The sequence below is a fragment of the Salmo salar genome, chromosome 06, assembly GCF_965601325.2.
Source record: "Salmo salar chromosome 06, fSalSal1, whole genome shotgun sequence".
Taxonomy (NCBI): Eukaryota; Metazoa; Chordata; class Actinopteri; order Salmoniformes; family Salmonidae; genus Salmo; species Salmo salar.
In genome coordinates this window covers 37,660,309-37,802,455 of record NC_138296.1, presented here as the reverse complement: position 1 = coordinate 37,802,455, position 142,147 = coordinate 37,660,309, and the positions used below count along the sequence as shown (strand labels likewise).

At 43.7% G+C, this 142,147-nt stretch overlaps 10 long non-coding RNA genes and 3 other non-coding genes across 14 annotated transcripts; 3 read left to right on the top strand and 10 right to left on the bottom strand.

The window, feature by feature from the left end:
- Nucleotides 1-6,387: 6,387 nt before the first annotated feature.
- On the top strand, nt 6,388-6,968 carry LOC145879834 (uncharacterized). The gene is made up of 2 exons (XR_014392658.1): nt 6,388-6,527; nt 6,647-6,968. It is a non-coding gene; the product is annotated as an uncharacterized LOC145879834 (long non-coding RNA).
- A 10,583-nt stretch (nt 6,969-17,551) lies between these two features.
- Nucleotides 17,552-20,644, bottom strand: LOC106596052 (uncharacterized). The gene is made up of 3 exons (XR_014392657.1): nt 20,500-20,644; nt 19,641-20,396; nt 17,552-19,424 (listed from the first exon to the last, which is right to left on the bottom strand). It is a non-coding gene; the product is annotated as an uncharacterized LOC106596052 (transcript).
- Nucleotides 20,645-27,760: 7,116 nt separating this feature from the next.
- Nucleotides 27,761-28,342, top strand: LOC123743433 (uncharacterized). Its single transcript, XR_006770214.2, has 2 exons — nt 27,761-27,900; nt 28,020-28,342. It is a non-coding gene; the product is annotated as an uncharacterized LOC123743433 (long non-coding RNA).
- Nucleotides 28,343-29,917: 1,575 nt separating this feature from the next.
- Nucleotides 29,918-31,510, bottom strand: LOC145879833 (uncharacterized). The gene is made up of 3 exons (XR_014392656.1): nt 31,343-31,510; nt 30,518-31,239; nt 29,918-30,301 (listed from the first exon to the last, which is right to left on the bottom strand). It is a non-coding gene; the product is annotated as an uncharacterized LOC145879833 (long non-coding RNA).
- Nucleotides 31,511-38,729: 7,219 nt separating this feature from the next.
- On the top strand, nt 38,730-39,311 carry LOC145879831 (uncharacterized). Its single transcript, XR_014392654.1, has 2 exons — nt 38,730-38,869; nt 38,989-39,311. It is a non-coding gene; the product is annotated as an uncharacterized LOC145879831 (long non-coding RNA).
- LOC145879832 (uncharacterized) lies at nt 39,224-41,851 on the bottom strand. Its single transcript, XR_014392655.1, has 2 exons — nt 41,490-41,851; nt 39,224-41,273 (listed from the first exon to the last, which is right to left on the bottom strand). It is a non-coding gene; the product is annotated as an uncharacterized LOC145879832 (long non-coding RNA).
- Nucleotides 41,852-50,038: 8,187 nt separating this feature from the next.
- LOC145879830 (uncharacterized) lies at nt 50,039-53,708 on the bottom strand. Of its 2 annotated transcripts, XR_014392653.1 has the most exons (3): nt 53,136-53,695; nt 52,289-53,032; nt 50,039-52,072 (listed from the first exon to the last, which is right to left on the bottom strand). It is a non-coding gene; the product is annotated as an uncharacterized LOC145879830 (long non-coding RNA). The 2 variants fall into 2 exon arrangements; XR_014392652.1 differs by having other exon boundaries at nt 52,289-53,708.
- Nucleotides 53,709-66,353: 12,645 nt separating this feature from the next.
- LOC106591501 (uncharacterized) lies at nt 66,354-69,629 on the bottom strand. Its single transcript, XR_014392651.1, has 3 exons — nt 69,068-69,629; nt 68,212-68,964; nt 66,354-67,995 (listed from the first exon to the last, which is right to left on the bottom strand). It is a non-coding gene; the product is annotated as an uncharacterized LOC106591501 (transcript).
- A 10,097-nt stretch (nt 69,630-79,726) lies between these two features.
- On the bottom strand, nt 79,727-81,102 carry LOC123732959 (uncharacterized). The gene is made up of 3 exons (XR_014392650.1): nt 80,867-81,102; nt 80,008-80,763; nt 79,727-79,791 (listed from the first exon to the last, which is right to left on the bottom strand). It is a non-coding gene; the product is annotated as an uncharacterized LOC123732959 (long non-coding RNA).
- Nucleotides 81,103-99,250: 18,148 nt separating this feature from the next.
- On the bottom strand, nt 99,251-102,166 carry LOC145879829 (uncharacterized). Its single transcript, XR_014392649.1, has 2 exons — nt 101,516-102,166; nt 99,251-101,299 (listed from the first exon to the last, which is right to left on the bottom strand). It is a non-coding gene; the product is annotated as an uncharacterized LOC145879829 (long non-coding RNA).
- A 7,863-nt stretch (nt 102,167-110,029) lies between these two features.
- On the bottom strand, nt 110,030-112,715 carry LOC106591500 (uncharacterized). Its single transcript, XR_014392648.1, has 2 exons — nt 112,295-112,715; nt 110,030-112,078 (listed from the first exon to the last, which is right to left on the bottom strand). It is a non-coding gene; the product is annotated as an uncharacterized LOC106591500 (transcript).
- Nucleotides 112,716-122,479: 9,764 nt separating this feature from the next.
- On the bottom strand, nt 122,480-124,109 carry LOC145879828 (uncharacterized). The gene is made up of 3 exons (XR_014392647.1): nt 123,930-124,109; nt 123,079-123,826; nt 122,480-122,862 (listed from the first exon to the last, which is right to left on the bottom strand). It is a non-coding gene; the product is annotated as an uncharacterized LOC145879828 (long non-coding RNA).
- Nucleotides 124,110-132,168: 8,059 nt separating this feature from the next.
- LOC123743431 (uncharacterized) lies at nt 132,169-134,992 on the bottom strand. The gene is made up of 3 exons (XR_014392646.1): nt 134,854-134,992; nt 133,995-134,750; nt 132,169-133,778 (listed from the first exon to the last, which is right to left on the bottom strand). It is a non-coding gene; the product is annotated as an uncharacterized LOC123743431 (long non-coding RNA).
- Between the last annotated feature and the right edge of the window lie 7,155 nt (nt 134,993-142,147).

The following is a 142,147-nucleotide window of genomic DNA, read 5'->3' as shown; positions in this document are numbered from 1 at the left end:
CTGCATGCACACTCTAATGCAGATGGCTAGGTCACAAAGCATAGCAATACAATTATGAACATGACATTAATGATAGTGTTCCTTGACATACTCACTAACTCTTGGTTGAAGCTAAGTGCTGACCTTAAAGTAGAGGTCCAGGCTGTGTGTCAGGTCTTGGCTCAGGTTCAGTGACAGGTGATTGTAATCCTCCTGACCATACACTATAACTCCACAGCTTCAGAGGTACGGAGAGAAATGCATCAGCTCTCCAACACAAACCTTTTGATCCCTCTACACACTAACTATCTTAATGCTTTACCTCTGTATCCTGCATGTTATGCTGACATTAAACCTCCTCACAAATGTGATGAAGACATCAAGGTACACCATATACAAATGACAGCTGTTACCTGGTGCAGGTACGGAAAGTCTTCAGCTTGAATTCTAACTGCTTCACGGGGCAGGTGTATGGCTCTGGGGAGCCCTTTAATGCCATACCCTCCTCCTTCAGCTGAAAGAGGAGGAGCAACACACATTCATGGGCATCCTAAGAGAAGAATGGGAAAGAAACAGAAAATACATCAACAACTACAACTGAAACAGAGCTAAGGAAAAAGATTGTCACGTGTCCCAGGTTTATTGTTAAGTGAGTCTTTTAGCATATAATATCTTACCTGTTCACCGTCGTCCTCATAGTCCTCATTGACAACGGAGAGACAGCGCTTGACTGTTTGAAGGATTTTCATCTTTTCCTTTTTCTTAGCATTGACAGTGCCTCCAGAAAGCCTTGCCTGATGTAACTCGGCAAAGCAGCTGTGGAGGGAGACAAAGAGCATGCATTCAGGTTTCACTCTCACTTTGGCCACAGATTAGCTCTGTGCTTCTACTTTAGCCTCTGATCAAATATGATTCAACTGATTCCTGATTGTGACAGGAAATCATCTCTGGTGTTAATCAGTAGCTGAGTTGGGTGTGGTTTTATCTTAAAAATCATATGAGGCACTAAGAGTGTACAAAAGACAGTATGTATACATACATACATACATACATACATACATACATACATACATACATACATACATACATACAGTACACTGAACAAAAATATAAATGCAACATGTGAAGTGTTGGTCCCATGTTTCATGAGCTGAAATAAAAGATCCCAGAAATGTTCCATATGTACAAAAAGCTTATTTCTCTCAAATTCTGTGCACAAATGTGTTAACCTCTATGGGCTATGTCCCACCCCTGATACACCCTATCAACAACAGGTGAAATATCAAGAGCGCCAAATTTGAAAACAATTAAATGTCATAATTCAAATTTCTCAAACATACAACTATCTTACACCCTTTGAAAGATAAACATCTCCTTAATCTAACCACGTTGTCCGATTCCAAAAAGGCTTTACGGCGAAAGCATAAAGTTAGATTATGTTAGGAGAGTACATTGACAATAGCTGTGTGTAATGTTTTGTCAATTCAAAGACAGGCGTCACCAAAAGCAGAAAACCAGCTAAAATTATGCACTAACCTTTGACAATCTCCATCAGATGACACTCCTAGGACATTATGTTAGACAATACTTGCATTTTTTGTTCTATCAAGTTCATATTTATATCCAAAAACAGCGTTTTACTATGGCGTTGATGTTGAGGAAATCGTTTCCCTCCAATAACCGCCAGTCAATCCGCACAACAAATTAAATAATTACTATTCGAAAACATTGGTAAAATATTATATTGTCATTCAAAGAATTATAGATTTACATCTCTTGAACGCAACCGGATTGCCAGATTTAAAAATAACCTTACTGGGAAATCACACTTTGCAATAATCTGAGCACTGCGCCCAGAGAAATACGCTTTGCGATACAAACTAACCGCCATGTTGGAGAGATCTAAAATCGAAAATACTATGTAAATAATTCATTACCTTTGATTCTCTTCATCAGATGTCACTTCCAGGAATCCCATAGGAAGTGCTCAAAGATTAATAAGCCCCTGTGTGTTTCAATGGCATAGGCTTAAAGGTAATTCAACACATCAGGTATCCACTTCCTGTCAGAATTTGTCTCAGGGTTTTGACTGCCATATGAGTTCTGTTATACTTACAGACACCATTCAAACAGTTTTAGAAAATTCGGAGTGTTTTCTATCCAAACCTGAACAATAATATGCATATTCTAGCTTCTGAGTTGGTGTAGGAGGCAGTTAAAAATGGGCACATATTTTTTTCAAAATTCTCAATACTGCCCCCTAGCCCCAATTAACATCCCTGTTAGTGAGCATTTATCCTTTGCCAAGATAATCCATCCACCTGACAGGTGGTATATCAATAAGCTGATTAAACAGCATGATCATCACACAGGTACACAGGTAAACCTTGTGCTGAGGACAATAAAAGGCCACTCTAAAATGTGCAGTTTTGTTACACAACACAGTACCACAGATGTCACAGGTTTTGAGGGAGTGTGCAATTGGCATGCTGACAGCAGGAATGTCCACCAGAGCTGTTGCCAGAGAATTGAATGTTAATTTCTATACCATAAGCCATCTCCAACATTGTTTTAGAGAATTTGGCAGTACGTCCAACCGGCCTCCCAACCGCAGACCACGTGTAACCACACAAGCCCAGGACCTCCACATCCAGCTTCTTCACCGGCGGCATCGTCTGAGGGGGTGCTGAGGAGTATTTCTGTCTGTAATAAAGCCCTTTTGTGGGGGAAATCTCATTCTGATCGGCTGGGCCTAACTCCCCAGTGGTTGGGCCTACGCCCTCCCAGCCCCACCCATGGCTGTGCCCTTGCTCAGTCGTGAAATCCATAGATTATGGCCTAATGAACTTATTTCAATAGACTAATTTCCTTATATGAATTGTAACTGAGTAAAATCTTTGAAATTGTTGCATGTTACATTTATATATTTGTTTAGGATAGATAGATAGATAGATAGATAGATAGATAGATAGATAGATAGATAGATAGATAGATAGATAGATAGATAGATAGATAGATAGATAGATAGATAGATAGATAGATAGATAGATAGATAGATAGATAGATAGATAGATAGATAGATAGATACATACATACATACATCATACATACATACATACATACATACATACATACATACATACATACATACCACAGGAGGTTGATGGCACCTTAATTGGTAATGGCTGGAGCGGAATCAGTGGAATGCTATCAAATACATCAAACATATGGTTTCTATGTTTTTGATGCCATTCCATTTGCTCCATTACAGACATCATTACGAGCCATCGTCCCCTCAGCAGCCTCCACTGACACATACATTGAGGCGGGACTTGTGTACTGTAACTATAAGCGTCTAGATGGGTGGGTCAGTGTGTGTACAGGTGGGACAGGAGAGTGAAAGCGAGGCTGTATACCATAGCAGTTTAGAGGAGGGGGAGAAACTCCAGGTGTCCTGTTGTCTCAGGATGTCTCTGCAAAATGCTGGCAGCCCCAGCAGGCACTGCAGAGCAGAGTTCATGAAGCAGGTGTTGCCAATATTAGGCAACCTGTGGGAAAGAAGCCATCAGTTACACACTAATATCTGAACAGTGGACCAAAGGTAAACTAATGAATGGATTTGTAAGGCATGAACGCAAGATAACTCTGAATACCACACAGAATTATTTAAAACAAAAAGCAGAGCTCAGAGATAAGAGTAGGTGTGTGTGTGTAGATGTGTGTGTGTTTTACCCGAGGAGCTTGGTGTTGTCTTCGCCCTCGCCTGTGCAGCTCTGCTCCCCCAGCTGGGTGCTACTCTTGCTGAACAGGTTTGGGAGGCGAGCCATGGCTTCCCGAGGTCTGACCAATGGCCTGGAGGAAGAGAGACTGGTTAGAGGCCTCAGTAGCAGTAGCTCGACACCAATCGGTCTGTTTGAACACTGTTTTAATGTACAAGCATACAGATATTCCTTACCATGTCATGGTGTGAGTGACCACTCTTATGTAGAGTCGAGTGAGATGAAGGTGGCTATTGTCTACAGTACTTACCTCTCCAAGGAGACAGAGGAATCCCTCAGGTCAATGGAGGCCTCTGCAGAGAGAGACCGAGAGACGGACAGTGGTAAGAAAGAAGCTTTGTCAAAGATGAATTGAGAAAAATAGCACCAACAAATGGCACCCGTTTACAGACCTGCGATGCCAGCAAATCGGGGTACCATTCTCTTTGTCTGTGGAACAAATGCCCCCACCTCTTTGACCTCAGAGCTCCTAAGATCTCTGTAAAGACACACAGACATATGCATTAGGTTAGCTATATTATATTGGCTTTTTCATTTCAATTCAATGGTGTTGGTTGGCATGAAATTTGATATCAGGCTGCAGTACCTGGCAGTCTCACTGTCTTTGTTGGTCTCTCCATGGTGGTCCACGGGGTTTGGAGAGGAGGACTGGGGGGCAGGGGAGGAGACGTGGGTTGTGGAGGAAGGGCAGGCAGGACTGGGGGGAGTGGCAGAGGAGGATGGCTGAGTTGAGACAGCCAGGGAAACAGAGGAAGCACTAAAAGGGGAGGAGGTCTGTGATCCTTCCTCTGAAGAAGAAGAAGAGACAGATGACATGTGGAGAGAGGAGAGGGAAGAGAGGCTGAAGAACTTGGAGAGAGTGGAAGGGGATCTGGCAGGGGATCCAGGGGGTGAGGGGGATGCAGCGCCGATTGGTGTTCGGCCAGACAAGGGGTCGAGGGGTGTCAGAGATGTTGTAGACGGTTTCAAATGGAAAGAAGAGACAAAGGAAGAATCAAGTTGGTGGTGATCCTTTACGTTCTTCTTCTCCCGGTTTTTCCAAACTGACGCAGTTACCATGCTGGCATCCAATGACGTCAGTTTGGGTGGGATTGGGAACGGCGATGGACAGCGGCTCCCAATCCCGAGGCGAACTCTGCACTTCATTTTCTGTTTGGAGAAACATTATATAGCTAATATAGTACATAACAAATCAAATAAAAAGATCTTACTTGCTTCACAACAGACCTTGTTATATTTGAACTAGCAGCAAAGGTCACACCCAAACCACATGATCTGACCATAAAATAAAGAACTTGTCGCCCATTGTAACCATAGTTATACCCTCTGTCCCAAATCCTGCCATATGGGACACATAAATAGACAATGAAACAACTAGGAATAGCAGAAAAGAATAGAATATACTCTAAATTGTAACAGAATTAGATCAATTCTAGCCCAGACTAAACATATACCTTTTTACAGCAACACAAACATCCCATTTCAGTGTATTTGTAGACTATGCCTTATTTTGCAGAACATCAAAATATGTTGCCTATTTAACATTGTGATGTCATAACCAAATTATGATGCGCTTGACTACGCGTTACCAGCGTAAATAGCCAACAAATCACACAAACCAAAATGTTGAAAAATAATTTACAAAATGAATTGATCGTGTATTCAGAGTTGTTCCTATTTCATAAAATATACAAAATAACTAGGTTCTTGCCAATAAACCTGTTTTTTTATTGAGAAAACATTTGTCTTCTCTTTCTCCCATGCTCCCTGGGTCACTGACGCATGATTGTATGGGATATAGTAAGAGGCTAGGAAATTCGAAGTACTGTCTATCAGAATCAAAATAACTTTTATTGCCCAAGTGGCCTACATTCACACATTCACAGAATTTGACTCGGTGAATTGGTGCTGCCAGCAATAGACAAATGTAAAGACACATTTACAGCCTATACAATATACAGTAAACATAAAACATATTTATTAGCTTCTATCTTCTTAAAATACTTTAGAGTAATATTTTATTATGGAAAGTAAAATGCCTATTTCACTTCAGTTGACGCTGATCTGATACAGATCGAACGTGTAGCTTTGCAATGGTTGTTAGGATGACCTTTGAAAAAGAAAAGGAGAGCCGCACTCTCTTGCTCAGACTCAATAATTGAATAACCTAATATCCAACGTTCCGACCGACAAGCTGTCTTCATCATTGTATGTTAGGAGGACCTCTGACCGTACCTCATTGAAAAGGTGCCACTCTGCCTAGTGACTGTAAACTAAACAAAAATACTAACGTTAGTACATTTGTTGTATATTTGCTAGATAGCCATATTTGCTAGACAGCCATTTGTTGTATATTAGCTTGACAGCCATATTACTAGCTAGCTAGCTAACTACGTTATCTATTTTAGTCTATGCAAGTCTAGTTGGACGATTAATCAGCAATATTCTAGCAGACCTTTACTAGCTAGGTCATAACGAGTGAAAATGGCTAGCTAGCTACATCATGTAAGGTAAACCGCAATGTAAAAAGTTGGGCAATTCAAACAGTCAGTGTTAGCGAGCAACTTTTTGGTTGCACTGTGTTTAACAATTAAAGCAAGGCTGAACAGCTTATTTTTGGTTTCAACAGGTGAAGGTACTGAAGGAGAAGATAACTTCCCAGTGTCTGGACAGAAGCTCATATATGCTGGCAAAATCCTGCAAGATGACACACCTATTAAAGACTACAAAATTGACGAGAAGAATTTCGTTGTAGTTATGGTATCGAAGGTACATTTCCCTAATCCATTTTACTTGGACTCATAATGAGCTGCACCCACCTGTTTTGGGTTACATGACTGTCTGCATAGATGACAGTAACAGCCTGTTTATATCTCCTCTGGAACTAGGCAAAGTCTGCCACAGCTGCTTCAACACCTTCCTCAGAGGCACCCAAGGCCCCTGTCCAGGACTCTGGGTCGTCTGCGGGCCGGCCCCTGCAGCCATCCCTATCCCCCCAGAGGAGCCCACACCTCCAGTCGCAGAGCCCCCAGCTCTGATGTCCTCTTAGTCTTTCCCACAGTAGTTGTGGGTCAAGACTGTCTTCCAAACTGATCTGTGATGTATGGTCTGTTACATTGCCATTCATTGTTCCATTACTTTATTGTATTTGTGGTTACATTCAAATCCTGAGGGAGTGCGTAGATAGACTGTGCACAGACACACAATATTGTTTTAATATTATTAACTTTTTCCACTTTTTACTCAACATGAATGATAGAGATTGCCTCTTATACAGTGCATTCGGAACGTATTCACACCCATTGACTTTTTCCACATTTTGTTACGTTACAGCCTTATTCAAAAAGGATTTTAAAAAATTACAAATCCTCATCAATCTACACACAATACCCCATAATGACAAAGTGAAGACAGGTTTTTAGACATTCTAGCAAATGTATACAAAATAAAAAACAGAAATACTTGTACATGATTGTACATGATTTGGAAAGGCACACCTGTCTATATAAGGTCCCGCAGTTGACAGTGCATGTCAGAACAAAAACCAAGCCATGAGGTCGAAGGAATTGTCCTCCATCATTCCTAAATGGAAGAAGTTTGGAACCTCAGACTCCTAGAGCTGGCTGCCTGGCCAAACTGAGCAATCAGGTGAGAAAGGCCTTGGTCAGGGAGGTGAACAAGAACCTGATGGTCACTCTGACAGAGCTCCAGAGTTCCTCTGTGGAGATTGGAGAACCCTCCAGAAGGACAACCATCTCTGCAGCACTCCACCAATCAGGTCTTTCTGGTAGAGTGGCCAGACGGAAGCCACTTCTCAGCAAAAGGCATATGACAGCACGCTTGGAGTTTGCCAAAAGCCACCTAAAGACTCTCAGACCATGAGAAACAAGATTGAACTCCTTGGCCTGAATGCCAAGCGTCACATCTGGAGGAAACCTGGCACCATTTCTATGGTGAAGTATGGTGGTGGCAGCATCGTGCTGTGGGGATGTTTTTCAGCAGCAGGGACTGGGAGACTAGTCAGAATCGAGGGAAAGATGAACGGCACAAAGTACAGAGAGATGCTTGTTGAAAACCAACTCCAGAGCGTTCAGGATCTCAGACTGGGGCGAAGGGAGTCAACTTCCAACAAGACAACGACCATAAGCACACAGCCAAGACAACGCAGGGGTGGCTTGGGGACAAGTCTCTGAGTGGCCCAGCCAGAGCCCAGACTTTAACCTGATTGAACATCTCTGGAGACCTGAAAATAGCTGTGCAGCGATTCTCCCCATCCAACCTGACAGAGCTTGAGAGGATCTGCAGAGAAGAATGGGAGAAACTCCCCAAATACAGGTGTGCTAAGCTTGTAGCGTCATACCCAAGAAGACTCGAGGGTGTAATCGCTGCCAAAGGTGCTTCAACAAAGTACTGAGTAAAGGGTCTGAATACTTATGTAAATGTGATAGTTAAGCTTTTTGTTTTCTTTATAAATTTGCAAAAAATTCTAAAAACCTGTTTTTGCTGTCATTATGGGGTAGATTGATGAGAAGAAGAAAAACAATTTAATCCATTTTAGAATAAGGCTGTAACTTAACAAAATGTGGAAAAAGTCAAGGGGTCTGAATACTTTCTGAATGCACTGTAGGTGCAGTTATTAACTACCATGTACAGTAAAGGAAAATGAATTGCACTAGGTAGGTGAGATGTTTTATATTTATATAAACAGTGGATAGCCTACAGTGGTGTAGGCTGTTTCTTCTGGTGGTCTAGGGCAGCCTGATGGTGGTCTAGGGCAGGTTGATGGTGGTCTAAGGCAGCTTGATGGTGGTCTAGGGCAGCTTGATGGTGGTCTAAGGCAGCTTGATGGTGGTCTAGGGCAGCTTGATGGTGGTCTAAGGCAGCTTGATGGTGGTCTAGGGCAGCTTGATGGTGGTCTAGGGCAGCTTGATGGTGGTCTAGGGCAGCTTGATGGTGGTCTAGGGCAGCTTGATGGTGGTCTAAGGCAGCTTGATGGTGGTCTAGGGCAGCTTGATGGTGGTCTAGGGCAGCTTGATGGTGGTCTAGGGCAGCTTGATGGTGGTCTAGGGCAGCTTGATGGTGGTCTAGGGCAGGTTGATGGTGGTCTAGGGCAGCTTGATGGTGGTCTAGGGCAGCTTGATGGTGGTCTAGGGCATCCTAATTCGATGAATCTGATGTTTCTTGGTGTGCGGTAGGTGCTACTCCAGGTGGTCCCTGAGCGCTGTGCCCCTAACGATGGGTTCTCCTGGTGCTTCTCCTAGTAGTGAGGGGCCTGGTCTCCTTCACCTGCTCCACTACAATGAGAAATGACAGGGAGATCTTACATGTACATACAATGTCTGGAAAATAACACATACAGAGGGATTACAGGTTAAAGGGATAACTCTTAATGCGTGGTCAATTAATCATCTTTCTAGCTTTGGTGAACACTTTTTTTTTTCTTGATGACTCATTGTCGTGATTGACTCCATTTGTGGCATTCTTCTCAAATGTGTGGGCTAGAGCCTTACCTGCAGACATAGAACAGGATGTAGGCAGTCTGTGCCGTTGCCCTCAGCACAGTGGCCTCATCTGTCCTCAAGACATGTGCGTCATCCAGGCAGAGCCACCCACTGCCACGGCTGTCCAAAACATCACTGATGTAGTGGCCTAGGGAACAAGGGAAACAGAATAGAGTGTACATTAAGCTTTCAGAATTGTGTGTGCGTGCGTGCATTTTACCTGTACACATGTTGTCTCCCAGATGTGAGATCACACTTGACAATTTGTAGATATTGTCTGGCTGGTGTCTCTGTAAGGAAACACATTTAATAATAGGATTGTTATTTTGTCTACAGGATAGGGGTGCCTTCTATAACTGCCTTATCTTGATCCGCCCACTATCTCTCTCTCTATTTCTCTCTCTCTCTCTATTTCTCTCTCTCTCTCTCTCTCTCTCTCTCTCTCTATTTCTCTCTCTCTCCTCACCACAGCGGCTGCCTGCTGCTCTTTCTCACTAACAGCTGGTTTCTCTAGCTGGTCAGAGGAATTTGAAGCTGGTGGGGGTATATCAAATATAGTGTAAATGCAAACCAGAAAGTGAAGTGGAAACCTATCAACAAATATACTCTTAACTTCAGCTTCTGACTTGCTTTCCTCAATAGTCCTGTTTCATGAGAGGGTGTTCTGCATGATGTCAGTAACACAATGTCCTACCTGGTCTATCAAGGGTGCCTTTCGGGGAGTTTGCAGGTGTGTTGTCCATGTTGTTTTTCCCCATGGAGCTTGCCCTGTGTAAATTGATGGCATTGAAAAGAAATATCTAGTGTGTGAAAATCATGGTGTGTGTTGGCTACCCAATGTGCAATGTCCCCAAACAGAGTCTAAACCAACCTGGCTCCATGCTGGACAGGGGCTGTCGCCCCACATACGGCTGGGAGGGTCAGTTCTGCAGGGATGGATATGGGATCATCCACCTTCTCTGGCTCCCAGTTGCCTGCAGTAAACCGCTTGATATGAAGCATTAGGACCCTGCTCAGAGACAGGCATTCACACACACAGACAGACGGACAGAGGCAGACAGAGGCAGGCAGAGGCAGGCAGGCATTCACATAAACAGACGACCAGGCAGGCATTCACATAAACAGACGACCAGGCAGGCATTCACAAACAGACGACCAGGCAGGCATTCACATACACAGACGACCAGGCAGGCATTCACACAGGCATCAGTCTTGTACTCAAATCAATAACCCAGTTTGGTGAGTTAGATCAGGACTGTCAATTGTAATCTGAGGGACTCACCGGGGCAGCGTGAGGAAGTGCCTAGTCACAGATGCCATGCTGCCTGAGCACACCCTGCATGCACACTCTAATGCAGATGGCTAGGTAACAAAGCATAGCAATACAATTATGAACATGACATTAATGATAGTGTTCCTTGACATACTCACTAACTCTTGGTTGAAGCTAAGTGCTGACCTTAAAGTAGAGGTCCAGGCTGTGTGTCAGGTCTTGGCTCAGGTTCAGTGACAGGTGATTGTAATCCTCCTGACCATACACTATAACTCCACAGCTTCAGAGGTACGGAGAGAAATGCATCAGCTCTCCAACACAAACCTTTTGATCCCTCTACACACTAACTATCTTAATGCTTTACCTCTGTATCCTGCATGTTATGCTGACATTAAACCTCCTCACAAATGTGATGAAGACATCAAGGTACACCATATACAAATGACAGCTGTTACCTGGTGCAGGTACGGAAAGTCTTCAGCTTGAATTCTAACTGCTTCACGGGGCAGGTGTATGGCTCTGGGGAGCCCTTTAATGCCATACCCTCCTCCTTCAGCTGAAAGAGGAGGAGCAACACACATTCATGGGCATCCTAAGAGAAGAATGGGAAAGAAACAGAAAATACATCAACAACTACAACTGAAACAGAGCTAAGGAAAAAGATTGTCACGTGTCCCAGGTTTATTGTTAAGTGAGTCTTTTAGCATATAATATCTTACCTGTTCACCGTCGTCCTCATAGTCCTCATTGACAACGGAGAGACAGCGCTTGACTGTTTGAAGGATTTTCATCTTTTCCTTTTTCTTAGCATTGACAGTGCCTCCAGAAAGCCTTGCCTGATGTAACTCGGCAAAGCAGCTGTGGAGGGAGACAAAGAGCATGCATTCAGGTTTCACTCTCTCACTTTGGCCACAGATTAGCTCTGTGCTTCTACTTTAGCCTCTGATCAAATATGATTCAACTGATTCCTGATTGTGACAGGAAATCATCTCTGGTGTTAATCAGTAGCTGAGTTGGGTGTGGTTTTATCTTAAAAATCATATGAGGCACTAAGAGTGTACAAAAGACAGTATGTATACATACATACATACATACATACATACATACATACATACATACAGTACACTGAACAAAAATATAAATGCAACATGTGAAGTGTTGGTCCCATGTTTCATGAGCTGAAATAAAAGATCCCAGAAATGTTCCATATGTACAAAAAGCTTATTTCTCTCAAATTCTGTGCACAAATGTGTTAACCTCTATGGGCTATGTCCCACCCCTGATACACCCTATCAACAACAGGTGAAATATCAAGAGCGCCAAATTTGAAAACAATTAAATGTCATAATTCAAATTTCTCAAACATACAACTATCTTACACCCTTTGAAAGATAAACATCTCCTTAATCTAACCACGTTGTCCGATTCCAAAAAGGCTTTACGGCGAAAGCATAAAGTTAGATTATGTTAGGAGAGTACATTGACAATAGCTGTGTGTAATGTTTTGTCAATTCAAAGACAGGCGTCACCAAAAGCAGAAAACCAGCTAAAATTATGCACTAACCTTTGACAATCTCCATCAGATGACACTCCTAGGACATTATGTTAGACAATACTTGCATTTTTTGTTCTATCAAGTTCATATTTATATCCAAAAACAGCGTTTTACTATGGCGTTGATGTTGAGGAAATCGTTTCCCTCCAATAACCGCCAGTCAATCAGCACAACAAATTAAATAATTACTATTCGAAAACATTGGTAAAATATTATATTGTCATTCAAAGAATTATAGATTTACATCTCTTGAACGCAACCGGATTGCCAGATTTAAAAATAACCTTACTGGGAAATCACACTTTGCAATAATCTGAGCACTGCGCCCAGAGAAATACGCTTTGCGATACAAACTAACCGCCATGTTGGAGAGATCTAAAATCGAAAATACTATGTAAATAATTCATTACCTTTGATTCTCTTCATCAGATGTCACTTCCAGGAATCCCATAGGAAGTGCTCAAAGATTAATAAGCCCCTGTGTGTTTCAATGGCATAGGCTTAAAGGTAATTCAACACATCAGGTATCCACTTCCTGTCAGAATTTGTCTCAGGGTTTTGACTGCCATATGAGTTCTGTTATACTTACAGACACCATTCAAACAGTTTTAGAAAATTCGGAGTGTTTTCTATCCAAACCTGAACAATAATATGCATATTCTAGCTTCTGAGTTGGTGTAGGAGGCAGTTAAAAATGGGCACATATTTTTTTCAAAATTCTCAATACTGCCCCCTAGCCCCAATTAACATCCCTGTTAGTGAGCATTTATCCTTTGCCAAGATAATCCATCCACCTGACAGGTGGTATATCAATAAGCTGATTAAACAGCATGATCATCACACAGGTACACAGGTAAACCTTGTGCTGAGGACAATAAAAGGCCACTCTAAAATGTGCAGTTTTGTTACACAACACAGTACCACAGATGTCACAGGTTTTGAGGGAGTGTGCAATTGGCATGCTGACAGCAGGAATGTCCACCAGAGCTGTTGCCAGAGAATTGAATGTTAATTTCTATACCATAAGCCATCTCCAACATTGTTTTAGAGAATTTGGCAGTACGTCCAACCGGCCTCCCAACCGCAGACCACGTGTAACCACACAAGCCCAGGACCTCCACATCCAGCTTCTTCACCGGCGGCATCGTCTGAGGGGGTGCTGAGGAGTATTTCTGTCTGTAATAAAGCCCTTTTGTGGGGGAAATCTCATTCTGATCGGCTGGGCCTAACTCCCCAGTGGTTGGGCCTACGCCCTCCCAGCCCCACCCATGGCTGTGCCCTTGCTCAGTCGTGAAATCCATAGATTATGGCCTAATGAACTTATTTCAATAGACTAATTTCCTTATATGAATTGTAACTGAGTAAAATCTTTGAAATTGTTGCATGTTACATTTATATATTTGTTTAGGATAGATAGATAGATAGATAGATAGATAGATAGATAGATAGATAGATAGATAGATAGATAGATAGATAGATAGATAGATAGATAGATAGATAGATAGATAGATAGATAGATAGATAGATAGATAGATAGATAGATAGATAGATAGATAGATAGATAGATAGATAGATAGATAGGGGGGGGCATACATACATACATACATACATACATACATACATACATACATACATACATACATACATACATACATACATACATACCACAGGAGGTTGATGGCACCTTAATTGGTAATGGCTGGAGCGGAATCAGTGGAATGCTATCAAATACATCAAACATATGGTTTCTATGTGTTTGATGCCATTCCATTTGCTCCATTACAGACATCATTACGAGCCATCGTCCCCTCAGCAGCCTCCACTGACACATACATTGAGGCGGGACTTGTGTACTGTAACTATAAGCGTCTAGATGGGTGGGTCAGTGTGTGTACAGGTGGGACAGGAGAGTGAAAGCGAGGCTGTATACCATAGCAGTTTAGAGGAGGGGGAGAAACTCCAGGTGTCCTGTTGTCTCAGGATGTCTCTGCAAAATGCTGGCAGCCCCAGCAGGCACTGCAGAGCAGAGTTCATGAAGCAGGTGTTGCCAATATTAGGCAACCTGTGGGAAAGAAGCCATCAGTTACACACTAATATCTGAACAGTGGACCAAAGGTAAACTAATGAATGGATTTGTAAGGCATGAACGCAAGATAACTCTGAATACCACACAGAATTATTTAAAACAAAAAGCAGAGCTCAGAGATAAGAGTAGGTGTGTGTGTGTAGATGTGTGTGTGTTTTACCCGAGGAGCTTGGTGTTGTCTTCGCCCTCGCCTGTGCAGCTCTGCTCCCCCAGCTGGGTGCTACTCTTGCTGAACAGGTTTGGGAGGCGAGCCATGGCTTCCCGAGGTCTGACCAATGGCCTGGAGGAAGAGAGACTGGTTAGAGGCCTCAGTAGCAGTAGCTCGACACCAATCGGTCTGTTTGAACACTGTTTTAATGTACAAGCATACAGATATTCCTTACCATGTCATGGTGTGAGTGACCACTCTTATGTAGAGTCGAGTGAGATGAAGGTGGCTATTGTCTACAGTACTTACCTCTCCAAGGAGACAGAGGAATCCCTCAGGTCAATGGAGGCCTCTGCAGAGAGAGACCGAGAGACGGACAGCGGTAAGAAAGAAGCTTTGTCAAAGATGAATTGAGAAAAATAGCACCAACAAATGGCACCCGTTTACAGACCTGCGATGCCAGCAAATCGGGGTACCATTCTCTTTGTCTGTGGAACAAATGCCCCCACCTCTTTGACCTCAGAGCTCCTAAGATCTCTGTAAAGACACACAGACATATGCATTAGGTTAGCTATATTATATTGGCTTTTTCATTTCAATTCAATGGTGTTGGTTGGCATGAAATTTGATATCAGGCTGCAGTACCTGGCAGTCTCACTGTCTTTGTTGGTCTCTCCATGGTGGTCCACGGGGTTTGGAGAGGAGGACTGGGGGGCAGGGGAGGAGACGTGGGTTGTGGAGGAAGGGCAGGCAGGACTGGGGGGAGTGGCAGAGGAGGATGGCTGAGTTGAGACAGCCAGGGAAACAGAGGAAGCACTAAAAGGGGAGGAGGTCTGTGATCCTTCCTCTGAAGAAGAAGAAGAGACAGATGACATGTGGAGAGAGGAGAGGGAAGAGAGGCTGAAGAACTTGGAGAGAGTGGAAGGGGATCTGGCAGGGGATCCAGGGGGTGAGGGGGATGCAGCGCCGATTGGTGTTCGGCCAGACAAGGGGTCGAGGGGTGTCAGAGATGTTGTAGACGGTTTCAAATGGAAAGAAGAGACAAAGGAAGAATCAAGTTGGTGGTGATCCTTTACGTTCTTCTTCTCCCGGTTTTTCCAAACTGACGCAGTTACCATGCTGGCATCCAATGACGTCAGTTTGGGTGGGATTGGGAACGGCGATGGACAGCGGCTCCCAATCCCGAGGCGAACTCTGCACTTCTTTTTCTGTTTGGAGAAACATTATATAGCTAATATAGTACATAACAAATCAAATAAAAAGATCTTACTTGCTTCACAACAGACCTTGTTATATTTGAACTAGCAGCAAAGGTCACACCCAAACCACATGATCTGACCATAAAATAAAGAACTTGTCGCCCATTGTAACCATAGTTATACCCTCTGTCCCAAATCCTGCCATATGGGACACATAAATAGACAATGAAACAACTAGGAATAGCAGAAAAGAATAGAATATACTCTAAATTGTAACAGAATTAGATCAATTCTAGCCCAGACTAAACATATACCTTTTTACAGCAACACAAACATCCCATTTCAGTGTATTTGTAGACTATGCCTTATTTTGCAGAACATCAAAATATGTTGCCTATTTAACATTGTGATGTCATAACCAAATTATGATGCGTTTGACTACGCGTTACCAGCGTAAATAGCCAACAAATCACACAAACCAAAATGTTGAAAAATAATTTACAAAATGAATTGATCGTGTATTCAGAGTTGTTCCTATTTCATAAAATATACAAAATAACTAGGTTCTTGCCAATAAACCTGTTTTTTTATTGAGAAAACATTTGTCTTCTCTTTCTCCCATGCTCCCTGGGTCACTGACGCATGATTGTATGGGATATAGTAAGAGGCTAGGAAATTCGAAGTACTGTCTATCAGAATCAAAATAACTTTTATTGCCCAAGTGGCCTACATTCACACATTCACAGAATTTGACTCGGTGAATTGGTGCTGCCAGCAATAGACAAATGTAAAGACACATTTACAGCCTATACAATATACAGTAAACATAAAACATATTTATTAGCTTCTATCTTCTTAAAATACTTTAGAGTAATATTTTATTATGGAAAGTAAAATGCCTATTTCACTTCAGTTGACGCTGATCTGATACAGATCGAACGTGTAGCTTTGCAATGGTTGTTAGGATGACCTTTGAAAAAGAAAAGGAGAGCCGCACTCTCTTGCTCAGACTCAATAATTGAATAACCTAATATCCAACGTTCCGACCGACAAGCTGTCTTCATCATTGTATGTTAGGAGGACCTCTGACCGTACCTCATTGAAAAGGTGCCACTCTGCCTAGTGACTGTAAACTAAACAAAAATACTAACGTTAGTACATTTGTTGTATATTTGCTAGATAGCCATATTTGCTAGACAGCCATTTGTTGTATATTAGCTTGACAGCCATATTACTAGCTAGCTAGCTAACTACGTTATCTATTTTAGTCTATGCAAGTCTAGTTGGACGATTAATCAGCAATATTCTAGCAGACCTTTACTAGCTAGGTCATAACGAGTGAAAATGGCTAGCTAGCTACATCATGTAAGGTAAACCGCAATGTAAAAAGTTGGGCAATTCAAACAGTCAGTGTTAGCGAGCAACTTTTTGGTTGCACTGTGTTTAACAATTAAAGCAAGGCTGAACAGCTTATTTTTGGTTTCAACAGGTGAAGGTACTGAAGGAGAAGATAACTTCCCAGTGTCTGGACAGAAGCTCATATATGCTGGCAAAATCCTGCAAGATGACACACCTATTAAAGACTACAAAATTGACGAGAAGAATTTCGTTGTAGTTATGGTATCGAAGGTACATTTCCCTAATCCATTTTACTTGGACTCATAATGAGCTGCACCCACCTGTTTTGGGTCACATGATTGTCTGCATAGATGACAGTAATAGCCTGTTTATATCTCCTCTGGAACTAGGCAAAGTCTGCCACAGCTGCTTCAACACCTTCCTCAGAGGCATCCAAGGCCCCTGTCCAGGACTCTGGGTCGTCTGCGGGCCCGGCCCCTGCAGCCATCCCTATCCCCCCAGAGGAGCCCACACCTCCAGTCGCAGAGCCCCCAGCTCTGATGTCCTCTTAGTCTTTCCCACAGTAGTTGTGGGTCAAGACTGTCTTCCAAACTGATCTGTGATGTATGGTCTGTTACATTGCCATTCATTGTTCCATTACTTTATTGTATTTGTGGTTACATTCAAATCCTGAGGGAGTGCGTACATAGACTGTGCACAGACACACAATATTGTTTTAATATTATTAACTTTTTCCACTTTTTACTCAACATGAATGAATGATAGAGATTGCCTCTTATACAGTGCATTCGGAACGTATTCACACCCATTGACTTTTTCCACATTTTGTTACGTTACAGCCTTATTCAAAAAGCATAAAAGAATTACAAATCCTCATCAATCTACACACAATACCCCATAATGACAAAGTGAAGACAGGTTTTTAGACATTCTAGCAAATTTATACAAAATAAAAAACAGAAATACTTGTACATGATTGTACATGATTTGGAAAGGCACACCTGTCTATATAAGGTCCCGCAGTTGACAGTGCATGTCAGAACAAAAACCAAGCCATGAGGTCGAAGGAATTGTCCTCCATCATTCCTAAATGGAAGAAGTTTGGAACCTCAGACTCCTAGAGCTGGCTGCCTGGCCAAACTGAGCAATCAGGTGAGAAAGGCCTTGGTCAGGGAGGTGAACAAGAACCTGATGGTCACTCTGACAGAGCTCCAGAGTTCCTCTGTGGAGATTGGAGAACCCTCCAGAAGGACAACCATCTCTGCAGCACTCCACCAATCAGGTCTTTCTGGTAGAGTGGCCAGACGGAAGCCACTTCTCAGCAAAAGGCATATGACAGCATGCTTGGAGTTTGCCAAAAGCCACCTAAAGACTCTCAGACCATGAGAAACAAGATTGAACTCCTTGGCCTGAATGCCAAGCGTCACATCTGGAGGAAACCTGGCACCATTTCTACGGTGAAGTATGGTGGTGGCAGCATCGTGCTGTGGGGATGTTTTTCAGCAGCAGGGACTGGGAGACTAGTCAGAATCGAGGGAAAGATGAACGGCACAAAGTACAGAGAGATGCTTGTTGAAAACCAACTCCAGAGCGTTCAGGATCTCAGACTGGGGCGAAGGGGTCAACTTCCAACAAGACAACGACCATAAGCACACAGCCAAGACAACGCAGGGGTGGCTTGGGGACAAGTCTCTGAGTGGCCCAGCCAGAGCCCAGACTTTAACCTGATTGAACATCTCTGGAGACCTGAAAATAGCTGTGCAGCGATTCTCCCCATCCAACCTGACAGAGCTTGAGAGGATCTGCAGAGAAGAATGGGAGAAACTCCCCAAATACAGGTGTGCTAAGCTTGTAGCGTCATACCCAAGAAGACTCGAGGGTGTAATCGCTGCCAAAGGTGCTTCAACAAAGTACTGAGTAAAGGGTCTGAATACTTATGTAAATGTGATAGTTAAGCTTTTTGTTTTCTTTATACATTTGCAAAAAATTCTAAAAACCTGTTTTTGCTGTCATTATGGGGTAGATTGATGAGAAGAAGAACAACAATTTAATCCATTTTAGAATAAGGCTGTAACTTAACAAAATGTGGAAAAAGTCAAGGGGTCTGAATACTTTCTGAATGCACTGTAGGTGCAGTTATTAACTACCATGTACAGTAAAGGAAAATGAATTGCACTAGGTAGGTGAGATGTTTTATATTTATATAAACAGTGGATAGCCTACAGTGGTGTAGGATGTTTCTTCTGGTGGTCTAGGGCAGCCTGATGGTGGTCTAGGGCAGCTTGATGGTGGTCTAGGGCAGCTTGATGGTGGTCTAGGGCAGCTTGATGGTGGTCTAGGGCAGGTTGATGGTGGTCTAGGGCAGCTTGATGGTGGTCTAGGGCAGCTTGATGGTGGTCTAGGGCATCCTAATTCGATGAATCTGATGTTTCTTGGTGTGCGGTAGGTGCTACTCCAGGTGGTCCCTGAGCGCTGTGCCCCTAACGATGGGTTCTCCTGGTGCTTCTCCTAGTAGTGAGGGGCCTGGTCTCCTTCACCTGCTCCACTACAATGAGAAATGACAGGGAGATCTTACATGTACATACAATGTCTGGAAAATAACACATACAGAGGGATTACAGGTTAAAGGGATAACTCTTAATGCGTGGTCAATTAATCATCTTTCTAGCTTTGGTGAACACTTTTTTTTTTCTTGATGACTCATTGTCGTGATTGACTCCATTTGTGGCATTCTTCTCAAATGTGTGGGCTAGAGCCTTACCTGCAGACATAGAACAGGATGTAGGCAGTCTGTGCCGTTGCCCTCAGCACAGTGGCCTCATCTGTCCTCAAGACATGTGCGTCATCCAGGCAGAGCCACCCACTGCCACGGCTGTCCAAAACATCACTGATGTAGTGGCCTAGGGAACAAGGGAAACAGAATAGAGTGTACATTAAGCTTTCAGAATTGTGTGTGCGTGCGTGCATTTTACCTGTACACATGTTGTCTCCCAGATGTGAGATCACACTTGACAATTTGTAGATATTGTCTGGCTGGTGTCTCTGTAAGGAAACACATTTAATAATAGGATTGTTATTTTGTCTACAGGATAGGGGTGCCTTCTATAACTGCCTTATCTTGATCCGCCCACTATCTCAACTGGATGGAATTATCTCTCTCTCTATTTCTCTCTCTCTCTCTCTCTCTCTCTCTCTATTTCTCTCTCTCTCCTCACCACAGCGGCTGCCTGCTGCTCTTTCTCACTAACAGCTGGTTTCTCTAGCTGGTCAGAGGAATTTGAAGCTGGTGGGGGTATATCAAATATAGTGTAAATGCAAACCAGAAAGTGAAGTGGAAACCTATCAACAAATATACTCTTAACTTCAGCTTCTGACTTGCTTTCCTCAATAGTCCTGTTTCATGAGAGGGTGTTCTGCATGATGTCAGTAACACAATGTCCTACCTGGTCTATCAAGGGTGCCTTTCGGGGAGTTTGCAGGTGTGTTGTCCATGTTGTTTTTCCCCATGGAGCTTGCCCTGTGTAAATTGATGGCATTGAAAAGAAATATCTAGTGTGTGAAAATCATGGTGTGTGTTGGCTACCCAATGTGCAATGTCCCCAAACAGAGTCTAAACCAACCTGGCTCCATGCTGGACAGGGGCTGTCGCCCCACATACGGCTGGGAGGGTCAGTTCTGCAGGGATGGATATGGGATCATCCACCTTCTCTGGCTCCCAGTTGCCTGCAGTAAACCGCTTGATATGAAGCATTAGGACCCTGCTCAGAGACAGCGGCATTCACACACACAGACAGACGGACAGAGGCAGACAGGCATTCACATAAACAGACGACCAGGCAGGCATTCACATAAACAGACGACCAGGCAGGCATTCACATAAACAGACGACCAGGCAGGCATTCACATACACAGACGACCAGGCAGGCATTCACATACACAGACGACCAGGCAGGCATTCACACAGACAAAGGCATCAGTCTTGTACTCAAATCAATAACCCAGTTTGGTGAGTTAGATCAGGACTGTCAATTGTAATCTGAGGGACTCACCGGGGCAGCGTGAGGAAGTGCCTAGTCACAGATGCCATGCTGCCTGAGCACACCCTGCATGCACACTCTAATGCAGATGGCTAGGTAACAAAGCATAGCAATACAATTATGAACATGACATTAATGATAGTGTTCCTTGACATACTCACTAACTCTTGGTTGAAGCTAAGTGCTGACCTTAAAGTAGAGGTCCAGGCTGTGTGTCAGGTCTTGGCTCAGGTTCAGTGACAGGTGATTGTAATCCTCCTGACCATACACTATAACTCCACAGCTTCAGAGGTACGGAGAGAAATGCATCAGCTCTCCAACACAAACCTTTTGATCCCTCTACACACTAACTATCTTAATGCTTTACCTCTGTATCCTGCATGTTATGCTGACATTAAACCTCCTCACAAATGTGATGAAGACATCAAGGTACACCATATACAAATGACAGCTGTTACCTGGTGCAGGTACGGAAAGTCTTCAGCTTGAATTCTAACTGCTTCACGGGGCAGGTGTATGGCTCTGGGGAGCCCTTTAATGCCATACCCTCCTCCTTCAGCTGAAAGAGGAGGAGCAACACACATTCATGGGCATCCTAAGAGAAGAATGGGAAAGAAACAGAAAATACATCAACAACTACAACTGAAACAGAGCTAAGGAAAAAGATTGTCACGTGTCCCAGGTTTATTGTTAAGTGAGTCTTTTAGCATATAATATCTTACCTGTTCACCGTCGTCCTCATAGTCCTCATTGACAACGGAGAGACAGCGCTTGACTGTTTGAAGGATTTTCATCTTTTCCTTTTTCTTAGCATTGACAGTGCCTCCAGAAAGCCTTGCCTGATGTAACTCGGCAAAGCAGCTGTGGAGGGAGACAAAGAGCATGCATTCAGGTTTCACTCTCTCACTTTGGCCACAGATTAACTCTGTGCTTCTACTTTAGCCTCTGATCAAATATGATTCAACTGATTCCTGATTGTGACAGGAAATCATCTCTGGTGTTAATCAGTAGCTGAGTTGGGTGTGGTTTTATCTTAAAAATCATATGAGGCACTAAGAGTGTACAAAAGACAGTATGTATACATACATACATACATACATACAGTACACTGAACAAAAATATAAATGCAACATGTGAAGTGTTGGTCCCATGTTTCATGAGCTGAAATAAAAGATCCCAGAAATGTTCCATATGTACAAAAAGCTTATTTCTCTCAAATTCTGTGCACAAATTTGTTAACCTCTATGGGCTATGTCCCACCCCTGATACACCCTATCAACAACAGGTGAAATATCAAGAGCGCCAAATTTGAAAACAATTAAATGTCATAATTCAAATTTCTCAAAACATACAACTATCTTACACCCTTTGAAAGATAAACATCTCCTTAATCTAACCACGTTGTCCGATTCCAAAAAGGCTTTACGGCGAAAGCATAAAGTTAGATTATGTTAGGAGAGTACATTGACAATAGCTGTGTGTAATGTTTTGTCAATTCAAAGACAGGCGTCACCAAAAGCAGAAAACCAGCTAAAATTATGCACGAACCTTTGACAATCTCCATCAGATGACACTCCTAGGACATTATGTTAGACAATACATGCATTTTTTGTTCTATCAAGTTCATATTTATATCCAAAAACAGCGTTTTACTATGGCGTTGATGTTGAGGAAATCGTTTCCCTCCAATAACCGCCAGTCAATCAGCACAACAAATTAAATAATTACTATTCGAAAACATTGGTAAAATATTATATTGTCATTCAAAGAATTATAGATTTACATCTCTTGAACGCAACCGGATTGCCAGATTTAAAAATAACCTTACTGGGAAATCACACTTTGCAATAATCTGAGCACTGCGCCCAGAGAAATACGCTTTGCGATACAAACTAACCGCCATGTTGGAGAGATCTAAAATCGAAAATACTATGTAAATAATTCATTACCTTTGATTCTCTTCATCAGATGTCACTTCCAGGAATCCCAGGTCCATAACAAATGTAGTTTTGTTCGAAAAAGCTCATAATTTATGTCCAAAAAGCTCCGTGTTGTTAGCACATGATCTATGCCCTCCGGACTTGTCTTCATAAACGAGGGGGGAAAAATATTTACTTTCGTTCAAACATGTCAAACGTTGTATAGCATAAATCATTAGTGCCTTTTTTAACCAGAACATGAATAATATTCAAGGCGGACGATTGCATTCTCTTTTAAAACGCATTGGAACGAGAGTACCCAACACGAACTCGCGCGCCAGAGTCTAATCGGCCACCACCGTTCCAAGGCTCTTGTTCGGTCAGATCTCACAGTATAAGTCTCAAAACACTTTGTAAAGACTGGTGACATCTGGTGGAAGCCATAGGAAGTGCTCAAAGATTAATAAGGCCCTGTGTGTTTCAATGGCATAGGCTTAAAGGTAATTCAACACATCAGGTATCCACTTCCTGTCAGAATTTGTCTCAGGGTTTTGACTGCCATATGAGTTCTGTTATACTTACAGACACCATTCAAACAGTTTTAGAAAATTCGGAGTGTTTTCTATCCAAACCTGAACAATAATATGCATATTCTAGCTTCTGAGTTGGTGTAGGAGGCAGTTAAAAATGGGCACATATTTTTTTCAAAATTCTCAATACTGCCCCCTAGCCCCAATTAACATCCCTGTTAGTGAGCATTTATCCTTTGCCAAGATAATCCATCCACCTGACAGGTGGTATATCAATAAGCTGATTAAACAGCATGATCATCACACAGGTACACAGGTAAACCTTGTGCTGAGGACAATAAAAGGCCACTCTAAAATGTGCAGTTTTGTTACACAACACAATACCACAGATGTCACAGGTTTTGAGGGAGTGTGCAATTGGCATGCTGACAGCAGGAATGTCCACCAGAGCTGTTGCCAGAGAATTGAATGTTAATTTCTATACCATAAGCCATCTCCAACATTGTTTTAGAGAATTTGGCAGTACGTCCAACCGCAGACCACGTGTAACCACACAAGCCCAGGACCTCCACATCCAGCTTCTTTACCTGCGGCATCGTCTGAGGGGGTGCTGAGGAGTATTTCTGTCTGTAATAAAGCCCTTTTGTGGGGGAAATCTCATTCTGATCGGCTGGGCCTAACTCCCCAGTGGTTGGGCCTACGCCCTCCCAGCCCCACCCATGGCTGTGCCCTTGCTCAGTCGTGAAATCCATAGATTATGGCCTAATGAACTTATTTCAATAGACTAATTTCCTTATATGAATTGTAACTGAGTAAAATCTTTGAAATTGTTGCATGTTACATTTATATATTTGTTTAGGATAGATAGATAGATAGATAGATAGATAGATAGATAGATAGATAGATAGATAGATAGATAGATAGATAGATAGATAGATAGATAGATAGATAGATAGATAGATAGATAGATAGATAGATAGATAGATAGATAGATAGATAGATAGATAGATACATACATACATACATACATACATACATACATACATACATACATACATACATACATACATACATACATACATACATACATACATACATACATACATACATACATACTGTACATACATACTGTACATACATACCACAGGAGGTTGATGGCACCTTAATTGGTAATGGCTGGAGCGGAATCAGTGGAATGCTATCAAATACATCAAACATATGGTTTCTATGTGTTTGATGCCATTCCATTTGCTCCATTACAGACATCATTACGAGCCGTCGTCCCCTCAGCAGCCTCCACTGACACATACATTGAGGCGGGACTTGTGTACTGTAACTATAAGCGTCTAGATGGGTGGGTCAGTGTGTGTACAGGTGGGACAGGAGAGTGAAAGCGAGGCTGTATACCATAGCAGTTTAGAGGAGGGGGAGAAACTCCAGGTGTCCTGTTGTCTCAGGATGTCTCTGCAAAATGCTGGCAGCCCCAGCAGGCACTGCAGAGCAGAGTTCATGAAGCAGGTGTTGCCAATATTAGGCAACCTGTGGGAAAGAAGCCATCAGTTACACACTAATATCTGAACAGTGGACCAAAGGTAAACTAATGAATGGATTTGTAAGGCATGAACGCAAGATAACTCTGAATACCACACAGAATTATTTAAAACAAAAAGCAGAGCTCAGAGATAAGAGTAGGTGTGTGTGTGTAGATGTGTGTGTGTTTTACCCGAGGAGCTTGGTGTTGTCTTCGCCCTCGCCTGTGCAGCTCTGCTCCCCCAGCTGGGTGCTACTCTTGCTGAACAGGTTTGGGAGGCGAGCCATGGCTTCCCGAGGTCTGACCAATGGCCTGGAGGAAGAGAGACTGGTTAGAGGCCTCAGTAGCAGTAGCTCGACACCAATCGGTCTGTTTGAACACTGTTTTAATGTACAAGCATACAGATATTCCTTACCATGTCATGGTGTGAGTGACCACTCTTATGTAGAGTCGAGTGAGATGAAGGTGGCTATTGTCTACAGTACTTACCTCTCCAAGGTGACAGAGGAATCCCTCAGGTCAATGGAGGCCTCTGCAGAGAGAGACCGAGAGACGGACAGCGGTAAGAAAGAAGCTTTGTCAAAGATGAATTGAGAAAAATAGCACCAACAAATGGCACCCGTTTACAGACCTGCGATGCCAGCAAATCGGGGTACCATTCTCTTTGTCTGTGGAACAAATGCCCCCACCTCTTTGACCTCAGAGCTCATAAGATCTCTGTAAAGACACACAGACATATGCATTAGGTTAGCTATATTATATTGGCTTTTTCATTTCAATTCAATGGTGTTGGTTGGCATGAAATTTGATGTCAGGCTGCAGTACCTGGCAGTCTCACTGTCTTTGTTGGTCTCTCCATGGTGGTCCACGGGGTTTGGAGAGGAGGACTGGGGGGCAGGGGAGGAGACGTGGGTTGTGGAGGAAGGGCAGGCAGGACTGGGGGGAGTGGCAGAGGAGGATGGCTGAGTTGAGACAGCCAGGGAAACAGAGGAAGCACTAAAAAGGGGAGGAGGTCTGTGATCCTTCCTCTGAAGAAGAAGAGACAGATGACATGTGGAGAGAGGAGAGGGAAGAGAGGCTGAAGAACTTGGAGAGAGTGGAAGGGGATCTGGCAGGGGATCCAGGGGGTGAGGGGGATGCAGCGCCGATTGGTGTTCGGCCAGACAAGGGGTCGAGGGGTGTCAGAGATGTTGTAGACGGTTTCAAATGGAAAGAAGAGACAAAGGAAGAATCAAGTTGGTGGTGATCCTTTACGTTCTTCTTCTCCCGGTTTTTCCAAACTGACGCAGTTACCATGCTGGCATCCAATGACGTCAGTTTGGGTGGGATTGGGAACGGCGATGGACAGCGGCTCCCAATCCCGAGGCGAACTCTGCACTTCTTTTTCTGTTTGGAGAAACATTATATAGCTAATATAGTACATAACAAATCAAATAAAAAGATCTTACTTGCTTCACAACAGACCTTGTTATATTTGAACTAGCAGCAAAGGTCACACCCAAACCACATGATCTGACCATAAAATAAAGAACTTGTCGCCCATTGTAACCATAGTTATACCCTCTGTCCCAAATCCTGCCATATGGGACACATAAATAGACAATGAAACAACTAGGAATAGCAGAAAAGAATAGAATATACTCTAAATTGTAACAGAATTAGATCAATTCTAGCCCAGACTAAACATATACCTTTTTACAGCAACACAAACATCCCATTTCAGTGTATTTGTAGACTATGCCTTATTTTGCAGAACATCAAAATATGTTGCCTATTTAACATTGTGATGTCATAACCAAATTATGATGCGCTTGACTACGCGTTACCAGCGTAAATAGCCAACAAATCACACAAACCAAAATGTTGAAAAATAATTTACAAAATGAATTGATCGTGTATTCAGAGTTGTTCCTATTTCATAAAATATACAAAATAACTAGGTTCTTGCCAATAAACCTGTTTTTTTATTGAGAAAACATTTGTCTTCTCTTTCTCCCATGCTCCCTGGGTCACTGACGCATGATTGTATGGGATATAGTAAGAGGCTAGGAAATTCGAAGTACTGTCTATCAGAATCAAAATAACTTTTATTGCCCAAGTGGCCTACATTCACACATTCACAGAATTTGACTCGGTGAATTGGTGCTGCCAGCAATAGACAAATGTAAAGACACATTTACAGCCTATACAATATACAGTAAACATAAAACATATTTATTAGCTTCTATCTTCTTAAAATACTTTAGAGTAATATTTTATTATGGAAAGTAAAATGCCTATTTCACTTCAGTTGACGCTGATCTGATACAGATCGAACGTGTAGCTTTGCAATGGTTGTTAGGATGACCTTTGAAAAAGAAAAGGAGAGCCGCACTCTCTTGCTCAGACTCAATAATTGAATAACCTAATATCCAACGTTCCGACCGACAAGCTGTCTTCATCATTGTATGTTAGGAGGACCTCTGACCGTACCTCATTGAAAAGGTGCCACTCTGCCTAGTGACTGTAAACTAAACAAAAATACTAACGTTAGTACATTTGTTGTATATTTGCTAGATAGCCATATTTGCTAGACAGCCATTTGTTGTATATTAGCTTGACAGCCATATTACTAGCTAGCTAGCTAACTACGTTATCTATTTTAGTCTATGCAAGTCTAGTTGGACGATTAATCAGCAATATTCTAGCAGACCTTTACTAGCTAGGTCATAACGAGTGAAAATGGCTAGCTAGCTACATCATGTAAGGTAAACCGCAATGTAAAAAGTTGGGCAATTCAAACAGTCAGTGTTAGCGAGCAACTTTTTGGTTGCACTGTGTTTAACAATTAACAAGGCTGAACAGCTTATTTTTGGTTTCAACAGGTGAAGGTACTGAAGGAGAAGATAACTTCCCAGTGTCTGGACAGAAGCTCATATATGCTGGCAAAATCCTGCAAGATGACACACCTATTAAAGACTACAAAATTGACGAGAAGAATTTCGTTGTAGTTATGGTATCGAAGGTACATTTCCCTAATCCATTTTACTTGGACTCATAATGAGCTGCACCCACCTGTTTTGGGTCACATGATTGTCTGCATAGATGACAGTAATAGCCTGTTTATATCTCCTCTGGAACTAGGCAAAGTCTGCCACAGCTGCTTCAACACCTTCCTCAGAGGCATCCAAGGCCCCTGTCCAGGACTCTGGGTCGTCTGCGGGCCCGGCCCCTGCAGCCATCCCTATCCCCCCAGAGGAGCCCACACCTCCAGTCGCAGAGCCCCCAGCTCTGATGTCCTCTTAGTCTTTCCCACAGTAGTTGTGGGTCAAGACTGTCTTCCAAACTGATCTGTGATGTATGGTCTGTTACATTGCCATTCATTGTTCCATTACTTTATTGTATTTGTGGTTACATTCAAATCCTGAGGGAGTGCGTAGATAGACTGTGCACAGACACACAATATTGTTTTAATATTATAAACTTTTTCCACTTTTTACTCAACATGAATGAATGATAGAGATTGCCTCTTATACAGTGCATTCGGAACGTATTCACACCCATTGACTTTTTCCACATTTTGTTACGTTACAGCCTTATTCAAAAAGGATAAAAGAATTACAAATCCTCATCAATCTACACACAATACCCCATAATGACAAAGTGAAGACAGGTTTTTAGACATTCTAGCAAATTTATACAAAATAAAAAACAGAAATACTTGTACATGATTGTACATGATTTGGAAAGGCACACCTGTCTATATAAGGTCCCGCAGTTGACAGTGCATGTCAGAACAAAAACCAAGCCATGAGGTCGAAGGAATTGTCCTCCATCATTCCTAAATGGAAGAAGTTTGGAACCTCAGACTCCTAGAGCTGGCTGCCTGGCCAAACTGAGCAATCAGGTGAGAAAGGCCTTGGTCAGGGAGGTGAACAAGAACCTGATGGTCACTCTGACAGAGCTCCAGAGTTCCTCTGTGGAGATTGGAGAACCCTCCAGAAGGACAACCATCTCTGCAGCACTCCACCAATCAGGTCTTTCTGGTAGAGTGGCCAGACGGAAGCCACTTCTCAGCAAAAGGCATATGACAGCACGCTTGGAGTTTGCCAAAAGCCACCTAAAGACTCTCAGACCATGAGAAACAAGATTGAACTCCTTGGCCTGAATGCCAAGCGTCACATCTGGAGGAAACCTGGCACCATTTCTACGGTGAAGTATGGTGGTGGCAGCATCGTGCTGTGGGGATGTTTTTCAGCAGCAGGGACTGGGAGACTAGTCAGAATCGAGGGAAAGATGAACGGCACAAAGTACAGAGAGATGCTTGTTGAAAACCAACTCCAGAGCGTTCAGGATCTCAGACTGGGGCGAAGGGGTCAACTTCCAACAAGACAACGACCATAAGCACACAGCCAAGACAACGCAGGGGTGGCTTGGGGACAAGTCTCTGAGTGGCCCAGCCAGAGCCCAGACTTTAACCTGATTGAACATCTCTGGAGACCTGAAAATAGCTGTGCAGCGATTCTCCCCATCCAACCTGACAGAGCTTGAGAGGATCTGCAGAGAAGAATGGGAGAAACTCCCCAAATACAGGTGTGCTAAGCTTGTAGCGTCATACCCAAGAAGACTCGAGGGTGTAATCGCTGCCAAAGGTGCTTCAACAAAGTACTGAGTAAAGGGTCTGAATACTTATGTAAATGTGATAGTTAAGCTTTTTGTTTTCTTTATACATTTGCAAAAAATTCTAAAAACCTGTTTTTGCTGTCATTATGGGGTAGATTGATGAGAAGAAGAAAAACAATTTAATCCATTTTAGAATAAGGCTGTAACTTAACAAAATGTGGAAAAAGTCAAGGGGTCTGAATACTTTCTGAATGCACTGTAGGTGCAGTTATTAACTACCATGTACAGTAAAGGAAAATGAATTGCACTAGGTAGGTGAGATGTTTATATAAATATAAAACAGTGGATAGCCTACAGTGGTGTAGGCTGTTTCTTCTGGTGGTCTAGGGCAGCCTGATGGTGGTCTAGGGCAGCTTGATGGTGGTCTAAGGCAGCCTGATGGTGGTCTAGGGCAGCCTGATGGTGGTCTAGGGCAGCTTGATGGTGGTCTAGGGCAGCTTGATGGTGGTCTAGGGCAGCTTGATGGTGGTCTAGGGCAGCTTGATGGTGGTCTAGGGCAGCTTGATGGTGGTCTAGGGCAGCTTGATGGTGGTCTAGGGCAGCTTGATGGTGGTCTAGGGCAGCTTGATGGTGGTCTAGGGCAGCTTGATGGTGGTCTAGGGCATCCTAATTCGATGAATCTGATGTTTCTTGGTGTGCGGTAGGTGCTACTCCAGGTGGTCCCTGAGCGCTGTGCCCCTAACGATGGGTTCTCCTGGTGCTTCTCCTAGTAGTGAGGGGCCTGGTCTCCTTCACCTGCTCCACTACAATGAGAAATGACAGGGAGATCTTACATGTACATACAATGTCTGGAAAATAACACATACAGAGGGATTACACGTTAAAGGGATAACTCTTAATGCGTGGTCAATTAATCATCTTTCTAGCTTTGGTGAACACTTTTTTTTTTCTTGATGACTCATTGTCGTGATTGACTCCATTTGTGGCATTCTTCTCAAATGTGTGGGCTAGAGCCTTACCTGCAGACATAGAACAGGATGTAGGCAGTCTGTGCCGTTGCCCTCAGCACAGTGGCCTCATCTGTCCTCAAGACATGTGCGTCATCCAGGCAGAGCCACCCACTGCCACGGCTGTCCAAAACATCACTGATGTAGTGGCCTAGGGAACAAGGGAAACAGAATAGAGTGTACATTAAGCTTTCAGAATTGTGTGTGCGTGCGTGCATTTTACCTGTACACATGTTGTCTCCCAGATGTGAGATCACACTTGACAATTTGTAGATATTGTCTGGCTGGTGTCTCTGTAAGGAAACACATTTAATAATAGGATTGTTATTTTGTCTACAGGATAGGGGTGCCTTCTATAACTGCCTTATCTTGATCCGCCCACTATCTCAACTGGATGGAATTATCTCTCTCTCTATTTCTCTCTCTCCTCACCACAGCGGCTGCCTGCTGCTCTTTCTCACTAACAGCTGGTTTCTCTAGCTGGTCAGAGGAATTTGAAGCTGGTGGGGGTATATCAAATATAGTGTAAATGCAAACCAGAAAGTGAAGTGGAAACCTATCAACAAATATACTCTTAACTTCAGCTTCTGACTTGCTTTCCTCAATAGTCCTGTTTCATGAGAGGGTGTTCTGCATGATGTCAGTAACACAATGTCCTACCTGGTCTATCAAGGGTGCCTTTCGGGGAGTTTGCAGGTGTGTTGTCCATGTTGTTTTTCCCCATGGAGCTTGCCCTGTGTAAATTGATGGCATTGAAAAGAAATATCTAGTGTGTGAAAATCATGGTGTGTGTTGGCTACCCAATGTGCAATGTCCCCAAACAGAGTCTAAACCAACCTGGCTCCATGCTGGACAGGGGCTGTCGCCCCACATACGGCTGGGAGGGTCAGTTCTGCAGGGATGGATATGGGATCATCCACCTTCTCTGGCTCCCAGTTGCCTGCAGTAAACCGCTTGATATGAAGCATTAGGACCCTGCTCAGAGACAGACAGGCATTCACACACACAGACATACGGACAGTGGCAGACAGGCATTCACATAAACAGACGACCAGGCAGGCATTCACATACACAGACGACCAGGCAGGCATTCACATACACAGACGACCAGGCAGGCATTCACATACACAGACGACCAGGCAGGCATTCACACAGACAAAGGCATCAGTCTTGTACTCAAATCAATAACCCAGTTTGGTGAGTTAGATCAGGACTGTCAATTGTAATCTGAGGGACTCACCGGGGCAGCGTGAGGAAGTGCCTAGTCACAGATGCCATGCTGCCTGAGCACACCCTGCATGCACACTCTAATGCAGATGGCTAGGTAACAAAGCATAGCAATACAATTATGAACATGACATTAATGATAGTGTTCCTTGACATACTCACTAACTCTTGGTTGAAGCTAAGTGCTGACCTTAAAGTAGAGGTCCAGGCTGTGTGTCAGGTCTTGGCTCAGGTTCAGTGACAGGTGATTGTAATCCTCCTGACCATACACTATAACTCCACAGCTTCAGAGGTACGGAGAGAAATGCATCAGCTCTCCAACGCAAACCTTTTGATCCCTCTACACACTAACTATCTTAATGCTTTACCTCTGTATCCTGCATGTTATGCTGACATTAAACCTCCTCACAAATGTGATGAAGACATCAAGGTACACCATATACAAATGACAGCTGTTACCTGGTGCAGGTACGGAAAGTCTTCAGCTTGAATTCTAACTGCTTCACGGGGCAGGTGTATGGCTCTGGGGAGCCCTTTAATGCCATACCCTCCTCCTTCAGCTGAAAGAGGAGGAGCAACACACATTCATGGGCATCCTAAGAGAAGAATGGGAAAGAAACAGAAAATACATCAACAACTACAACTGAAACAGAGCTAAGGAAAAAGATTGTCACGTGTCCCAGGTTTATTGTTAAGTGAGTCTTTTAGCATATAATATCTTACCTGTTCACCGTCGTCCTCATAGTCCTCATTGACAACGGAGAGACAGCGCTTGACTGTTTGAAGGATTTTCATCTTTTCCTTTTTCTTAGCATTGACAGTGCCTCCAGAAAGCCTTGCCTGATGTAACTCGGCAAAGCAGCTGTGGAGGGAGACAAAGAGCATGCATTCAGGTTTCACTCTCACTTTGGCCACAGATTAACTCTGTGCTTCTACTTTAGCCTCTGATCAAATATGATTCAACTGATTCCTGATTGTGACAGGAAATCATCTCTGGTGTTAATCAGTAGCTGAGTTGGGTGTGGTTTTATCTTAAAAATCATATGAGGCACTAAGAGTGTACAAAAGACAGTATGTATACATACATACATACATACATACATACATACATACATACATACATACAGTACACTGAACAAAAATATAAATGCAACATGTGAAGTGTTGGTCCCATGTTTCATGAGCTGAAATAAAAGATCCCAGAAATGTTCCATATGTACAAAAAGCTTATTTCTCTCAAATTCTGTGCACAAATTTGTTAACATCCCTGTTAGTGAGCATTTATCCTTTGCCAAGATAATCCATCCACCTGACAGGTGGTATATCAATAAGCTGATTAAACAGCATGATCATCACACAGGTACACAGGTAAACCTTGTGCTGAGGACAATAAAAGGCCACTCTAAAATGTGCAGTTTTGTTACACAACACAGTACCACAGATGTCACAGGTTTTGAGGGAGTGTGCAATTGGCATGCTGACAGCAGGAATGTCCACCAGAGCTGTTGCCAGAGAATTGAATGTTAATTTCTATACCATAAGCCATCTCCAACATTGTTTTAGAGAATTTGGCAGTACGTCCAACCGGCCTCCCAACCGCAGACCACGTGTAACCACACAAGCCCAGGACCTCCACATCCAGCTTCTTCACCGGCGGCATCGTCTGAGGGGGTGCTGAGGAGTATTTCTGTCTGTAATAAAGCCCTTTTGTGGGGGAAATCTCATTCTGATCGGCTGGGCCTAACTCCCCAGTGGTTGGGCCTACGCCCTCCCAGCCCCACCCATGGCTGTGCCCTTGCTCAGTCGTGAAATCCATACATTATGGCCTAATGAATTTATTTCAATAGACTCATTTCCTTATATGAATTGTAACAGAGTAAAATCTTTCAAATTGTTGCATGTTGCATTTATATACACTGCTCAAAAAAATAAAGGGAACACTAAAATAACACATCCTAGATCTGAATGAATTAAATAATCTTATTAATACTTTTTTCTTTACATAGTTGAATGTGCTGACAACAAAATCACACAAAAATAATCAATGGAAATCCAATTTATCAACCCATGGAGGTCTGGATTATGAGTCACACTCAAAATTAAAGTGGAAAACCACACTACAGGCTGATCCAACTTTGATGTAATATCCTTAAAACAAGTCAAAATGAGGCTCAGTAGTGTGTGTGGCCTCCATGTGCCTGTATGACCTCCCTACAAGGCCTGGGCATGCTCCTGATGAGGTGGCGGATGGTCTCCTGAGGGATGTCCTCCCAGACCTGGACTAAAGCATCCGCCAACTCCTGGACAGTCTGTGGTGCAACGTGGCATTGGTGGATGGAGCGAGACATGATGTCCCAGATGTGCTCAATTGGATTCAGGTCTGGGGAACGGGCGGGCCAGTCCATAGCATCAATGCCTTCCTCTTGCAGGAACTGCTGACACACTCCAGCCACATGAGGTCTAGCATTGTCTTGCATTAGGAGGAACCCAGGGCCAACCGCACCAGCATATGGTCTCACAAGGGGTCTGATGATCTCATCTCGGTACCTAATGGCAGTCAGGCTACCTCTGGCGAGCACATGGAGGGCTGTGCGGCCCCCCAAAGAAATGCCACCCCACACCATGACTGACCCACCGCCAAACCGGTCATTCTGGAGGATGTTGCAGGCAGCAGAACGTTCTCCACGGCGTCTCCAGACTCTGTCACGTCTGTCACATGTGCTCAGTGTGAACCTGCTTTCATCTGTGAAGAGCACAGGGCGCCAGTGGTGAATTTGCCAATCTTGGTGTTCTCTGGCAAATGCCAAACAACCTGCACGGTGTTGGGCTGTAAGCACAACCCCCACCTGTGGACGTCGGGCCCTCATACCACCCTCATGGAGTCTGTTTCTGACCGTTTTGAGCTGACACATGCACATTTGTGGCCTCCTGGAGGTAATTTTGCTGGGCTCTGGCAGTGCTCCTCCTGCTCCTCCTTGCACAAAGGCGGAGGTAGCGGTCCTGCTGCTGGGTTGTTGCCCTCCTACGGCCTCCTCCATGTCTCCTGATGTACTGGCCTGTCTCCTGGTAGCGCCTCCATGCTCTGGACACTACGCTGACAGACACAGCAAACCTTCTTGCCACAGCTCGCATTGATGTGCCATCCTGGATGAGCTGCACTACCTGAGCCACTTGTGTGGGTTGTAGACTCCGTCTCATGCTACCACTAGAGTGAAAGCACCGCCAGCATTCAAAAGTGACCAAAACATCAGCCAGGAAGCATAGGAACTGAGAAGTGGTCTGTGGTTACCACCTGCAGAACCACTCCTTTATTGGGGGTGTCTTGCTAATTGCCTATAATTTCCACCTGTTGTCTATTCCATTTGCACAACAGCATGTGAAATTTATTGTCAATCAGTGTTGCTTCCTAAGTGGACAGTTTGATTTCACAGAAGTGTGATTGACTTGGAGTTACATTGTGTTGTTTAAGTGTTCCCTTTATTTTTTTGAGCAGTATATTTGTTTAGTATAGATAGATAGATAGATAGATAGATAGATAGATAGATAGATAGATAGATAGATAGATAGATAGATAGATAGATAGATAGATAGATAGATAGATAGATAGATAGATAGATAGATAGATAGATAGATAGATAGATAGATAGGTACGTACGTACGTACGTACATACATACATACATACATACATACATACATACATACATACTGTACATACTGTACATACTGTACATACATACCACAGGAGGTTGATGGCACCTTAATTGGTAATGGCTGGAGCGGAATCAGTGGAATGCTATCAAATACATCAAACATATGGTTTCTATGTGTTTGATGCCATTCCATTTGCTCCATTACAGACATCATTACGAGCCGTCGTCCCCTCAGCAGCCTCCACTGACACATACATTGAGGCGGGACTTGTGTACTGTAACTATAAGCGTCTAGATGGGTGGGTCAGTGTGTGTACAGGTGCGACAGGAGAGTGAAAGCGAGGCTGTATACCATAGCAGTTTAGAGGAGGGGGAGGAACTCCAGGTGTCCTGCTGTTTCAGGATGTCTCTGCAAAATGCTGGCAGCCCCAGCAGGCACTGCAGAGCAGAGTTCATGAAGCAGGTGTTGCCAATATTAGGCAACCTGTGGGAAAGAAGCCATCAGTTACACACTAATATCTGAACAGTGGACCAAAGGTAAACTAATGAATGGATTTGTAAGGCATGAACGCAAGATAACTCTGAATACCCCACAGAATTATTTAAAACAAAAAGCAGAGCTCAGAGATAAGAGTAGGTGTGTGTGTGTAGATGTGTGTGTGTTTTACCCGAGGAGCTTGGTGTTGTCTTCGCCCTCGCCTGTGCAGCTCTGCTCCCCCAGCTGGGTGCTACTCTTGCTGAACAGGTTTGGGAGGCGAGCCATGGCTTCCCGAGGCCTGACCAATGGCCTGGAGGAAGAGAGACTGGTTAGAGGCCTCAGTAGCAGTAGCTCGACACCAATCGGTCTGTTTGAACACTGTTTTAATGTACAAGCATACAGATATTCCTTACCATGTCATGGTGTGAGTGACCACTCTTATGTAGAGTCGAGTGAGATGAAGGTGGCTATTGTCTACAGTACTTACCTCTCCAAGGAGACAGAGGAATCCCTCAGGTCAATGGAGGCCTCTGCAGAGAGAGACCGAGAGACGGACAGCGGTAAGAAAGAAGCTTTGTCAAAGATGAATTGAGAAAAATAGCACCAACAAATGGCACCCGTTTACAGACCTGCGATGCCAGCAAATCGGGGTACCATTCTCTTTGTCTGTGGAACAAATGCCCCCACCTCTTTGACCTCAGAGCTCATAAGATCTCTGTAAAGACACACAGACATATGCATTAGGTTAGCTATATTATATTGGCTTTTTCATTTCAATTCAATGGTGTTGGTTGGCATGAAATTTGATGTCAGGCTGCAGTACCTGGCAGTCTCACTGTCTTTGTTGGTCTCTCCATGGTGGTCCAGGGGGTTTGGAGAGGAGGACTGGGGGGCAGGGGAGGAGACGTGGGTTGTGGAGGAAGGGCAGGCAGGACTGGGGGGAGTGGCAGAGGAGGATGACTGAGTTGAGACAGCCAGGGAAACAGAGGAAGCACTAAAAGGGGAGGAGGTCTGTGATCCTTCCTCTGAAGAAGAAGAAGAAGAGACAGATGACATGTGGAGAGAGGAGAGGGAAGAGAGGCTGAAGAACTTGGAGAGAGTGGAAGGGGATCTGGCAGGGGATCCAGGGGGTGAGGGGGATGCAGCGCCGATTGGTGTTCGGCCAGACAAGGGGTCGAGGGGTGTCAGAGATGTTGTAGACGGTTTCAAATGGAAAGAAGAGACAAAGGAAGAATCAAGTTGGTGGTGATCCTTTACGTTCTTCTTCTCCCGGTTTGTCCAAACTGACGCAGTTACCATGCTGGCATCCAATGAAGTCAGTTTGGGTGGGATTGGGAACGGCGATGGACAGCGGCTCCCAATCCCGAGGCGAACTCTGCACTTCTTTTTCTGTTTGGAGAAACATTATATAGCTAATATAGTACATAACAAATCAAATAAAAAGATCTTACTTGCTTCACAACAGACCTTGTTATATTTCAACTAGCAGCAAAGGTCACACCCAAACCACATGATCTGAACATAAAATAAAGAACTTGTCGCCCATTGTAACCATAGTTATACCCTCTGTCCCAAATCCTGCCATATGGGACACATAAATAGACAATGAAACAACTAGGAATAGCAGAAAAGAATAGAATATACTCTAAATTGTAACAGAATTAGATCAATTCTAGCCCAGACTAAACATATACCTTTTTACAGCAACACAAACATCCCATTTCAGTGTATTTGTAGACTATGCCTTATTTTGCAGAACATCAAAATATGTTGCCTATTTAACATTGTGATGTCATAACCAAATTATGATGCGCTTGACTACGCGTTACCAGCGTAAATAGCCAACAAATCACACAAACCAAAATGTTGAAAAATAATTTACAAAATGAATTGATCGTGTATTCAGAGTTGTTCCTATTTCATAAAATATACAAAATAACTAGGTTCTTGCCAATAAACCTGTTTTTTTATTGAGAAAACATTGTCTTCTCTTTCTCCCATGCTCCCTGGGTCACTGACGCATGATTGTATGGGATATAGTAAGAGGCTAGGAAATTCGAAGTACTGTCTATCAGAATCAAAATAACTTTTATTGCCCAAGTGGCCTACATTCACACATTCACAGAATTTGACTCGGTGAATTGGTGCTGCCAGCAATAGACAAATGTAAAGACACATTTACAGCCTATACAATATACAGTAAACATAAAACATATTTATTAGCTTCTATCTTCTTAAAATACTTTAGAGTAATATTTTATTATGGAAAGTAAAATGCCTATTTCACTTCAGTTGACGCTGATCTGATACAGATCGAACGTGTAGCTTTGCAATGGTTGTTAGGATGACCTTTGAAAAAGAAAAGGAGAGCCGCACTCTCTTGCTCAGACTCAATAATTGAATAACCTAATATCCAACGTTCCGACCGACAAGCTGTCTTCATCATTGTATGTTAGGAGGACCTCTGACCGTACCGCATTGAAAAGGTGCCACTCTGCCTAGTGACTGTAAACTAAACAAAAATACTAACGTTAGTACATTTGTTGTATATTTGCTAGATAGCCATATTTGCTAGACAGCCATTTGTTGTATATTAGCTTGACAGCCATATTACTAGCTAGCTAGCTAACTACGTTATCTATTTTAGTCTATGCAAGTCTAGTTGGACGATTAATCAGCAATATTCTAGCAGACCTTTACTAGCTAGGTCATAACGAGTGAAAATGGCTAGCTAGCTACATCATGTAAGGTAAACCGCAATGTAAAAAGTTGGGCAATTCAAACAGTCAGTGTTAGCGAGCAACTTTTTGGTTGCACTGTGTTTAACAATTAAAGCAAGGCTGAACAGCTTATTTTTGGTTTCAACAGGTGAAGGTACTGAAGGAGAAGATAACTTCCCAGTGTCTGGACAGAAGCTCATATATGCTGGCAAAATCCTGCAAGATGACACACCTATTAAAGACTACAAAATTGACGAGAAGAATTTCGTTGTAGTTATGGTATCGAAGGTACATTTCCCTAATCCATTTTACTTGGACTCATAATGAGCTGCACCCACCTGTTTTGGGTCACATGATTGTCTGCATAGATGACAGTAATAGCCTGTTTATATCTCCTCTGGAACTAGGCAAAGTCTGCCACAGCTGCTTCAACACCTTCCTCAGAGGCATCCAAGGCCCCTGTCCAGGACTCTGGGTCGTCTGCGGGCCCGGCCCCTGCAGCCATCCCTATCCCCCCAGAGGAGCCCACACCTCCAGTCGCAGAGCCCCCAGCTCTGATGTCCTCTTAGTCTTTCCCACAGTAGTTGTGGGTCAAGACTGTCTTCCAAACTGATCTGTGATGTATGGTCTGTTACATTGCCATTCATTGTTCCATTACTTTATTGTATTTGTGGTTACATTCAAATCCTGAGGGAGTGCGTAGATAGACTGTGCACAGACACACAATATTGTTTTAATATTATTAACTTTTTCCACTTTTTACTCAACATGAATGAATGATAGAGATTGCCTCTTATACAGTGCATTCGGAACGTATTCACACCCATTGACTTTTTCCACATTTTGTTACGTTACAGCCTTATTCAAAAAGGATTAAAAAAAATTACAAATCCTCATCAATCTACACACAATACCCCATAATGACAAAGTGAAGACAGGTTTTTAGACATTCTAGCAAATGTATACAAAATAAAAAACAGAAATACTTGTACATGATTGTACATGATTTGGAAAGGCACACCTGTCTATATAAGGTCCCGCAGTTGACAGTGCATGTCAGAACAAAAACCAAGCCATGAGGTCGAAGGAATTGTCCTCCATCATTCCTAAATGGAAGAAGTTTGGAACCTCAGACTCCTAGAGCTGGCTGCCTGGCCAAACTGAGCAATCAGGTGAGAAAGGCCTTGGTCAGGGAGGTGAACAAGAACCTGATGGTCACTCTGACAGAGCTCCAGAGTTCCTCTGTGGAGATTGGAGAACCCTCCAGAAGGACAACCATCTCTGCAGCACTCCACCAATCAGGTCTTTCTGGTAGAGTGGCCAGACGGAAGCCACTTCTCAGCAAAAGGCATATGACAGCACGCTTGGAGTTTGCCAAAAGCCACCTAAAGACTCTCAGACCATGAGAAACAAGATTGAACTCCTTGGCCTGAATGCCAAGCGTCACATCTGGAGGAAACCTGGCACCATTTCTATGGTGAAGTATGGTGGTGGCAGCATCGTGCTGTGGGGATGTTTTTCAGCAGCAGGGACTGGGAGACTAGTCAGAATCGAGGGAAAGATGAACGGCACAAAGTACAGAGAGATGCTTGTTGAAAACCAACTCCAGAGCGTTCAGGATCTCAGACTGGGGCGAAGGGAGTCAACTTCCAACAAGACAACGACCATAAGCACACAGCCAAGACAACGCAGGGGTGGCTTGGGGACAAGTCTCTGAGTGGCCCAGCCAGAGCCCAGACTTTAACCTGATTGAACATCTCTGGAGACCTGAAAATAGCTGTGCAGCGATTCTCCCCATCCAACCTGACAGAGCTTGAGAGGATCTGCAGAGAAGAATGGGAGAAACTCCCCAAATACAGGTGTGCTAAGCTTGTAGCGTCATACCCAAGAAGACTCGAGGGTGTAATCGCTGCCAAAGGTGCTTCAACAAAGTACTGAGTAAAGGGTCTGAATACTTATGTAAATGTGATAGTTAAGCTTTTTGTTTTCTTTATAAATTTGCAAAAAATTCTAAAAACCTGTTTTTGCTGTCATTATGGGGTAGATTGATGAGAAGAAGAAAAACAATTTAATCCATTTTAGAATAAGGCTGTAACTTAACAAAATGTGGAAAAAGTCAAGGGGTCTGAATACTTTCTGAATGCACTGTAGGTGCAGTTATTAACTACCATGTACAGTAAAGGAAAATGAATTGCACTAGGTAGGTGAGATGTTTTATATTTATATAAACAGTGGATAGCCTACAGTGGTGTAGGCTGTTTCTTCTGGTGGTCTAGGGCAGCCTGATGGTGGTCTAGGGCAGCTTGATGGTGGTCTAGGGCAGCTTGATGGTGGTCTAGGGCAGCTTGATGGTGGTCTAGGGCAGCTTGATGGTGGTCTAGGGCAGCTTGATGGTGGTCTAGGGCAGCTTGGTGGTGGTCTAGGGCAGCTTGATGGTGGTCTAGGGCAGCTTGATGGTGGTCTAGGGCAGCTTGATGGTGGTCTAGGGCAGCTTGATGGTGGTCTAGGGCAGCTTGATGGTGGTCTAGGGCAGCTTGATGGTGGTCTAGGGCATCCTAATTCGATGAATCTGATGTTTCTTGGTGTGCGGTAGGTGCTACTCCAGGTGGTCCCTGAGCGCTGTGCCCCTAACGATGGGTTCTCCTGGTGCTTCTCCTAGTAGTGAGGGGCCTGGTCTCCTTCACCTGCTCCACTACAATGAGAAATGACAGGGAGATCTTACATGTACATACAATGTCTGGAAAATAACACATACAGAGGGATTACAGGTTAAAGGGATAACTCTTAATGCGTGGTCAATTAATCATCTTTCTAGCTTTGGTGAACACTTTTTTTTTTCTTGATGACTCATTGTCGTGATTGACTCCATTTGTGGCATTCTTCTCAAATGTGTGGGCTAGAGCCTTACCTGCAGACATAGAACAGGATGTAGGCAGTCTGTGCCGTTGCCCTCAGCACAGTGGCCTCATCTGTCCTCAAGACATGTGCGTCATCCAGGCAGAGCCACCCACTGCCACGGCTGTCCAAAACATCACTGATGTAGTGGCCTAGGGAACAAGGGAAACAGAATAGAGTGTACATTAAGCTTTCAGAATTGTGTGTGCGTGCGTGCATTTTACCTGTACACATGTTGTCTCCCAGATGTGAGATCACACTTGACAATTTGTAGATATTGTCTGGCTGGTGTCTCTGTAAGGAAACACATTTAATAATAGGATTGTTATTTTGTCTACAGGATAGGGGTGCCTTCTATAACTGCCTTATCTTGATCTGCCCACTATCTCAACTGGATGGAATTATCTCTCTCTCTATTTCTCTCTCTCTCTCTCTCTCTATTTCTCTCTCTCTCCTCACCACAGCGGCTGCCTGCTGCTCTTTCTCACTAACAGCTGGTTTCTCTAGCTGGTCAGAGGAATTTGAAGCTGGTGGGGGTATATCAAATATAGTGTAAATGCAAACCAGAAAGTGAAGTGGAAACCTATCAACAAATATACTCTTAACTTCAGCTTCTGACTTGCTTTCCTCAATAGTCCTGTTTCATGAGAGGGTGTTCTGCATAATGTCAGTAACACAATGTCCTACCTGGTCTATCAAGGGTGCCTTTCGGGGAGTTTGCAGGTGTGTTGTCCATGTTGTTTTTCCCCATGGAGCTTGCCCTGTGTAAATTGATGGCATTGAAAAGAAATATCTAGTGTGTGAAAATCATGGTGTGTGTTGGCTACCCAATGTGCAATGTCCCCAAACAGAGTCTAAACCAACCTGGCTCCATGCTGGACAGGGGCTGTCGCCCCACATACGGCTGGGAGGGTCAGTTCTGCAGGGATGGATATGGGATCATCCACCTTCTCTGGCTCCCAGTTGCCTGCAGTAAACCGCTTGATATGAAGCATTAGGACCCTGCTCAGAGACAGGCATTCACACACACAGACGACCAGGCAGGCATTCACATAAACAGACGACCAGGCAGGCATTCACATAAACAGACGACCAGGCAGGCATTCACATAAACAGACGACCAGGCAGGCATTCACATAAACAGACGACCAGGCAGGCATTCACAAACAGACGACCAGGCAGGCATTCACATACACAGACGACCAGGCAGGCATTCACACAGACAAAGGCATCAGTCTTGTACTCAAATCAATAACCCAGTTTGGTGAGTTAGATCAGGACTGTCAATTGTAATCTGAGGGACTCACCGGGGCAGCGTGAGGAAGTGCCTAGTCACAGATGCCATGCTGCCTGAGCACACCCTGCATGCACACTCTAATGCAGATGGCTAGGTAACAAAGCATAGCAATACAATTATGAACATGACATTAATGATAGTGTTCCTTGACATACTCACTAACTCTTGGTTGAAGCTAAGTGCTGACCTTAAAGTAGAGGTCCAGGCTGTGTGTCAGGTCTTGGCTCAGGTTCAGTGACAGGTGATTGTAATCCTCCTGACCATACACTATAACTCCACAGCTTCAGAGGTACGGAGAGAAATGCATCAGCTCTCCAACACAAACCTTTTGATCCCTCTACACACTAACTATCTTAATGCTTTACCTCTGTATCCTGCATGTTATGCTGACATTAAACCTCCTCACAAATGTGATGAAGACATCAAGGTACACCATATACAAATGACAGCTGTTACCTGGTGCAGGTACGGAAAGTCTTCAGCTTGAATTCTAACTGCTTCACGGGGCAGGTGTATGGCTCTGGGGAGCCCTTTAATGCCATACCCTCCTCCTTCAGCTGAAAGAGGAGGAGCAACACACATTCATGGGCATCCTAAGAGAAGAATGGGAAAGAAACAGAAAATACATCAACAACTACAACTGAAACAGAGCTAAGGAAAAAGATTGTCACGTGTCCCAGGTTTATTGTTAAGTGAGTCTTTTAGCATATAATATCTTACCTGTTCACCGTCGTCCTCATAGTCCTCATTGACAACGGAGAGACAGCGCTTGACTGTTTGAAGGATTTTCATCTTTTCCTTTTTCTTAGCATTGACAGTGCCTCCAGAAAGCCTTGCCTGATGTAACTCGGCAAAGCAGCTGTGGAGGGAGACAAAGAGCATGCATTCAGGTTTCACTCTCTCACTTTGGCCACAGATTAACTCTGTGCTTCTACTTTAGCCTCTGATCAAATATGATTCAACTGATTCCTGATTGTGACAGGAAATCATCTCTGGTGTTAATCAGTAGCTGAGTTGGGTGTGGTTTTATCTTAAAAATCATATGAGGCACTAAGAGTGTACAAAAGACAGTATGTATACATACATACATACAGTACACTGAACAAAAATATAAATGCAACATGTGAAGTGTTGGTCCCATGTTTCATGAGCTGAAATAAAAGATCCCAGAAATGTTCCATATGTACAAAAAGCTTATTTCTCTCAAATTCTGTGCACAAATTTGTTAACCTCTATGGGCTATGTCCCACCCCTGATACACCCTATCAACAACAGGTGAAATATCAAGAGCGCCAAATTTGAAAACAATTAAATGTCATAATTCAAATTTCTCAAACATACAACTATCTTACACCCTTTGAAAGATAAACATCTCCTTAATCTAACCACGTTGTCCGATTCCAAAAAGGCTTTACGGCGAAAGCATAAAGTTAGATTATGTTAGGAGAGTACATTGACAATAGCTGTGTGTAATGTTTTGTCAATTCAAAGACAGGCGTCACCAAAAGCAGAAAACCAGCTAAAATTATGCACTAACCTTTTACAATCTCCATCAGATGACACTCCTAGGACATTATGTTAGACAATACATGCATTTTTTGTTCTATCAAGTTCATATTTATATCCAAAAACAGCGTTTTACTATGGCGTTGATGTTGAGGAAATCGTTTCCCTCCAATAACCGCCAGTCAATCAGCACAACAAATTAAATAATTACTATTCGAAAACATTGGTAAAATATTATATTGTCATTCAAAGAATTATAGATTTACATCTCTTGAACGCAACCGGATTGCCAGATTTAAAAATAACCTTACTGGGAAATCACACTTTGCAATAATCTGAGCACTGCGCCCAGAGAAATACGCTTTGCGATACAAACTAACCGCCATGTTGGAGAGATCTAAAATCGAAAATACTATGTAAATAATTCATTACCTTTGATTCTCTTCATCAGATGTCACTTCCAGGAATCCCAGGTCCATAACAAATGTAGTTTTGTTCGAAAAAGCTCATAATTTATGTCCAAAAAGCTCTGTGTTGTTAGCACATGATCTATGCCCTCCGGACTTGTCTTCATAAACGAGGGGGGAAAAATATTTACGTTCGTTCAAACATGTCAAACGTTGTATAGCATAAATCATTAGTGCCTTTTTTAACCAGAACATGAATAATATTCAAGGCGGACGATTGCATTCTCTTTTAAAACGCATTGGAACGAGAGTACCCAACATGAACTCGCGCGCCAAAGTCTAATCGGCCACCACCGTTCCAAGGCTCTTGTTCGGTCAGATCTCACAGTATAAGACTCAAAACACTTTGTAAAGACTGGTGACATCTGGTGGAAGCCATAGGAAGTGCTCAAAGATTAATAAGGCCCTGTGTGTTTCAATGGCATAGGCTTAAAGATAATTCAACACATCAGGTATCCACTTCCTGTCAGAATTTGTCTCAGGGTTTTGACTGCCATATGAGTTCTGTTATACTTACAGACACCATTCAAACAGTTTTAGAAAATTCGGAGTGTTTTCTATCCAAACCTGAACAATAATATGCATATTCTAGCTTCTGAGTTGGTGTAGGAGGCAGTTAAAAATGGGCACATATTTTTTTCAAAATTCTCAATACTGCCCCCTAGCCCCAATTAACATCCCTGTTAGTGAGCATTTATCCTTTGCCAAGATAATCCATCCACCTGACAGGTGGTATATCAATAAGCTGATTAAACAGCATGATCATCACACAGGTACACAGGTAAACCTTGTGCTGAGGACAATAAAAGGCCACTCTAAAATGTGCAGTTTTGTTACACAACACAATACCACAGATGTCACAGGTTTTGAGGGAGTGTGCAATTGGCATGCTGACAGCAGGAATATCCACCAGAGCTGTTGCCAGAGAATTGAATGTTAATTTCTATACCATAAGCCATCTCCAACATTGTTTTAGAGAATTTGGCAGTACGTCCAACCGCAGACCACGTGTAACCACACAAGCCCAGGACCTCCACATCCAGCTTCTTCACCTGCGGCATCGTCTGAGGGGGTGCTGAGGAGTATTTCTGTCTGTAATAAAGCCCTTTTGTGGGGGAAATCTCATTCTGATCGGCTGGGCCTAACTCCCCAGTGGTTGGGCCTACGCCCTCCCAGCCCCACCCATGGCTGTGCCCTTGCTCAGTCGTGAAATCCATAGATTATGGCCTAATGAACTTATTTCAATAGACTAATTTCCTTATATGAATTGTAACTGAGTAAAATCTTTGAAATTGTTGCATGTTACATTTATATATTTGTTTAGGATAGATAGATAGATAGATAGATAGATAGATAGATAGATAGATAGATAGATAGATAGATAGATAGATAGATAGATAGATAGATACATACATACATACATACATACATACATACATACATACATACATACATACTGTACATACATACCACAGGAGGTTGATGGCACCTTAATTGGTAATGGCTGGAGCGGAATCAGTGGAATGCTATCAAATACATCAAACATATGGTTTCTATGTGTTTGATGCCATTCCATTTGCTCCACTACAGACATCATTACGAGCCGTCGTCCCCTCAGCAGCCTCCACTGCCACATACATTGAGGCGGGACTTGTGTACTGTAACTATAAGCGTCTAGATGGGTGGGTCAGTGTGTGTACAGGTGGGACAGGAGAGTGAAAGCGAGGCTGTATACCATAGCAGTTTAGAGGAGGGGGAGGAACTCCAGGTGTCCTGCTGTCTCAGGATGTCTCTGCAAAATGCTGGCAGCCCCAGCAGGCACTGCAGAGCAGAGTTCATGAAGCAGGTGTTGCCAATATTAGGCAACCTGTGGGAAAGAAGCCATCTGTTACACACTAATATCTGAACAGTGGACCAAAGGTAAACTAATGAATGGATTTGTAAGGCATGAACGCAAGATAACTCTGAATACCACACAGAATTATTTAAAACAAAAAGCAGAGCTCAGAGATAAGAGTAGGTGTGTGTGTGTAGATGTGTGTGTGTTTTACCCGAGGAGCTTGGTGTTGTCTTCGCCCTCGCCTGTGCAGCTCTGCTCCCCCAGCTGGGTGCTACTCTTGCTGAACAGGTTTGGGAGGCGAGCCATGGCTTCCCGAGGCCTGACCAATGGCCTAGAGGAAGAGTGACTGATTAGAGGCCTCAGTAGCAGTAGCTCCACACCAATCGGTCTGTTTGAACACTGTTTTAATGTACAAGCATACAGATATTCCTTACCATGTCATGGTGTGAGTGACCACTCTTATGTAGAGTCGAGTGAGATGAAGGTGGCTATTGTCTACAGTACTTACCTCTCCAAGGAGACAGAGGAATCCCTCAGGTCAATGGAGGCCTCTGCAGAGAGAGACCGAGAGACGGACAGCGGTAAGAAAGAAGCTTTGTCAAAGATGAATTGAGAAAAATAGCACCAACAAATGGCACCCGTTTACAGACCTGCGATGCCAGCAAATCGGGGTACCATTCTCTTTGTCTGTGGAACAAATGCCCCCACCTCTTTGACCTCAGAGCTCATAAGATCTCTGTAAAGACACACAGACATATGCATTAGGTTAGCTATATTATATTGGCTTTTTCATTTAAATTCAATGGTGTTGGTTGGCATGAAATTTGATGTCAGGCTGCAGTACCTGGCAGTCTCACTGTCTTTGTTGGTCTCTCCATGGTGGTCCAGGGGGTTTGGAGAGGAGGACTGGGGGGCAGGGGAGGAGACGTGGGTTGTGGAGGAAGGGCAGGCAGGACTGGGGGGAGTGGCAGAGGAGGATGACTGAGTTGAGACAGCCAGGGAAACAGAGGAAGCACTAAAAGGGGAGGAGGTCTGTGATCCTTCCTCTGAAGAAGAAGAAGAGACAGATGACATGTGGAGAGAGGAGAGGGAAGAGAGGCTGAAGAACTTGGAGAGAGTGGAAGGGGATCTGGCAGGGGATCCAGGGGGTGAGGGGGATGCAGCGCCGATTGGTGTTCGGCCAGACAAGGGGTCGAGGGGTGTCAGAGATGTTGTAGACGGTTTCAAATGGAAAGAAGAGACAAAGGAAGAATCAAGTTGGTGGTGATCCTTTACGTTCTTCTTCTCCCGGTTTTTCCAAACTGACGCAGTTACCATGCTGGCATCCAATGACGTCAGTTTGGGTGGGATTGGGAACGGCGATGGACAGCGGCTCCCAATCCCGAGGCGAACTCTGCACTTCTTTTTCTGTTTGGAGAAACATTATATAGCTAATATAGTACATAACAAATCAAATAAAAAGATCTTACTTGCTTCACAACAGACCTTGTTATATTTGAACTAGCAGCAAAGGTCACACCCAAACCACATGATCTGACCATAAAATAAAGAACTTGTCGCCCATTGTAACCATAGTTATACCCTCTGTCCCAAATCCTGCCATATGGGACACATAAATAGACAATGAAACAACTAGGAATAGCAGAAAAGAATAGAATATACTCTAAATTGTAACAGAATTAGATCAATTCTAGCCCAGACTAAACATATACCTTTTTACAGCAACACAAACATCCCATTTCAGTGTATTTGTAGACTATGCCTTATTTTGCAGAACATCAAAATATGTTGCCTATTTAACATTGTGATGTCATAACCAAATTATGATGCGCTTGACTACGCGTTACCAGCGTAAATAGCCAACAAATCACACAAACCAAAATGTTGAAAAATAATTTACAAAATGAATTGATCGTGTATTCAGAGTTGTTCCTATTTCATAAAATATACAAAATAACTAGGTTCTTGCCAATAAACCTGTTTTTTTATTGAGAAAACATTTGTCTTCTCTTTCTCCCATGCTCCCTGGGTCACTGACGCATGATTGTATGGGATATAGTAAGAGGCTAGGAAATTCGAAGTACTGTCTATCAGAATCAAAATAACTTTTATTGCCCAAGTGGCCTACATTCACACATTCACAGAATTTGACTCGGTGAATTGGTGCTGCCAGCAATAGACAAATGTAAAGACACATTTACAGCCTATACAATATACAGTAAACATAAAACATATTTATTAGCTTCTATCTTCTTAAAATACTTTAGAGTAATATTTTATTATGGAAAGTAAAATGCCTATTTCACTTCAGTTGACGCTGATCTGATACAGATCGAACGTGTAGCTTTGCAATGGTTGTTAGGATGACCTTTGAAAAAGAAAAGGAGAGCCGCACTCTCTTGCTCAGACTCAATAATTGAATAACCTAATATCCAACGTTCCGACCGACAAGCTGTCTTCATCATTGTATGTTAGGAGGACCTCTGACCGTACCTCATTGAAAAGGTGCCACTCTGCCTAGTGACTGTAAACTAAACAAAAATACTAACGTTAGTACATTTGTTGTATATTTGCTAGATAGCCATATTTGCTAGACAGCCATTTGTTGTATATTAGCTTGACAGCCATATTACTAGCTAGCTAGCTAACTACGTTATCTATTTTAGTCTATGCAAGTCTAGTTGGACGATTAATCAGCAATATTCTAGCAGACCTTTACTAGCTAGGTCATAACGAGTGAAAATGGCTAGCTAGCTACATCATGTAAGGTAAACCGCAATGTAAAAAGTTGGGCAATTCAAACAGTCAGTGTTAGCGAGCAACTTTTTGGTTGCACTGTGTTTAACAATTAAAGCAAGGCTGAACAGCTTATTTTTGGTTTCAACAGGTGAAGGTACTGAAGGAGAAGATAACTTCCCAGTGTCTGGACAGAAGCTCATATATGCTGGCAAAATCCTGCAAGATGACACACCTATTAAAGACTACAAAATTGACGAGAAGAATTTCGTTGTAGTTATGGTATCGAAGGTACATTTCCCTAATCCATTTTACTTGGACTCATAATGAGCTGCACCCACCTGTTTTGGGTCACATGATTGTCTGCATAGATGACAGTAATAGCCTGTTTATATCTCCTCTGGAACTAGGCAAAGTCTGCCACAGCTGCTTCAACACCTTCCTCAGAGGCATCCAAGGCCCCTGTCCAGGACTCTGGGTCGTCTGCGGGCCCGGCCCCTGCAGCCATCCCTATCCCCCCAGAGGAGCCCACACCTCCAGTCGCAGAGCCCCCAGCTCTGATGTCCTCTTAGTCTTTCCCACAGTAGTTGTGGGTCAAGACTGTCTTCCAAACTGATCTGTGATGTATGGTCTGTTACATTGCCATTCATTGTTCCATTACTTTATTGTATTTGTGGTTACATTCAAATCCTGAGGGAGTGCGTACATAGACTGTGCACAGACACACAATATTGTTTTAATATTATTAACTTTTTCCACTTTTTACTCAACATGAATGAATGATAGAGATTGCCTCTTATACAGTGCATTCGGAACGTATTCACACCCATTGACTTTTTCCACATTTTGTTACGTTACAGCCTTATTCAAAAAGGATAAAAGAATTACAAATCCTCATCAATCTACACACAATACCCCATAATGACAAAGTGAAGACAGGTTTTTAGACATTCTAGCAAATTTATACAAAATAAAAAACAGAAATACTTGTACATGATTGTACATGATTTGGAAAGGCACACCTGTCTATATAAGGTCCCGCAGTTGACAGTGCATGTCAGAACAAAAACCAAGCCATGAGGTCGAAGGAATTGTCCTCCATCATTCCTAAATGGAAGAAGTTTGGAACCTCAGACTCCTAGAGCTGGCTGCCTGGCCAAACTGAGCAATCAGGTGAGAAAGGCCTTGGTCAGGGAGGTGAACAAGAACCTGATGGTCACTCTGACAGAGCTCCAGAGTTCCTCTGTGGAGATTGGAGAACCCTCCAGAAGGACAACCATCTCTGCAGCACTCCACCAATCAGGTCGGTAGAGTGGCCAGACGGAAGCCACTTCTCAGCAAAAGGCATATGACAGCATGCTTGGAGTTTGCCAAAAGCCACCTAAAGACTCTCAGACCATGAGAAACAAGATTGAACTCCTTGGCCTGAATGCCAAGCGTCACATCTGGAGGAAACCTGGCACCATTTCTACGGTGAAGTATGGTGGTGGCAGCATCGTGCTGTGGGGATGTTTTTCAGCAGCAGGGACTGGGAGACTAGTCAGAATCGAGGGAAAGATGAACGGCACAAAGTACAGAGAGATGCTTGTTGAAAACCAACTCCAGAGCGTTCAGGATCTCAGACTGGGGCGAAGGGGTCAACTTCCAACAAGACAACGACCATAAGCACACAGCCAAGACAACGCAGGGGTGGCTTGGGGACAAGTCTCTGAGTGGCCCAGCCAGAGCCCAGACTTTAACCTGATTGAACATCTCTGGAGACCTGAAAATAGCTGTGCAGCGATTCTCCCCATCCAACCTGACAGAGCTTGAGAGGATCTGCAGAGAAGAATGGGAGAAACTCCCCAAATACAGGTGTGCTAAGCTTGTAGCGTCATACCCAAGAAGACTCGAGGGTGTAATCGCTGCCAAAGGTGCTTCAACAAAGTACTGAGTAAAGGGTCTGAATACTTATGTAAATGTGATAGTTAAGCTTTTTGTTTTCTTTATACATTTGCAAAAAATTCTAAAAACCTGTTTTTGCTGTCATTATGGGGTAGATTGATGAGAAGAAGAACAACAATTTAATCCATTTTAGAATAAGGCTGTAACTTAACAAAATGTGGAAAAAGTCAAGGGGTCTGAATACTTTCTGAATGCACTGTAGGTGCAGTTATTAACTACCATGTACAGTAAAGGAAAATGAATTGCACTAGGTAGGTGAGATGTTTTATATTTATATAAACAGTGGATAGCCTACAGTGGTGTAGGCTGTTTCTTCTGGTGGTCTAGGGCAGCCTGATGGTGGTCTAGGGCAGCTTGATGGTGGTCTAGGGCAGCTTGATGGTGGTCTAGGGCAGCTTGATGGTGGTCTAGGGCAGCTTGATGGTGGTCTAGGGCAGCTTGGTGGTGGTCTACGGCAGCTTGGTGGTGGTCTAGGGCAGCTTGGTGGTGGTCTAGGGCAGCTTGATGGTGGTCTAGGGCAGCTTGATGGTGGTCTAGGGCAGCTTGATGGTGGTCTAGGGCAGCTTGATGGTGGTCTAGGGCAGCTTGATGGTGGTCTAGGGCAGCTTGATGGTGGTCTAGGGCAGCTTGATGGTGGTCTAGGGCAGCTTGATGGTGGTCTAGGGCATCCTAATTCGATGAATCTGATGTTTCTTGGTGTGCGGTAGGTGCTACTCCAGGTGGTCCCTGAGCGCTGTGCCCCTAACGATGGGTTCTCCTGGTGCTTCTCCTAGTAGTGAGGGGCCTGGTCTCCTTCACCTGCTCCACTACAATGAGAAATGACAGGGAGATCTTACATGTACATACAATGTCTGGAAAATAACACATACAGAGGGATTACAGGTTAAAGGGATAACTCTTAATGCGTGGTCAATTAATCATCTTTCTAGCTTTGGTGAACACTTTTTTTTTTCTTGATGACTCATTGTCGTGATTGACTCCATTTGTGGCATTCTTCTCAAATGTGTGGGCTAGAGCCTTACCTGCAGACATAGAACAGGATGTAGGCAGTCTGTGCCGTTGCCCTCAGCACAGTGGCCTCATCTGTCCTCAAGACATGTGCGTCATCCAGGCAGAGCCACCCACTGCCACGGCTGTCCAAAACATCACTGATGTAGTGGCCTAGGGAACAAGGGAAACAGAATAGAGTGTACATTAAGCTTTCAGAATTGTGTGTGCGTGCGTGCATTTTACCTGTACACATGTTGTCTCCCAGATGTGAGATCACACTTGACAATTTGTAGATATTGTCTGGCTGGTGTCTCTGTAAGGAAACACATTTAATAATAGGATTGTTATTTTGTCTACAGGATAGGGGTGCCTTCTATAACTGCCTTATCTTGATCCGCCCACTATCTCAACTGGATGGAATTATCTCTCTCTCTATTTCTCTCTCTCTCTCTCTATTTCTCTCTCTCTCCTCACCACAGCGGCTGCCTGCTGCTCTTTCTCACTAACAGCTGGTTTCTCTAGCTGGTCAGAGGAATTTGAAGCTGGTGGGGGTATATCAAATATAGTGTAAATGCAAACCAGAAAGTGAAGTGGAAACCTATCAACAAATATACTCTTAACTTCAGCTTCTGACTTGCTTTCCTCAATAGTCCTGTTTCATGAGAGGGTGTTCTGCATGATGTCAGTAACACAATGTCCTACCTGGTCTATCAAGGGTGCCTTTCGGGGAGTTTGCAGGTGTGTTGTCCATGTTGTTTTTCCCCATGGAGCTTGCCCTGTGTAAATTGATGGCATTGAAAAGAAATATCTAGTGTGTGAAAATCATGGTGTGTGTTGGCTACCCAATGTGCAATGTCCCCAAACAGAGTCTAAACCAACCTGGCTCCATGCTGGACAGGGGCTGTCGCCCCACATACGGCTGGGAGGGTCAGTTCTGCAGGGATGGATATGGGATCATCCACCTTCTCTGGCTCCCAGTTGCCTGCAGTAAACCGCTTGATATGAAGCATTAGGACCCTGCTCAGAGACAGGCATTCACACACACAGACAGACGGACAGAGGCAGACAGAGGCAGGCAGAGGCAGGCAGGCATTCACATAAACAGACGACCAGGCAGGCATTCACATAAACAGACGACCAGGCAGGCATTCACAAACAGACGACCAGGCAGGCATTCACATACACAGACGACCAGGCAGGCATTCACACAGACAAAGGCATCAGTCTTGTACTCAAATCAATAACCCAGTTTGGTGAGTTAGATCAGGACTGTCAATTGTAATCTGAGGGACTCACCGGGGCAGCGTGAGGAAGTGCCTAGTCACAGATGCCATGCTGCCTGAGCACACCCTGCATGCACACTCTAATGCAGATGGCTAGGTCACAAAGCATAGCAATACAATTATGAACATGACATTAATGATAGTGTTCCTTGACATACTCACTAACTCTTGGTTGAAGCTAAGTGCTTACCTTAAAGTAGAGGTCCAGGCTGTGTGTCAGGTCTTGGCTCAGGTTCAGTGACAGGTGATTGTAATCCTCCTGACCATACACTATAACTCCACAGCTTCAGAGGTACGGAGAGAAATGCATCAGCTCTCCAACACAAACCTTTTGATCCCTCTACACACTAACTATCTTAATGCTTTACCTCTGTATCCTGCATGTTATGCTGACATTAAACCTCCTCACAAATGTGATGAAGACATCAAGGTACACCATATACAAATGACAGCTGTTACCTGGTGCAGGTACGGAAAGTCTTCAGCTTGAATTCTAACTGCTTCACGGGGCAGGTGTATGGCTCTGGGGAGCCCTTTAATGCCATACCCTCCTCCTTCAGCTGAAAGAGGAGGAGCAACACACATTCATGGGCATCCTAAGAGAAGAATGGGAAAGAAACAGAAAATACATCAACAACTACAACTGAAACAGAGCTAAGGAAAAAGATTGTCACGTGTCCCAGGTTTATTGTTAAGTGAGTCTTTTAGCATATAATATCTTACCTGTTCACCGTCGTCCTCATAGTCCTCATTGACAACGGAGAGACAGCGCTTGACTGTTTGAAGGATTTTCATCTTTTCCTTTTTCTTAGCATTGACAGTGCCTCCAGAAAGCCTTGCCTGATGTAACTCGGCAAAGCAGCTGTGGAGGGAGACAAAGAGCATGCATTCAGGTTTCACTCTCTCACTTTGGCCACAGATTAACTCTGTGCTTCTACTTTAGCCTCTGATCAAATATGATTCAACTGATTCCTGATTGTGACAGGAAATCATCTCTGGTGTTAATCAGTAGCTGAGTTGGGTGTGGTTTTATCTTAAAAATCATATGAGGCACTAAGAGTGTACAAAAGACAGTATGTATACATACATACATACATACATACAGTACACTGAACAAAAATATAAATGCAACATGTGAAGTGTTGGTCCCATGTTTCATGAGCTGAAATAAAAGATCCCAGAAATGTTCCATATGTACAAAAAGCTTATTTCTCTCAAATTCTGTGCACAAATTTGTTAACATCCCTGTTAGTGAGCATTTATCCTTTGCCAAGATAATCCATCCACCTGACAGGTGGTATATCAAGAAGCTGATTAAACAGCATGATCATCACACAGGTACACAGGTAAACCTTGTGCTGAGGACAATAAAAGGCAACTCTAAAATGTGCAGTTTTGTTACACAACACAGTACCACAGATGTCACAGGTTTTGAGGGAGTGTGCAATTGGCATGCTGACAGCAGGAATGTCCACCAGAGCTGTTGCCAGAGAATTGAATGTTAATTTCTATACCATAAGCCATCTCCAACATTGTTTTAGAGAATTTGGCAGTACGTCCAACCGCAGACCACGTGTAACCACACAAGCCCAGGACCTCCACATCCAGCTTCTTCACCGGCGGCATCGTCTGAGGGGGTGCTGAGGAGTATTTCTGTCTGTAATAAAGCCCTTTTGTGGGGGAAATCTCATTCTGATCGGCTGGGCCTAACTCCCCAGTGGTTGGGCCTACGCCCTCCCAGCCCCACCCATGGCTGTGCCCTTGCTCAGTCGTGAAATCCATACATTATGGCCTAATGAATTTATTTCAATAGACTCATTTCCTTATATGAATTGTAACAGAGTAAAATCTTTCAAATTGTTGCATGTTGCATTTATATACACTGCTCAAAAAAATAAAGGGAACACTAAAATAACACATCCTAGATCTGAATGAATTAAATAATCTTATTAATACTTTTTTCTTTACATAGTTGAATGTGCTGACAACAAAATCACACAAAAATAATCAATGGAAATCCAATTTATCAACCCATGGAGGTCTGGATTATGAGTCACACTCAAAATTAAAGTGGAAAACCACACTACAGGCTGATCCAACTTTGATGTAATATCCTTAAAACAAGTCAAAATGAGGCTCAGTAGTGTGTGTGGCCTCCATGTGCCTGTATGACCTCCCTACAAGGCCTGGGCATGCTCCTGATGAGGTGGCGGATGGTCTCCTGAGGGATGTCCTCCCAGACCTGGACTAAAGCATCCGCCAACTCCTGGACAGTCTGTGGTGCAACGTGGCATTGGTGGATAGAGCGAGACATGATGTCCCAGATGTGCTCAATTGGATTCAGGTCTGGGGAACGGGCGGGCCAGTCCATAGCATCAATGCCTTCCTCTTGCAGGAACTGCTGACACACTCCAGCCACATGAGGTCTAGCATTGTCTTGCATTAGGAGGAACCCAGGGCCAACCGCACCAGCATATGGTCTCACAAGGGGTCTGATGATCTCATCTCGGTACCTAATGGCAGTCAGGCTACCTCTGGCGAGCACATGGAGGGCTGTGCGGCCCCCCAAAGAAATGCCACCCCACACCATGACTGACCCACCGCCAAACCGGTCATTCTGGAGGATGTTGCAGGCAGCAGAACGTTCTCCACGGCGTCTCCAGACTCTGTCACGTCTGTCACATGTGCTCAGTGTGAACCTGCTTTCATCTGTGAAGAGCACAGGGCGCCAGTGGTGAATTTGCCAATCTTGGTGTTCTCTGGCAAATGCCAAACAACCTGCACGGTGTTGGGCTGTAAGCACAACCCCCACCTGTGGACGTCGGGCCCTCATACCACCCTCATGGAGTCTGTTTCTGACCGTTTTGAGCTGACACATGCACATTTGTGGCCTCCTGGAGGTAATTTTGCAGGGCTCTGGCAGTGCTCCTCCTGCTCCTCCTTGCACAAAGGCGGAGGTAGCGGTCCTGCTGCTGGGTTGTTGCCCTCCTACGGCCTCCTCCATGTCTCCTGATGTACTGGCCTGTCTCCTGGTAGCGCCTCCATGCTCTGGACACTACGCTGACAGACACAGCAAACCTTCTTGCCACAGCTCGCATTGATGTGCCATCCTGGATGAGCTGCACTACCTGAGCCACTTGTGTGGGTTGTAGACTCCGTCTCATGCTACCACTAGAGTGAAAGCACCGCCAGCATTCAAAAGTGACCAAAACATCAGCCAGGAAGCATAGGAACTGAGAAGTGGTCTGTGGTTACCACCTGCAGAACCACTCCTTTATTGGGGGTGTCTTGCTAATTGCCTATAATTTCCACCTGTTGTCTATTCCATTTGCACAACAGCATGTGAAATTTATTGTCAATCAGTGTTGCTTCCTAAGTGGACAGTTTGATTTCACAGAAGTGTGATTGACTTGGAGTTACATTGTGTTGTTTAAGTGTTCCCTTTATTTTTTTGAGCAGTATATTTGTTTAGTATAGATAGATAGATAGATAGATAGATAGATAGATAGATAGATAGATAGATAGATAGATAGATAGATAGATAGATAGATAGATAGATAGATAGATAGATAGATAGATAGATAGATACATACATACATACATACATACATACTGTACATACATACCACAGGAGGTTGATGGCACCTTAATTGGTAATGGCTGGAGCGGAATCAGTGGAATGCTATCAAATACATCAAACATATGGTTTCTATGTGTTTGATGCCATTCCATTTGCTCCATTACAGACATCATTACGAGCCGTCGTCCCCTCAGCAGCCTCCACTGACACATACATTGAGGCGGGACTTGTGTACTGTAACTATAAGCGTCTAGATGGGTGGGTCAGTGTGTGTACAGGTGGGACAGGAGAGTGAAAGCGAGGCTGTATACCATAGCAGTTTAGAGGAGGGGGAGAAACTCCAGGTGTCCTGTTGTCTCAGGATGTCTCTGCAAAATGCTGGCAGCCCCAGCAGGCACTGCAGAGCAGAGTTCATGAAGCAGGTGTTGCCAATATTAGGCAACCTGTGGGAAAGAAGCCATCAGTTACACACTAATATCTGAACAGTGGACCAAAGGTAAACTAATGAATGGATTTGTAAGGCATGAACGCAAGATAACTCTGAATACCACACAGAATTATTTAAAACAAAAAGCAGAGCTCAGAGATAAGAGTAGGTGTGTGTGTGTAGATGTGTGTGTGTTTTACCCGAGGAGCTTGGTGTTGTCTTCGCCCTCGCCTGTGCAGCTCTGCTCCCCCAGCTGGGTGCTACTCTTGCTGAACAGGTTTGGGAGGCGAGCCATGGCTTCCCGAGGTCTGACCAATGGCCTGGAGGAAGAGAGACTGGTTAGAGGCCTCAGTAGCAGTAGCTCGACACCAATCGGTCTGTTTGAACACTGTTTTAATGTACAAGCATACAGATATTCCTTACCATGTCATGGTGTGAGTGACCACTCTTATGTAGAGTCGAGTGAGATGAAGGTGGCTATTGTCTACAGTACTTACCTCTCCAAGGAGACAGAGGAATCCCTCAGGTCAATGGAGGCCTCTGCAGAGAGAGACCGAGAGACGGACAGCGGTAAGAAAGAAGCTTTGTCAAAGATGAATTGAGAAAAATAGCACCAACAAATGGCACCCGTTTACAGACCTGCGATGCCAGCAAATCGGGGTACCATTCTCTTTGTCTGTGGAACAAATGCCCCCACCTCTTTGACCTCAGAGCTCATAAGATCTCTGTAAAGACACACAGACATATGCATTAGGTTAGCTATATTATATTGGCTTTTTCATTTCAATTCAATGGTGTTGGTTGGCATGAAATTTGATATCAGGCTGCAGTACCTGGCAGTCTCACTGTCTTTGTTGGTCTCTCCATGGTGGTCCACGGGGTTTGGAGAGGAGGACTGGGGGGCAGGGGAGGAGACGTGGGTTGTGGAGGAAGGGCAGGCAGGACTGGGGGGAGTGGCAGAGGAGGATGGCTGAGTTGAGACAGCCAGGGAAACAGAGGAAGCACTAAAAGGGGAGGAGGTCTGTGATCCTTCCTCTGAAGAAGAAGAGACAGATGACATGTGGAGAGAGGAGAGGGAAGAGAGGCTGAAGAACTTGGAGAGAGTGGAAGGGGATCTGGCAGGGGATCCAGGGGGTGAGGGGGATGCAGCGCCGATTGGTGTTCGGCCAGACAAGGGGTCGAGGGGTGTCAGAGATGTTGTAGACGGTTTCAAATGGAAAGAAGAGACAAAGGAAGAATCAAGTTGGTGGTGATCCTTTACGTTCTTCTTCTCCCGGTTTTTCCAAACTGACGCAGTTACCATGCTGGCATCCAATGACGTCAGTTTGGGTGGGATTGGGAACGGCGATGGACAGCGGCTCCCAATCCCGAGGCGAACTCTGCACTTCTTTTTCTGTTTGGAGAAACATTATATAGCTAATATAGTACATAACAAATCAAATAAAAAGATCTTACTTGCTTCACAACAGACCTTGTTATATTTGAACTAGCAGCAAAGGTCACACCCAAACCACATGATCTGACCATAAAATAAAGAACTTGTCGCCCATTGTAACCATAGTTATACCCTCTGTCCCAAATCCTGCCATATGGGACACATAAATAGACAATGAAACAACTAGGAATAGCAGAAAAGAATAGAATATACTCTAAATTGTAACAGAATTAGATCAATTCTAGCCCAGACTAAACATATACCTTTTAACAGCAACACAAACATCCCATTTCAGTGTATTTGTAGACTATGCCTTATTTTGCAGAACATCAAAATATGTTGCCTATTTAACATTGTGATGTCATAACCAAATTATGATGCGCTTGACTACGCGTTACCAGCGTAAATAGCCAACAAATCACACAAACCAAAATGTTGAAAAATAATTTACAAAATGAATTGATCGTGTATTCAGAGTTGTTCCTATTTCATAAAATATACAAAATAACTAGGTTCTTGCCAATAAACCTGTTTTTTTATTGAGAAAACATTTGTCTTCTCTTTCTCCCATGCTCCCTGGGTCACTGACGCATGATTGTATGGGATATAGTAAGAGGCTAGGAAATTCGAAGTACTGTCTATCAGAATCAAAATAACTTTTATTGCCCAAGTGGCCTACATTCACACATTCACAGAATTTGACTCGGTGAATTGGTGCTGCCAGCTGTTTTGTTTTGTACACTTTGTACAAAATAATAAAACGCAGAACTACAGGATGTTTCTTAACATAACTCTTTATTAACTAGCTACAACTACCTGTTAGCCTATCTCCAACCACGATCAACTGCCCATGACCTAACCGTCTGGGTGGTCTTAACCAATCACCGCACAGTATGATACGGCGGTAAAATGCATCCAATTATAATTCAGTATGTATTCACATATGAATATTACATCCCCCTTCTTTTAAACAAAATACAAATGTTTTACATATTCTAAGCTTTTCTTTTGGATACATGCTCTGTAGTTTGAACTCAAGGTAAGTAACCATTTATATTGCATAATACGCCAACTGAATCAACATAGACTCTGAAACAATGATCCAACTTTTCAAACAAGGGATTCTCAGCAACTCAGCTTTCACTGTAGAAATGACATCTTAACATTTCAAACAAATACAATACCAAAGCATGTCAAGTGAACTTTCAATAACAAGTTTACAGTCTGGAACGCTTTTAGGGCAGCGATCCGCCTACACCCTTTGACATTTCACAGGTCGAGGACAGCTCTGGGCTTGACCTCTCTTCCTGACCTTGTGCGATATGATGTTGAGCATGCTTCTGTGTCAGTCAACAGCTCTTGTGGTGTTGCAGGTAAGTGTGGTGTATGTTGTGCTGTGTGTGTGTTTAGTCCATCACGTTCTCTTTCAGGGGAACAGTTCATCTCATCAGTGTGTTGTTCTTTTGTGTTCAGTAAGTGACGACGATTGCGGCGGTACACTGCTCCTTCTGCTGTGCGGACGTGATATGAACGTTCAGTGTCAGCTGGCTGGATGACGACTGCTGGTTTCCAGAGGCCATGCTCCTGGATTCTAACTGACTCTCCGTCGATCAGTGGTGGCAGTGGTCTAGCTGACCTGTCGAAGTATCGCTTTTGTTGTTGTTGTCTCTGTGCACGTTTTTCATGCATTTCCTTGTAGCTGACAACCTCAGGTTGCAGCTGCTGGTTGGTGCTGGGAAGGGTTGAGCGAAGTCTGCGGCTCATCAACAGCTGGGCTGGTGATTTGAAGTTGTCAACTGGAGTGTTGCGGTATTCAAGGAGACTGAGGTAGGGGTCTCTCTTGTCTGCTTTTGCTTTGTCCATGAGTGATTTAGCAATCTGCACAGATTTTTCAGCAAGGCCATTACTTTGAGGGTAATGTGGGCTTGTGGTGACATGTGTTAACTCCCATGCTTTTGTGAAGGATTCAAACTCATTTGATTTGTAACAGGGCCCATTGTCAGATATTAAAGTCTCTACAATGCCATGCCTGGCAAAGGCTGCTTTCAGCTTGTGTATCACAGCTGCAGATGTGGTGCTGTGAAGCTTGTCGAGTTCGAAGTATCTGCTGTAGTAGTCCACTGTTACGATGTAGTCCTCGTTGTTCCAGGTGAACAGATCGGTTGCCACAACCTGCCAGGGTCGGTCTGGGATACAGTGAGGTAACATTGGCTCTTTGGTGTTTGAGGGGCGTCTTTCAAGACAGATGGTGCATCTACCAACAATGTCCTCTATTTGTTTGCACATTCCAGGCCAAAACAAAATGTCCCGTGCTCTCTGTTTGCACTTTTCCATGCCCATGTGTCCAGCATGGATCTTTGTCAAAATCTCTTCTCTGAGACTGGTAGGAATAATGATTTTCTCTCCTTTGAAAATGATTCCGTTGATCTGTGATAGTTCATCACGATGGTTCCAGAATTCTGAGACGCTCTGAGGGCATTTTCTCCTCTCCTCAGGCCATCCATCCTGTATGACTTTCCTCAGCTGTGTGAGTTGTGAGTCCTTGTCTGTTTCTGCTTGGATCTCCTTCAGTTTCGTGTCACTAACTGGTAAGTTGCTGTACACAGTGTGCACTTGCATGTCCATTCCCTCACTGAGGCTGCTGTCCTTGTAGGTAAGAAACTTCCTGGAGAGTGTGTCTGCGACAGGGATGTCTTTGCCTGGACGGTGAGTGATTGTGAAGTCGTATTTTTGTAGTTGAAGGATCATTCTCTGTAGCCTTGGCGGGGCTGCAGCTAGTGGTTTCCTCATGATTGACTCAAGGGGCTTGTGGTCGGATTCCACAATGACTTGTCGTCCATATACGTACTGATGGAAACGTTTACATCCGAACAGAATGGCATAGAGCTCCTTTTCGATTTGAGCGTAGTTGATTTCACAGTCTGTGAGAGATTTGGAAGCGTAGCCGATGGGCTTTCCTTCTTGCAGTAGCACTGCACCTAGTCCATACTTCGACGCGTCCACTTGGAGTCTGAGCTCTTTGTTGGGGTCGTAGTAGGCAAGGATTGGTCCTGGTTCTCTCGTGATCAAGTCTTTCACATTCTGGAAAGCAATGTCGTGTTGCTTGTCCCAAAGAAACTCACTGGACTGCTTTAGCAGTTGACGCAGGGGTGCATTAGCATTGGAGAGGCTGGGTGCGAACTTGGCTAAGTAGTTGACCATGCCAAGCACTGTTTCCAGCTCTGCACGGTTCTTTGGTGGCTCCATTTCTTTTATGGCTGAGATCTTCTGTGGATCTGGCTTGATTCCATTCGCTGTGAGAAGATGTCCGAAGTAGCTGACCTCTGTAGCGCTGACTGTGCTCTTCTCGGGGTTGAGCCGGACTCCTCTCTCGCGGGACCTTTGCAGCATCGCGCGGAGGTTTCGGTCGTGCTCCTCTTTGGTTCGACCATAAACAAGGATGTCGTCCACAATTGCCACAACTCCGTCGAGGCCTTCATATACTTCGTCAATCTTTCGCTGAAACTCGTCTTGGGCTGAGATAATCCCAAAAGGCAGGCGACAGAACCTGTAGCGTCCAAACGGTGTGTTGAATGTTGTGAGCTTAGATGACTCTTCTGTGAGCTTGATAGCCCAGTAGCCTGATCTAGCGTCCATGACACTGAAGTAGTGTGCTCCCGCTAGCTTGTGCGTGATACCATCTAGCGTCGGTAAAGGGTAATGGGGCCGTTTGATAGCCTTGTTCAAGTCTCTTGGGTCGAGGCATACTCGGAGCTTGCCTGTGCGTGGTTTCTCCACCACCACTAACGCGTTTACCCAGTCAGTCGGTTCTGTAACCTTGGTGACTATGTCAGATTGCTCCATGCTCTCCAACTCTTTCTTCAGACGGGCACGGAGAGCAAGGGGAATCTTTCTCGGTGGGTAGACCACAGGGGTTGCGTCTGGGTCAAGGTGAATGGTACATTCTCCTGGGAATAATCCTATTCCTGTAAAGACATCAGCAAACTCCTCCAGTACATTTTCTGTCTCTACTGGTGCTGTTACTGATAAAACTAGCTTGATGAGGTCCATGTCTAAACATGCTTTAAGACCTAGCACTGCAGGTGCTCTAGTGTCAACAACGTAAAAGTCCAACATCATGTCACTTTCCTTGTATTTGCATTTGAAAGTGCAAATACCCTGTAGCTCAGTTGGTAGAGCATGGTGTTTGCAACACCAGGGTTGTGGGTTCGATTCCCACGGGGGGCCAGCACAGAAAAAAAAATCTATGAAATGTATGCATTCACTGCTGTAAGTCGCTCTGGATAAGAGCGTCTGATAAATGACTAAAATGTCAAATGTAAATGTGCCTTTTACTGGGAGCTGTTCACCACCATAACCATTCAGTCTGCGCATGGTGGGCTCTAGCTCGCACTCAGATGTCAAGCTGCGGTACTTATTCAGAGGAATAATGTTTACTTGTGCACCAGTGTCTAGTTTGAACTTTAGCTTTGTGCCTTGTGTTCCTATCTCAATGTCAGCAAAGGCTTGCTCTGTCTCTGATATGTGACTTTTCTGTGTCACTGAATCAATAAACAGTTCATCATCATTTGACTCTTTGATTGACATTTCATCTTCACTCACTGTGTGTACTGTTTTTCCACGGTAAGCTCTGCACACTTTTGCAAAGTGATTCCATTTACCACATTTAGTACACTGTTTGCCTTTAGCTGGGCAATTTCCTTGTTCGCCATGCACTTTGTATCCACAATATCCACATGTTTTGGGGCGTTTTGAGTCTGTGTCGCTCTGTTTTGGAGTTATGTCTCTCTCCGTTCTGAAACGCTCTCTCTGGGCACCGGAGGTGTGCTTTGATGTCTGCCTGACTGCGTGCACTGCTTGTTCACGTGATGCGCTCGTGCTGCGGCGCGAAATGGTTTTCATCTGAGCCTGTGCTAGCTCGTGAGATCTGGCTATGTCGATAGCTTTGTCCAGCGTTAGCTCAGACCCAACATTCAAAAGTTTCTCTCTCACTCGCGGTGAGTGTATTCCAAATACAATACGGTCCCTGACCATCTCATCCTTGTTTGCATAATCACAGTCTTTCACAAGCAGACGCAGCTCAGTCACAAACTGTTCAAAAGACTCGCTAGCTCCCTGTACTTTCTCATGGAATTTGTACCTAGCGAAAATTGTATTAGTCTTCGGCACAACATATGCTTCAAAACGATCGTAGTATGTTTTCAGTACCTTTGATTCAGCCTCGGTAAGTGTCCATGTGTTGTAAATATCTCTCCCTTTTTCACCGATCCAGAGGAGCAGGTAGCTACATTTTTCCTCTTCTCCTCTTTCCTTCAGGGGACCCGTGAACATTAGCTCCACATGCTGTTTGTACTTACGCCATGCATCGGGTAAGTTTGTAGACTCCCAGTCCATTCGAGGTGAAGGAACTCCAGAAAAATCCATCTTTTAAGACCATTTACTCTGACACCATGTTTTGTTTTGTACACTTTGTACAAAATAATAAAACGCAGAACTACAGGATGTTTCTTAACATAACTCTTTATTAACTAGCTACAACTACCTGTTAGCCTATCTCCAACCACGATCAACTGCCCATGACCTAACCGTCTGGGTGGTCTTAACCAATCACCGCACAGTATGATACGGCGGTAAAATGCATCCAATTATAATTCAGTATGTATTCACATATGAATATTACACCAGCAATAGACAAATGTAAAGACACATTTACAGCCTATACAATATACAGTAAACATATTTATTAGCTTCTATCTTCTTAAAATACTTTAGAGTAATATTTTATTATGGAAAGTAAAATGCCTATTTCACTTCAGTTGACGCTGATCTGATACAGATCGAACGTGTAGCTTTGCAATGGTTGTTAGGATGGCCTTTGAAAAAGAAAAGGAGAACCGCACTCTCTTGCTCAGACTCAATAATTGAATAACCTAATATCCAACGTTCCGACCGACAAGCTGTCTTCATCATTGTATGTTAGGAGGACCTCTGACCGTACCTCATTGAAAAGGTGCCACTCTGCCTAGTGACTGTAAACTAAACAAAAATACTAACGTTAGTACATTTGTTGTATATTTGCTAGACAGCCATATTTGCTAGACAGCCATATTTGCTAGACAGCCATTTGTTGTATATTAGCTTGACAGCCATATTACTAGCTAGCTAGCTAACTACGTTATCTATTTTAGTCTATGCAAGTCTAGTTGGACGATTAATCAGCAATATTCTAGCAGACCTTTACTAGCTAGGTCATAACGAGTGAAAATGGCTAGCTAGCTACATCATGTAAGGTAAACCGCAATGTAAAAAGTTGGGCAATTCAAACAGTCAGTGTTAGCGAGCAACTTTTTGGTTGCACTGTGTTTAACAATTAAAGCAAGGCTGAACAGCTTATTTTTGGTTTCAACAGGTGAAGGTACTGAAGGAGAAGATAACTTCCCAGTGTCTGGACAGAAGCTCATATATGCTGGCAAAATCCTGCAAGATGACACACCTATTAAAGACTACAAAATTGACGAGAAGAACTTCGTTGTAGTTATGGTATCGAAGGTACATTTCCCTAATCCATTTTACTTGGACTCATAATGAGCTGCACCCACCTGTTTTGGGTCACATGATTGTCTGCATAGATGACAGTAATAGCCTGTTTATATCTCCTCTGGAACTAGGCAAAGTCTGCCACAGCTGCTTCAACACCTTCCTCAGAGGCACCCAAGGCCCCTGTCCAGGACTCTGGGTCGTCTGCGGGCCGGCCCCTGCAGCCATCCCTATCCCCCCAGAGGAGCCCACACCTCCAGTCGCAGAGCACCCAGCTCTGATGTCCTCTTAGTCTTTCCCACAGTAGTTGTGGGTCAAGACTGTCTTCCAAACTGATCTGTGATGTATGGTCTGTTACATTGCCATTCATTGTTCCATTACTTTATTGTATTTGTGGTTACATTCAAATCCTGAGGGAGTGCGTAGATAGACTGTGCACAGACACACAATATTGTTTTAATATTATTAACTTTTTCCACTTTTTACTCAACATGAATGAATGATAGAGATTGCCTCTTATACAGTGCATTCGGAACGTATTCACACCCATTGACTTTTTCCACATTTTGTTACGTTACAGCCTTATTCAAAAAGGATTTAAAAAAATTACAAATCCTCATCAATCTACACACAATACCCCATAATGACAAAGTGAAGACAGGTTTTTAGACATTCTAGCAAATTTATACAAAATAAAAAACAGAAATACTTGTACATGATTGTACATGATTTGGAAAGGCACACCTGTCTATATAAGGTCCCGCAGTTGACAGTGCATGTCAGAACAAAAACCAAGCCATGAGGTCGAAGGAATTGTCCTCCATCATTCCTAAATGTAAGAAGTTTGGAACCTCAGACTCCTAGAGCTGGCTGCCTGGCCAAACTGAGCAATCAGGTGAGAAAGGCCTTGGTCAGGGAGGTGAACAAGAACCTGATGGTCACTCTGACAGAGCTCCAGAGTTCCTCTGTGGAGATTGGAGAACCCTCCAGAAGGACAACCATCTCTGCAGCACTCCACCAATCAGGTCTTTCTGGTAGAGTGGCCAGACGGAAGCCACTTCTCAGCAAAAGGCATATGACAGCACGCTTGGAGTTTGCCAAAAGCCACCTAAAGACTCTCAGACCATGAGAAACAAGATTGAACTCCTTGGCCTGAATGCCAAGCGTCACATCTGGAGGAAACCTGGCACCATTTCTACGGTGAAGTATGGTGGTGGCAGCATCGTGCTGTGGGGATGTTTTTCAGCAGCAGGGACTGGGAGACTAGTCAGAATCGAGGGAAAGATGAACGGCACAAAGTACAGAGAGATGCTTGTTGAAAACCAACTCCAGAGCGTTCAGGATCTCAGACTGGGGCGAAGGGGTCAACTTCCAACAAGACAACGACCATAAGCACACAGCCAAGACAACGCAGGGGTGGCTTGGGGACAAGTCTCTGAGTGGCCCAGCCAGAGCCCAGACTTTAACCTGATTGAACATCTCTGGAGACCTGAAAATAGCTGTGCAGCGATTCTCCCCATCCAACCTGACAGAGCTTGAGAGGATCTGCAGAGAAGAATGGGAGAAACTCCCCAAATACAGGTGTGCTAAGCTTGTAGCGTCATACCCAAGAAGACTCGAGGGTGTAATCGCTGCCAAAGGTGCTTCAACAAAGTACTGAGTAAAGGGTCTGAATACTTATGTAAATGTGATAGTTAAGCTTTTTGTTTTCTTTATACATTTGCAAAAAATTCTAAAAACCTGTTTTTGCTGTCATTATGGGGTAGATTGATGAGAAGAAGAACAACAATTTAATCCATTTTAGAATAAGGCTGTAACTTAACAAAATGTGGAAAAAGTCAAGGGGTCTGAATACTTTCTGAATGCACTGTAGGTGCAGTTATTAACTACCATGTACAGTAAAGGAAAATGAATTGCACTAGGTAGGTGAGATGTTTTATATTTATATAAACAGTGGATAGCCTACAGTGGTGTAGGCTGTTTCTTCTGGTGGTCTAGGGCAGCCTGATGGTGGTCTAGGGCAGCTTGATGGTGGTCTAGGGCAGCTTGATGGTGGTCTAGGGCAGCTTGATGGTGGTCTAGGGCAGCTTGATGGTGGTCTAGGGCAGCTTGATGGTGGTCTACGGCAGCTTGGTGGTGGTCTAGGGCAGCTTGGTGGTGGTCTAGGGCAGCTTGATGGTGGTCTAGGGCAGCTTGATGGTGGTCTAGGGCAGCTTGATGGTGGTCTAGGGCAGCTTGATGGTGGTCTAGGGCAGCTTGATGGTGGTCTAGGGCAGCTTGATGGTGGTCTAGGGCAGCTTGATGGTGGTCTAGGGCAGCTTGATGGTGGTCTAGGGCATCCTAATTCGATGAATCTGATGTTTCTTGGTGTGCGGTAGGTGCTACTCCAGGTGGTCCCTGAGCGCTGTGCCCCTAACGATGGGTTCTCCTGGTGCTTCTCCTAGTAGTGAGGGGCCTGGTCTCCTTCACCTGCTCCACTACAATGAGAAATGACAGGGAGATCTTACATGTACATACAATGTCTGGAAAATAACACATACAGAGGGATTACAGGTTAAAGGGATAACTCTTAATGCGTGGTCAATTAATCATCTTTCTAGCTTTGGTGAACACTTTTTTTTTTCTTGATGACTCATTGTCGTGATTGACTCCATTTGTGGCATTCTTCTCAAATGTGTGGGCTAGAGCCTTACCTGCAGACATAGAACAGGATGTAGGCAGTCTGTGCCGTTGCCCTCAGCACAGTGGCCTCATCTGTCCTCAAGACATGTGCGTCATCCAGGCAGAGCCACCCACTGCCACGGCTGTCCAAAACATCACTGATGTAGTGGCCTAGGGAACAAGGGAAACAGAATAGAGTGTACATTAAGCTTTCAGAATTGTGTGTGCGTGCGTGCATTTTACCTGTACACATGTTGTCTCCCAGATGTGAGATCACACTTGACAATTTGTAGATATTGTCTGGCTGGTGTCTCTGTAAGGAAACACATTTAATAATAGGATTGTTATTTTGTCTACAGGATAGGGGTGCCTTCTATAACTGCCTTATCTTGATCCGCCCACTATCTCTCTCTCTATTTCTCTCTCTCTCTCTATTTCTCTCTTTCTCTCTCTTTCTCTCTCTCTTTCTCTCTCTCTCCTCACCACAGCGGCTGCCTGCTGCTCTTTCTCACTAACAGCTGGTTTCTCTAGCTGGTCAGAGGAATTTGAAGCTGGTGGGGGTATATCAAATATAGTGTAAATGCAAACCAGAAAGTGAAGTGGAAACCTATCAACAAATATACTCTTAACTTCAGCTTCTGACTTGCTTTCCTCAATAGTCCTGTTTCATGAGAGGGTGTTCTGCATGATGTCAGTAACACAATGTCCTACCTGGTCTATCAAGGGTGCCTTTCGGGGAGTTTGCAGGTGTGTTGTCCATGTTGTTTTTCCCCATGGAGCTTGCCCTGTGTAAATTGATGGCATTGAAAAGAAATATCTAGTGTGTGAAAATCATGGTGTGTGTTGGCTACCCAATGTGCAATGTCCCCAAACAGAGTCTAAACCAACCTGGCTCCATGCTGGACAGGGGCTGTCGCCCCACATACGGCTGGGAGGGTCAGTTCTGCAGGGATGGATATGGGATCATCCACCTTCTCTGGCTCCCAGTTGCCTGCAGTAAACCGCTTGATATGAAGCATTAGGACCCTGCTCAGAGACAGGCATTCACACACACAGACAGACGGACAGAGGCAGACAGAGGCAGGCAGAGGCAGGCAGGCATTCACATAAACAGACGACCAGGCAGGCATTCACATAAACAGACGACCAGGCAGGCATTCACAAACAGACGACCAGGCAGGCATTCACATACACAGACGACCAGGCAGGCATTCACACAGACAAAGGCATCAGTCTTGTACTCAAATCAATAACCCAGTTTGGTGAGTTAGATCAGGACTGTCAATTGTAATCTGAGGGACTCACCGGGGCAGCGTGAGGAAGTGCCTAGTCACAGATGCCATGCTGCCTGAGCACACCCTGCATGCACACTCTAATGCAGATGGCTAGGTCACAAAGCATAGCAATACAATTATGAACATGACATTAATGATAGTGTTCCTTGACATACTCACTAACTCTTGGTTGAAGCTAAGTGCTTACCTTAAAGTAGAGGTCCAGGCTGTGTGTCAGGTCTTGGCTCAGGTTCAGTGACAGGTGATTGTAATCCTCCTGACCATACACTATAACTCCACAGCTTCAGAGGTACGGAGAGAAATGCATCAGCTCTCCAACACAAACCTTTTGATCCCTCTACACACTAACTATCTTAATGCTTTACCTCTGTATCCTGCATGTTATGCTGACATTAAACCTCCTCACAAATGTGATGAAGACATCAAGGTACACCATATACAAATGACAGCTGTTACCTGGTGCAGGTACGGAAAGTCTTCAGCTTGAATTCTAACTGCTTCACGGGGCAGGTGTATGGCTCTGGGGAGCCCTTTAATGCCATACCCTCCTCCTTCAGCTGAAAGAGGAGGAGCAACACACATTCATGGGCATCCTAAGAGAAGAATGGGAAAGAAACAGAAAATACATCAACAACTACAACTGAAACAGAGCTAAGGAAAAAGATTGTCACGTGTCCCAGGTTTATTGTTAAGTGAGTCTTTTAGCATATAATATCTTACCTGTTCACCGTCGTCCTCATAGTCCTCATTGACAACGGAGAGACAGCGCTTGACTGTTTGAAGGATTTTCATCTTTTCCTTTTTCTTAGCATTGACAGTGCCTCCAGAAAGCCTTGCCTGATGTAACTCGGCAAAGCAGCTGTGGAGGGAGACAAAGAGCATGCATTCAGGTTTCACTCTCTCACTTTGGCCACAGATTAACTCTGTGCTTCTACTTTAGCCTCTGATCAAATATGATTCAACTGATTCCTGATTGTGACAGGAAATCATCTCTGGTGTTAATCAGTAGCTGAGTTGGGTGTGGTTTTATCTTAAAAATCATATGAGGCACTAAGAGTGTACAAAAGACAGTATGTATACATACATACATACATACATACATACATACAGTACACTGAACAAAAATATAAATGCAACATGTGAAGTGTTGGTCCCATGTTTCATGAGCTGAAATAAAAGATCCCAGAAATGTTCCATATGTACAAAAAGCTTATTTCTCTCAAATTCTGTGCACAAATTTGTTAACATCCCTGTTAGTGAGCATTTATCCTTTGCCAAGATAATCCATCCACCTGACAGGTGGTATATCAAGAAGCTGATTAAACAGCATGATCATCACACAGGTACACAGGTAAACCTTGTGCTGAGGACAATAAAAGGCAACTCTAAAATGTGCAGTTTTGTTACACAACACAGTACCACAGATGTCACAGGTTTTGAGGGAGTGTGCAATTGGCATGCTGACAGCAGGAATGTCCACCAGAGCTGTTGCCAGAGAATTGAATGTTAATTTCTATACCATAAGCCATCTCCAACATTGTTTTAGAGAATTTGGCAGTACGTCCAACCGCAGACCACGTGTAACCACACAAGCCCAGGACCTCCACATCCAGCTTCTTCACCGGCGGCATCGTCTGAGGGGGTGCTGAGGAGTATTTCTGTCTGTAATAAAGCCCTTTTGTGGGGGAAATCTCATTCTGATCGGCTGGGCCTAACTCCCCAGTGGTTGGGCCTACGCCCTCCCAGCCCCACCCATGGCTGTGCCCTTGCTCAGTCGTGAAATCCATACATTATGGCCTAATGAATTTATTTCAATAGACTCATTTCCTTATATGAATTGTAACAGAGTAAAATCTTTCAAATTGTTGCATGTTGCATTTATATACACTGCTCAAAAAAATAAAGGGAACACTAAAATAACACATCCTAGATCTGAATGAATTAAATAATCTTATTAATACTTTTTTCTTTACATAGTTGAATGTGCTGACAACAAAATCACACAAAAATAATCAATGGAAATCCAATTTATCAACCCATGGAGGTCTGGATTATGAGTCACACTCAAAATTAAAGTGGAAAACCACACTACAGGCTGATCCAACTTTGATGTAATATCCTTAAAACAAGTCAAAATGAGGCTCATAATAAAACGCAGAACTACAGGATGTTTCTTAACATAACTCTTTATTAACTAGCTACAACTGCATGTTCGCCTATCTCCAACCACGATCAACTGACGATGGCCTAACCGTCTGGGTGGTCTTAACCAATCACTGCACAGTAGGATACGGCGGTAAAATGCATCCAATTATAATCCAGTATGTATTCACATATGAATATTACATCCCCCTTCTTTTAAAACAAAATACAAATGTTTTACATATTCTAAGCTTTTCTTTTGAATACATGCTCTGTAGTTTGAACTCAAGGTAAGTAACCATTTATATTGCATAATACACCAACTGAATCAACATAGCTCTGAAACAATGATCCAACATACTGTTACTTTTCAAACAAGGGATTCTCAGCAACTCAGCTTTCACTGTAGAAATGACATCTTAACATTTCAAACAAATACAATACCAAAGCATGTCAAGTGAACTTTCAATAACAAGTTTACAGTCTGGAACTCTTTTAGGGCAGCGATCCGCCTACACCCTTTGACATTTCACAAGTCGAGGACAGCTCTGGGCTTGACCTCTCTTCCTGACCTTGTGCGATATGATGTTGAGCATGCTTCTGTGTCAGTCAACAGCTCGTGGTGTTGCAGGTAAGTGTGGTGTATATTGTGCTGTATGTGTGTTTAGTCCATCACGTTCTCTTTCAGGGGAACAGTTCATCTCATCAGTGTGTTGTTCTTTTGTGTTCAGTAAGTGACGACGATTGCGGCGGTACACTGCTCCTTCTGCTGTGCGGACATGATATGAACGTTCAGTGTCAGCTGGCTGGATGACGACTGCTGGTTTCCAGAGGCCATGCTCCTGGATTCTAACTGACTCTCCGTCGATCAGTGGTGGCAGTGGTCTAGCTGACCTGTCGTAGTATCGCTTTTGTTGTTGTTGTCTCTGTGCACGTTTTCCATGCATTTCCTTGTAGCTGACGACCTCAGGTTGCAGCTGCTGGTTGGTGCTGGGAAGGGTTGAGCGAAGTCTGCGGCTCATCAACAGCTGGGCTGGTGATTTGAAGTTGTCAACTGGAGTGTTGCGGTATTCAAGGAGACTGAGGTAGGGGTCTCTCTTGTCTGCTTTTGCTTTGTCCATGAGTGATTTAGCAATCTGCACAGATTTTTCAGCAAGGCCATTACTTTGAGGGTAATGTGGGCTTGTGGTGACGTGTGAACTCCCATGCTTTTGTGAAGGATTCAAACTCATTTGATTTGTAACAGGGCCCATTGTCAGATATTAAAGTCTCTACAATGCCATGCCTGGCAAAGGCTGCTTTCAGCTTGTGTATCACAGCTGCAGATGTGGTGCTGTGAAGCTTGTCGAGTTCGAAGTATCTGCTGTAGTAGTCCACTGTTACGATGTAGTCCTCGTTGTTCCAGGTGAACAGATCGGTTGCCACGACCTGCCAGGGTCGGTCTGGGATACAGTGAGGTAACATTGGCTCTTTGGTGTTTGAGGGGCGTCGTTCAAGACAGATGGCGCATCTACCAACAATGTCCTCTCTTTGTTTGCACATTCCAGGCCAAAACATAATGTCCCGTGCTCTCTGTTTGCACTTTTCCATGCCCATGTGTCCAGCATGGATCTTTGTCAAAATCTCTTCTCTGAGACTGGTAGGAATAATGATTTTCTCTCCTTTGAAAATGATTCCGTTGATCTGTGATAGTTCATCACGATGGTTCCAGAATTCTGAGACGCTCTGAGGGCATTTTCTCCTCTCCTCAGGCCATCCATCCTGTATGACTTTCCTCAGCTGTGTGAGTTGTGAGTCCTTGTCTGTTTCTGCTTGGATCTCCTTCAGTTTCGTGTCACTAACTGGTAAGTTGCTGTACACAGTGTGCACTTGCATGTCCATTCCCTCACTGAGGCTGCTGTCCTTGTAGGTAAGAAACTTCCTGGAGAGTGTGTCTGCGACAGGGATGTCTTTGCCTGGACGGTGAGTGATTGTGAAGTCGTATTTTTGTAGTTGAAGGATCATTCTCTGTAGCCTTGGCGGGGCTGCAGCTAGTGGTTTCCTCATGATTGACTCAAGGGGCTTGTGGTCGGATTCCACAATGACTTGTCGTCCATATACGTACTGATGGAAACGTTTACATCCGAACAGAATGGCATAGAGCTCCTTTTCGATTTGAGCGTAGTTGATTTCACAGTCTGTGAGAGATTTGGAAGCGTAGCCGATGGGCTTTCCTTCTTGCAGTAGCACTGCACCTAGTCCATACTTCGACGCGTCCACTTGGAGTCTGAGCTCTTTGTTGGGGTCGTAGTAGGCAAGGATTGGTCCTGGTTCTCTCGTGATCAAGTCTTTCACATTCTGGAAAGCAATGTCGTGTTGCTTGTCCCAGAGAAACTCACTGGACTGCTTTAGCAGTTGACGCAGGGGTGCATTAGCATTGGAGAGGCTGGGTGCGAACTTGGCTAAGTAGTTGACCATGCCAAGCACTGTTTCCAGCTCTGCACGGTTCTTTGGTGGCTCCATTTCTTTTATGGCTGAGATCTTCTGTGGATCTGGCTTGATTCCATTCGCTGTGAGAAGATGTCCGAAGTAGCTGACCTCTGTAGCGCTGACTGTGCTCTTCTCGGGGTTGAGCCGGACTCCTCTCTCGCGGGACCTTTGCAGCATCGCGCGGAGGTTTCGGTCGTGCTCCTCTTTGGTTCGACCATAGACAAGGATGTCGTCCACAATTGCCACAACTCCGTCGAGGCCTTCGTATACTTCGTCGATCTTTCGCTGAAACTCGTCTTGGGCTGAGATAATCCCAAAAGGCAGGCGACGGAACCTGTAGCGTCCAAACGGTGTGTTGAATGTTGTGAGCTTAGATGACTCTTCTGTGAGCTTGATAGCCCAGTAGCCTGATCTAGCGTCCATGACACTGAAGTAGTGTGCTCCCGCTAGCTTGTGCGTGATACCATCTAGCGTCGGTAAAGGGTAATGGGGCCGTTTGATAGCCTTGTTCAAGTCTCTTGGGTCGAGGCATACTCGGAGCTTGCCTGTGCGTGGTTTCTCCACCACCACTAACGCGTTTACCCAGTCAGTCGGTTCTGTAACCTTGGTGACTATGTCAGATTGCTCCATGCTCTCCAACTCTTTCTTCAGACGGGCACGGAGAGCAAGGGGAATCTTTCTCGGTGGGTAGACCACAGGGGTTGCGTCTGGGTCAAGGTGAATGGTACATTCTCCTGGGAATAATCCTATTCCTGTAAAGACATCAGCAAACTCCTCCAGTACATTTTCTGTCTCTACTGGTGCTGTTACTGATAAAACTAGCTTGATGAGGTCCATGTCTAAACATGCTTTAAGACCTAGCACTGCAGGTGCTCTAGTGTCAACAACGTAAAAGTCCAACATCATGTCACTTTCCTTGTATTTGCATTTGAAAGTGCAAATACCCTGTAGCTCAGTTGGTAGAGCATGGTGTTTGCAACACCAGGGTTGTGGGTTCGATTCCCACGGGGGGCCAGCACAGAAAAAAAAATCTATGAAATGTATGCATTCACTGCTGTAAGTCGCTCTGGATAAGAGCGTCTGATAAATGACTAAAATGTCAAATGTAAATGTGCCTTTTACTGGGAGCTGTTCACCACCATAACCATTCAGTCTGCGCATGGTGGGCTCTAGCTCGCACTCAGATGTCAAGCTGCGGTACTTATTCAGAGGAATAATGTTTACTTGTGCACCAGTGTCTAGTTTGAACTTTAGCTTTGTGCCTTGTGTTCCTATCTCAATGTCAGCAAAGGCTTGCTCTGTCTCTGATATGTGACTTTTCTGTGTCACTGAATCAATAAACAGTTCATCATCATTTGACTCTTTGATTGACATTTCATCTTCACTCACTGTGTGTACTGTTTTTCCACGGTAAGCTCTGCACACTTTTGCAAAGTGATTCCATTTACCACATTTAGTACACTGTTTGCCTTTAGCTGGGCAATTTCCTTGTTCGCCATGCACTTTGTATCCACAATATCCACATGTTTTGGGGCGTTTTGAGTCTGTGTCGCTCTGTTTTGGAGTTATGTCTCTCTCCGTTCTGAAACGCTCTCTCTGGGCACCGGAGGTGTGCTTTGATGTCTGCCTGACTGCGTGCACTGCTTGTTCACGTGATGCGCTCGTGCTGCGGCGCGAAATGGTTTTCATCTGAGCCTGTGCTAGCTCGTGAGATCTGGCTATGTCGATAGCTTTGTCCAGCGTTAGCTCAGACCCAACATTCAAAAGTTTCTCTCTCACTCGCGGTGAGTGTATTCCAAATACAATACGGTCCCTGACCATCTCATCCTTGTTTGCATAATCACAGTCTTTCACAAGCAGACGCAGCTCAGTCACAAACTGTTCAAAAGACTCGCTAGCTCCCTGTACTTTCTCATGGAATTTGTACCTAGCGAAAATTGTATTAGTCTTCGGCACAACATATGCTTCAAAACGATCGTAGTATGTTTTCAGTACCTTTGATTCAGCCTCGGTAAGTGTCCATGTGTTGTAAATATCTCTCCCTTTTTCACCGATCCAGAGGAGCAGGTAGCTACATTTTTCCTCTTCTCCTCTTTCCTTCAGGGGACCCGTGAACATTAGCTCCACATGCTGTTTGTACTTACGCCATGCATCGGGTAAGTTTGTAGACTCCCAGTCCATTCGAGGTGAAGGAACTCCAGAAAAATCCATCTTTTAAGACCATTTACTCTGACACCATGTTTTGTTTTGTACACTTTGTACAAAATAATAAAACGCAGAACTACAGGATGTTTCTTAACATAACTCTTTATTAACTAGCTACAACTACCTGTTAGCCTATCTCCAACCACGATCAACTGCCCATGACCTAACCGTCTGGGTGGTCTTAACCAATCACCGCACAGTATGATACGGCGGTAAAATGCATCCAATTATAATTCAGTATGTATTCACATATGAATATTACACCAGCAATAGACAAATGTAAAGACACATTTACAGCCTATACAATATACAGTAAACATATTTATTAGCTTCTATCTTCTTAAAATACTTTAGAGTAATATTTTATTATGGAAAGTAAAATGCCTATTTCACTTCAGTTGACGCTGATCTGATACAGATCGAACGTGTAGCTTTGCAATGGTTGTTAGGATGGCCTTTGAAAAAGAAAAGGAGAACCGCACTCTCTTGCTCAGACTCAATAATTGAATAACCTAATATCCAACGTTCCGACCGACAAGCTGTCTTCATCATTGTATGTTAGGAGGACCTCTGACCGTACCTCATTGAAAAGGTGCCACTCTGCCTAGTGACTGTAAACTAAACAAAAATACTAACGTTAGTACATTTGTTGTATATTTGCTAGACAGCCATATTTGCTAGACAGCCATATTTGCTAGACAGCCATTTGTTGTATATTAGCTTGACAGCCATATTACTAGCTAGCTAGCTAACTACGTTATCTATTTTAGTCTATGCAAGTCTAGTTGGACGATTAATCAGCAATATTCTAGCAGACCTTTACTAGCTAGGTCATAACGAGTGAAAATGGCTAGCTAGCTACATCATGTAAGGTAAACCGCAATGTAAAAAGTTGGGCAATTCAAACAGTCAGTGTTAGCGAGCAACTTTTTGGTTGCACTGTGTTTAACAATTAAAGCAAGGCTGAACAGCTTATTTTTGGTTTCAACAGGTGAAGGTACTGAAGGAGAAGATAACTTCCCAGTGTCTGGACAGAAGCTCATATATGCTGGCAAAATCCTGCAAGATGACACACCTATTAAAGACTACAAAATTGACGAGAAGAACTTCGTTGTAGTTATGGTATCGAAGGTACATTTCCCTAATCCATTTTACTTGGACTCATAATGAGCTGCACCCACCTGTTTTGGGTCACATGATTGTCTGCATAGATGACAGTAATAGCCTGTTTATATCTCCTCTGGAACTAGGCAAAGTCTGCCACAGCTGCTTCAACACCTTCCTCAGAGGCACCCAAGGCCCCTGTCCAGGACTCTGGGTCGTCTGCGGGCCGGCCCCTGCAGCCATCCCTATCCCCCCAGAGGAGCCCACACCTCCAGTCGCAGAGCACCCAGCTCTGATGTCCTCTTAGTCTTTCCCACAGTAGTTGTGGGTCAAGACTGTCTTCCAAACTGATCTGTGATGTATGGTCTGTTACATTGCCATTCATTGTTCCATTACTTTATTGTATTTGTGGTTACATTCAAATCCTGAGGGAGTGCGTAGATAGACTGTGCACAGACACACAATATTGTTTTAATATTATTAACTTTTTCCACTTTTTACTCAACATGAATGAATGATAGAGATTGCCTCTTATACAGTGCATTCGGAACGTATTCACACCCATTGACTTTTTCCACATTTTGTTACGTTACAGCCTTATTCAAAAAGGATTTTAAAAAATTACAAATCCTCATCAATCTACACACAATACCCCATAATGACAAAGTGAAGACAGGTTTTTAGACATTCTAGCAAATTTATACAAAATAAAAAACAGAAATACTTGTACATGATTGTACATGATTTGGAAAGGCACACCTGTCTATATAAGGTCCCGCAGTTGACAGTGCATGTCAGAACAAAAACCAAGCCATGAGGTCGAAGGAATTGTCCTCCATCATTCCTAAATGTAAGAAGTTTGGAACCTCAGACTCCTAGAGCTGGCTGCCTGGCCAAACTGAGCAATCAGGTGAGAAAGGCCTTGGTCAGGGAGGTGAACAAGAACCTGATGGTCACTCTGACAGAGCTCCAGAGTTCCTCTGTGGAGATTGGAGAACCCTCCAGAAGGACAACCATCTCTGCAGCACTCCACCAATCAGGTCTTTCTGGTAGAGTGGCCAGACGGAAGCCACTTCTCAGCAAAAGGCATATGACAGCACGCTTGGAGTTTGCCAAAAGCCACCTAAAGACTCTCAGACCATGAGAAACAAGATTGAACTCCTTGGCCTGAATGCCAAGCGTCACATCTGGAGGAAACCTGGCACCATTTCTACGGTGAAGTATGGTGGTGGCAGCATCGTGCTGTGGGGATGTTTTTCAGCAGCAGGGACTGGGAGACTAGTCAGAATCGAGGGAAAGATGAACGGCACAAAGTACAGAGAGATGCTTGTTGAAAACCAACTCCAGAGCGTTCAGGATCTCAGACTGGGGCGAAGGGGTCAACTTCCAACAAGACAACGACCATAAGCACACAGCCAAGACAACGCAGGGGTGGCTTGGGGACAAGTCTCTGAGTGGCCCAGCCAGAGCCCAGACTTTAACCTGATTGAACATCTCTGGAGACCTGAAAATAGCTGTGCAGCGATTCTCCCCATCCAACCTGACAGAGCTTGAGAGGATCTGCAGAGAAGAATGGGAGAAACTCCCCAAATACAGGTGTGCTAAGCTTGTAGCGTCATACCCAAGAAGACTCGAGGGTGTAATCGCTGCCTAAGGTGCTTCAACAAAGTACTGAGTAAAGGGTCTGAATACTTATGTAAATGTGATAGTTAAGCTTTTTGTTTTCTTTATACATTTGCAAAAAATTCTAAAAACCTGTTTTTGCTGTCATTATGGGGTAGATTGATGAGAAGAAGAACAACAATTTAATCCATTTTAGAATAAGGCTGTAACTTAACAAAATGTGGAAAAAGTCAAGGGGTCTGAATACTTTCTGAATGCACTGTAGGTGCAGTTATTAACTACCATGTACAGTAAAGGAAAATGAATTGCACTAGGTAGGTGAGATGTTTTATATTTATATAATTGTAAACATACAGTGGATAGCCTACAGTGGTGTAGGATGTTTCTTCTGGTGGTCTAGGGCAGCTTGATGGTGGTCTAGGGCAGCTTGATGGTGGTCTAGGGCAGCCTGATGGTGGTCTAGGGCAGCTTGATGGTGGTCTAGGGCAGCTTGATGGTGGTCTAGGGCAGCTTGATGGTGGTCTAGGGCAGCTTGATGGTGGTCTAGGGCAGCTTGATGGTGGTCTAGGGCAGCTTGATGGTGGTCTAGGGCAGCTTGATGGTGGTCTAGGGCAGCTTGATGGTGGTCTAGGGCATCCTAATTCGATGAATCTGATGTTTCTTGGTGTGCGGTAGGTGCTACTCCAGGTGGTCCCTGAGCGCTGTGACCCTAACGATGGGTTCTCCTGGTGCTTCTCCTAGTAGTGAGGGGCCTGGTCTCCTTCACCTGCTCCACTACAATGAGAAATGACAGGGAGATCTTACATGTACATACAATGTCTGGAAAATAACACATACAGAGGGATTACAGGTTAAAGGGATAACTCTTAATGCGTGGTCAATTAATCATCTTTCTAGCTTTGGTGAACACTTTTTTTTTTCTTGATGACTCATTGTCGTGATTGACTCCATTTGTGGCATTCTTCTCAAATGTGTGGGCTAGAGCCTTACCTGCAGACATAGAACAGGATGTAGGCAGTCTGTGCCGTTGCCCTCAGCACAGTGGCCTCATCTGTCCTCAAGACATGTGCGTCATCCAGGCAGAGCCACCCACTGCCACGGCTGTCCAAAACATCACTGATGTAGTGGCCTAGGGAACAAGGGAAACAGAATAGAGTGTACATTAAGCTTTCAGAATTGTGTGTGCGTGCGTGCATTTTACCTGTACACATGTTGTCTCCCAGATGTGAGATCACACTTGACAATTTGTAGATATTGTCTGGCTGGTGTCTCTGTAAGAAAACACATTTAATAATAGGATTATTATTTTGTCTACAGGATAGGGGTGCCTTCTATAACTGCCTTATCTTGATCCGCCCACTATCTCAACTGGATGGAATTATCTCTCTCTCTATTTCTCTCTCTCTCTCTCTCTCTCTCTCTCTATTTCTCTCTCTCTCCTCACCACAGCGGCTGCCTGCTGCTCTTTCTCACTAACAGCTGGTTTCTCTAGCTGGTCAGAGGAATTTGAAGCTGGTGGGGGTATATCAAATATAGTGTAAATGCAAACCAGAAAGTGAAGTGGAAACCTATCAACAAATATACTCTTAACTTCAGCTTCTGACTTGCTTTCCTCAATAGTCCTGTTTCATGAGAGGGTGTTCTGCATGATGTCAGTAACACAATGTCCTACCTGGTCTATCAAGGGTGCCTTTCGGGGAGTTTGCAGGTGTGTTGTCCATGTTGTTTTTCCCCATGGAGCTTGCCCTGTGTAAATTGATGGCATTGAAAAGAAATATCTAGTGTGTGAAAATCATGGTGTGTGTTGGCTACCCAATGTGCAATGTCCCCAAACAGAGTCTAAACCAACCTGGCTCCATGCTGGACAGGGGCTGTCGCCCCACATACGGCTGGGAGGGTCAGTTCTGCAGGGATGGATATGGGATCATCCACCTTCTCTGGCTCCCAGTTGCCTGCAGTAAACCGCTTGATATGAAGCATTAGGACCCTGCTCAGAGACAGACAGGCATTCACACACACAGACAGACGGACAGAGGCAGACAGGCATTCACATAAACAGACGACCAGGCAGGCATTCACATACACAGACGACCAGGCAGGCATTCACATACACAGACGACCAGGCAGGCATTCACATACACAGACGACCAGGCAGGCATTCACACAGACAAAGGCATCAGTCTTGTACTCAAATCAATAACCCAGTTTGGTGAGTTAGATCAGGACTGTCAATTGTAATCTGAGGGACTCACCGGGGCAGCGTGAGGAAGTGCCTAGTCACAGATGCCATGCTGCCTGAGCACACCCTGCATGCACACTCTAATGCAGATGGCTAGGTAACAAAGCATAGCAATACAATTATGAACATGACATTAATGATAGTGTTCCTTGACATACTAACTCTTGGTTGAAGCTAAGTGCTGACCTTAAAGTAGAGGTCCAGGCTGTGTGTCAGGTCTTGGCTCAGGTTCAGTGACAGGTGATTGTAATCCTCCTGACCATACACTATAACTCCACAGCTTCAGAGGTACGGAGAGAAATGCATCAGCTCTCCAACACAAACCTTTTGATCCCTCTACACACTAACTATCTTAATGCTTTACCTCTGTATCCTGCATGTTATGCTGACATTAAACCTCCTCACAAATGTGATGAAGACATCAAGGTACACCATATACAAATGACAGCTGTTACCTGGTGCAGGTACGGAAAGTCTTCAGCTTGAATTCTAACTGCTTCACGGGGCAGGTGTATGGCTCTGGGGAGCCCTTTAATGCCATACCCTCCTCCTTCAGCTGAAAGAGGAGGAGCAACACACATTCATGGGCATCCTAAGAGAAGAATGGGAAAGAAACAGAAAATACATCAACAACTACAACTGAAACAGAGCTAAGGAAAAAGATTGTCACGTGTCCCAGGTTTATTGTTAAGTGAGTCTTTTAGCATATAATATCTTACCTGTTCACCGTCGTCCTCATAGTCCTCATTGACAACGGAGAGACAGCGCTTGACTGTTTGAAGGATTTTCATCTTTTCCTTTTTCTTAGCATTGACAGTGCCTCCAGAAAGCCTTGCCTGATGTAACTCGGCAAAGCAGCTGTGGAGGGAGACAAAGAGCATGCATTCAGGTTTCACTCTCTCACTTTGGCCACAGATTAGCTCTGTGCTTCTACTTTAGCCTCTGATCAAATATGATTCAACTGATTCCTGATTGTGACAGGAAATCATCTCTGGTGTTAATCAGTAGCTGAGTTGGGTGTGGTTTTATCTTAAAAATCATATGAGGCACTAAGAGTGTACAAAAGACAGTATGTATACATACATACATACAGTACACTGAACAAAAATATAAATGCAACATGTGAAGTGTTGGTCCCATGTTTCATGAGCTGAAATAAAAGATCCCAGAAATGTTCCATATGTACAAAAAGCTTATTTCTCTCAAATTCTGTGCACAAATTTGTTAACATCCCTGTTAGTGAGCATTTATCCTTTGCCAAGATAATCCATCCACCTGACAGGTGGTATATCAAGAAGCTGATTAAACAGCATGATCATCACACAGGTACACAGGTAAACCTTGTGCTGAGGACAATAAAAGGCAACTCTAAAATGTGCAGTTTTGTTACACAACACAGTACCACAGATGTCACAGGTTTTGAGGGAGTGTGCAATTGGCATGCTGACAGCAGGAATGTCCACCAGAGCTGTTGCCAGAGAATTGAATGTTAATTTCTATACCATAAGCCATCTCCAACATTGTTTTAGAGAATTTGGCAGTACGTCCAACCGCAGACCACGTGTAACCACACAAGCCCAGGACCTCCACATCCAGCTTCTTCACCGGCGGCATCGTCTGAGGGGGTGCTGAGGAGTATTTCTGTCTGTAATAAAGCCCTTTTGTGGGGGAAATCTCATTCTGATCGGCTGGGCCTAACTCCCCAGTGGTTGGGCCTACGCCCTCCCAGCCCCACCCATGGCTGTGCCCTTGCTCAGTCGTGAAATCCATACATTATGGCCTAATGAATTTATTTCAATAGACTCATTTCCTTATATGAATTGTAACAGAGTAAAATCTTTCAAATTGTTGCATGTTGCATTTATATACACTGCTCAAAAAAATAAAGGGAACACTAAAATAACACATCCTAGATCTGAATGAATTAAATAATCTTATTAATACTTTTTTCTTTACATAGTTGAATGTGCTGACAACAAAATCACACAAAAATAATCAATGGAAATCCAATTTATCAACCCATGGAGGTCTGGATTATGAGTCACACTCAAAATTAAAGTGGAAAACCACACTACAGGCTGATCCAACTTTGATGTAATATCCTTAAAACAAGTCAAAATGAGGCTCAGTAGTGTGTGTGGCCTCCATGTGCCTGTATGACCTCCCTACAAGGCCTGGGCATGCTCCTGATGAGGTGGCGGATGGTCTCCTGAGGGATGTCCTCCCAGACCTGGACTAAAGCATCCGCCAACTCCTGGACAGTCTGTGGTGCAACGTGGCATTGGTGGATGGAGCGAGACATGATGTCCCAGATGTGCTCAATTGGATTCAGGTCTGGGGAACGGGCGGGCCAGTCCATAGCATCGATGCCTTCCTCTTGCAGGAACTGCTGACACACTCCAGCCACATGAGGTCTAGTATTGTCTTGCATTAGGAGGAACCCAGGGCCAACCGCACCAGCATATGGTCTCACAAGGGGTCTGATGATCTCATCTCGGTACCTAATGGCAGTCAGGCTACCTCTGGCGAGCACATGGAGGGCTGTGCGGCCCCCCAAAGAAATGCCACCCCACACCATGACTGACCCACCGCCAAACAGGTCATTCTGGAGGATGTTGCAGGCAGCAGAACGTTCTCCACGGCGTCTCCAGACTCTGTCACGTCTGTCACATGTGCTCAGTGTGAACCTGCTTTCATCTGTGAAGAGCACAGGGCGCCAGTGGCGAATTTGCCAATCTTGGTGTTCTCTGGCAAATGCCAAACGTCCTGCACGGTGTTGGGCTGTAAGCACAACCCCCACCTGTGGACGTCGGGCCCTCATCCCACCCTCATGGAGTCTGTTTCTAACCGTTTTGAGCAGACACATGCACATTTGTGGCCTCCTGGAGGTAATTTTGCTGGGCTCTGGCAGTGCTCCTCCTGCTCCTCCTTGCACAAAGGCGGAGGTAGCGGTCCTGCTTCTGGGTTGTTGCCCTCCTACAGCCTCCTCCATGTCTCCTGATGTACTGGCCTGTCTCCTGGTAGCGCCTCCATGCTCTGGACACTACTCTGACAGACACAGCAAACCTTCTTGCCACAGCTCGCATTGATGTGCCATCCTGGATGAGCTGCACTACCTGAGCCACTTGTGTGGGTTGTAGACTCCGTCTCATGCTACCACTAGAGTGAAAGCACCGCCAGCATTCAAAAGTGACCAAAACATCAGCCAGGAAGCATAGGAACTGAGAAGTGGTCTGTGGTTACCACCTGCAGAACCACTCCTTTATTGGGGGTGTCTTGCTAATTGCCTATAATTTCCATCTGTTGTCTATTCCATTTGCACAACAGCATGTGAAATTTATTGTCAATCAGTGTTGCTTCCTAAGTGGACAGTTTGATTTCACAGAAGTGTGATTGACTTGGAGTTACATTGTGTTGTTTAAGTGTTCCCTTTATTTTTTTGAGCAGTATATTTGTTTAGTATAGATAGATAGATAGATAGATAGATAGATACATACTGTACATACTGTACATACATACCACAGGAGGTTGATGGCACCTTAATTGGTAATGGCTGGAGCGGAATCAGTGGAATGCTATCAAATACATCAAACATATGGTTTCTATGTGTTTGATGCCATTCCATTTGCTCCATTACAGACATCATTACGAGCCGTCGTCCCCTCAGCAGCCTCCACTGACACATACATTGAGGCGGGACTTGTGTACTGTAACTATAAGCGTCTAGATGGGTGGGTCAGTGTGTGTACAGGTGCGACAGGAGAGTGAAAGCGAGGCTGTATACCATAGCAGTTTAGAGGAGGGGGAGGAACTCCAGGTGTCCTGCTGTTTCAGGATGTCTCTGCAAAATGCTGGCAGCCCCAGCAGGCACTGCAGAGCAGAGTTCATGAAGCAGGTGTTGCCAATATTAGGCAACCTGTGGGAAAGAAGCCATCAGTTACACACTAATATCTGAACAGTGGACCAAAGGTAAACTAATGAATGGATTTGTAAGGCATGAACGCAAGATAACTCTGAATACCCCACAGAATTATTTAAAACAAAAAGCAGAGCTCAGAGATAAGAGTAGGTGTGTGTGTGTAGATGTGTGTGTGTTTTACCCGAGGAGCTTGGTGTTGTCTTCGCCCTCGCCTGTGCAGCTCTGCTCCCCCAGCTGGGTGCTACTCTTGCTGAACAGGTTTGGGAGGCGAGCCATGGCTTCCCGAGGCCTGACCAATGGCCTGGAGGAAGAGAGACTGGTTAGAGGCCTCAGTAGCAGTAGCTCCACACCAATCGGTCTGTTTGAACACTGTTTTAATGTACAAGCATACAGATATTCCTTACCATGTCATGGTGTGAGTGACCACTCTTATGTAGAGTCGAGTGAGATGAAGGTGGCTATTGTCTACAGTACTTACCTCTCCAAGGAGACAGAGGAATCCCTCAGGTCAATGGAGGCCTCTGCAGAGAGAGACCGAGAGACGGACAGCGGTAAGAAAGAAGCTTTGTCAAAGATGAATTGAGAAAAATAGCACCAACAAATGGCACCCGTTTACAGACCTGCGATGCCAGCAAATCGGGGTACCATTCTCTTTGTCTGTGGAACAAATGCCCCCACCTCTTTGACCTCAGAGCTCATAAGATCTCTGTAAAGACACACAGACATATGCATTAGGTTAGCTATATTATATTGGCTTTTTCATTTCAATTCAATGGTGTTGGTTGGCATGAAATTTGATGTCAGGCTGCAGTACCTGGCAGTCTCACTGTCTTTGTTGGTCTCTCCATGGTGGTCCAGGGGGTTTGGAGAGGAGGACTGGGGGGCAGGGGAGGAGACGTGGGTTGTGGAGGAAGGGCAGGCAGGACTGGGGGGAGTGGCAGAGGAGGATGACTGAGTTGAGACAGCCAGGGAAACAGAGGAAGCACTAAAAGGGGAGGAGGTCTGTGATCCTTCCTCTGAAGAAGAAGAAGAAGAGACAGATGACATGTGGAGAGAGGAGAGGGAAGAGAGGCTGAAGAACTTGGAGAGAGTGGAAGGGGATCTGGCAGGGGATCCAGGGGGTGAGGGGGATGCAGCGCCGATTGGTGTTCGGCCAGACAAGGGGTCGAGGGGTGTCAGAGATGTTGTAGACGGTTTCAAATGGAAAGAAGAGACAAAGGAAGAATCAAGTTGGTGGTGATCCTTTACGTTCTTCTTCTCCCGGTTTTTCCAAACTGACGCAGTTACCATGCTGGCATCCAATGACGTCAGTTTGGGTGGGATTGGGAACGGCGATGGACAGCGGCTCCCAATCCCGAGGCGAACTCTGCACTTCTTTTTCTGTTTGGAGAAACATTATATAGCTAATATAGTACATAACAAATCAAATAAAAAGATCTTACTTGCTTCACAACAGACCTTGTTATATTTGAACTAGCAGCAAAGGTCACACCCAAACCACATGATCTGACCATAAAATAAAGAACTTGTCGCCCATTGTAACCATAGTTATACCCTCTGTCCCAAATCCTGCCATATGGGACACATAAATAGACAATGAAACAACTAGGAATAGCAGAAAAGAATAGAATATACTCTAAATTGTAACAGAATTAGATCAATTCTAGCCCAGACTAAACATATACCTTTTTACAGCAACACAAACATCCCATTTCAGTGTATTTGTAGACTATGCCTTATTTTGCAGAACATCAAAATATGTTGCCTATTTAACATTGTGATGTCATAACCAAATTATGATGCGCTTGACTACGCGTTACCAGCGTAAATAGCCAACAAATCACACAAACCAAAATGTTGAAAAATAATTTACAAAATGAATTGATCGTGTATTCAGAGTTGTTCCTATTTCATAAAATATACAAAATAACTAGGTTCTTGCCAATAAACCTGTTTTTTTATTGAGAAAACATTTGTCTTCTCTTTCTCCCATGCTCCCTGGGTCACTGACGCATGATTGTATGGGATATAGTAAGAGGCTAGGAAATTCGAAGTACTGTCTATCAGAATCAAAATAACTTTTATTGCCCAAGTGGCCTACATTCACACATTCACAGAATTTGACTCGGTGAATTGGTGCTGCCAGCAATAGACAAATGTAAAGACACATTTACAGCCTATACAATATACAGTAAACATAAAACATATTTATTAGCTTCTATCTTCTTAAAATACTTTAGAGTAATATTTTATTATGGAAAGTAAAATGCCTATTTCACTTCAGTTGACGCTGATCTGATACAGATCGAACGTGTAGCTTTGCAATGGTTGTTAGGATGACCTTTGAAAAAGAAAAGGAGAGCCGCACTCTCTTGCTCAGACTCAATAATTGAATAACCTAATATCCAACGTTCCGACCGACAAGCTGTCTTCATCATTGTATGTTAGGAGGACCTCTGACCGTACCTCATTGAAAAGGTGCCACTCTGCCTAGTGACTGTAAACTAAACAAAAATACTAACGTTAGTACATTTGTTGTATATTTGCTAGATAGCCATATTTGCTAGACAGCCATTTGTTGTATATTAGCTTGACAGCCATATTACTAGCTAGCTAGCTAACTACGTTATCTATTTTAGTCTATGCAAGTCTAGTTGGACGATTAATCAGCAATATTCTAGCAGACCTTTACTAGCTAGGTCATAACGAGTGAAAATGGCTAGCTAGCTACATCATGTAAGGTAAACCGCAATGTAAAAAGTTGGGCAATTCAAACAGTCAGTGTTAGCGAGCAACTTTTTGGTTGCACTGTGTTTAACAATTAAAGCAAGGCTGAACAGCTTATTTTTGGTTTCAACAGGTGAAGGTACTGAAGGAGAAGATAACTTCCCAGTGTCTGGACAGAAGCTCATATATGCTGGCAAAATCCTGCAAGATGACACACCTATTAAAGACTACAAAATTGACGAGAAGAACTTCGTTGTAGTTATGGTATCGAAGGTACATTTCCCTAATCCATTTTACTTGGACTCATAATGAGCTGCACCCACCTGTTTTGGGTCACATGATTGTCTGCATAGATGACAGTAATAGCCTGTTTATATCTCCTCTGGAACTAGGCAAAGTCTGCCACAGCTGCTTCAACACCTTCCTCAGAGGCACCCAAGGCCCCTGTCCAGGACTCTGGGTCGTCTGCGGGCCGGCCCCTGCAGCCATCCCTATCCCCCCAGAGGAGCCCACACCTCCAGTCGCAGAGCACCCAGCTCTGATGTCCTCTTAGTCTTTCCCACAGTAGTTGTGGGTCAAGACTGTCTTCCAAACTGATCTGTGATGTATGGTCTGTTACATTGCCATTCATTGTTCCATTACTTTATTGTATTTGTGGTTACATTCAAATCCTGAGGGAGTGCGTAGATAGACTGTGCACAGACACACAATATTGTTTTAATATTATTAACTTTTTCCACTTTTTACTCAACATGAATGAATGATAGAGATTGCCTCTTATACAGTGCATTCGGAACGTATTCACACCCATTGACTTTTTCCACATTTTGTTACGTTACAGCCTTATTCAAAAAGGATTTTAAAAAATTACAAATCCTCATCAATCTACACACAATACCCCATAATGACAAAGTGAAGACAGGTTTTTAGACATTCTAGCAAATGTATACAAAATAAAAAACAGAAATACTTGTACATGATTGTACATGATTTGGAAAGGCACACCTGTCTATATAAGGTCCCGCAGTTGACAGTGCATGTCAGAACAAAAACCAAGCCATGAGGTCGAAGGAATTGTCCTCCATCATTCCTAAATGGAAGAAGTTTGGAACCTCAGACTCCTAGAGCTGGCTGCCTGGCCAAACTGAGCAATCAGGTGAGAAAGGCCTTGGTCAGGGAGGTGAACAAGAACCTGATGGTCACTCTGACAGAGCTCCAGAGTTCCTCTGTGGAGATTGGAGAACCCTCCAGAAGGACAACCATCTCTGCAGCACTCCACCAATCAGGTCTTTCTGGTAGAGTGGCCAGACGGAAGCCACTTCTCAGCAAAAGGCATATGACAGCACGCTTGGAGTTTGCCAAAAGCCACCTAAAGACTCTCAGACCATGAGAAACAAGATTGAACTCCTTGGCCTGAATGCCAAGCGTCACATCTGGAGGAAACCTGGCACCATTTCTACGGTGAAGTATGGTGGTGGCAGCATCGTGCTGTGGGGATGTTTTTCAGCAGCAGGGACTGGGAGACTAGTCAGAATCGAGGGAAAGATGAACGGCACAAAGTACAGAGAGATGCTTGTTGAAAACCAACTCCAGAGCGTTCAGGATCTCAGACTGGGGCGAAGGGGTCAACTTCCAACAAGACAACGACCATAAGCACACAGCCAAGACAACGCAGGGGTGGCTTGGGGACAAGTCTCTGAGTGGCCCAGCCAGAGCCCAGACTTTAACCTGATTGAACATCTCTGGAGACCTGAAAATAGCTGTGCAGCGATTCTCCCCATCCAACCTGACAGAGCTTGAGAGGATCTGCAGAGAAGAATGGGAGAAACTCCCCAAATACAGGTGTGCTAAGCTTGTAGCGTCATAGCCAAGAAGACTCGAGGGTGTAATCGCTGCCAAAGGTGCTTCAACAAAGTACTGAGTAAAGGGTCTGAATACTTATGTAAATGTGATAGTTAAGCTTTTTGTTTTCTTTATACATTTGCAAAAAATTCTAAAAACCTGTTTTTGCTGTCATTATGGGGTAGATTGATGAGAAGAAGAAAAACAATTTACTCCATTTTAGAATAAGGCTGTAACTTAACAAAATGTGGAAAAAGTCAAGGGGTCTGAATACTTTCTGAATGCACTGTAGGTACAGTTATTAACTACCATGTACAGTAAAGGAAAATGAATTGCACTAGGTAGGTGAGATGTTTTATATTTATATAATTGTAAACATACAGTGGATAGCCTACAGTGGTGTAGGATGTTTCTTCTGGTGGTCTAGGGCAGCTTGATGGTGGTCTAGGGCAGCTTGATGGTGGTCTAGGGCAGCCTGATGGTGGTCTAGGGCAGCTTGATGGTGGTCTAGGGCAGCTTGATGGTGGTCTAGGGCAGCTTGATGGTGGTCTAGGGCAGCTTGATGGTGGTCTAGGGCAGCTTGATGGTGGTCTAGGGCAGCTTGATGGTGGTCTAGGGCATCCTAATTCGATGAATCTGATGTTTCTTGGTGTGCGGTAGGTGCTACTCCAGGTGGTCCCTGAGCGCTGTGACCCTAACGATGGGTTCTCCTGGTGCTTCTCCTAGTAGTGAGGGGCCTGGTCTCCTTCACCTGCTCCACTACAATGAGAAATGACAGGGAGATCTTACATGTACATACAATGTCTGGAAAATAACACATACAGAGGGATTACAGGTTAAAGGGATAACTCTTAATGCGTGGTCAATTAATCATCTTTCTAGCTTTGGTGAACACTTTTTTTTTTCTTGATGACTCATTGTCGTGATTGACTCCATTTGTGGCATTCTTCTCAAATGTGTGGGCTAGAGCCTTACCTGCAGACATAGAACAGGATGTAGGCAGTCTGTGCCGTTGCCCTCAGCACAGTGGCCTCATCTGTCCTCAAGACATGTGCGTCATCCAGGCAGAGCCACCCACTGCCACGGCTGTCCAAAACATCACTGATGTAGTGGCCTAGGGAACAAGGGAAACAGAATAGAGTGTACATTAAGCTTTCAGAATTGTGTGTGCGTGCGTGCATTTTACCTGTACACATGTTGTCTCCCAGATGTGAGATCACACTTGACAATTTGTAGATATTGTCTGGCTGGTGTCTCTGTAAGAAAACACATTTAATAATAGGATTATTATTTTGTCTACAGGATAGGGGTGCCTTCTATAACTGCCTTATCTTGATCCGCCCACTATCTCAACTGGATGGAATTATGTTATCTATTTCTCTCTCTCTCTCTATTTCTCTCTCTCTCCTCACCACAGCGGCTGCCTGCTGCTCTTTCTCACTAACAGCTGGTTTCTCTAGCTGGTCAGAGGAATTTGAAGCTGGTGGGGGTATATCAAATATAGTGTAAATGCAAACCAGAAAGTGAAGTGGAAACCTATCAACAAATATACTCTTAACTTCAGCTTCTGACTTGCTTTCCTCAATAGTCCTGTTTCATGAGAGGGTGTTCTGCATGATGTCAGTAACACAATGTCCTACCTGGTCTATCAAGGGTGCCTTTCGGGGAGTTTGCAGGTGTGTTGTCCATGTTGTTTTTCCCCATGGAGCTTGCCCTGTGTAAATTGATGGCATTGAAAAGAAATATCTAGTGTGTGAAAATCATGGTGTGTGTTGGCTACCCAATGTGCAATGTCCCCAAACAGAGTCTAAACCAACCTGGCTCCATGCTGGACAGGGGCTGTCGCCCCACATACGGCTGGGAGGGTCAGTTCTGCAGGGATGGATATGGGATCATCCACCTTCTCTGGCTCCCAGTTGCCTGCAGTAAACCGCTTGATATGAAGCATTAGGACCCTGCTCAGAGGCAGGCATTCACATAAACAGACGACCAGGCAGGCATTCACATAAACAGACGACCAGGCAGGCATTCACATAAACAGACGACCAGGCAGGCATTCACAAACAGACGACCAGGCAGGCATTCACAAACAGACGACCAGGCAGGCATTCACATACACAGACGACCAGGCAGGCATTCACACAGACAAAGGCATCAGTCTTGTACTCAAATCAATAACCCAGTTTGGTGAGTTAGATCAGGACTGTCAATTGTAATCTGAGGGACTCACCGGGGCAGCGTGAGGAAGTGCCTAGTCACAGATGCCATGCTGCCTGAGCACACCCTGCATGCACACTCTAATGCAGATGGCTAGGTAACAAAGCATAGCAATACAATTATGAACATGACATTAATGATAGTGTTCCTTGACATACTCACTAACTCTTGGTTGAAGCTAAGTGCTGACCTTAAAGTAGAGGTCCAGGCTGTGTGTCAGGTCTTGGCTCAGGTTCAGTGACAGGTGATTGTAATCCTCCTGACCATACACTATAACTCCACAGCTTCAGAGGTACGGAGAGAAATGCATCAGCTCTCCAACACAAACCTTTTGATCCCTCTACACACTAACTATCTTAATGCTTTACCTCTGTATCCTGCATGTTATGCTGACATTAAACCTCCTCACAAATGTGATGAAGACATCAAGGTACACCATATACAAATGACAGCTGTTACCTGGTGCAGGTACGGAAAGTCTTCAGCTTGAATTCTAACTGCTTCACGGGGCAGGTGTATGGCTCTGGGGAGCCCTTTAATGCCATACCCTCCTCCTTCAGCTGAAAGAGGAGGAGCAACACACATTCATGGGCATCCTAAGAGAAGAATGGGAAAGAAACAGAAAATACATCAACAACTACAACTGAAACAGAGCTAAGGAAAAAGATTGTCACGTGTCCCAGGTTTATTGTTAAGTGAGTCTTTTAGCATATAATATCTTACCTGTTCACCGTCGTCCTCATAGTCCTCATTGACAACGGAGAGACAGCGCTTGACTGTTTGAAGGATTTTCATCTTTTCCTTTTTCTTAGCATTGACAGTGCCTCCAGAAAGCCTTGCCTGATGTAACTCGGCAAAGCAGCTGTGGAGGGAGACAAAGAGCATGCATTCAGGTTTCACTCTCTCACTTTGGCCACAGATTAACTCTGTGCTTCTACTTTAGCCTCTGATCAAATATGATTCAACTGATTCCTGATTGTGACAGGAAATCATCTCTGGTGTTAATCAGTAGCTGAGTTGGGTGTGGTTTTATCTTAAAAATCATATGAGGCACTAAGAGTGTACAAAAGACAGTATGTATACATACATACATACAGTACACTGAACAAAAATATAAATGCAACATGTGAAGTGTTGGTCCCATGTTTCATGAGCTGAAATAAAAGATCCCAGAAATGTTCCATATGTACAAAAAGCTTATTTCTCTCAAATTCTGTGCACAAATTTGTTAACCTCTATGGGCTATGTCCCACCCCTGATACACCCTATCAACAACAGGTGAAATATCAAGAGCGCCAAATTTGAAAACAATTAAATGTCATAATTCAAATTTCTCAAACATACAACTATCTTACACCCTTTGAAAGATAAACATCTCCTTAATCTAACCACGTTGTCCGATTCCAAAAAGGCTTTACGGCGAAAGCATAAAGTTAGATTATGTTAGGAGAGTACATTGACAATAGCTGTGTGTAATGTTTTGTCAATTCAAAGACAGGCGTCACCAAAAGCAGAAAACCAGCTAAAATTATGCACGAACCTTTGACAATCTCCATCAGATGACACTCCTAGGACATTATGTTAGACAATACATGCATTTTTTGTTCTATCAAGTTCATATTTATATCCAAAAACAGCGTTTTACTATGGCGTTGATGTTGAGGAAATCGTTTCCCTCCAATAACCGCCAGTCAATCAGCACAACAAATTAAATAATTACTATTCGAAAACATTGGTAAAATATTATATTGTCATTCAAAGAATTATAGATTTACATCTCTTGAACGCAACCGGATTGCCAGATTTAAAAATAACCTTACTGGGAAATCACACTTTGCAATAATCTGAGCACTGCGCCCAGAGAAATACGCTTTGCGATACAAACTAACCGCCATGTTGGAGAGATCTAAAATCGAAAATACTATGTAAATAATTCATTACCTTTGATTCTCTTCATCAGATGTCACTTCCAGGAATCCCAGGTCCATAACAAATGTAGTTTTGTTCGAAAAAGCTCATAATTTATGTCCAAAAAGCTCCGTGTTGTTAGCACATGATCTATGCCCTCCGGACTTGTCTTCATAAACGAGGGGGGAAAAATATTTACTTTCGTTCAAACATGTCAAACGTTGTATAGCATAAATCATTAGTGCCTTTTTTAACCAGAACATGAATAATATTCAAGGCGGACGATTGCATTCTCTTTTAAAACGCATTGGAACGAGAGTACCCAACACGAACTCGCGCGCCAGAGTCTAATCGGCCACCACCGTTCCAAGGCTCTTGTTCGGTCAGATCTCACAGTATAAGACTCAAAACACTTTGTAAAGACTGGTGACATCTGGTGGAAGCCATAGGAAGTGCTCAAAGATTAATAAGCCCCTGTGTGTTTCAATGGCATAGGCTTAAAGGTAATTCAACACATCAGGTATCCACTTCCTGTCAGAATTTGTCTCAGGGTTTTGACTGCCATATGAGTTCTGTTATACTTACAGACACCATTCAAACAGTTTTAGAAAATTCGGAGTGTTTTCTATCCAAACCTGAACAATAATATGCATATTCTAGCTTCTGAGTTGGTGTAGGAGGCAGTTAAAAATGGGCACATATTTTTTTCAAAATTCTCAATACTGCCCCCTAGCCCCAATTAACATCCCTGTTAGTGAGCATTTATCCTTTGCCAAGATAATCCATCCACCTGACAGGTGGTATATCAATAAGCTGATTAAACAGCATGATCATCACACAGGTACACAGGTAAACCTTGTGCTGAGGACAATAAAAGGCCACTCTAAAATGTGCAGTTTTGTTACACAACACAATACCACAGATGTCACAGGTTTTGAGGGAGTGTGCAATTGGCATGCTGACAGCAGGAATGTCCACCAGAGCTGTTGCCAGAGAATTGAATGTTAATTTCTATACCATAAGCCATCTCCAACATTGTTTTAGAGAATTTGGCAGTACGTCCAACCGCAGACCATGTGTAACCACACAAGCCCAGGACCTCCACATCCAGCTTCTTCACCTGCGGCATCGTCTGAGGGGGTGCTGAGGAGTATTTCTGTCTGTAATAAAGCCCTTTTGTGGGGGAAATCTCATTCTGATCGGCTGGGCCTAACTCCCCAGTGGTTGGGCCTACGCCCTCCCAGCCCCACCCATGGCTGTGCCCTTGCTCAGTCGTGAAATCCATAGATTATGGCCTAATGAACTTATTTCAATAGACTAATTTCCTTATATGAATTGTAACTGAGTAAAATCTTTGAAATTGTTGCATGTTACATTTATATATTTGTTTAGGATAGATAGATAGATAGATAGATAGATAGATAGATAGATAGATAGATAGATAGATAGATAGATAGATAGATAGATAGATAGATAGATAGATAGATAGATAGATAGATAGATAGATAGATAGATAGATAGATAGATAGATAGATAGATAGATAGATAGATAGATAGATAGATAGATACATACATACATACATACATACATACATACATACATACATACATACATACATACTGTACATACATACCACAGGAGGTTGATGGCACCTTAATTGGTAATGGCTGGAGCGGAATCAGTGGAATGCTATCAAATACATCAAACATATGGTTTCTATGTGTTTGATGCCATTCCATTTGCTCCATTACAGACATCATTACGAGCCGTCGTCCCCTCAGCAGCCTCCACTGACACATACATTGAGGCGGGACTTGTGTACTGTAACTATAAGCGTCTAGATGGGTGGGTCAGTGTGTGTACAGGTGGGACAGGAGAGTGAAAGCGAGGCTGTATACCATAGCAGTTTAGAGGAGGGGGAGAAACTCCAGGTGTCCTGTTGTCTCAGGATGTCTCTGCAAAATGCTGGCAGCCCCAGCAGGCACTGCAGAGCAGAGTTCATGAAGCAGGTGTTGCCAATATTAGGCAACCTGTGGGAAAGAAGCCATCAGTTACACACTAATATCTGAACAGTGGACCAAAGGTAAACTAATGAATGGATTTGTAAGGCATGAACGCAAGATAACTCTGAATACCACACAGAATTATTTAAAACAAAAAGCAGAGCTCAGAGATAAGAGTAGGTGTGTGTGTGTAGATGTGTGTGTGTTTTACCCGAGGAGCTTGGTGTTGTCTTCGCCCTCGCCTGTGCAGCTCTGCTCCCCCAGCTGGGTGCTACTCTTGCTGAACAGGTTTGGGAGGCGAGCCATGGCTTCCCGAGGTCTGACCAATGGCCTGGAGGAAGAGAGACTGGTTAGAGGCCTCAGTAGCAGTAGCTCGACACCAATCGGTCTGTTTGAACACTGTTTTAATGTACAAGCATACAGATATTCCTTACCATGTCATGGTGTGAGTGACCACTCTTATGTAGAGTCGAGTGAGATGAAGGTGGCTATTGTCTACAGTACTTACCTCTCCAAGGAGACAGAGGAATCCCTCAGGTCAATGGAGGCCTCTGCAGAGAGAGACCGAGAGACGGACAGCGGTAAGAAAGAAGCTTTGTCAAAGATGAATTGAGAAAAATAGCACCAACAAATGGCACCCGTTTACAGACCTGCGATGCCAGCAAATCGGGGTACCATTCTCTTTGTCTGTGGAACAAATGCCCCCACCTCTTTGACCTCAGAGCTCATAAGATCTCTGTAAAGACACACAGACATATGCATTAGGTTAGCTATATTATATTGGCTTTTTCATTTCAATTCAATGGTGTTGGTTGGCATGAAATTTGATATCAGGCTGCAGTACCTGGCAGGCTCACTGTCTTTGTTGGTCTCTCCATGGTGGTCCACGGGGTTTGGAGAGGAGGACTGGGGGGCAGGGGAGGAGACGTGGGTTGTGGAGGAAGGGCAGGCAGGACTGGGGGGAGTGGCAGAGGAGGATGGCTGAGTTGAGACAGCCAGGGAAACAGAGGAAGCACTAAAAGGGGAGGAGGTCTGTGATCCTTCCTCTGAAGAAGAAGAGACAGATGACATGTGGAGAGAGGAGAGGGAAGAGAGGCTGAAGAACTTGGAGAGAGTGGAAGGGGATCTGGCAGGGGATCCAGGGGGTGAGGGGGATGCAGCGCCGATTGGTGTTCGGCCAGACAAGGGGTCGAGGGGTGTCAGAGATGTTGTAGACGGTTTCAAATGGAAAGAAGAGACAAAGGAAGAATCAAGTTGGTGGTGATCCTTTACGTTCTTCTTCTCCCGGTTTTTCCAAACTGACGCAGTTACCATGCTGGCATCCAATGACGTCAGTTTGGGTGGGATTGGGAACGGCGATGGACAGCGGCTCCCAATCCCGAGGCGAACTCTGCACTTCTTTTTCTGTTTGGAGAAACATTATATAGCTAATATAGTACATAACAAATCAAATCAAAAGATCTTACTTGCTTCACAACAGACCTTGTTATATTTGAACTAGCAGCAAAGGTCACACCCAAACCACATGATCTGACCATAAAATAAAGAACTTGTCGCCCATTGTAACCATAGTTATACCCTCTGTCCCAAATCCTGCCATATGGGACACATAAATAGACAATGAAACAACTAGGAATAGCAGAAAAGAATAGAATATACTCTAAATTGTAACAGAATTAGATCAATTCTAGCCCAGACTAAACATATACCTTTTTACAGCAACACAAACATCCCATTTCAGTGTATTTGTAGACTATGCCTTATTTTGCAGAACATCAAAATATGTTGCCTATTTAACATTGTGATGTCATAACCAAATTATGATGCGCTTGACTACGCGTTACCAGCGTAAATAGCCAACAAATCACACAAACCAAAATGTTGAAAAATAATTTACAAAATGAATTGATCGTGTATTCAGAGTTGTTCCTATTTCATAAAATATACAAAATAACTAGGTTCTTGCCAATAAACCTGTTTTTTTATTGAGAAAACATTTGTCTTCTCTTTCTCCCATGCTCCCTGGGTCACTGACGCATGATTGTATGGGATATAGTAAGAGGCTAGGAAATTCGAAGTACTGTCTATCAGAATCAAAATAACTTTTATTGCCCAAGTGGCCTACATTCACACATTCACAGAATTTGACTCGGTGAATTGGTGCTGCCAGCAATAGACAAATGTAAAGACACATTTACAGCCTATACAATATACAGTAAACATAAAACATATTTATTAGCTTCTATCTTCTTAAAATACTTTAGAGTAATATTTTATTATGGAAAGTAAAATGCCTATTTCACTTCAGTTGACGCTGATCTGATACAGATCGAACGTGTAGCTTTGCAATGGTTGTTAGGATGACCTTTGAAAAAGAAAAGGAGAGCCGCACTCTCTTGCTCAGACTCAATAATTGAATAACCTAATATCCAACGTTCCGACCGACAAGCTGTCTTCATCATTGTATGTTAGGAGGACCTCTGACCGTACCTCATTGAAAAGGTGCCACTCTGCCTAGTGACTGTAAACTAAACAAAAATACTAACGTTAGTACATTTGTTGTATATTTGCTAGATAGCCATATTTGCTAGACAGCCATTTGTTGTATATTAGCTTGACAGCCATATTACTAGCTAGCTAGCTAACTACGTTATCTATTTTAGTCTATGCAAGTCTAGTTGGACGATTAATCAGCAATATTCTAGCAGACCTTTACTAGCTAGGTCATAACGAGTGAAAATGGCTAGCTAGCTACATCATGTAAGGTAAACCGCAATGTAAAAAGTTGGGCAATTCAAACAGTCAGTGTTAGCGAGCAACTTTTTGGTTGCACTGTGTTTAACAATTAAAGCAAGGCTGAACAGCTTATTTTTGGTTTCAACAGGTGAAGGTACTGAAGGAGAAGATAACTTCCCAGTGTCTGGACAGAAGCTCATATATGCTGGCAAAATCCTGCAAGATGACACACCTATTAAAGACTACAAAATTGACGAGAAGAACTTCGTTGTAGTTATGGTATCGAAGGTACATTTCCCTAATCCATTTTACTTGGACTCATAATGAGCTGCACCCACCTGTTTTGGGTCACATGATTGTCTGCATAGATGACAGTAATAGCCTGTTTATATCTCCTCTGGAACTAGGCAAAGTCTGCCACAGCTGCTTCAACACCTTCCTCAGAGGCACCCAAGGCCCCTGTCCAGGACTCTGGGTCGTCTGCGGGCCGGCCCCTGCAGCCATCCCTATCCCCCCAGAGGAGCCCACACCTCCAGTCGCAGAGCACCCAGCTCTGATGTCCTCTTAGTCTTTCCCACAGTAGTTGTGGGTCAAGACTGTCTTCCAAACTGATCTGTGATGTATGGTCTGTTACATTGCCATTCATTGTTCCATTACTTTATTGTATTTGTGGTTACATTCAAATCCTGAGGGAGTGCGTAGATAGACTGTGCACAGACACACAATATTGTTTTAATATTATTAACTTTTTCCACTTTTTACTCAACATGAATGAATGATAGAGATTGCCTCTTATACAGTGCATTCGGAACGTATTCACACCCATTGACTTTTTCCACATTTTGTTACGTTACAGCCTTATTCAAAAAGGATTTAAAAAAATTACAAATCCTCATCAATCTACACACAATACCCCATAATGACAAAGTGAAGACAGGTTTTTAGACATTCTAGCAAATGTATACAAAATAAAAAACAGAAATACTTGTACATGATTGTACATGATTTGGAAAGGCACACCTGTCTATATAAGGTCCCGCAGTTGACAGTGCATGTCAGAACAAAAACCAAGCCATGAGGTCGAAGGAATTGTCCTCCATCATTCCTAAATGGAAGAAGTTTGGAACCTCAGACTCCTAGAGCTGGCTGCCTGGCCAAACTGAGCAATCAGGTGAGAAAGGCCTTGGTCAGGGAGGTGAACAAGAACCTGATGGTCACTCTGACAGAGCTCCAGAGTTCCTCTGTGGAGATTGGAGAACCCTCCAGAAGGACAACCATCTCTGCAGCACTCCACCAATCAGGTCTTTCTGGTAGAGTGGCCAGACGGAAGCCACTTCTCAGCAAAAGGCATATGACAGCACGCTTGGAGTTTGCCAAAAGCCACCTAAAGACTCTCAGACCATGAGAAACAAGATTGAACTCCTTGGCCTGAATGCCAAGCGTCACATCTGGAGGAAACCTGGCACCATTTCTACGGTGAAGTATGGTGGTGGCAGCATCGTGCTGTGGGGATGTTTTTCAGCAGCAGGGACTGGGAGACTAGTCAGAATCGAGGGAAAGATGAACGGCACAAAGTACAGAGAGATGCTTGTTGAAAACCAACTCCAGAGCGTTCAGGATCTCAGACTGGGGCGAAGGGGTCAACTTCCAACAAGACAACGACCATAAGCACACAGCCAAGACAACGCAGGGGTGGCTTGGGGACAAGTCTCTGAGTGGCCCAGCCAGAGCCCAGACTTTAACCTGATTGAACATCTCTGGAGACCTGAAAATAGCTGTGCAGCGATTCTCCCCATCCAACCTGACAGAGCTTGAGAGGATCTGCAGAGAAGAATGGGAGAAACTCCCCAAATACAGGTGTGCTAAGCTTGTAGCGTCATACCCAAGAAGACTCGAGGGTGTAATCGCTGCCTAAGGTGCTTCAACAAAGTACTGAGTAAAGGGTCTGAATACTTATGTAAATGTGATAGTTAAGCTTTTTGTTTTCTTTATACATTTGCAAAAAATTCTAAAAACCTGTTTTTGCTGTCATTATGGGGTAGATTGATGAGAAGAAGAACAACAATTTAATCCATTTTAGAATAAGGCTGTAACTTAACAAAATGTGGAAAAAGTCAAGGGGTCTGAATACTTTCTGAATGCACTGTAGGTGCAGTTATTAACTACCATGTACAGTAAAGGAAAATGAATTGCACTAGGTAGGTGAGATGTTTTATATTTATATAAACAGTGGATAGCCTACAGTGGTGTAGGCTGTTTCTTCTGGTGGTCTAGGGCAGCCTGATGGTGGTCTAGGGCAGCTTGATGGTGGTCTAGGGCAGCTTGATGGTGGTCTAGGGCAGCTTGATGGTGGTCTAGGGCAGCTTGATGGTGGTCTAGGGCAGCTTGATGGTGGTCTAGGGCAGCTTGATGGTGGTCTAGGGCAGCTTGATGGTGGTCTAGGGCAGCTTGATGGTGGTCTAAGGCAGCTTGATGGTGGTCTAGGGCAGCTTGATGGTGGTCTAGGGCAGCTTGATGGTGGTCTAGGGCAGCTTGATGGTGGTCTAGGGCATCCTAATTCGATGAATCTGATGTTTCTTGGTGTGCGGTAGGTGCTACTCCAGGTGGTCCCTGAGCGCTGTGCCCCTAACGATGGGTTCTCCTGGTGCTTCTCCTAGTAGTGAGGGGCCTGGTCTCCTTCACCTGCTCCACTACAATGAGAAATGACAGGGAGATCTTACATGTACATACAATGTCTGGAAAATAACACATACAGAGGGATTACAGGTTAAAGGGATAACTCTTAATGCGTGGTCAATTAATCATCTTTCTAGCTTTGGTGAACACTTTTTTTTTTCTTGATGACTCATTGTCGTGATTGACTCCATTTGTGGCATTCTTCTCAAATGTGTGGGCTAGAGCCTTACCTGCAGACATAGAACAGGATGTAGGCAGTCTGTGCCGTTGCCCTCAGCACAGTGGCCTCATCTGTCCTCAAGACATGTGCGTCATCCAGGCAGAGCCACCCACTGCCACGGCTGTCCAAAACATCACTGATGTAGTGGCCTAGGGAACAAGGGAAACAGAATAGAGTGTACATTAAGCTTTCAGAATTGTGTGTGCGTGCGTGCATTTTACCTGTACACATGTTGTCTCCCAGATGTGAGATCACACTTGACAATTTGTAGATATTGTCTGGCTGGTGTCTCTGTAAGGAAACACATTTAATAATAGGATTGTTATTTTGTCTACAGGATAGGGGTGCCTTCTATAACTGCCTTATCTTGATCCGCCCACTATCTCAACTGGATGGAATTATCTCTCTCTCTATTTCTCTCTCTCTCTCTCTCTCTATTTCTCTCTCTCTCCTCACCACAGCGGCTGCCTGCTGCTCTTTCTCACTAACAGCTGGTTTCTCTAGCTGGTCAGAGGAATTTGAAGCTGGTGGGGGTATATCAAATATAGTGTAAATGCAAACCAGAAAGTGAAGTGGAAACCTATCAACAAATATACTCTTAACTTCAGCTTCTGACTTGCTTTCCTCAATAGTCCTGTTTCATGAGAGGGTGTTCTGCATAATGTCAGTAACACAATGTCCTACCTGGTCTATCAAGGGTGCCTTTCGGGGAGTTTGCAGGTGTGTTGTCCATGTTGTTTTTCCCCATGGAGCTTGCCCTGTGTAAATTGATGGCATTGAAAAGAAATATCTAGTGTGTGAAAATCATGGTGTGTGTTGGCTACCCAATGTGCAATGTCCCCAAACAGAGTCTAAACCAACCTGGCTCCATGCTGGACAGGGGCTGTCGCCCCACATACGGCTGGGAGGGTCAGTTCTGCAGGGATGGATATGGGATCATCCACCTTCTCTGGCTCCCAGTTGCCTGCAGTAAACCGCTTGATATGAAGCATTAGGACCCTGCTCAGAGACAGGCATTCACACACACAGACAGACGGACAGAGGCAGGCATTCACATAAACAGACGACCAGGCAGGCATTCACATAAACAGACGACCAGGCAGGCATTCACATAAACAGACGACCAGGCAGGCATTCACAAACAGACGACCAGGCAGGCATTCACATACACAGACGACCAGGCAGGCATTCACACAGACAAAGGCATCAGTCTTGTACTCAAATCAATAACCCAGTTTGGTGAGTTAGATCAGGACTGTCAATTGTAATCTGAGGGACTCACCGGGGCAGCGTGAGGAAGTGCCTAGTCACAGATGCCATGCTGCCTGAGCACACCCTGCATGCACACTCTAATGCAGATGGCTAGGTAACAAAGCATAGCAATACAATTATGAACATGACATTAATGATAGTGTTCCTTGACATACTCACTAACTCTTGGTTGAAGCTAAGTGCTGACCTTAAAGTAGAGGTCCAGGCTGTGTGTCAGGTCTTGGCTCAGGTTCAGTGACAGGTGATTGTAATCCTCCTGACCATACACTATAACTCCACAGCTTCAGAGGTACGGAGAGAAATGCATCAGCTCTCCAACACAAACCTTTTGATCCCTCTACACACTAACTATCTTAATGCTTTACCTCTGTATCCTGCATGTTATGCTGACATTAAACCTCCTCACAAATGTGATGAAGACATCAAGGTACACCATATACAAATGACAGCTGTTACCTGGTGCAGGTACGGAAAGTCTTCAGCTTGAATTCTAACTGCTTCACGGGGCAGGTGTATGGCTCTGGGGAGCCCTTTAATGCCATACCCTCCTCCTTCAGCTGAAAGAGGAGGAGCAACACACATTCATGGGCATCCTAAGAGAAGAATGGGAAAGAAACAGAAAATACATCAACAACTACAACTGAAACAGAGCTAAGGAAAAAGATTGTCACGTGTCCCAGGTTTATTGTTAAGTGAGTCTTTTAGCATATAATATCTTACCTGTTCACCGTCGTCCTCATAGTCCTCATTGACAACGGAGAGACAGCGCTTGACTGTTTGAAGGATTTTCATCTTTTCCTTTTTCTTAGCATTGACAGTGCCTCCAGAAAGCCTTGCCTGATGTAACTCGGCAAAGCAGCTGTGGAGGGAGACAAAGAGCATGCATTCAGGTTTCACTCTCTCACTTTGGCCACAGATTAACTCTGTGCTTCTACTTTAGCCTCTGATCAAATATGATTCAACTGATTCCTGATTGTGACAGGAAATCATCTCTGGTGTTAATCAGTAGCTGAGTTGGGTGTGGTTTTATCTTAAAAATCATATGAGGCACTAAGAGTGTACAAAAGACAGTATGTATACATACATACATACAGTACACTGAACAAAAATATAAATGCAACATGTGAAGTGTTGGTCCCATGTTTCATGAGCTGAAATAAAAGATCCCAGAAATGTTCCATATGTACAAAAAGCTTATTTCTCTCAAATTCTGTGCACAAATTTGTTAACCTCTATGGGCTATGTCCCACCCCTGATACACCCTATCAACAACAGGTGAAATATCAAGAGCGCCAAATTTGAAAACAATTAAATGTCATAATTCAAATTTCTCAAACATACAACTATCTTACACCCTTTGAAAGATAAACATCTCCTTAATCTAACCACGTTGTCCGATTCCAAAAAGGCTTTACGGCGAAAGCATAAAGTTAGATTATGTTAGGAGAGTACATTGACAATAGCTGTGTGTAATGTTTTGTCAATTCAAAGACAGGCGTCACCAAAAGCAGAAAACCAGCTAAAATTATGCACTAACCTTTTACAATCTCCATCAGATGACACTCCTAGGACATTATGTTAGACAATACATGCATTTTTTGTTCTATCAAGTTCATATTTATATCCAAAAACAGCGTTTTACTATGGCGTTGATGTTGAGGAAATCGTTTCCCTCCAATAACCGCCAGTCAATCAGCACAACAAATTAAATAATTACTATTCGAAAACATTGGTAAAATATTATATTGTCATTCAAAGAATTATAGATTTACATCTCTTGAACGCAACCGGATTGCCAGATTTAAAAATAACCTTACTGGGAAATCACACTTTGCAATAATCTGAGCACTGCGCCCAGAGAAATACGCTTTGCGATACAAACTAACCGCCATGTTGGAGAGATCTAAAATCGAAAATACTATGTAAATAATTCATTACCTTTGATTCTCTTCATCAGATGTCACTTCCAGGAATCCCAGGTCCATAACAAATGTAGTTTTGTTCGAAAAAGCTCATAATTTATGTCCAAAAAGCTCTGTGTTGTTAGCACATGATCTATGCCCTCCGGACTTGTCTTCATAAACGAGGGGGGAAAAATATTTACGTTCGTTCAAACATGTCAAACGTTGTATAGCATAAATCATTAGTGCCTTTTTTAACCAGAACATGAATAATATTCAAGGCGGACGATTGCATTCTCTTTTAAAACGCATTGGAACGAGAGTACCCAACATGAACTCGCGCGCCAAAGTCTAATCGGCCACCACCGTTCCAAGGCTCTTGTTCGGTCAGACCTCACAGTATAAGACTCAAAACACTTTGTAAAGACTGGTGACATCTGGTGGAAGCCATAGGAAGTGCTCAAAGATTAATAAGGCCCTGTGTGTTTCAATGGCATAGGCTTAAAGATAATTCAACACATCAGGTATCCACTTCCTGTCAGAATTTGTCTCAGGGTTTTGACTGCCATATGAGTTCTGTTATACTTACAGACACCATTCAAACAGTTTTAGAAAATTCGGAGTGTTTTCTATCCAAACCTGAACAATAATATGCATATTCTAGCTTCTGAGTTGGTGTAGGAGGCAGTTAAAAATGGGCACATATTTTTTTCAAAATTCTCAATACTGCCCCCTAGCCCCAATTAACATCCCTGTTAGTGAGCATTTATCCTTTGCCAAGATAATCCATCCACCTGACAGGTGGTATATCAATAAGCTGATTAAACAGCATGATCATCACACAGGTACACAGGTAAACCTTGTGCTGAGGACAATAAAAGGCCACTCTAAAATGTGCAGTTTTGTTACACAACACAATACCACAGATGTCACAGGTTTTGAGGGAGTGTGCAATTGGCATGCTGACAGCAGGAATATCCACCAGAGCTGTTGCCAGAGAATTGAATGTTAATTTCTATACCATAAGCCATCTCCAACATTGTTTTAGAGAATTTGGCAGTACGTCCAACCGCAGACCACGTGTAACCACACAAGCCCAGGACCTCCACATCCAGCTTCTTCACCTGCGGCATCGTCTGAGGGGGTGCTGAGGAGTATTTCTGTCTGTAATAAAGCCCTTTTGCGGGGGAAATCTCTTTCTGATCCGCTGGGTCTATTTCCCCAGTGGTTGGGCCTACGCCCTCCCAGCCCCACCCATGGCTGTGCCCTTGCTCAGTCGTGAAATCCATAGATTATGGCCTAATGAACTTATTTCAATAGACTAATTTCCTTATATGAATTGTAACTGAGTAAAATCTTTGAAATTGTTGCATGTTACATTTATATATTTGTTTAGGATAGATAGATAGATAGATAGATAGATAGATAGATAGATAGATAGATAGATAGATAGATAGATAGATAGATAGATAGATAGATAGATAGATAGATAGATAGATAGATAGATAGATAGATAGATACATACATACATACATACATACATACATACATACATACATACATACATACATACATACATACATACTGTACATACATACCACAGGAGGTTGATGGCACCTTAATTGGTAATGGCTGGAGCGGAATCAGTGGAATGCTATCAAATACATCAAACATATGGTTTCTATGTGTTTGATGCCATTCCATTTGCTCCATTACAGACATCATTACGAGCCGTCGTCCCCTCAGCAGCCTCCACTGACACATACATTGAGGCGGGACTTGTGTACTGTAACTATAAGCGTCTAGATGGGTGGGTCAGTGTGTGTACAGGTGGGACAGGAGAGTGAAAGCGAGGCTGTATACCATAGCAGTTTAGAGGAGGGGGAGGAACTCCAGGTGTCCTGTTGTCTCAGGATGTCTCTGCAAAATGCTGGCAGCCCCAGCAGGCACTGCAGAGCAGAGTTCATGAAGCAGGTGTTGCCAATATTAGGCAACCTGTGGGAAAGAAGCCATCAGTTACACACTAATATCTGAACAGTGGACCAAAGGTAAACTAATGAATGGATTTGTAAGGCATGAACGCAAGATAACTCTGAATACCACACAGAATTATTTAAAACAAAAAGCAGAGCTCAGAGATAAGAGTAGGTGTGTGTGTGTAGATGTGTGTGTGTTTTACCCGAGGAGCTTGGTGTTGTCTTCGCCCTCGCCTGTGCAGCTCTGCTCCCCCAGCTGGGTGCTACTCTTGCTGAACAGGTTTGGGAGGCGAGCCATGGCTTCCCGAGGTCTGACCAATGGCCTGGAGGAAGAGAGACTGGTTAGAGGCCTCAGTAGCAGTAGCTCGACACCAATCGGTCTGTTTGAACACTGTTTTAATGTACAAGCATACAGATATTCCTTACCATGTCATGGTGTGAGTGACCACTCTTATGTAGAGTCGAGTGAGATGAAGGTGGCTATTGTCTACAGTACTTACCTCTCCAAGGAGACAGAGGAATCCCTCAGGTCAATGGAGGCCTCTGCAGAGAGAGACCGAGAGACGGACAGCGGTAAGAAAGAAGCTTTGTCAAAGATGAATTGAGAAAAATAGCACCAACAAATGGCACCCGTTTACAGACCTGCGATGCCAGCAAATCGGGGTACCATTCTCTTTGTCTGTGGAACAAATGCCCCCACCTCTTTGACCTCAGAGCTCATAAGATCTCTGTAAAGACACACAGACATATGCATTAGGTTAGCTATATTATATTGGCTTTTTCATTTCAATTCAATGGTGTTGGTTGGCATGAAATTTGATATCAGGCTGCAGTACCTGGCAGTCTCACTGTCTTTGTTGGTCTCTCCATGGTGGTCCACGGGGTTTGGAGAGGAGGACTGGGGGGCAGGGGAGGAGACGTGGGTTGTGGAGGAAGGGCAGGCAGGACTGGGGGGAGTGGCAGAGGAGGATGGCTGAGTTGAGACAGCCAGGGAAACAGAGGAAGCACTAAAAGGGGAGGAGGTCTGTGATCCTTCCTCTGAAGAAGAAGAAGAAGAGACAGATGACATGTGGAGAGAGGAGAGGGAAGAGAGGCTGAAGAACTTGGAGAGAGTGGAAGGGGATCTGGCAGGGGATCCAGGGGGTGAGGGGGATGCAGCGCCGATTGGTGTTCGGCCAGACAAGGGGTCGAGGGGTGTCAGAGATGTTGTAGACGGTTTCAAATGGAAAGAAGAGACAAAGGAAGAATCAAGTTGGTGGTGATCCTTTACGTTCTTCTTCTCCCGGTTTTTCCAAACTGACGCAGTTACCATGCTGGCATCCAATGAAGTCAGTTTGGGTGGGATTGGGAACGGCGATGGACAGCGGCTCCCAATCCCGAGGCGAACTCTGCACTTCTTTTTCTGTTTGGAGAAACATTATATAGCTAATATAGTACATAACAAATCAAATAAAAAGATCTTACTTGCTTCACAACAGACCTTGTTATATTTGAACTAGCAGCAAAGGTCACACCCAAACCACATGATCTGACCATAAAATAAAGAACTTGTCGCCCATTGTAACCATAGTTATACCCTCTGTCCCAAATCCTGCCATATGGGACACATAAATAGACAATGAAACAACTAGGAATAGCAGAAAAGAATAGAATATACTCTAAATTGTAACAGAATTAGATCAATTCTAGCCCAGACTAAACATATACCTTTTTACAGCAACACAAACATCCCATTTCAGTGTATTTGTAGACTATGCCTTATTTTGCAGAACATCAAAATATGTTGCCTATTTAACATTGTGATGTCATAACCAAATTATGATGCGCTTGACTACGCGTTACCAGCGTAAATAGCCAACAAATCACACAAACCAAAATGTTGAAAAATAATTTACAAAATGAATTGATCGTGTATTCAGAGTTGTTCCTATTTCATAAAATATACAAAATAACTAGGTTCTTGCCAATAAACCTGTTTTTTTATTGAGAAAACATTTGTCTTCTCTTTCTCCCATGCTCCCTGGGTCACTGACGCATGATTGTATGGGATATAGTAAGAGGCTAGGAAATTCGAAGTACTGTCTATCAGAATCAAAATAACTTTTATTGCCCAAGTGGCCTACATTCACACATTCACAGAATTTGACTCGGTGAATTGGTGCTGCCAGCAATAGACAAATGTAAAGACACATTTACAGCCTATACAATATACAGTAAACATAAAACATATTTATTAGCTTCTATCTTCTTAAAATACTTTAGAGTAATATTTTATTATGGAAAGTAAAATGCCTATTTCACTTCAGTTGACGCTGATCTGATACAGATCGAACGTGTAGCTTTGCAATGGTTGTTAGGATGACCTTTGAAAAAGAAAAGGAGAGCCGCACTCTCTTGCTCAGACTCAATAATTGAATAACCTAATATCCAACGTTCCGACCGACAAGCTGTCTTCATCATTGTATGTTAGGAGGACCTCTGACCGTACCTCATTGAAAAGGTGCCACTCTGCCTAGTGACTGTAAACTAAACAAAAATACTAACGTTAGTACATTTGTTGTATATTTGCTAGATAGCCATATTTGCTAGACAGCCATTTGTTGTATATTAGCTTGACAGCCATATTACTAGCTAGCTAGCTAACTACGTTATCTATTTTAGTCTATGCAAGTCTAGTTGGACGATTAATCAGCAATATTCTAGCAGACCTTTACTAGCTAGGTCATAACGAGTGAAAATGGCTAGCTAGCTACATCATGTAAGGTAAACCGCAATGTAAAAAGTTGGGCAATTCAAACAGTCAGTGTTAGCGAGCAACTTTTTGGTTGCACTGTGTTTAACAATTAAAGCAAGGCTGAACAGCTTATTTTTGGTTTCAACAGGTGAAGGTACTGAAGGAGAAGATAACTTCCCAGTGTCTGGACAGAAGCTCATATATGCTGGCAAAATCCTGCAAGATGACACACCTATTAAAGACTACAAAATTGACGAGAAGAACTTCGTTGTAGTTATGGTATCGAAGGTACATTTCCCTAATCCATTTTACTTGGACTCATAATGAGCTGCACCCACCTGTTTTGGGTCACATGATTGTCTGCATAGATGACAGTAATAGCCTGTTTATATCTCCTCTGGAACTAGGCAAAGTCTGCCACAGCTGCTTCAACACCTTCCTCAGAGGCACCCAAGGCCCCTGTCCAGGACTCTGGGTCGTCTGCGGGCCGGCCCCTGCAGCCATCCCTATCCCCCCAGAGGAGCCCACACCTCCAGTCGCAGAGCACCCAGCTCTGATGTCCTCTTAGTCTTTCCCACAGTAGTTGTGGGTCAAGACTGTCTTCCAAACTGATCTGTGATGTATGGTCTGTTACATTGCCATTCATTGTTCCATTACTTTATTGTATTTGTGGTTACATTCAAATCCTGAGGGAGTGCGTAGATAGACTGTGCACAGACACACAATATTGTTTTAATATTATTAACTTTTTCCACTTTTTACTCAACATGAATGAATGATAGAGATTGCCTCTTATACAGTGCATTCGGAACGTATTCACACCCATTGACTTTTTCCACATTTTGTTACGTTACAGCCTTATTCAAAAAGGATTTAAAAAAATTACAAATCCTCATCAATCTACACACAATACCCCATAATGACAAAGTGAAGACAGGTTTTTAGACATTCTAGCAAATGTATACAAAATAAAAAACAGAAATACTTGTACATGATTGTACATGATTTGGAAAGGCACACCTGTCTATATAAGGTCCCGCAGTTGACAGTGCATGTCAGAACAAAAACCAAGCCATGAGGTCGAAGGAATTGTCCTCCATCATTCCTAAATGGAAGAAGTTTGGAACCTCAGACTCCTAGAGCTGGCTGCCTGGCCAAACTGAGCAATCAGGTGAGAAAGGCCTTGGTCAGGGAGGTGAACAAGAACCTGATGGTCACTCTGACAGAGCTCCAGAGTTCCTCTGTGGAGATTGGAGAACCCTCCAGAAGGACAACCATCTCTGCAGCACTCCACCAATCAGGTCTTTCTGGTAGAGTGGCCAGACGGAAGCCACTTCTCAGCAAAAGGCATATGACAGCACGCTTGGAGTTTGCCAAAAGCCACCTAAAGACTCTCAGACCATGAGAAACAAGATTGAACTCCTTGGCCTGAATGCCAAGCGTCACATCTGGAGGAAACCTGGCACCATTTCTACGGTGAAGTATGGTGGTGGCAGCATCGTGCTGTGGGGATGTTTTTCAGCAGCAGGGACTGGGAGACTAGTCAGAATCGAGGGAAAGATGAACGGCACAAAGTACAGAGAGATGCTTGTTGAAAACCAACTCCAGAGCGTTCAGGATCTCAGACTGGGGCGAAGGGGTCAACTTCCAACAAGACAACGACCATAAGCACACAGCCAAGACAACGCAGGGGTGGCTTGGGGACAAGTCTCTGAGTGGCCCAGCCAGAGCCCAGACTTTAACCTGATTGAACATCTCTGGAGACCTGAAAATAGCTGTGCAGCGATTCTCCCCATCCAACCTGACAGAGCTTGAGAGGATCTGCAGAGAAGAATGGGAGAAACTCCCCAAATACAGGTGTGCTAAGCTTGTAGCGTCATACCCAAGAAGACTCGAGGGTGTAATCGCTGCCAAAGGTGCTTCAACAAAGTACTGAGTAAAGGGTCTGAATACTTATGTAAATGTGATAGTTAAGCTTTTTGTTTTCTTTATACATTTGCAAAAAATTCTAAAAACCTGTTTTTGCTGTCATTATGGGGTAGATTGATGAGAAGAAGAACAACAATTTAATCCATTTTAGAATAAGGCTGTAACTTAACAAAATGTGGAAAAAGTCAAGGGGTCTGAATACTTTCTGAATGCACTGTAGGTGCAGTTATTAACTACCATGTACAGTAAAGGAAAATGAATTGCACTAGGTAGGTGAGATGTTTTATATTTATATAAACAGTGGATAGCCTACAGTGGTGTAGGCTGTTTCTTCTGGTGGTCTAGGGCAGCCTGATGGTGGTCTAGGGCAGCTTGATGGTGGTCTAGGGCAGCTTGATGGTGGTCTAGGGCAGCTTGATGGTGGTCTAGGGCAGCTTGATGGTGGTCTAGGGCAGCTTGATGGTGGTCTAGGGCAGCTTGATGGTGGTCTAGGGCAGCTTGATGGTGGTCTAGGGCAGCTTGATGGTGGTCTAAGGCAGCTTGATGGTGGTCTAGGGCAGCTTGATGGTGGTCTAGGGCAGCTTGATGGTGGTCTAGGGCAGCTTGATGGTGGTCTAGGGCATCCTAATTCGATGAATCTGATGTTTCTTGGTGTGCGGTAGGTGCTACTCCAGGTGGTCCCTGAGCGCTGTGCCCCTAACGATGGGTTCTCCTGGTGCTTCTCCTAGTAGTGAGGGGCCTGGTCTCCTTCACCTGCTCCACTACAATGAGAAATGACAGGGAGATCTTACATGTACATACAATGTCTGGAAAATAACACATACAGAGGGATTACAGGTTAAAGGGATAACTCTTAATGCGTGGTCAATTAATCATCTTTCTAGCTTTGGTGAACACTTTTTTTTTTCTTGATGACTCATTGTCGTGATTGACTCCATTTGTGGCATTCTTCTCAAATGTGTGGGCTAGAGCCTTACCTGCAGACATAGAACAGGATGTAGGCAGTCTGTGCCGTTGCCCTCAGCACAGTGGCCTCATCTGTCCTCAAGACATGTGCGTCATCCAGGCAGAGCCACCCACTGCCACGGCTGTCCAAAACATCACTGATGTAGTGGCCTAGGGAACAAGGGAAACAGAATAGAGTGTACATTAAGCTTTCAGAATTGTGTGTGCGTGCGTGCATTTTACCTGTACACATGTTGTCTCCCAGATGTGAGATCACACTTGACAATTTGTAGATATTGTCTGGCTGGTGTCTCTGTAAGGAAACACATTTAATAATAGGATTGTTATTTTGTCTACAGGATAGGGGTGCCTTCTATAACTGCCTTATCTTGATCCGCCCACTATCTCAACTGGATGGAATTATCTCTCTCTCTATTTCTCTCTCTCTCTCTCTCTCTCTCTCTATTTCTCTCTCTCTCCTCACCACAGCGGCTGCCTGCTGCTCTTTCTCACTAACAGCTGGTTTCTCTAGCTGGTCAGAGGAATTTGAAGCTGGTGGGGGTATATCAAATATAGTGTAAATGCAAACCAGAAAGTGAAGTGGAAACCTATCAACAAATATACTCTTAACTTCAGCTTCTGACTTGCTTTCCTCAATAGTCCTGTTTCATGAGAGGGTGTTCTGCATAATGTCAGTAACACAATGTCCTACCTGGTCTATCAAGGGTGCCTTTCGGGGAGTTTGCAGGTGTGTTGTCCATGTTGTTTTTCCCCATGGAGCTTGCCCTGTGTAAATTGATGGCATTGAAAAGAAATATCTAGTGTGTGAAAATCATGGTGTGTGTTGGCTACCCAATGTGCAATGTCCCCAAACAGAGTCTAAACCAACCTGGCTCCATGCTGGACAGGGGCTGTCGCCCCACATACGGCTGGGAGGGTCAGTTCTGCAGGGATGGATATGGGATCATCCACCTTCTCTGGCTCCCAGTTGCCTGCAGTAAACCGCTTGATATGAAGCATTAGGACCCTGCTCAGAGACAGGCATTCACACACACAGACAGACGGACAGAGGCAGGCATTCACATAAACAGACGACCAGGCAGGCATTCACATAAACAGACGACCAGGCAGGCATTCACATAAACAGACGACCAGGCAGGCATTCACAAACAGACGACCAGGCAGGCATTCACATACACAGACGACCAGGCAGGCATTCACACAGACAAAGGCATCAGTCTTGTACTCAAATCAATAACCCAGTTTGGTGAGTTAGATCAGGACTGTCAATTGTAATCTGAGGGACTCACCGGGGCAGCGTGAGGAAGTGCCTAGTCACAGATGCCATGCTGCCTGAGCACACCCTGCATGCACACTCTAATGCAGATGGCTAGGTAACAAAGCATAGCAATACAATTATGAACATGACATTAATGATAGTGTTCCTTGACATACTAACTCTTGGTTGAAGCTAAGTGCTGACCTTAAAGTAGAGGTCCAGGCTGTGTGTCAGGTCTTGGCTCAGGTTCAGTGACAGGTGATTGTAATCCTCCTGACCATACACTATAACTCCACAGCTTCAGAGGTACGGAGAGAAATGCATCAGCTCTCCAACACAAACCTTTTGATCCCTCTACACACTAACTATCTTAATGCTTTACCTCTGTATCCTGCATGTTATGCTGACATTAAACCTCCTCACAAATGTGATGAAGACATCAAGGTACACCATATACAAATGACAGCTGTTACCTGGTGCAGGTACGGAAAGTCTTCAGCTTGAATTCTAACTGCTTCACGGGGCAGGTGTATGGCTCTGGGGAGCCCTTTAATGCCATACCCTCCTCCTTCAGCTGAAAGAGGAGGAGCAACACACATTCATGGGCATCCTAAGAGAAGAATGGGAAAGAAACAGAAAATACATCAACAACTACAACTGAAACAGAGCTAAGGAAAAAGATTGTCACGTGTCCCAGGTTTATTGTTAAGTGAGTCTTTTAGCATATAATATCTTACCTGTTCACCGTCGTCCTCATAGTCCTCATTGACAACGGAGAGACAGCGCTTGACTGTTTGAAGGATTTTCATCTTTTCCTTTTTCTTAGCATTGACAGTGCCTCCAGAAAGCCTTGCCTGATGTAACTCGGCAAAGCAGCTGTGGAGGGAGACAAAGAGCATGCATTCAGGTTTCACTCTCTCACTTTGGCCACAGATTAACTCTGTGCTTCTACTTTAGCCTCTGATCAAATATGATTCAACTGATTCCTGATTGTGACAGGAAATCATCTCTGGTGTTAATCAGTAGCTGAGTTGGGTGTGGTTTTATCTTAAAAATCATATGAGGCACTAAGAGTGTACAAAAGACAGTATGTATACATACATACATACAGTACACTGAACAAAAATATAAATGCAACATGTGAAGTGTTGGTCCCATGTTTCATGAGCTGAAATAAAAGATCCCAGAAATGTTCCATATGTACAAAAAGCTTATTTCTCTCAAATTCTGTGCACAAATTTGTTAACCTCTATGGGCTATGTCCCACCCCTGATACACCCTATCAACAACAGGTGAAATATCAAGAGCGCCAAATTTGAAAACAATTAAATGTCATAATTCAAATTTCTCAAACATACAACTATCTTACACCCTTTGAAAGATAAACATCTCCTTAATCTAACCACGTTGTCCGATTCCAAAAAGGCTTTACGGCGAAAGCATAAAGTTAGATTATGTTAGGAGAGTACATTGACAATAGCTGTGTGTAATGTTTTGTCAATTCAAAGACAGGCGTCACCAAAAGCAGAAAACCAGCTAAAATTATGCACTAACCTTTTACAATCTCCATCAGATGACACTCCTAGGACATTATGTTAGACAATACATGCATTTTTTGTTCTATCAAGTTCATATTTATATCCAAAAACAGCGTTTTACTATGGCGTTGATGTTGAGGAAATCGTTTCCCTCCAATAACCGCCAGTCAATCAGCACAACAAATTAAATAATTACTATTCGAAAACATTGGTAAAATATTATATTGTCATTCAAAGAATTATAGATTTACATCTCTTGAACGCAACCGGATTGCCAGATTTAAAAATAACCTTACTGGGAAATCACACTTTGCAATAATCTGAGCACTGCGCCCAGAGAAATACGCTTTGCGATACAAACTAACCGCCATGTTGGAGAGATCTAAAATCGAAAATACTATGTAAATAATTCATTACCTTTGATTCTCTTCATCAGATGTCACTTCCAGGAATCCCAGGTCCATAACAAATGTAGTTTTGTTCGAAAAAGCTCATAATTTATGTCCAAAAAGCTCTGTGTTGTTAGCACATGATCTATGCCCTCCGGACTTGTCTTCATAAACGAGGGGGGAAAAATATTTACGTTCGTTCAAACATGTCAAACGTTGTATAGCATAAATCATTAGTGCCTTTTTTAACCAGAACATGAATAATATTCAAGGCGGACGATTGCATTCTCTTTTAAAACGCATTGGAACGAGAGTACCCAACATGAACTCGCGCGCCAAAGTCTAATCGGCCACCACCGTTCCAAGGCTCTTGTTCGGTCAGATCTCACAGTATAAGACTCAAAACACTTTGTAAAGACTGGTGACATCTGGTGGAAGCCATAGGAAGTGCTCAAAGATTAATAAGGCCCTGTGTGTTTCAATGGCATAGGCTTAAAGATAATTCAACACATCAGGTATCCACTTCCTGTCAGAATTTGTCTCAGGGTTTTGACTGCCATATGAGTTCTGTTATACTTACAGACACCATTCAAACAGTTTTAGAAAATTCGGAGTGTTTTCTATCCAAACCTGAACAATAATATGCATATTCTAGCTTCTGAGTTGGTGTAGGAGGCAGTTAAAAATGGGCACATATTTTTTTCAAAATTCTCAATACTGCCCCCTAGCCCCAATTAACATCCCTGTTAGTGAGCATTTATCCTTTGCCAAGATAATCCATCCACCTGACAGGTGGTATATCAATAAGCTGATTAAACAGCATGATCATCACACAGGTACACAGGTAAACCTTGTGCTGAGGACAATAAAAGGCCACTCTAAAATGTGCAGTTTTGTTACACAACACAATACCACAGATGTCACAGGTTTTGAGGGAGTGTGCAATTGGCATGCTGACAGCAGGAATATCCACCAGAGCTGTTGCCAGAGAATTGAATGTTAATTTCTATACCATAAGCCATCTCCAACATTGTTTTAGAGAATTTGGCAGTACGTCCAACCGCAGACCACGTGTAACCACACAAGCCCAGGACCTCCACATCCAGCTTCTTCACCTGCGGCATCGTCTGAGGGGGTGCTGAGGAGTATTTCTGTCTGTAATAAAGCCCTTTTGCGGGGGAAATCTCTTTCTGATCCGCTGGGTCTATTTCCCCAGTGGTTGGGCCTACGCCCTCCCAGCCCCACCCATGGCTGTGCCCTTGCTCAGTCGTGAAATCCATAGATTATGGCCTAATGAACTTATTTCAATAGACTAATTTCCTTATATGAATTGTAACTGAGTAAAATCTTTGAAATTGTTGCATGTTACATTTATATATTTGTTTAGGATAGATAGATAGATAGATAGATAGATAGATAGATAGATAGATAGATAGATAGATAGATAGATAGATAGATAGATAGATAGATAGATAGATAGATAGATAGATAGATAGATACATAGATACATACATACATACATACATACATACATACATACATACATACATACATACATACATACATACATACATACATACTGTACATACATACCACAGGAGGTTGATGGCACCTTAATTGGTAATGGCTGGAGCGGAATCAGTGGAATGCTATCAAATACATCAAACATATGGTTTCTATGTGTTTGATGCCATTCCATTTGCTCCATTACAGACATCATTACGAGCCGTCGTCCCCTCAGCAGCCTCCACTGACACATACATTGAGGCGGGACTTGTGTACTGTAACTATAAGCGTCTAGATGGGTGGGTCAGTGTGTGTACAGGTGGGACAGGAGAGTGAAAGCGAGGCTGTATACCATAGCAGTTTAGAGGAGGGGGAGGAACTCCAGGTGTCCTGTTGTCTCAGGATGTCTCTGCAAAATGCTGGCAGCCCCAGCAGGCACTGCAGAGCAGAGTTCATGAAGCAGGTGTTGCCAATATTAGGCAACCTGTGGGAAAGAAGCCATCAGTTACACACTAATATCTGAACAGTGGACCAAAGGTAAACTAATGAATGGATTTGTAAGGCATGAACGCAAGATAACTCTGAATACCACACAGAATTATTTAAAACAAAAAGCAGAGCTCAGAGATAAGAGTAGGTGTGTGTGTGTAGATGTGTGTGTGTTTTACCCGAGGAGCTTGGTGTTGTCTTCGCCCTCGCCTGTGCAGCTCTGCTCCCCCAGCTGGGTGCTACTCTTGCTGAACAGGTTTGGGAGGCGAGCCATGGCTTCCCGAGGTCTGACCAATGGCCTGGAGGAAGAGAGACTGGTTAGAGGCCTCAGTAGCAGTAGCTCGACACCAATCGGTCTGTTTGAACACTGTTTTAATGTACAAGCATACAGATATTCCTTACCATGTCATGGTGTGAGTGACCACTCTTATGTAGAGTCGAGTGAGATGAAGGTGGCTATTGTCTACAGTACTTACCTCTCCAAGGAGACAGAGGAATCCCTCAGGTCAATGGAGGCCTCTGCAGAGAGAGACCGAGAGACGGACAGCGGTAAGAAAGAAGCTTTGTCAAAGATGAATTGAGAAAAATAGCACCAACAAATGGCACCCGTTTACAGACCTGCGATGCCAGCAAATCGGGGTACCATTCTCTTTGTCTGTGGAACAAATGCCCCCACCTCTTTGACCTCAGAGCTCATAAGATCTCTGTAAAGACACACAGACATATGCATTAGGTTAGCTATATTATATTGGCTTTTTCATTTCAATTCAATGGTGTTGGTTGGCATGAAATTTGATATCAGGCTGCAGTACCTGGCAGTCTCACTGTCTTTGTTGGTCTCTCCATGGTGGTCCACGGGGTTTGGAGAGGAGGACTGGGGGGCAGGGGAGGAGACGTGGGTTGTGGAGGAAGGGCAGGCAGGACTGGGGGGAGTGGCAGAGGAGGATGGCTGAGTTGAGACAGCCAGGGAAACAGAGGAAGCACTAAAAGGGGAGGAGGTCTGTGATCCTTCCTCTGAAGAAGAAGAAGAAGAGACAGATGACATGTGGAGAGAGGAGAGGGAAGAGAGGCTGAAGAACTTGGAGAGAGTGGAAGGGGATCTGGCAGGGGATCCAGGGGGTGAGGGGGATGCAGCGCCGATTGGTGTTCGGCCAGACAAGGGGTCGAGGGGTGTCAGAGATGTTGTAGACGGTTTCAAATGGAAAGAAGAGACAAAGGAAGAATCAAGTTGGTGGTGATCCTTTACGTTCTTCTTCTCCCGGTTTTTCCAAACTGACGCAGTTACCATGCTGGCATCCAATGAAGTCAGTTTGGGTGGGATTGGGAACGGCGATGGACAGCGGCTCCCAATCCCGAGGCGAACTCTGCACTTCTTTTTCTGTTTGGAGAAACATTATATAGCTAATATAGTACATAACAAATCAAATAAAAAGATCTTACTTGCTTCACAACAGACCTTGTTATATTTGAACTAGCAGCAAAGGTCACACCCAAACCACATGATCTGACCATAAAATAAAGAACTTGTCGCCCATTGTAACCATAGTTATACCCTCTGTCCCAAATCCTGCCATATGGGACACATAAATAGACAATGAAACAACTAGGAATAGCAGAAAAGAATAGAATATACTCTAAATTGTAACAGAATTAGATCAATTCTAGCCCAGACTAAACATATACCTTTTTACAGCAACACAAACATCCCATTTCAGTGTATTTGTAGACTATGCCTTATTTTGCAGAACATCAAAATATGTTGCCTATTTAACATTGTGATGTCATAACCAAATTATGATGCGCTTGACTACGCGTTACCAGCGTAAATAGCCAACAAATCACACAAACCAAAATGTTGAAAAATAATTTACAAAATGAATTGATCGTGTATTCAGAGTTGTTCCTATTTCATAAAATATACAAAATAACTAGGTTCTTGCCAATAAACCTGTTTTTTTATTGAGAAAACATTTGTCTTCTCTTTCTCCCATGCTCCCTGGGTCACTGACGCATGATTGTATGGGATATAGTAAGAGGCTAGGAAATTCGAAGTACTGTCTATCAGAATCAAAATAACTTTTATTGCCCAAGTGGCCTACATTCACACATTCACAGAATTTGACTCGGTGAATTGGTGCTGCCAGCAATAGACAAATGTAAAGACACATTTACAGCCTATACAATATACAGTAAACATAAAACATATTTATTAGCTTCTATCTTCTTAAAATACTTTAGAGTAATATTTTATTATGGAAAGTAAAATGCCTATTTCACTTCAGTTGACGCTGATCTGATACAGATCGAACGTGTAGCTTTGCAATGGTTGTTAGGATGACCTTTGAAAAAGAAAAGGAGAGCCGCACTCTCTTGCTCAGACTCAATAATTGAATAACCTAATATCCAACGTTCCGACCGACAAGCTGTCTTCATCATTGTATGTTAGGAGGACCTCTGACCGTACCTCATTGAAAAGGTGCCACTCTGCCTAGTGACTGTAAACTAAACTAAAATACTAACGTTAGTACATTTGTTGTATATTTGCTAGATAGCCATATTTGCTAGACAGCCATTTGTTGTATATTAGCTTGACAGCCATATTACTAGCTAGCTAGCTAACTACGTTATCTATTTTAGTCTATGCAAGTCTAGTTGGACGATTAATCAGCAATATTCTAGCAGACCTTTACTAGCTAGGTCATAACGAGTGAAAATGGCTAGCTAGCTACATCATGTAAGGTAAACCGCAATGTAAAAAGTTGGGCAATTCAAACAGTCAGTGTTAGCGAGCAACTTTTTGGTTGCACTGTGTTTAACAATTAAAGCAAGGCTGAACAGCTTATTTTTGGTTTCAACAGGTGAAGGTACTGAAGGAGAAGATAACTTCCCAGTGTCTGGACAGAAGCTCATATATGCTGGCAAAATCCTGCAAGATGACACACCTATTAAAGACTACAAAATTGACGAGAAGAATTTCGTTGTAGTTATGGTATCGAAGGTACATTTCCCTAATCCATTTTACTTGGACTCATAATGAGCTGCACCCACCTGTTTTGGGTCACATGATTGTCTGCATAGATGACAGTAATAGCCTGTTTATATCTCCTCTGGAACTAGGCAAAGTCTGCCACAGCTGCTTCAACACCTTCCTCAGAGGCATCCAAGGCCCCTGTCCAGGACTCTGGGTCGTCTGCGGGCCCGGCCCCTGCAGCCATCCCTATCCCCCCAGAGGAGCCCACACCTCCAGTCGCAGAGCCCCCAGCTCTGATGTCCTCTTAGTCTTTCCCACAGTAGTTGTGGGTCAAGACTGTCTTCCAAACTGATCTGTGATGTATGGTCTGTTACATTGCCATTCATTGTTCCATTACTTTATTGTATTTGTGGTTACATTCAAATCCTGAGGGAGTGCGTACATAGACTGTGCACAGACACACAATATTGTTTTAATATTATTAACTTTTTCCACTTTTTACTCAACATGAATGAATGATAGAGATTGCCTCTTATACAGTGCATTCGGAACGTATTCACACCCATTGACTTTTTCCACATTTTGTTACGTTACAGCCTTATTCAAAAAGGATAAAAGAATTACAAATCCTCATCAATCTACACACAATACCCCATAATGACAAAGTGAAGACAGGTTTTTAGACATTCTAGCAAATTTATACAAAATAAAAAACAGAAATACTTGTACATGATTGTACATGATTTGGAAAGGCACACCTGTCTATATAAGGTCCCGCAGTTGACAGTGCATGTCAGAACAAAAACCAAGCCATGAGGTCGAAGGAATTGTCCTCCATCATTCCTAAATGGAAGAAGTTTGGAACCTCAGACTCCTAGAGCTGGCTGCCTGGCCAAACTGAGCAATCAGGTGAGAAAGGCCTTGGTCAGGGAGGTGAACAAGAACCTGATGGTCACTCTGACAGAGCTCCAGAGTTCCTCTGTGGAGATTGGAGAACCCTCCAGAAGGACAACCATCTCTGCAGCACTCCACCAATCAGGTCTTTCTGGTAGAGTGGCCAGACGGAAGCCACTTCTCAGCAAAAGGCATATGACAGCACGCTTGGAGTTTGCCAAAAGCCACCTAAAGACTCTCAGACCATGAGAAACAAGATTGAACTCCTTGGCCTGAATGCCAAGCGTCACATCTGGAGGAAACCTGGCACCATTTCTACGGTGAAGTATGGTGGTGGCAGCATCGTGCTGTGGGGATGTTTTTCAGCAGCAGGGACTGGGAGACTAGTCAGAATCGAGGGAAAGATGAACGGCACAAAGTACAGAGAGATGCTTGTTGAAAACCAACTCCAGAGCGTTCAGGATCTCAGACTGGGGCGAAGGGGTCAACTTCCAACAAGACAACGACCATAAGCACACAGCCAAGACAACGCAGGGGTGGCTTGGGGACAAGTCTCTGAGTGGCCCAGCCAGAGCCCAGACTTTAACCTGATTGAACATCTCTGGAGACCTGAAAATAGCTGTGCAGCGATTCTCCCCATCCAACCTGACAGAGCTTGAGAGGATCTGCAGAGAAGAATGGGAGAAACTCCCCAAATACAGGTGTGCTAAGCTTGTAGCGTCATACCCAAGAAGACTCGAGGGTGTAATCGCTGCCAAAGGTGCTTCAACAAAGTACTGAGTAAAGGGTCTGAATACTTATGTAAATGTGATAGTTAAGCTTTTTGTTTTCTTTATACATTTGCAAAAAATTCTAAAAACCTGTTTTTGCTGTCATTATGGGGTAGATTGATGAGAAGAAGAAAAACAATTTAATCCATTTTAGAATAAGGCTGTAACTTAACAAAATGTGGAAAAAGTCAAGGGGTCTGAATACTTTCTGAATGCACTGTAGGTGCAGTTATTAACTACCATGTACAGTAAAGGAAAATGAATTGCACTAGGTAGGTGAGATGTTTATATAAATATAAAACAGTGGATAGCCTACAGTGGTGTAGGCTGTTTCTTCTGGTGGTCTAGGGCAGCCTGATGGTGGTCTAGGGCAGCTTGATGGTGGTCTAAGGCAGCCTGATGGTGGTCTAGGGCAGCCTGATGGTGGTCTAGGGCAGCTTGATGGTGGTCTAGGGCAGCTTGATGGTGGTCTAGGGCAGCTTGATGGTGGTCTAGGGCAGCTTGATGGTGGTCTAGGGCAGCTTGATGGTGGTCTAGGGCAGCTTGATGGTGGTCTAGGGCAGCTTGATGGTGGTCTAGGGCAGCTTGATGGTGGTCTAGGGCAGCTTGATGGTGGTCTAGGGCATCCTAATTCGATGAATCTGATGTTTCTTGGTGTGCGGTAGGTGCTACTCCAGGTGGTCCCTGAGCGCTGTGCCCCTAACGATGGGTTCTCCTGGTGCTTCTCCTAGTAGTGAGGGGCCTGGTCTCCTTCACCTGCTCCACTACAATGAGAAATGACAGGGAGATCTTACATGTACATACAATGTCTGGAAAATAACACATACAGAGGGATTACACGTTAAAGGGATAACTCTTAATGCGTGGTCAATTAATCATCTTTCTAGCTTTGGTGAACACTTTTTTTTTTCTTGATGACTCATTGTCGTGATTGACTCCATTTGTGGCATTCTTCTCAAATGTGTGGGCTAGAGCCTTACCTGCAGACATAGAACAGGATGTAGGCAGTCTGTGCCGTTGCCCTCAGCACAGTGGCCTCATCTGTCCTCAAGACATGTGCGTCATCCAGGCAGAGCCACCCACTGCCACGGCTGTCCAAAACATCACTGATGTAGTGGCCTAGGGAACAAGGGAAACAGAATAGAGTGTACATTAAGCTTTCAGAATTGTGTGTGCGTGCGTGCATTTTACCTGTACACATGTTGTCTCCCAGATGTGAGATCACACTTGACAATTTGTAGATATTGTCTGGCTGGTGTCTCTGTAAGGAAACACATTTAATAATAGGATTGTTATTTTGTCTACAGGATAGGGGTGCCTTCTATAACTGCCTTATCTTGATCCGCCCACTATCTCAACTGGATGGAATTATCTCTCTCTCTATTTCTCTCTCTCTCTCTCTCTCTATTTCTCTCTCTCTCCTCACCACAGCGGCTGCCTGCTGCTCTTTCTCACTAACAGCTGGTTTCTCTAGCTGGTCAGAGGAATTTGAAGCTGGTGGGGGTATATCAAATATAGTGTAAATGCAAACCAGAAAGTGAAGTGGAAACCTATCAACAAATATACTCTTAACTTCAGCTTCTGACTTGCTTTCCTCAATAGTCCTGTTTCATGAGAGGGTGTTCTGCATGATGTCAGTAACACAATGTCCTACCTGGTCTATCAAGGGTGCCTTTCGGGGAGTTTGCAGGTGTGTTGTCCATGTTGTTTTTCCCCATGGAGCTTGCCCTGTGTAAATTGATGGCATTGAAAAGAAATATCTAGTGTGTGAAAATCATGGTGTGTGTTGGCTACCCAATGTGCAATGTCCCCAAACAGAGTCTAAACCAACCTGGCTCCATGCTGGACAGGGGCTGTCGCCCCACATACGGCTGGGAGGGTCAGTTCTGCAGGGATGGATATGGGATCATCCACCTTCTCTGGCTCCCAGTTGCCTGCAGTAAACCGCTTGATATGAAGCATTAGGACCCTGCTCAGAGACAGGCATTCACACACACAGACAGACGGACAGAGGCAGACAGGCATTCACATAAACAGACGACCAGGCAGGCATTCACATACACAGACGACCAGGCAGGCATTCACATACACAGACGACCAGGCAGGCATTCACATACACAGACGACCAGGCAGGCATTCACACAGACAAAGGCATCAGTCTTGTACTCAAATCAATAACCCAGTTTGGTGAGTTAGATCAGGACTGTCAATTGTAATCTGAGGGACTCACCGGGGCAGCGTGAGGAAGTGCCTAGTCACAGATGCCATGCTGCCTGAGCACACCCTGCATGCACACTCTAATGCAGATGGCTAGGTAACAAAGCATAGCAATACAATTATGAACATGACATTAATGATAGTGTTCCTTGACATACTCACTAACTCTTGGTTGAAGCTAAGTGCTGACCTTAAAGTAGAGGTCCAGGCTGTGTGTCAGGTCTTGGCTCAGGTTCAGTGACAGGTGATTGTAATCCTCCTGACCATACACTATAACTCCACAGCTTCAGAGGTACGGAGAGAAATGCATCAGCTCTCCAACACAAACCTTTTGATCCCTCTACACACTAACTATCTTAATGCTTTACCTCTGTATCCTGCATGTTATGCTGACATTAAACCTCCTCACAAATGTGATGAAGACATCAAGGTACACCATATACAAATGACAGCTGTTACCTGGTGCAGGTACGGAAAGTCTTCAGCTTGAATTCTAACTGCTTCACGGGGCAGGTGTATGGCTCTGGGGAGCCCTTTAATGCCATACCCTCCTCCTTCAGCTGAAAGAGGAGGAGCAACACACATTCATGGGCATCCTAAGAGAAGAATGGGAAAGAAACAGAAAATACATCAACAACTACAACTGAAACAGAGCTAAGGAAAAAGATTGTCACGTGTCCCAGGTTTATTGTTAAGTGAGTCTTTTAGCATATAATATCTTACCTGTTCACCGTCGTCCTCATAGTCCTCATTGACAACGGAGAGACAGCGCTTGACTGTTTGAAGGATTTTCATCTTTTCCTTTTTCTTAGCATTGACAGTGCCTCCAGAAAGCCTTGCCTGATGTAACTCGGCAAAGCAGCTGTGGAGGGAGACAAAGAGCATGCATTCAGGTTTCACTCTCTCACTTTGGCCACAGATTAACTCTGTGCTTCTACTTTAGCCTCTGATCAAATATGATTCAACTGATTCCTGATTGTGACAGGAAATCATCTCTGGTGTTAATCAGTAGCTGAGTTGGGTGTGGTTTTATCTTAAAAATCATATGAGGCACTAAGAGTGTACAAAAGACAGTATGTATACATACATACATACATACATACATACATACATACATACATACATACATACATACATACATACATACATACATACAGTACACTGAACAAAAATATAAATGCAACATGTGAAGTGTTGGTCCCATGTTTCATGAGCTGAAATAAAAGATCCCAGAAATGTTCCATATGTACAAAAAGCTTATTTCTCTCAAATTCTGTGCACAAATTTGTTAACCTCTATGGGCTATGTCTCACCCCTGATACACCCTATCAACAACAGGTGAAATATCAAGAGCGCCAAATTTGAAAACAATTAAATGTCATAATTCAAATTTCTCAAACATACAACTATCTTACACCCTTTGAAAGATAAACATCTCCTTAATCTAACCACGTTGTCCGATTCCAAAAAGGCTTTACGGCGAAAGCATAAAGTTAGATTATGTTATGAGAGTACATTGACAATAGCTGTGTGTAATGTTTTGTCAATTCAAAGACAGGCGTCACCAAAAGCAGAAAACCAGCTAAAATTATGCACTAACCTTTGACAATCTCCATCAGATGACACTCCTAGGACATTATGTTAGACAATACATGCATTTTTTGTTCTATCAAGTTCATATTTATATCCAAAAACAGCGTTTTACTATGGCGTTGATGTTGAGGAAATCGTTTCCCTCCAATAACCGCCAGTCAATCAGCACAACAAATTAAATAATTACTATTCGAAAACATTGGTAAAATATTATATTGTCATTCAAAGAATTATAGATTTACATCTCTTGAACGCAACCGGATTGCCAGATTTAAAAATAACCTTACTGGGAAACCACACTTTGCAATAATCTGAGCACTGCGCCCAGAGAAATACGCTTTGCGATACAAACTAACCGCCATGTTGGAGAGATCTAAAATCGAAAATACTATGTAAATAATTCATTACCTTTGATTCTCTTCATCAGATGTCACTTCCAGGAATCCCAGGTCCATAACAAATGTAGTTTTGTTCGAAAAAACTCATAATTTATGTTCAAAAAGCTCCGTGTTGTTAGCACATGATCTATGCCCTCCGGACTTGTCTTCATAAACGAGGGGGGAAAAATATTTACGTTCGTTCAAACATGTCAAACGTTGTATAGCATAAATCATTAGTGCCTTTTTTAACCAGAACATGAATAATATTCAAGGCGGACGATTGCATTCTCTTTTAAAACGCATTGGAACGAGAGTACCCAACATGAACTCGCGCGCCAGAGTCTAATCGGCCACCACCGTTCCAAGGCTCTTGTTCGGTCAGATCTCACAGTATAAGACTCAAAACACTTTGTAAAGACTGGTGACATCTGGTGGAAGCCATAGGAAGTGCTCAAAGATTAATAAGCCCCTGTGTGTTTCAATGGCATAGGCTTAAAGGTAATTCAACACATCAGGTATCCACTTCCTGTCAGAATTTGTCTCAGGGTTTTGACTGCCATATGAGTTCTGTTATACTTACAGACACCATTCAAACAGTTTTAGAAAATTCGGAGTGTTTTCTATCCAAACCTGAACAATAATATGCATATTCTAGCTTCTGAGTTGGTGTAGGAGGCAGTTAAAAATGGGCACATATTTTTTTCAAAATTCTCAATACTGCCCCCTAGCCCCAATTAACATCCCTGTTAGTGAGCATTTATCCTTTGCCAAGATAATCCATCCACCTGACAGGTGGTATATCAATAAGCTGATTAAACAGCATGATCATCACACAGGTACACAGGTAAACCTTGTGCTGAGGACAATAAAAGGCCACTCTAAAATGTGCAGTTTTGTTACACAACACAATACCACAGATGTCACAGGTTTTGAGGGAGTGTGCAATTGGCATGCTGACAGCAGGAATGTCCACCAGAGCTGTTGCCAGAGAATTGAATGTTAATTTCTATACCATAAGCCATCTCCAACATTGTTTTAGAGAATTTGGCAGTACGTCCAACCGCAGACCAAGTGTAACCACACAAGCCCAGGACCTCCACATCCAGCTTCTTCACCTGCGGCATCGTCTGAGGGGGTGCTGAGGAGTATTTCTGTCTGTAATAAAGCCCTTTTGTGGGGGAAATCTCATTCTGATCGGCTGGGCCTAACTCCCCAGTGGTTGGGCCTACGCCCTCCCAGCCCCACCCATGGCTGTGCCCTTGCTCAGTCGTGAAATCCATAGATTATGGCCTAATGAACTTATTTCAATAGACTAATTTCCTTATATGAATTGTAACTGAGTAAAATCTTTGAAATTGTTGCATGTTACATTTATATATTTGTTTAGGATAGATAGATAGATAGATAGATAGATAGATAGATAGATAGATAGATAGATAGATAGATAGATAGATAGATAGATAGATAGATAGATAGATAGATAGATAGATAGATAGATAGATAGATAGATAGATAGATAGATAGATAGATAGATAGATAGATAGATAGATAGATAGATAGATAGATAGATAGATAGATAGATACATACATACATACATACATACATACATACATACATACATACATACATACATACATACATACTGTACATACATACCACAGGAGGTTGATGGCACCTTAATTGGTAATGGCTGGAGCGGAATCAGTGGAATGCTATCAAATACATCAAACATATGGTTTCTATGTGTTTGATGCCATTCCATTTGCTCCATTACAGACATCATTACGAGCCGTCGTCCCCTCAGCAGCCTCCACTGACACATACATTGAGGCGGGACTTGTGTACTGTAACTATAAGCGTCTAGATGGGTGGGTCAGTGTGTGTACAGGTGGGACAGGAGAGTGAAAGCGAGGCTGTATACCATAGCAGTTTAGAGGAGGGGGAGGAACTCCAGGTGTCCTGTTGTCTCAGGATGTCTCTGCAAAATGCTGGCAGCCCCAGCAGGCACTGCAGAGCAGAGTTCATGAAGCAGGTGTTGCCAATATTAGGCAACCTGTGGGAAAGAAGCCATCAGTTACACACTAATATCTGAACAGTGGACCAAAGGTAAACTAATGAATGGATTTGTAAGGCATGAACGCAAGATAACTCTGAATACCACACAGAATTATTTAAAACAAAAAGCAGAGCTCAGAGATAAGAGTAGGTGTGTGTGTGTAGATGTGTGTGTGTTTTACCCGAGGAGCTTGGTGTTGTCTTCGCCCTCGCCTGTGCAGCTCTGCTCCCCCAGCTGGGTGCTACTCTTGCTGAACAGGTTTGGGAGGCGAGCCATGGCTTCCCGAGGTCTGACCAATGGCCTGGAGGAAGAGAGACTGGTTAGAGGCCTCAGTAGCAGTAGCTCGACACCAATCGGTCTGTTTGAACACTGTTTTAATGTACAAGCATACAGATATTCCTTACCATGTCATGGTGTGAGTGACCACTCTTATGTAGAGTCGAGTGAGATGAAGGTGGCTATTGTCTACAGTACTTACCTCTCCAAGGAGACAGAGGAATCCCTCAGGTCAATGGAGGCCTCTGCAGAGAGAGACCGAGAGACGGACAGCGGTAAGAAAGAAGCTTTGTCAAAGATGAATTGAGAAAAATAGCACCAACAAATGGCACCCGTTTACAGACCTGCGATGCCAGCAAATCGGGGTACCATTCTCTTTGTCTGTGGAACAAATGCCCCCACCTCTTTGACCTCAGAGCTCATAAGATCTCTGTAAAGACACACAGACATATGCATTAGGTTAGCTATATTATATTGGCTTTTTCATTTCAATTCAATGGTGTTGGTTGGCATGAAATTTGATATCAGGCTGCAGTACCTGGCAGTCTCACTGTCTTTGTTGGTCTCTCCATGGTGGTCCACGGGGTTTGGAGAGGAGGACTGGGGGGCAGGGGAGGAGACGTGGGTTGTGGAGGAAGGGCAGGCAGGACTGGGGGGAGTGGCAGAGGAGGATGGCTGAGTTGAGACAGCCAGGGAAACAGAGGAAGCACTAAAAGGGGAGGAGGTCTGTGATCCTTCCTCTGAAGAAGAAGAAGAAGAGACAGATGACATGTGGAGAGAGGAGAGGGAAGAGAGGCTGAAGAACTTGGAGAGAGTGGAAGGGGATCTGGCAGGGGATCCAGGGGGTGAGGGGGATGCAGCGCCGATTGGTGTTCGGCCAGACAAGGGGTCGAGGGGTGTCAGAGATGTTGTAGACGGTTTCAAATGGAAAGAAGAGACAAAGGAAGAATCAAGTTGGTGGTGATCCTTTACGTTCTTCTTCTCCCGGTTTTTCCAAACTGACGCAGTTACCATGCTGGCATCCAATGACGTCAGTTTGGGTGGGATTGGGAACGGCGATGGACAGCGGCTCCCAATCCCGAGGCGAACTCTGCACTTCTTTTTCTGTTTGGAGAAACATTATATAGCTAATATAGTACATAACAAATCAAATAAAAAGATCTTACTTGCTTCACAACAGACCTTGTTATATTTGAACTAGCAGCAAAGGTCACACCCAAACCACATGATCTGACCATAAAATAAAGAACTTGTCGCCCATTGTAACCATAGTTATACCCTCTGTCCCAAATCCTGCCATATGGGACACATAAATAGACAATGAAACAACTAGGAATAGCTGAAAAGAATAGAATATACTCTAAATTGTAACAGAATTAGATCAATTCTAGCCCAGACTAAACATATACCTTTTTACAGCAACACAAACATCCCATTTCAGTGTATTTGTAGACTATGACTTATTTTGCAGAACATCAAAATATGTTGCCTATTTAACATTGTGATGTCATAACCAAATTATGATGCGGTTGACTACGCGTTACCAGCGTAAATAGCCAACAAATCACACAAACCAAAATGTTGAAAAATAATTTACAAAATGAATTGATCGTGTATTCAGAGTTGTTCCTATTTCATAAAATATACAAAATAACTAGGTTCTTGCCAATAAACCTGTTTTTTTATTGAGAAAACATTTGTCTTCTCGTTCTCCCATGCTCCCTGGGTCACTGACGCATGATTGTATGGGATATAGTAAGAGGCTAGGAAATTCGAAGTACTGTCTATCAGAATCAAAATAACTTTTATTGCCCAAGTGGCCTACATTCACACATTCACAGAATTTGACTCGGTGAATTGGTGCTGCCAGCAATAGACAAATGTAAAGACACATTTACAGCCTATACAATATACAGTAAACATAAAACATATTTATTAGCTTCTATCTTCTTAAAATACTTTAGAGTAATATTTTATTATGGAAAGTAAAATGCCTATTTCACTTCAGTTGACGCTGATCTGATACAGATCGAACGTGTAGCTTTGCAATGGTTGTTAGGATGACCTTTGAAAAAGCAAAGGAGAGCCGCACTCTCTTGCTCAGACTCAATAATTGAATAACCTAATATCCAACGTTCCGACCGACAAGCTGTCTTCATCATTGTATGTTAGGAGGACCTCTGACCGTACCTCATTGAAAAGGTGCCACTCTGCCTAGTGACTGTAAACTAAACAAAAATACTAACGTTAGTACATTTGTTGTATATTTGCTAGATAGCCATATTTGCTAGACAGCCATTTGTTGTATATTGGCTTGACAGCCATATTACTAGCTAGCTAGCTAACTACGTTATCTATTTTAGTCTATGCAAGTCTAGTTGGACGATTAATCAGCAATATTCTAGCAGACCTTTACTAGCTAGGTCATAACGAGTGAAAATGGCTAGCTAGCTACATCATGTAAGGTAAACCGCAATGTAAAAAGTTGGGCAATTCAAACAGTCAGTGTTAGCGAGCAACTTTTTGGTTGCACTGTGTTTAACAATTAAAGCAAGGCTGAACAGCTTATTTTTGGTTTCAACAGGTGAAGGTACTGAAGGAGAAGATAACTTCCCAGTGTCTGGACAGAAGCTCATATATGCTGGCAAAATCCTGCAAGATGACACACCTATTAAAGACTACAAAATTGACGAGAAGAACTTCGTTGTAGTTATGGTATCGAAGGTACATTTCCCTAATCCATTTTACTTGGACTCATAATGAGCTGCACCCACCTGTTTTGGGTCACATGATTGTCTGCATAGATGACAGTAATAGCCTGTTTATATCTCCTCTGGAACTAGGCAAAGTCTGCCACAGCTGCTTCAACACCTTCCTCAGAGGCACCCAAGGCCCCTGTCCAGGACTCTGGGTCGTCTGCGGGCCGGCCCCTGCAGCCATCCCTATCCCCCCAGAGGAGCCCACACCTCCAGTCGCAGAGCACCCAGCTCTGATGTCCTCTTAGTCTTTCCCACAGTAGTTGTGGGTCAAGACTGTCTTCCAAACTGATCTGTGATGTATGGTCTGTTACATTGCCATTCATTGTTCCATTACTTTATTGTATTTGTGGTTACATTCAAATCCTGAGGGAGTGCGTAGATAGACTGTGCACAGACACACAATATTGTTTTAATATTATTAACTTTTTCCACTTTTTACTCAACATGAATGAATGATAGAGATTGCCTCTTATACAGTGCATTCGGAACGTATTCACACCCATTGACTTTTTCCACATTTTGTTACGTTACAGCCTTATTCAAAAAGGATTTAAAAAAATTACAAATCCTCATCAATCTACACACAATACCCCATAATGACAAAGTGAAGACAGGTTTTTAGACATTCTAGCAAATTTATACAAAATAAAAAACAGAAATACTTGTACATGATTGTACATGATTTGGAAAGGCACACCTGTCTATATAAGGTCCCGCAGTTGACAGTGCATGTCAGAACAAAAACCAAGCCATGAGGTCGAAGGAATTGTCCTCCATCATTCCTAAATGTAAGAAGTTTGGAACCTCAGACTCCTAGAGCTGGCTGCCTGGCCAAACTGAGCAATCAGGTGAGAAAGGCCTTGGTCAGGGAGGTGAACAAGAACCTGATGGTCACTCTGACAGAGCTCCAGAGTTCCTCTGTGGAGATTGGAGAACCCTCCAGAAGGACAACCATCTCTGCAGCACTCCACCAATCAGGTCTTTCTGGTAGAGTGGCCAGACGGAAGCCACTTCTCAGCAAAAGGCATATGACAGCACGCTTGGAGTTTGCCAAAAGCCACCTAAAGACTCTCAGACCATGAGAAACAAGATTGAACTCCTTGGCCTGAATGCCAAGCGTCACATCTGGAGGAAACCTGGCACCATTTCTACGGTGAAGTATGGTGGTGGCAGCATCGTGCTGTGGGGATGTTTTTCAGCAGCAGGGACTGGGAGACTAGTCAGAATCGAGGGAAAGATGAACGGCACAAAGTACAGAGAGATGCTTGTTGAAAACCAACTCCAGAGCGTTCAGGATCTCAGACTGGGGCGAAGGGGTCAACTTCCAACAAGACAACGACCATAAGCACACAGCCAAGACAACGCAGGGGTGGCTTGGGGACAAGTCTCTGAGTGGCCCAGCCAGAGCCCAGACTTTAACCTGATTGAACATCTCTGGAGACCTGAAAATAGCTGTGCAGCGATTCTCCCCATCCAACCTGACAGAGCTTGAGAGGATCTGCAGAGAAGAATGGGAGAAACTCCCCAAATACAGGTGTGCTAAGCTTGTAGCGTCATACCCAAGAAGACTCGAGGGTGTAATCGCTGCCTAAGGTGCTTCAACAAAGTACTGAGTAAAGGGTCTGAATACTTATGTAAATGTGATAGTTAAGCTTTTTGTTTTCTTTATACATTTGCAAAAAATTCTAAAAACCTGTTTTTGCTGTCATTATGGGGTAGATTGATGAGAAGAAGAACAACAATTTAATCCATTTTAGAATAAGGCTGTAACTTAACAAAATGTGGAAAAAGTCAAGGGGTCTGAATACTTTCTGAATGCACTGTAGGTGCAGTTATTAACTACCATGTACAGTAAAGGAAAATGAATTGCACTAGGTAGGTGAGATGTTTTATATTTATATAATTGTAAACATACAGTGGATAGCCTACAGTGGTGTAGGATGTTTCTTCTGGTGGTCTAGGGCAGCTTGATGGTGGTCTAGGGCAGCTTGATGGTGGTCTAGGGCAGCCTGATGGTGGTCTAGGGCAGCTTGATGGTGGTCTAGGGCAGCTTGATGGTGGTCTAGGGCAGCTTGATGGTGGTCTAGGGCAGCTTGATGGTGGTCTAGGGCAGCTTGATGGTGGTCTAGGGCAGCTTGATGGTGGTCTAGGGCAGCTTGATGGTGGTCTAAGGCAGCTTGATGGTGGTCTAGGGCAGCTTGATGGTGGTCTAGGGCAGCTTGATGGTGGTCTAGGGCAGCTTGATGGTGGTCTAGGGCATCCTAATTCGATGAATCTGATGTTTCTTGGTGTGCGGTAGGTGCTACTCCAGGTGGTCCCTGAGCGCTGTGCCCCTAACGATGGGTTCTCCTGGTGCTTCTCCTAGTAGTGAGGGGCCTGGTCTCCTTCACCTGCTCCACTACAATGAGAAATGACAGGGAGATCTTACATGTACATACAATGTCTGGAAAATAACACATACAGAGGGATTACAGGTTAAAGGGATAACTCTTAATGCGTGGTCAATTAATCATCTTTCTAGCTTTGGTGAACACTTTTTTTTTTCTTGATGACTCATTGTCGTGATTGACTCCATTTGTGGCATTCTTCTCAAATGTGTGGGCTAGAGCCTTACCTGCAGACATAGAACAGGATGTAGGCAGTCTGTGCCGTTGCCCTCAGCACAGTGGCCTCATCTGTCCTCAAGACATGTGCGTCATCCAGGCAGAGCCACCCACTGCCACGGCTGTCCAAAACATCACTGATGTAGTGGCCTAGGGAACAAGGGAAACAGAATAGAGTGTACATTAAGCTTTCAGAATTGTGTGTGCGTGCGTGCATTTTACCTGTACACATGTTGTCTCCCAGATGTGAGATCACACTTGACAATTTGTAGATATTGTCTGGCTGGTGTCTCTGTAAGAAAACACATTTAATAATAGGATTATTATTTTGTCTACAGGATAGGGGTGCCTTCTATAACTGCCTTATCTTGATCCGCCCACTATCTCAACTGGATGGAATTATCTCTCTCTCTATTTCTCTCTCTCTCTCTCTCTCTCTCTCTCTATTTCTCTCTCTCTCCTCACCACAGCGGCTGCCTGCTGCTCTTTCTCACTAACAGCTGGTTTCTCTAGCTGGTCAGAGGAATTTGAAGCTGGTGGGGGTATATCAAATATAGTGTAAATGCAAACCAGAAAGTGAAGTGGAAACCTATCAACAAATATACTCTTAACTTCAGCTTCTGACTTGCTTTCCTCAATAGTCCTGTTTCATGAGAGGGTGTTCTGCATGATGTCAGTAACACAATGTCCTACCTGGTCTATCAAGGGTGCCTTTCGGGGAGTTTGCAGGTGTGTTGTCCATGTTGTTTTTCCCCATGGAGCTTGCCCTGTGTAAATTGATGGCATTGAAAAGAAATATCTAGTGTGTGAAAATCATGGTGTGTGTTGGCTACCCAATGTGCAATGTCCCCAAACAGAGTCTAAACCAACCTGGCTCCATGCTGGACAGGGGCTGTCGCCCCACATACGGCTGGGAGGGTCAGTTCTGCAGGGATGGATATGGGATCATCCACCTTCTCTGGCTCCCAGTTGCCTGCAGTAAACCGCTTGATATGAAGCATTAGGACCCTGCTCAGAGGCAGGCATTCACATAAACAGACGACCAGGCAGGCATTCACATAAACAGACGACCAGGCAGGCATTCACATAAACAGACGACCAGGCAGGCATTCACAAACAGACGACCAGGCAGGCATTCACAAACAGACGACCAGGCAGGCATTCACATACACAGACGACCAGGCAGGCATTCACACAGACAAAGGCATCAGTCTTGTACTCAAATCAATAACCCAGTTTGGTGAGTTAGATCAGGACTGTCAATTGTAATCTGAGGGACTCACCGGGGCAGCGTGAGGAAGTGCCTAGTCACAGATGCCATGCTGCCTGAGCACACCCTGCATGCACACTCTAATGCAGATGGCTAGGTAACAAAGCATAGCAATACAATTATGAACATGACATTAATGATAGTGTTCCTTGACATACTAACTCTTGGTTGAAGCTAAGTGCTGACCTTAAAGTAGAGGTCCAGGCTGTGTGTCAGGTCTTGGCTCAGGTTCAGTGACAGGTGATTGTAATCCTCCTGACCATACACTATAACTCCACAGCTTCAGAGGTACGGAGAGAAATGCATCAGCTCTCCAACACAAACCTTTTGATCCCTCTACACACTAACTATCTTAATGCTTTACCTCTGTATCCTGCATGTTATGCTGACATTAAACCTCCTCACAAATGTGATGAAGACATCAAGGTACACCATATACAAATGACAGCTGTTACCTGGTGCAGGTACGGAAAGTCTTCAGCTTGAATTCTAACTGCTTCACGGGGCAGGTGTATGGCTCTGGGGAGCCCTTTAATGCCATACCCTCCTCCTTCAGCTGAAAGAGGAGGAGCAACACACATTCATGGGCATCCTAAGAGAAGAATGGGAAAGAAACAGAAAATACATCAACAACTACAACTGAAACAGAGCTAAGGAAAAAGATTGTCACGTGTCCCAGGTTTATTGTTAAGTGAGTCTTTTAGCATATAATATCTTACCTGTTCACCGTCGTCCTCATAGTCCTCATTGACAACGGAGAGACAGCGCTTGACTGTTTGAAGGATTTTCATCTTTTCCTTTTTCTTAGCATTGACAGTGCCTCCAGAAAGCCTTGCCTGATGTAACTCGGCAAAGCAGCTGTGGAGGGAGACAAAGAGCATGCATTCAGGTTTCACTCTCTCACTTTGGCCACAGATTAACTCTGTGCTTCTACTTTAGCCTCTGATCAAATATGATTCAACTGATTCCTGATTGTGACAGGAAATCATCTCTGGTGTTAATCAGTAGCTGAGTTGGGTGTGGTTTTATCTTAAAAATCATATGAGGCACTAAGAGTGTACAAAAGACAGTATGTATACATACATACATACATACAGTACACTGAACAAAAATATAAATGCAACATGTGAAGTGTTGGTCCCATGTTTCATGAGCTGAAATAAAAGATCCCAGAAATGTTCCATATGTACAAAAAGCTTATTTCTCTCAAATTCTGTGCACAAATTTGTTAACATCCCTGTTAGTGAGCATTTATCCTTTGCCAAGATAATCCATCCACCTGACAGGTGGTATATCAAGAAGCTGATTAAACAGCATGATCATCACACAGGTACACAGGTAAACCTTGTGCTGAGGACAATAAAAGGCCACTCTAAAATGTGCAGTTTTGTTACACAACACAGATGTCACAGGTTTTGAGGGAGTGTGCAATTGGCATGCTGACAGCAGGAATGTCCACCAGAGCTGTTGCCAGAGAATTGAATGTTAATTTCTATACCATAAGCCATCTCCAACATTGTTTTAGAGAATTTGGCAGTACGTCCAACCGGCCTCCCAACCGCAGACCACGTGTAACCACACAAGCCCAGGACCTCCACATCCAGCTTCTTCACCGGCGGCATCGTCTGAGGGGGTGCTGAGGAGTATTTCTGTCTGTAATAAAGCCCTTTTGTGGGGGAAATCTCATTCTGATCGGCTGGGCCTAACTCCCCAGTGGTTGGGCCTACGCCCTCCCAACCCCACCCATGGCTGTGCCCTTGCTCAGTCGTGAAATCCATACATTATGGCCTAATGAATTTATTTCAATAGACTAATTTCCTTATATGAATTGTAACAGAGTAAAATCTTTCAAATTGTTGCATGTTGCATTTATATACACTGCTCAAAAAAATAAAGGGAACACTAAAATAACAGATCCTAGATCTGAATGAATTAAATAATCTTATTAATACTTTTTTCTTTACATAGTTGAATGTGCTGACAACAAAATCACACAAAAATAATCAATGGAAATCCAATTTATCAACCCATGGAGGTCTGGATTATGAGTCACACTCAAAATTAAAGTGGAAAACCACACTACAGGCTGATCCAACTTTGATGTAATATCCTTAAAACAAGTCAAAATGAGGCTCAGTAGTGTGTGTGGCCTCCATGTGCCTGTATGACCTCCCTACAACGCCTGGGCATGCTCCTGATGAGGTGGCGGATGGTCTCCTGAGGGATCTCCTCCCAGACCTGGACTAAAGCATCCGCCAACTCCTGGACAGTCTGTGGTGCAACGTGGCGTTGGTGGATGGAGCGAGACATGATGTCCCAGATGTGCTCAATTGGATTCAGGTCTGGGGAACGGGCGGGCCAGTCCATAGCATCGATGCCTTCCTCTTGCAGGAACTGCTGACACACTCCAGCCACATGAGGTCTAGTATTGTCTTGCATTAGGAGGAACCCAGGGCCAACCGCACCAGCATATGGTCTCACAAGGGGTCTGAGGATCTCATCTCAGTACCTAATGGCAGTCAGGCTACCTCTGGCGAGCACATGGAGGGCTGTGCGGCCCCCCAAAGAAATGCCACCCCACACCATGACTGACCCACCGCCAAACCGGTCATGCTGGAGGATGTTGCAGGCAGCAGAACGTTCTCCACGGCGTCTCCAGACTCTGTCACGTCTGTCACATGTGCTCAGTGTGAACCTGCTTTCATCTGTGAAGAGCACAGGGCGCCAGTGGCGAATTTGCCAATCTTGGTGTTCTCTGGCAAATGCCAAACGTCCTGCACGGTGTTGGGCTGTAAGCACAACCCCCACCTGTGGACGTCGGGCCCTCATCCCACCCTCATGGAGTCTGTTTCTAACCGTTTTGAGCAGACACATGCACATTTGTGGCCTCCTGGAGGTAATTTTGCTGGGCTCTGGCAGTGCTCCTCCTGCTCCTCCTTGCACAAAGGCGGAGGTAGCGGTCCTGCTTCTGGGTTGTTGCCCTCCTACAGCCTCCTCCATGTCTCCTGATGTACTGGCCTGTCTCCTGGTAGCGCCTCCATGCTCTGGACACTACTCTGACAGACACAGCAAACCTTCTTGCCACAGCTCGCATTGATGTGCCATCCTGGATGAGCTGCACTACCTGAGCCACTTGTGTGGGTTGTAGACTCCGTCTCATGCTACCACTAGAGTGAAAGCACCGCCAGCATTCAAAAGTGACCAAAACATCAGCCAGGAAGCATAGGAACTGAGAAGTGGTCTGTGGTTACCACCTGCAGAACCACTCCTTTATTGGGGGTGTCTTGCTAATTGCCTATCATTTCCATCTGTTGTCTATTCCATTTGCACAACAGCATGTGAAATTTATTGTCAATCAGTGTTGCTTCCTAAGTGGACAGTTTGATTTCACAGAAGTGTGATTGACTTGGAGTTACATTGTGTTGTTTAAGTGTTCCCTTTATTTTTTTGAGCAGTATATTTGTTTAGTATACATAGATAGATAGATAGATAGATAGATAGATAGATAGATAGATAGATAGATAGATAGATAGATAGATAGATAGATAGATAGATAGATAGATAGATAGATAGATAGATAGATAGATAGATAGATAGATAGATAGATAGATAGATAGATAGATAGATAGATAGATAGATAGATAGATAGATAGATAGATAGATAGATAGATAGATAGATACATACATACATACATACATACATACATACATACATACATACATACATACATACATACATACATACATACATACATACATACATACTGTACATACTGTCCATACTGTACATACATACCACAGGAGGTTGATGGCACCTTAATTGGTAATAGCTGGAGCGGAATCAGTGGAATGCTATCAAATACATCAAACATATGGTTTCTATGTGTTTGATGCCATTCCATTTGCTCCATTACAGACATCATTACGAGCCGTCGTCCCCTCAGCAGCCTCCACTGACACATACATTGAGGCGGGACTTGTGTACTGTAACTATAAGCATCTAGATGGGTGGGTCAGTGTGTGTACAGGTGGGACAGGAGAGTGAAAGCGAGGCTGTATACCATAGCAGTTTAGAGGAGGGGGAGGAACTCCAGGTGTCCTGCTGTCTCAGGATGTCTCTGCAAAATGCTGGCAGCCCCAGCAGGCACTGCAGAGCAGAGTTCATGAAGCAGGTGTTGCCAATATTAGGCAACCTGTGGGAAAGAAGCCATCAGTTACACACTAATATCTGAACAGTGGACCAAAGGTAAACTAATGAATGGATTTGTAAGGCATGAACGCAAGATAACTCTGAATACCACACAGAATTATTTAAAACAAAAAGCAGAGCTCAGAGATAAGAGTAGGTGTGTGTGTGTAGATGTGTGTGTGTTTTACCCGAGGAGCTTGGTGTTGTCTTCGCCCTCGCCTGTGCAGCTCTGCTCCCCCAGCTGGGTGCTACTCTTGCTGAACAGGTTTGGGAGGCGAGCCATGGCTTCCCGAGGCCTGACCAATGGCCTGGAGGAAGAGAGACTGGTTAGAGGCCTCAGTAGCAGTAGCTCGACACCAATCGGTCTGTTTGAACACTGTTTTAATGTACAAGCATACAGATATTCCTTACCATGTCATGGTGTGAGTGACCACTCTTATGTAGAGTCGAGTGAGATGAAGGTGGCTATTGTCTACAGTACTTACCTCTCCAAGGAGACAGAGGAATCCCTCAGGTCAATGGAGGCCTCTGCAGAGAGAGACCGAGAGACGGACAGCGGTAAGAAAGAAGGTTTGTCAAAGATGAATTGAGAAAAATAGCACCAACAAATGGCACCCGTTTACAGACCTGCGATGCCAGCAAATCGGGGTACCATTCTCTTTGTCTGTGGAACATATGCCCCCACCTCTTTGACCTCAGAGCTCATAAGATCTCTGTAAAGACACACAGACATATGCATTAGGTTAGCTATATTATATTGGCTTTTTCATTTCAATTCAATGGTGTTGGTTGGCATGAAATTTGATGTCAGGCTGCAGTACCTGGCAGTCTCACTGTCTTTGTTGGTCTCTCCATGGTGGTCCAGGGGGTTTGGAGAGGAGGACTGGGGGGCAGGGGAGGAGACGTGGGTTGTGGAGGAAGGGCAGGCAGGACTGGGGGGAGTGGCAGAGGAGGATGACTGAGTTGAGACAGCCAGGGAAACAGAGGAAGCACTAAAAGGGGAGGAGGTCTGTGATCCTTCCTCTGAAGAAGAAGAAGAAGAGACAGATGACATGTGGAGAGAGGAGAGGGAAGAGAGGCTGAAGAACTTGGAGAGAGTGGAAGGGGATCTGGCAGGGGATCCAGGGGGTGAGGGGGATGCAGCGCCGATTGGTGTTCGGCCAGACAAGGGGTCGAGGGGTGTCAGAGATGTTGTAGACGGTTTCAAATGGAAAGAAGAGACAAAGGAAGAATCAAGTTGGTGGTGATCCTTTACGTTCTTCTTCTCCCGGTTTTTCCAAACTGACGCAGTTACCATGCTGGCATCCAATGAAGTCAGTTTGGGTGGGATTGGGAACGGCGATGGACAGCGGCTCCCAATCCCGAGGCGAACTCTGCACTTCTTTTTCTGTTTGGAGAAACATTATATAGCTAATATAGTACATAACAAATCAAATAAAAAGATCTTACTTGCTTCACAACAGACCTTGTTATATTTGAACTAGCAGCAAAGGTCACACCCAAACCACATGATCTGAACATAAAATAAAGAACTTGTCGCCCATTGTAACCATAGTTATACCCTCTGTCCCAAATCCTGCCATATGGGACACATAAATAGACAATGAAACAACTAGGAATAGCTGAAAAGAATAGAATATACTCTAAATTGTAACAGAATTAGATCAATTCTAGCCCAGACTAAACATATACCTTTTTACAGCAACACAAACATCCCATTTCAGTGTATTTGTAGACTATGCCTTATTTTGCAGAACATCAAAATATGTTGCCTATTTAACATTGTGATGTCATAACCAAATTATGATGCGCTTGACTACGCGTTACCAGCGTAAATAGCCAACAAATCACACAAACCAAAATGTTGAAAAATAATTTACAAAATGAATTGATCGTGTATTCAGAGTTGTTCCTATTTCATAAAATATACAAAATAACTAGGTTCTTGCCAATAAACCTGTTTTTTTATTGAGAAAACATTGTCTTCTCTTTCTCCCATGCTCCCTGGGTCACTGACGCATGATTGTATGGGATATAGTAAGAGGCTAGGAAATTCGAAGTACTGTCTATCAGAATCAAAATAACTTTTATTGCCCAAGTGGCCTACATTCACACATTCACAGAATTTGACTCGGTGAATTGGTGCTGCCAGCAATAGACAAATGTAAAGACACATTTACAGCCTATACAATATACAGTAAACATAAAACATATTTATTAGCTTCTATCTTCTTAAAATACTTTAGAGTAATATTTTATTATGGAAAGTAAAATGCCTATTTCACTTCAGTTGACGCTGATCTGATACAGATCGAACGTGTAGCTTTGCAATGGTTGTTAGGATGACCTTTGAAAAAGAAAAGGAGAGCCGCACTCTCTTGCTCAGACTCAATAATTGAATAACCTAATATCCAACGTTCCGACCGACAAGCTGTCTTCATCATTGTATGTTAGGAGGACCTCTGACCGTACCTCATTGAAAAGGTGCCACTCTGCCTAGTGACTGTAAACTAAACAAAAATACTAACGTTAGTACATTTGTTGTATATTTGCTAGATAGCCATATTTGCTAGACAGCCATATTTGCTAGACAGCCATTTGTTGTATATTAGCTAGACAGCCATATTACTAGCTAGCTAGCTAACTACGTTATCTATTTTAGTCAATGCAAGTCTAGTTGGACGATTAATCAGCAATATTCTAGC